Raw genomic sequence first — 144,179 nt, forward strand, 5'->3', positions numbered from 1 at the left:
TACACACAAATCACATATCATACCAATAATCTTAAGTTTTTGGTAATATCAAATTATCCTCCTGAGTAATGGCATGGACATTTTTTCTATTTTCAATACAAACAATATATCATCTGATAATAACTATTACTCAACCGAAGATTTTACTTCTAGATTTAGAGACATGGAACATAAATTCAGTTTGCTTCATATTAATGCTCGTAGTTTGAACAAAAATTTTGAGTCATTGGAATCATTACTTTTCACTTTAAACAATTTCAAATTTTCCATTATTGGTGTCACGGAAACATGGCTTCACAATACTTCACCTAACATATTCAGTTTGGAAAACTATAATCTCATTAGGCGTGACCGGGAAGATCAAAGAGGAGGAGGTGTAGCATTTTACATCAGTGAACATTTACAATTCAAAGTAAGGAAAGAAATATCATTAAAACAGAGTGAAACTTTATTCATAGAAATCACGAAGCCAAAAAGCAAAAATATAATTATTGGATTGATTTATAGACCCCCTCATGATAAAGTAAATTTATTTTGTGAAGACCTTGAAACGTGCCTTCATACTATTAGAAAAGAAGAGAAACAAATATATTTAATGGGTGATTTTAACATCAACCTGTTATCCCAAAATAATGAACATGATTTATTCCTACACACAATGCATTCATTTGGCTATTATCCCCATATAGATAAACCGACTAGAATTGATAGCCATTCATCAACACTTATCGACAACATTTTTTCAAATATATTAAACAGAGATATTACCAGCGGATTGTTGATATCTGATATATCGGATCATTTGCCGGTTTTTTCATTTTGCGATAATGATATTCCAAAAGAAAATATACTCAATTCGACAATGTATAGAAAAGAATCTCAAAATAACATTGAATCGTTTAAAAGGGATCTTGCTATTGAAGAATGGTTGGATGTATTTCATTAGTCTAATTCAAACATTGCATACACAAATTTTAACAATAAATTGCAGACATTTTACGAGAAAAATTTTCCTCTGATACCACTGGTCAAAAGAAAGAAGGCAAAAATGCCATGGATTTCTAAAGCAATTTTAAGATCCATACGTACCCGAAATAAACTTTACAAGGCATTTTTAAAGAACCCTTCTATTCAAAACAAAAATAAATACAAAACTTATAGAAATAGACTAACCAATACAATTCGAGCTTCTCGCAAATTATTTTATTCCGAGAAGCTTTACAAAGTCAAATCAAACATGAAAGCAACATGGGAGATTATAAATGATTTGATTGGCAAGAAACCCAAACTATTACCCAAAGATAATTTCACAGCTCATGATGTTGCGATAAATTCAGAAGATGTAGCTGATACCTTTAATTCCTTTTTTGTTAACTTAGGACCCTCATTGGCAAACAAACTTGACAGAACTGATGAAAATTTTGGAAAAATTTTTCCCACACCCATTAACTCTTCTTTATTCTTTAACCCAACAAATGTTCAGGAATTAATTGAAATAACAAAAAATCTCAAATCAAGCAAATCACAGGGAATTGATAGAATTAGTACTTTCCTTCTTAAGCAGATCATACACTATATTGCCTTTCCTTTGTGTCATATTTTTAATCTGTCGATTAGCACCGGAATATGTCCTGATTCCCTAAAAATTGCAAAGGTAAATCCTGTTTTAAAAAAAGACAATCCGCATGAAATAACAAATTACAGGCCTATTTCTATTCTTCCCAGCATTTCCAAAATATTAGAGAAGATTATTTACAATAGACTTTATAAGTTTCTAGATACTTTTCATTTTCTAAATTCTAACCAATATGGATTCAGGAAAGGACATTCGACTGATCAGGCGTTAATACAAATATACGATAAAATTACAAATGCAATGGCAAAAAAAGAACATATAATAGGCGTATTCATGGACTTAAGCAAATCCTTTGACACTCTTGACCACCAGATATTACTTAAAAAACTTGAAAATTTTGGAATTCGCGGAATTACACTATCTTGGTTTAAGAGTTATTTGTCCAATAGAAAACAATATGTAATTCACAATAATATTCCTTCTGATTTTCAGTTAATACAATGCGGAGTTCCACAAGGATCAATCCTAGGCCCCTTGCTTTTTTTAATATATATCAATGATTTGACTTCTGTAACACCTTTATTATCATATGTATTATTTGCAGATGACACCAACATTTTTTGTTCACATAATAGCTTAGAAACTTTAGTAGATATAATTAACCGTGAATTACCAAAACTATCTTTGTGGTTTAAGTGTAATAAGCTTTCACTCAATATAGATAAAACAAACTTTATATATTTCAAGCATACACACTTACATGATAACGAATTTCCTTACAATATAAACATAGACAATACTCCTCTCAAAAGGAAAAGAGAAACAAAGTTTTTAGGTGTCACAATAGATGAAAATTTAAATTGGAATGAACATGTACGTTGTATAACTACTAGTATTTCTAGAAACGTTGGTATACTTTACAAAATGAAAAACATAATTCCACATACAACTCTTGTCATACTCTACAATTCATTAATATTGCCTTATATATCATATTGCAACATAGTTTGGGCAACATGTGCAAAAACTAAAATTAATACAATATACTTATTACAGAAAAAAGCAATTCGAATCTGTACTGATTCCCAATATTTATCACACACAAATCCATTATTCCATAAACTAAAGACTCTAACAGTATTTGACATAAATACTCTTCAAAGTTTACTACTTATGTTTAAGGACGTTCCACAGTTAAAGTGAAATCCATGTCATTTTCACCAAACTTTGCACATAGATACTTTAGAACCTTAATATTCGAAATATGCAAAAATTAACATAGGTCCATGTGCTTGATATTTGGTTGCTTGCTTATCTGGTTGCTTATCTGGTTGCTTGCTTAGAAGCATTCACGCTTTCTTAGCAAATGAGGTAAAACAAAAATCGTCAAATCATGAACAATGATCAGTATTCAATTATAGCATTTGATGCAAGCGCGAAGCGTGAACTGAAAATGTCGAATTAAACGAAGGATTTTAAACATGCTCCCACCTTCATTCCACAATTTTTATACTCTGAATACATCTATTCATTCTTACCCTACCCGTAACTCTTCAAATTTCCATTTAATCAACCCTAAATTGCTTATTGCGCAGAGATCCATAAGACACCATGGTCCAGATTTGTGGAACTCTCTACCAGAGCCTGTAAAACAATCTACGTCTCTTCACTCATTTAAGGCAAACGTTAAATCTATGTTATTATCAGAATATTTGAAGTAAAATTTCTGTGTCGTATCCTTTTTATCGTGAATTTATTCCACCTTCGATTTAGTCATTACCAATATCTTCATCATGACCACCATCATCTCCATGGCCTTCATCATCATCATCATCATCATCATCATAAACATCATCATATCACCGTCCCCCTCAGCTTTATCATCTTCATCTTCATACTATAATATTGCATGAATTCATGTTTCGTATTTGAAAATGTATGCCCATTCTGCTTCATAAATGTATTAATTAACTCAATTAGTATAAGTTTGGGATTGTCATTTTTTTCAAGCAATCTGCTTATGATGACAATCCTTCTCCTGCAAATTGTGAATATCATATAGTTAATCATTTTTGTCTGAAATTATCTTTTTAATACTCTTTATTTATGATTCATGCCAAAATGCTAGCATATTATGTTTATTATGTTATGAAAAATGTATAATACGAATGTTATGGATGCAGAAGAAAACAATAAATCAAATCAAAATCAATTTTTTTTTATGTTATTCATGTTTAAATCATTGGTGTGTTCCACTGATGTAACGGATTGGCATGCACCCCTACAGTGGCGTAACTACGGGGGGGCATGGGGGGGGGGGGCACGTGCCCCCCAATCGGCTGACCAAAAAAAAAAAAAAACGGGGAAAAGGAGAAAAAGAGGGAGAAAAGAAGAGAAACGTAGTAGGAAAGAAGACATTATTATTCATTATAATGTTATATTATATTATAATTATGTTATATTACATTACATAACAGACATTTTCATCATAACTTTATGAAACATAATTTGCCCAGGGCCTATGTCTTCATTGTTCCTGGTGCTCGCATTGTCTGCTTAACGAGATATATAATCCCGTTGTACTAAAACCTCCCGTTTCAAGTCAATATACACCAAATATATTTCCTCGCACTTCGAGTTATTGTTTTATGTAGTGACATATGCTTCTTTTTCATGACTTCTTAAAGTGATTGCCCCATGTTAAGGTCTTAATAAAAAAACATTTCCTGTCCGTGATTACGTTCGCATTAGTGGATTGGTGAAATATGTCTGCCCTCCATGAATTCCTAAAATCAGTCCTTAAAATGTCTCTTTTTCTCATCTGAATATCAAAAATTTTCGGCTCGCGCTTCACGCTCGCATCAATTGGTTAGTGAAATACGTATGGTCTGAATTCCTACAGGCAAGCCTTAGAATGCCCCCACTTCTGGTCTGAATTATCTAAATTTTCAGCTCGCGCTTCGCGCTTGCAATATTTTATTAGTGAGATGCGTATGATAATCATGATTACAATGACTACAAAAAAGTGCTTCATGTGTTTAGATGTTATTCTAACAAACTTCAGCAAGCGCTTGGCACTCGCATTAGTATGATGAGATATATGTACTCTTAATGGATTCCTAAAATATAGTCCTTAAAATGTCCCTGTTTGGGGTCAATTATATACAAAATTTTCAGCTCGCGCTTCGCGCTCGCATTGTTTAGAGAGACAGATATACGTATTATGATTACAAAAATTTGATTGTAATGTTCCTTATTAGGTCTGAATATCAAAATTTTTCAGCTCGCGCTTCGCGCTCGCATTATTTGGCAAGTGAGATACATTTATCCGTTCAATGGCATTGTCCTTAAAATCAGTGTCTCTATTAGGTCAGTATACCTGGCAACTGAGCGCGCTCACTAAGTGACTCAAAAATTTTGCTGGTGCCCCCCAATGCCGTGACCCACGGTACGCCACTGCACCCCTAGGTTTTAGGTTAATTTGGTACTCCTATTTTTAAGAAGAATTTGGTGCCGCCTGATGTTGGGGTCGACTTGATACTCCCTTCACCCCCCCCCCCACTTTCCGAAGATCAACATCCTTCGTCGCCCCGTAAGAACTATATCAAATTTTAAGACCATTTTGGAGCCCTTCTCGAGTTAATCGAATAGCGCATCACCCCCCCCCAAGAAAAACCCTTTCAGGTCAATTTGGCGCTCCTCAAATCTAAAATCACGCTCCTAATTTTAAGACCATAAGCCTATTTTGCACCCCCCCCCTCCCCGAGTTTAAGATCGAATACTTTCGGGACAACTTGGCGCCTCTCAATCTCAAGTAATAAAGTTCATAAGATCAATATGGCGCCAGGGCCATATATCTAAAAGGGGTGTGGGGTTTTACACTCCCCATCCCCACCCACATTGTGCTGCACTCAACCCAGGTGAGCCTGGTTGGAATTTATTCTTTGAAATGAACAACTATTCTGCTAAATCCAAGATATATCCTGCATTACTTAGGAACGCTTAGAGACTTCTGATAAACTAAGTGTTAAGCGCTATTATTTTATAAGCAAGTATAAGAATTATTATCATTACTCTGGATATCGTCAGTAAATGCAATCCCGTCCGGAAAAAAATGAAGAAAAAGGGCGAGAAGGGGGGGGGGGGCGCATAGAAGGAAAGGAAAAAAGACATTACACAATATTCTTTACATGGTATGAACAGTGCTTAAAACGTTTCGTTTCGGGTCAGCTTCGCGCTTTCATTAATTGTTTATTGAGATACACAGCTTAAAATGTCAAATTTTCTGTCTGAATTTCGAAAACAAATGTTGACCAAATAAACAATTTAGACTTATAGCGAAAATCCAGGGCTATTATTGTTAGAGCATAATTTTCTCAATTTTACTTAATGATGAAGCGGCAGGAGTTAATACTCACCTACATACGATGGTTCAGCACGCAGGCGATATACTACATTATCAAGTTACAGTTTCTGTCGCATTTGAAGTGCAGATGTGGTGCAATATGCGTTATAAAACAAGGGGATACATAAGGAGGTTATATTTTTTAATATGTGAATAGTGGTGGACTGGTAGGATGAACACATTGGGGGAAAACCACTGGGGAAAACCAGTTTGATCGAGCGTTGTGTGCAGGCGCCCTTACATTACCACCTCAGATACCCTTAAAGTCAACCAGTGGCGGCACCATAGTAGGAAGGGGGCATTTGCCCACAGTTAGGATCGTTGCCCACCCTCCAAGAATTTTGAAACTGAAAAAATGTATAGTAAATGTCATAAGCATCATAGGTCCTAATCAAACTGTAAAGTGCTCCAAAGCAGCATTTTCCACTCTTCAAATTTTGAAAATTTCCCATCCAGTAACTGTTACAACAAAATTTAGCCTGAATCTTTCTGGCCGTTTTAAATTTCAAAATTTCGCTCGCGCTTCGCGAACGTAGTGACTGTTGGTTGAGATAAATAAATGATATCTTCAATAGCATACTGCAGAAGGCTTTCATTGATTTTAGCCGCGCGAGATAATGCGGCTTGTTCATAATTTCAGTTTTTTTTTTCAGTTTCAAGTTTAGTTTATTTCACTTCTATTTTCTGATAATAAACATAACAAACATAGATACATGTGTATGAATGTACACAACAGAATAAATGTCATAAGAATACTTCAATAATTAATTAACAAATTCGTAGGAAATAGTCGGAGTATATATAATTCTTTTTGTTCACATTTTGATAATTAGACAAATTATAGATTACAGTTAGCATGTGAAAATGAAAATGAGGGACGTATTAAAAAGCAAAGCTTGTAATGGTAAGTCCCTTGGGATAAAATTATAGTAATCTTAATCATATGTAATTAAAAGTAAAGTAGGACAATCTTGACCATATATGAAGAACGGCAAAATAGGTTTGAATAACAAGGGGGGGGGGGGGCAGTGACTACATAAATTAGGGGGAGAAGAGAATATTAAAAACTGGGGGGAAAAAACAAAAAACGGTTATGTGTCCAGCAGAGAAAAAGGGGAAAGGGGAGGGGAAAGAGGAATAGGGTTGAGAGTCCAGTATCGTGGAAAAGATAAAGCAGTTCATATGTGTAATACATTGTACTCATTAAGGAATGAAAGTTTTAGGTGTTTTTTGAAGGTGTTTATATTTTCCATTTTGTTTAAGGCTTTGGTGAATACCATTCCAGTATTTTGGACCTGTGTAAGTGATGGTTTTCTGTGCGAGTGTGGTTCTAGTCATAGGGGGATGATATTGATTTTGAATAGCTTGTCTTGTAGGGTATGTATGGATGTCAGTGTTTTTGGTAAAGAGTGAAGTAATTGCGGGGGGTAATTCGTTTTTTGATAGCTGGAACATAAAAGTTCCAAGGTTCAGGAGATAGGGATCGTGGATTTTTAGTATTCTATTTTTTTTTAATAATTAGACGGAAGTGCTAACTGTTTAGTGTAACTGTTTAGTTAAATACCCATCCTCTTCATGGTTACAAAAAGTACTTAGAACGTCCAGTTATCATCTCAGGATATGAAAAAAAATTAGTTCGCGCTTTGCACTCGCATTGACATCTTCACGAGTCACTGTATACCAATTCATTAACAGGTCCCTTTTCAAGTCACTGGGGTCTATATTTAAAACCTTACCTCGCGCTTCGCGCTTATGTAAAACAGACGAAAAATTTTGTGTCCGCCTTTGCACCCCCAAAATTTTCCTTTGCCCCCCCACCCAGTTTAAAAATCCGGGTGCCGCCATTGTAACTATTGTGAGGAGTTCACTGATTGCTCCACATCAGATTACCCCGGTCAGTGACGGAATTTTTTTTCAATGACACTTTCATTAATTTGCAATTGAATGGAATCGATTAAATAAAATAAAAAACAAAGCCAATGAAACTGATGATCTTCACATCGATTTATTTTCATGATAAGCCTATAAATAAATTGAAAATTAATTGATTATACATGTGTCCCATGAACTTAACAGTTTACTGGGGTATGTATGCTCGGAAAGAGATATTATTCATGGGTAATTTTCACTCCTATATACATATCTGACCCGTCCCTTTGCATGCTTTAAGCCCCCCCCCCCCATGATCATAAATATCTAATTACAGTCTGTATGGACAAAAGTAAAATTTCAGTGAATTCAAAGGAGATATAGAACCCCTTGCCAAGCATTAAAAGAAAAATGTGGGGGCGTTGTCTAGTGTCTTTCAATCAGAGAGTCGTGGGTTCGAATCCCAGCCATGGCAAGAAATTTACCCATATTGTGCTGCACTCAACCCGGGTGAAGTGAATGTGTACCCGACAGGATTAATTCGTTGAATGCACCAAACACCTTTAGCAGGTGGGGCTAAAGCAAGGGGTAGTACGTGCGCCATAATTGATAGGCAACTTTAGATAATCGGCGCCTCGATCATGCTATCATGCATTATATTATTATATAGATATCAATATTACATTGTAGTCCATGGAAGCGTTTCATAAAAGAACCAATATAATTCGACAGTTTCCACATGGAACACTCAGAAAATGTTGCTTCCGAGCCAATCGAGTTAAAATTCATGAAAGGTTCCCCTGACGTATCCGAACTTTCCCAAACTCCTGGCCTTGGATGCTGCATTTTGTTCAAGACAATATAATGAATAAATTATAAAACTGACTTTATGTTACTCTCAACACTACACTGCAAAAACTCCGATGTTGATTTAACACCAGCCCGGAATCTATTTATGTCCACACCAGAGAAGTGTTACACAACACCCGTTTCGGCATTAGCCTAACACCAGATAGGTGTTTATACAACAACAATTAGTATTAAAACAACATCGGTTTGATTCCAAACTGGTGTTGTTTCAATACTTCTCTGTAATTATATAGATTCCGGGCTGGTGTTAAATCAACACCGGATTTTTTTTCAGTGTACAGCATTCTTCTACCACACAACGGGAGCGGTGAAGGGGTAGGGGGTGACCATCATGATTTTTCAAGTAGTGAAAGAAAAATAGAAAAAGATGGAGAAATGGAAGAAATAAGTATTTAGTGTATATAAAAAAGGAGGGGCGTCAACTCCATGTCTCTACATATAATATCCCTATAAGGCTATAGACCTATATATTTCCATTTTTTTAGAAAAAAAATTACGTCACATTGGGTCGATCGTCTTGCCCCCCCCCCCAACCCCCATTAAAATACCATGGCCCCGCGCTCTGTATATACACAAAGCATTTATTCCTTGAACATTTTATGAAATCACAACATTTCCCGTAAACGTTACTATTCTCGAATATTCTATTTAAAAAGTCATGAACATAATGGAGATCACGCCAACAAGGGAAAATTTGAAGAGCGCCACCTGCCCACCTCGAACATGCATGTTGACATCAATGTCATGTTATACCTATGTTAAAAACGAGTGTAGATCAGAACGTTCAAAACAGTGATACTGACATTAAAAAAAAATGTATAAGCTAAAATCTCGTTTGACCGGATATAGATTGCGCGTCATATCCTTAATTATCATCAGTCTCTATCGAAAATCTACTTCTGGATAGGTGCAACACATTTTTCTAAAAAGAATCATGATAAATAAATTAATTAAATACAGAATAAACTGCGACTTGTCTAATGTCAAACGGTTGTGACTTCAATAAACGGTCGCCGGAGATTTTGCAGGTTAATTTGTAAGCCTTGGTCCCGATTACGTTGCGAAGATCTAACTTTAAAACCCATTCATTGCTGATTCAGAGTATGACACGTCATATCTTTACCATGTTTACGAAATTTATCATATTTTAAAGATATTTTTAAATGATCTGATTTGATGAAGGATTTGTGATATGAAAGTTTCAACCAATTGTAAAACTGATTCTTTTTCTTCCCGTGCAGTGAGTATTGAAAAAATACGTGAAAATAACTAAAAGAATCTTAATGTTCTTCTTCACTCAGAAAAAAGATTAAAGGGTGCCCAAGTAACATTTATGTAAACATGATAGCATTTCAAAGCTAGGAAGAGTGATCATGCCCCTCAGAAGTATATCAATTATGTCTGTACGATACGGGCACTGATTATAGTGGCAAACGTATAGTGAGCCAATCGTCATCGCAAACCAAAATTAGGTAATCATTTTTTTATGTTAACTAAAATACAATTAATTTTGAAAATATTTATAGGGTAGGCCATTATGACGAGGCTTGACTTTGAGTATATATCATTTCGATCATTAACATGATTTGTCCTGTTATTTTATATCAATCGTGACATCAATAAATGAATGTTCCAGATTTAAAAAATCTCAAATGATTAACCATACGATTACGACAAAATATGAAAGGAAAATGTTTGGAATGATTTTCGAATTTGGCCAATAGGCCTACACATGCATGCAGGCACGACAGGGCAAAGTTTCTATCACAAATTTCGGGAGTAAAAATTCACATGCATGATCATGAGCATTAACGCAAATATTTCTTACCCGAATCATTGCTTGCATGAGGATGTTTTGTTGCATTGTCAGTGTACTTTCCTTAAAATGAATGAAATCCAAAATTAACCCTGTGATGCAGTGGTTCCTATGTGAAATGGAAAGTGTATTCCCGAAGAATTTCGCAATATCTGATTATACTAACAAAGCGAACCCGGTTCAATGACCACGTAACGGGAATGCTATTTCGCCATTTCAAAACTTCAACTGAAACCGCCAAAATTTCCAGGAATATTTCGAAATAATAACTGTTAAAAAAATCTAGTATTTGGCATTAGATTGGAATAACTGTTTTTATACAAGAGACATGAAGATATCTGTATTTCGATCAATTTTCGATGGTACAAAACGCACCATAGAGATCTGTTATTTGACATGAAAAGGGTTAACCATGCACTATATCCACAAAAAATGCGATTGCGAAATGTTCAGCGGGGCTTCCCCCTTAGTCGTGATATAGTTGCCAATATGGAAATTCACAAATTAAGCGATCGCCGAATGGAAGTATAAAACATTTTTCTTCTCAAAGGATCATCTTTTCAAATTGTCTGGAATGTGATATATTTCCTTATCGATGAGGCTATTTTGTCAGTCTCATTAAATTGATATAAATTAAAACAATACGCATATAATGCAAGATATGTCATTTATGAATATGCATAAGGCTTATACTGCTATATTGGTATATTGTTTTTATACATTGTACTTTGGTATAAGCTATCTGATGAGATCAAACACAATTATTGGAAAATCAAATGCAGGCATGGACATCTATAGTTAGCTATATTGCATATAGTATCAGGGGCGGATCCAGCTTTTTATAAAGGGGGGGGGGTTGGGGTGGTATGCGAGGGAGCGTAGCGACCGAGTCCAAGCGAGCGGAGCGAGAGAGGGGGGAGGGTGTGGGAGGGGGGTGTCCCCCCTCCCACAGTAGGGAAAATTTTTGAAAAATAAATACATAGAAATAGAATAAAATAAAATTACAAGTTTAAAAAAAAGATAAGATTTTAAAAAATGGTCCCCGGATTTTTTTTTTTTTGGGGGGGGGGTTGCAACCCCCCCAACCCCCCCCCCTCTAGATCCGCTTCTGAGTATCTTTTATCTTTGTACTGTCCAAATGTATTTCAACCTCTGAGGGCCTCTGAGTCCCTGAGTCCCCCTTCTTTCTCCCCCTCTCCCCCTTCTCTCCCTCTCTCTCCCCCTCTCTCTCCCTCTTTCTCTCTCCCTCTCCCCCGATCCTCAATTCATCTTTCTGCCTCTCCCCCTCTTGGGGAGGCCGTTTCAAGTGTTCTAGTATATGAGGATTATGTACTGTTGTGGTAAAAATAGGAATAGTACACATTTCTAAACTTTGCTATATTCCGGCAACGTCATATGCATTGATAAGAACGGACTAAATGTTATGGAGAATAATACCGACGTCATGGGCCATGCCAATAAATAAGTATGATACAGACTTTTTACTCGAAAATTATCGTTTTGAATAATTATTGATGAATAATTTATACCGAACGCTACATGTTTTGTATCTCAGTAAGCTTCCATCACACTGTAAAACCGCCGGTTCAAATTTTAAAGACGGGTTTTTTAAGTCAATAACTCTTACTAATTTTAAAGTTTTAAACAAATTCTTTACATTTTTAAACAAGTTGTTAAAAAATTAAAACAATTTCAAAAAGTTTTGACTATTGTTTGAATTTTAAAATAACTTGTTGTTAGCGTGACGGACTTTTTGTGTCTTGTATTAATAAAAACGTAGACTTGGTCATGACAATATTTATGAAAGCATTTCACATTTTTCATGTGAACTAGAAATGTAACATCATATTTCATGGACTCTGTGATTATGATGATAACAATGATGATGATTGATGATGGTGGTCATGGTGATAATTATGATGATGTGATGATGATGATGATGATGATGATGATGATGATGATGATGATGATGATGATGATGATGATGGTAATGATGATAATGATGGTGATGATGATCTTGGTGACGATGATGATGATGATGATGATGAGGAGTAATGATGACGAAGAATGGCGAAGATGAAATTGAACAAAATTGGCAAAAATAATTATAATAGGTTAATCTTACCTTAATATTATTTTGGAATATATTGGTCTAACTTCCTTGATGATTTATATTCCACTATATGTTCCACGGTATATTCCAATATATATTTCGTGATATATTCCTCAGTATATATTCCACGGTATATATATTTCGCTATATATTCCACAGTAATATTCCACGGTATATTCCAATATATATTTCGCCATACATCCACAGTATATATTCCACGATATATTCCAAATAGTTATTTAAACAGGATACTTTTTTCTTATATCATCGCAGTTTAATAACGGTATATACAAGTCATGATTATGTAATCGTTATTTTGAGTGCTCGTATGGGCCTCTGTATAGACCTATAAATCTGTTGCCAAAATGCCTGCGATAATGCATATATGTCGTTAAATGTCATCGATAAATCTTTAATATTTCCGAGAAGGAACCAGGATACAAAACCCGAAAGGTTTACGACATGATTTTTTCCGGGAAAGTTCGGGGAAAATATATCTTTCCAATATTAAACATTCATGACCTACTCATATTCCTATCAACTGAAGATTTTGTTTAACTGCCTATTTCATGGTTGTGGTACGTGATATATGCTACTTTTAATAATAAGGAATTGTTTAGTGAAATAAGAATTCTTAAAGCAAATCAAATATGATAAAGAAATTGGCAAATAGAATTGAGCGATTCGGGTTGAAAGGTATATCTGTAGGCCTATGATGTCACCATGACGAAAGGGGGACAACGTGCAACGAAATCGAGTCAACCCGGATGCAAAAAAAGTATCGTCACTGTGGCAATGATCATCGATCATTCTTCCTTCTCGGGTGAGTTGTTCTGTCGTTGTTCCGGGATGCTGGAGGAGAATGGGGGGGGGGGGGGGCGCTGTTTAGGTGTCAGATCCCGGGGTCAGAACCAGTGATCCCCCCGGGATCCCCCCACTAATTTATTGGGGAGGTCAGTGGTCAGAACTTCCGAACAATACCTATTTATTATACGGTAACAATTAAACCATTCAAATTTTTTTTAAACCCATTTTATGTCAAATAACATGGGAAATAAGGAAGAGGGATATGAGACTGGGAGAGAGAGAGAGAGAGAGAGAGAGAGAGAGAGAGAGAGAGAGAGAGAGAGGGAGAGAGAGAGAGAGAGAGAGAAGGGGAGGGGGAGAGAGAGAGGGGGGAGAGTATTATAGTTATATAGAGAGGGAGAGAGAGTGACAGAGAGATTAAGAGAGGGGGGGGGGAAGAAAATTTTTTTAACATCAGAAGAGAGGGGGTGAAAAAAATGATAAAGATATGACTTTGAAAATGCACTGCGATCATTTATTAGTTTGAAAACCAATTATTTTTCTTACCGAAATAGGAGACCTCTTGGAAATATCATAAATACAGTTTATTAGCGGCTAGGATAGAACCTTGATGAAACAATTATGCTAATTTATGCAACCAATTCTTTTGCCACTTGAATTAGTTTGGGGGTAATGCCCATCAAATTGATAGAAAATATTTTTGTATACTGCAAGAGAAGCGCTCCCATACACTGATCCTCCATTTTTCGAAAACAAAATGTTGAAAAACAAAGATTTATATTCATTTCAATTAGGTAAGTTTATGGACCAATATAGTATCAATAGTTTACCTTTTACTTTTCATGACACGTTTCGTAAAATAGTCCGGTCTGTTAGCGTAAAAAACACCCTACTTGTGGACACAGTGGACAAAAGCATGATTTTTTCTCCAGACCTTTGTTTATGTATGAGAATTAAAAATGGGGTATGCTCCAAAAAATCTGGCTGCAGGAACAGTGAAAAATGGGTGAAAATGTCAGAATTTATGAGTTTAGATTGGTCTGATATATAGACTAGCGCTAGTGCAAAACTCAATAGCAGTGCATTATTTTGCATTGGTTTAGTTCTTGAATTCAGACCCTTTTTGAACAGATATTTTGTTTGTCCTCACATCTCAATGCACTAAATATCTGAATGCAGATGCTAAACAAGCCGAAGGGTGGCAGTGGAGGGGGTTGAATGTTGGTGTGTATGTACATATTTTGGTCTTGGTGTAAAGATGTGCAAGACACATTTTTTGCATGTGTTGCCATGGTAACAGTGTATTATGGCAAAATAAGGTTACAAATCTTGCAGTTAGAACTACTTCCTCTGTTTTCATCCGATTCTCATGAAATTTGGCACACACATTGGTCTTGAGGTGAAGATGTCTAAGACACATTTTGTGTGTCTTTCGGAAATTTTGTTGCCATGGTAACAACATAACATTTGGTGAAAATTGGGGAAAAAACCTTACAATTCAAACTGCTTCATCAGTTTTAAATCAATGCTCATGAAATTTGGCACACACGTTGGTATTAAAGTAAAGATGTACAAGGCACTTTTTGTGATTGTTTCAGAAATTGTGTTGCCATGGTAACAACATATTATATGGCAAAATTTAGGTAAAAACCTTGCAATTTGAACTACTTCATCAGTTTCAAACCAATTCTCATGCATGATATGGCTCACACATTGGCCCTGAGATAAAGATGTGCAAGAACCTTTTTTTTTCATTTGTCAGAGAGTGCATTGCCTCGATAACCACATATAGCCAGAAATGCAGGGAAAACTCATAAATTGTGGATCAATCTACTTCTCAGTTTTCAGCCTGTGCTCAGAAAAGTTTACACAAATATTCATTTTGGGTAAAGATTCACATTCAGTGTTAAAGGGGAATCCAGCCTTGGTCATAAAATGTTGTGTGGAAAAGGAGAAAAATAAGAATGGTGAAAGTTTGAAAGCAATCGGACAAGCAAAATAAAGTTATGGCTGCTTTAAAATTAAGATCCCTATTAAAGGCTACTAGTATGTAGATTTCAAATTGATAATGGGTAAGTAAATTATGACAAGGGGTGAGGCCGCAAGGACAACTTTCCCATTGGCCTTGTACTTTGATTTTTGGTTTTCTCCTAAATTTCATTGGGGCCGTAATATAAACCTGTTAGTATAATGCTTTATGTCCTCATGAAAAAAAGATACAATTTACAAAGTAAAAGTAAAACTTTTGAAAAAGACATTTTAGTCAATTAATTATTTCTGTACATGGAAGAGTGGTCCTTCCCTTACATCATTATGACATCACATGTGCAGCCAATTTGAAGTCTTCATGGGTATAATGTGATTACCAATGTTTACAACTTTTATATATTCACAACTTTCTTATGGTTTGTCCGATATTCAAACTTTGACCTATTGTCTGATTTTTTCTTTTCCTCATAAAAACAAGTGTTTATTTGGTTTGGATTCCCCTTTAACATCATAAAATAGCGCAGGGTATTCATGGTATTAATTACCTTCAATAATATTTATAGGTTCTTTTTTTTGGGGGGGGGGCGGAGGAGGTCCTTAAAAACTGACAACATAAAAATATAGAAGGTTAAAGGACATGGCCATTAGGAACTTAAACACTCTTAAAGAAAGCACCCCTTCCATTTTTTTTTTTTTTTTGGGGGGGGGGGGGGGCCTTTAGAAAATTGCCACATAAAGAGTAAAAGGAAATAATTACAACTAGGAACTGACCCCCCCCCCCCAAAAAAAAAGGGGGGGAAGAAAAATCCTTTACACTTCAGCGTATTAATTTAAAGCCTAAAACATTCTGGTTTGATAAAAGATAATTTCCGGTGCCCAATTAATCAACGTTTTATTTATCTCCTTCTACTCAGTCTTTGTTCATTTCAGTGTTTACTCTGACTTTCTTACATCACTTTTTGCACTTTTTGCACTTTTTGCACTTTTTGCACTTTTTGCACTTTTTGCACTTTAGAGCTTTACCATACCTTCTTGTTTTGTTCCCCCCCCCCTCTTTTTCTTCCTCTCTAAGTACATTTTTTTTGCTATTTTAATCCATTATTATCTAGCAACAACTATTCCATTTTGAATGCTTACACCTACACTGAAATATAATACCATGACATTTATTCTTTTCTTCATAATCTTCTTAACTCTATTTTGGCTACACTCTGTCCTAAATAATACTATTAGCTATATTTAATGTCTAGTTTAAAGAATTGAAGAAATGGCTGTCATGATATTATATTTCGGTAAAGGTGCATCAAATTCATAGTTGCAGCATTCAGAATGGAATAACTGTTGCTTGAAAAAAAATGGATTTAGTTGTTTTCCGAAAATCATCTGTGAAAATTTTAGTTATATCACTGAGTTTTCCCATTCCTGCAGTTACCACCATCTGAAAGGGATATGACTAGAATATATGTAGAGAAATAAAAGTCATCATTTGCTCAATGAACAGTGAATACGTTCGTCCTTACTCCAATGCAAAATTATTTGCATTTTTTGTGACAGTCAGATCTTGCATCCAACAATTTTGCTACTGAAACATAATATTCATTTTTTGACAATTATACTGAAAAAATTAAATGAAATAAAATTGAAGGCAAAAAATTATTGTGCACATATGCATATTTTTGATATGGTATGCTATTGAGTCATGGATTTGCAAGTGAATTTCTAAAACAAGTGCAGAGATTTTTGTATATATATATATATATTTCTATAATTAGTTGCATGATTAAATGTTCACTTTATAATATGTCAGAAAAAATATACTTGGAGAGAAGAGAGGGTAAAAAAAGGAGAGAGGAAACATAAGATGGTATGGTGAAGCTCAAAATCAAGAGTGATGTGATATAGTTAAAAAGAAAGAGTAGGAATGGAATATGAATAAAAGACTGAGTATGAGAATATAAATAAACAATGATTAATTGGCTACTGTAAACAATTTTTTACCAAAGCAGAATGCATTAAACATCAAATGAATGGTCTGAACTCTGAAGTGCAAATGAATCTTCTTACCTTTTAATGGGGGGGGGGGCATTTTTCTGCTAAAAAAATATATCAGCCCCATTTGTTTGCGGGGGGGGGGGGTTAAGTTCTTAGTCATAATCCTTTAACTTTTACTTTTATGAGGTCATTTTCTAAAGACACCCCCCCCCCCAAAAAGGGAGTAATGTCTCGCTTTAAAATACAAAGACCCCTGAGGGGCAAAGGCGTAGACTGGTTGAGCATAGGGAGATAGAAGTGGTATGGGGAGGGGTGCACATCTTGGGAAGGTGGAACTAAGGTTTGGAAAATCAGCCGTTGAAAGTAGAAGGGGTACACATTTTGTTTTGCTTGCCAGTGTTGGAACTCCTTTGCCAGAGCGGAAAGTTTCACATTCACCCAGTGTACTATGCCCTTGAGGGGATGCTTATTTCAAGAGTGTTAATGGACACCGCCTTTAACCTTTATTTTGAGGTCAGATTTTAAGGACCAATCCCGCTCCTCCCCCAAAACCTAGAAATATTACTGAAGGTGATTAATACCCCCACACTCATATATTTTAATGCAGTTTAGAATTTAATATGAATCTTTACCCAAAGATGAATATTTCTTCCAACTTTTATGAGCACTGACTAAAAAAAGGGGAAGTTGTTTGATCCACAATGAGTTTTCCTGCATTTCTGGCTATCATATGTGGTTACCATGGCAATATACTCTGACAAATGCACACATAAAATGGTTCTTGCACATCTTTACCTCAAAGTAAATGTATGAGCCAAATTTCATGAGAAATGGTTCAAAACTGATGAAGTTGTTCAAATTGCAAGGTTTTTACCTAAATTTTGCCATATAATATGTTGTTACCATGGCAACACAATTTATGAAACACATACAAAAAGTGCCTTGTACATCTTTACTCTAATACCAATGTGTGTGCCAAATTTCATGAGAAATGGTTCAAAACTGATGAAGTTGTTCAAATTGCAAGGTTTTTACCTAAATTTTGCCATATAATATGTTGTTACCATGGCAACACAATTTTTGAAAGACACACAAAATGTGTATAGACATCTTCACCTCAAGACCAATGTGTGTGCCAAATTTCATGAGAATCGGGTGACAACAGAGGAAGTAGTTCTAACTGCAAGATTTGTACCTTATTTTTGCCATAATACACTGTTACCATGGCAACACAATTTCCAACACATGCAAAAAAATGTGTCTTGCACATCTTTACCCCAAGACCAAAATATGTACATACACACCAACATTCAACCCCCTCCATCACCACCCTTCGGCTTGTTTAGCATCTGCATTCAGATATTTAGTGCATTGAGATGTGAGGACAAACAGAATATCTGTTCAAAAAGGGTCTGAATTCAAGAACTAAACCAATGCAAAATAATGCACTGCTATTGAGTTTTGCACTAGCGCTAGTCTATATATCAGACCAATCTAAACTCATAAATTCTGACATTTTCACCCATTTTTTCACTGTTCCTGCAGCCAGATTTTTTGGAGCATACCCCATTTTTAATTCTCATACATAAACAAAGGTCTGGAGAAAAAATCATGCTTTTGTCCACCGTGTCCACATAATTCCGCTAACAGACCAGACTAAAAATGAGAACATGTTGATTTACTGACCTTGGTATATTGTTTATGGCATTGACCTCTTACGATTGTATTTACTTGGTTTATTTTTTTCAACTTCAAATTTTTATTTTCATTTCCATCATTAACATTATAAACAAATACAAATCAAACATACATTATATTTTGTTGAAAATGAAATAAATGAAATGAAAATGAAATGAAAATGAAATGAAAATGGAAAAAAAGTTTTCATGTTTGTTACTGAAAATACTATTTTTATGATCTTTCTGAAACTGGATTATAGGCTTATGTGCATTTTCATTTTCAGTTAATCTTTATGCCCTATGCGATCTCACAAATATTATAATAATTTGACATCCTGCATGCATATGTGGCTTATAATCAGCAAAAATAAATAAATAAATAGATAAGTAAATAAATAAACAAATAAATGAATAAAAATGAATGAATAAATAAGTAAATAAATGAATAAATAAATAAATAGATAAATGAATGAATGAATAATTAAATAAAAATGAGGGGCAGAACATGGGTTAGGCCTATAGGGCAAGATGGCTATAAGAATCTGCGAGCGCCGAGTCATTTAACATGAAAGTAGCTATATTTTGAAAACTTTTATCATGTACTTCAATCTCTATTTTCCTTCATCTTTTTCATTTTGTCCTGGAAGGAACTATTGGGTCCAGCGTCTTACCTGAACTTAAACTTATCAGAGTCTAAGGATATTGGAAATGCATATGCTTGTACCATTCGGATTCAACGAAACAGCTAGTAAGAATGTTTTCAAGAAAAGTTTTGGGTGACTCATGTTCAACCTTGATCTTGTCATGACGTCAACAAGAGACTGTTATCGTTGTTGATTGCGTAATCTCGTCGATTTTGCCTTGCCAGGGACACACACAAATGCAGATAAAATGTCTTTTCAGCGACCTCTTTCTAAAATCGTCAGGTTCAATGCAGTTTTAGCACCTTATATCAGGTATAGTTGAAATAAGAGTCTATTCTTGCTATGTAATTCGATTTTGTAGCTACAAACAGATCACGGAATATGCCCTCCACTTCGGCTACAGTCCCATACGTTGTTGTCGGAGTTTGTGACTTTAGAATTCCCTTTCGAGCTGCGCCGGCCCTGCGTGAAAGTAACTGAAAGACAAAGCGGCCATATCGTGAATGCTGACTCCGGAGCCATAAAGTATACAGTACCTGAATTTCACTGAGCACGACTACGCCTCGTTGATTTTCAATAGATTTATTTCGTTCAATGCGAGCTCACTCAGCTAGCTCTCTCATAGACAAGACTCTCGCACGTGGGACAATTTCTCCGTTGACACGACGTTGCATGATAACTCTCGCATCATCACACCCCCAAATCATAATGGATCATCCTAGATGATATGATATCATACACAGTGACACACAATAATTTTCAGCGTACTATTACTTTATCTTCCTTTTTTACTCCAGCGCGTGTTATCGCGTTGCCAAAACCCATTGACGGAGCCAAAAAGGAGGATAAAACCCGGGCTAGAATCTTAATCTTATCGTTCTTTTTGGCTCCGTCTATGGGTTTTGGCAACGCGATAACACGCGCTGGAGTAAAAAAGGAAGATAAATAATAAGCTTGTTGAAATTGTATTGGATGGATAGCTAACTGTCTAAAAGTGGCAGAGTGGTTTTGAAGAGAAGGGAAAAGAGGGGTTGATGGAATATACAGGTTAATTACCGTGCGTATCGTTAAAAAAGTGGAGTCAAAAAGGAGGATAAAGATATAGACAGTTTGAATTGATTTATTTAGTGGATAGCCTACTGTCTAAAAGTGGCAGAGTGGTTTTGAAGAGAAGGGAAAAGAGGGGTTGATGGAATGTACAGGTTAATTACCGTGCGTATCGTTAAAAAAGTGGAGTAAAAAAGGAGGATAAAGATATAGACAGTTTGAATTGATTTATTTAGTGGATAGCCTACTGTCTAAAAGTGGCAGAGTGGTTTTGAAGAGAAGGGAAAAGAGGGGTCGATGGAATATACAGGTTAATTATCGTGCGTATATCGTTAAAAAAGTGGAGTAAAACAGGAGGATAAAGATATAGACAGTTTGAATTGATTTATTTAGTGGATAGCCTACTCTCTAAAAGTGGCAGAGTGGTTTTGAAGAGAAGGGAAAAGAGGGTTTGATGGAATATACAGGTTAATTACCGTGCGTATATCGTTAAAAAAGTGGAGTAAAAAAGGAGGATAAAGATATAGACAGTTTGAATTGATTTATTTAGTGGATAGCCTACCGTCTAAAAGTGGCAGAGTGGTTTTGAAGAGAAGGAAAAAAAAAAGGGGGTTGATGATACAGTTAATTACCGTGCGTAATTTTGTTGGAAAAGTGGAGTAAAAAAGAACGAAAAATATATAGGCAGTTGATACTGTGACTTATTTTGTGGATAGCCTACTGTCTAAAAGTGGCAGAGTGGTTTTGAAGAGAAGGGAAAAGAGGGGTTGATGGAATATACAGGTTAATTACCGTGCGTATATCGTTAAAAAAGTGGAGTAAAAAAGGATGATAAAGATATAGACAGTTTGAATTGATTTATTTAGTGGATAGCCTACCGTCTAAAAGTGGCAGAGTGGTTTTGAAGAGAAGGAAAAAAAAAAGGGGGTTGATGATACAGTTAATTACCGTGCGTAATTTTGTTGGAAAAGTGGAGCAAAAAAGAACGAAAAATATATTTATAGACAGTTGATACTGTGACTTATTTTGTGGATAGTAAAAAGTTGCAGAGTGAAGCGGAGACAAACGATGTGTTACTTAAATGACAGTGAAATTTCTTTGAAAACAGTGGAGTAAAAAATGTAAACCTGCATGGCTGAATTATCGCTGACTAAATAAAATGTAAGATTGATATATGACAGGGTTATTTTATAATTAGATTTTTTTTTCCTTTGTAACATTTAAGAGAGATTAACAAAATTTGTGACACTGACTAAATAAATTGGCCGATCATTTTATTCAGATTTCGTCAGTTAAGTCAGTCATTCATGAGAGGCCTTTATATATTCCCACTTTGCTGCGGCAAAATAAGACAGAACTTTAATTGGGAAGATCATCAATCTGATTGTCGACCACTGACTAAATAAATTTAGGACGATTTTGATTCTATCAACTTTCAGAAGACAGATGCAAATTCGGCTTTCTGTCAATCAACAGGTGTGAGAAATTAACAAGCACACGGCACACGCTGGGTACGCGTACATAATGAGCCATGAAATTTACATGTCTATTGAATTAGGCATTCCTGCACACTTGTAATATACATATAGTATCATGTAGATATCATTTTTGGGAAAGTAATTAGTTTGTGAAAGCTGCGTATCGAGCTGCAGGGATTATTGATATTCATTTAGTTTGTTGAATGTTGGAGTTCAAGAATGATTTGACAAAGTGTGAGGCATTTTCCTCATATAGGCCCTACACAAATTTTATTGTTAGTCAGTTATCCCATCAATGATAACAACGTTCTAGAAAAAGAAAGAGCAGAGTCAAACAAACCAGTTTCCAATAGTTTTTCTTTATTTAGTCCAAGCCAACACTCGAAAAGCGAAAAAGCAAATGAGAGAGATTTGAGGGAGAGAGAGGGAGATCGAGGATAATAAGAAAGTATAGCCCCATGCGCACGCGCTGGAAGATTTTGATCATGAGCCAACTCGAGCGCGTATGGAACTTCAGACCCAGTGTCGAGACTAAGCTTATGTAAGAAATTTTGTCCCCCAGATCTTTTTTGTCTCCGGAGTCAGAAAGCACGATAAAAAAGCTCTTGTTGTCTCCGGAGTGAGCTGCCTCTCATTACTGCCTTGTGGTGTATTTGTTTGTGTGGAGGTGGGGGGGGGGGGGGGTGTATGTGTATTTTTGAGTTTTGTCAGACGTGTATCAATCAGATATGATTATTTACGTCTAGGACCGACCTTTAATGTCACCATCCGAAAGACCACTCACACACTATTGCGAGGTTAGTATATTCTATACGAACCTCGCACAACCATCGTGTTTTTGTAGTGGATTTTAGAGTTGTCGTTAACATCCCTTCATAACGTGAATGATGTTAGCCGAAACCCATTCCGCTACTCACCAGGGCTTTTTATGGTATAAAGCGTTCCATTTTCAATTTTTAACATATTTTTTTAATTTAAAAGGACACAAAAAAGAGCAAAATCGCTTACCTCCGCCTGGATAGTGGCTTCGCACGTCTCTTCCACGGAAATAAAAAGGAGGTCGTTGGTGGTGCTAATACAGTTCACAACCTTAATTCAGCTGTGTGGTTTTTTAAACTAGATTCATGATTAATTGTATGCGCAATTCCAATAATTGTTTGATAAAATAGAGCCTCCAATAAATGCAATAACTTAAAAAACGTACTTTTTTATTATTTTTGCTGACGATAATACTTTTTGGAAAATATTCAAAACGATGACAAATTAAACAAAAAATATAGAAAATTCTATGTACCTTGAACAAAGCCCCGCAAGTGCTACCGATCGTTTGTCAATTAACGTTCCACCAAAGTCTTTACAGTAAAAAGATTGAAAACTATGCCGACTTCGCGTAACGCTTTGCATCAATTTACGTGTAAGATAATTTCTGTGTCTAGTCTTTCAATTGTAGTGTCTTTGATATGAAGATAAATCGCACGCCCTCTTTCGCTCATTAGACGAAAAATTTGAGAGCTAGAAAGGTAGCTTTCGTATTTTGTCAACGAGAAGAAAAATCAACGCTTAAATGACGCATTTTGAGGGATATTCATCAAATTATGAGGAATTGACTTCACATCGTTTCGTAAGTTTCGTAGGAGGACTTTATTCTGTAAGTCCTCGTATTAATTTTTCGTAAATTAACGTTATTTGTAGAATGCGCCGTGCCTTCAATTAATCTGTAGTCGGCGGCTGAGATGTAGCCGTGGGTGCCGAAAGACGTGACCAGGGCTCGAACCTCTGCGGCTGGGGTATTTATGCCAAATATTTTTGCACTTTTCTTAAATTAATAACCCCACCCCTACGGAGAGCAAATGTGTTTGTCAGTCACATTTTGAATTGCTGCTAACAAATCTCTTAAAGCAGAAAATGTAAACAAAGAAGAAAATTAATCTCCCAAGCATCCCAGCACTTTAATCAAAGATTGAACAATCTTTGGTTCTATTAAGAAAAAGGTGCATTCAATTCAATTCAATAAAAAAAAACCAATAGTACAAATCAATATAGTTCAATATTTAATACATATCAGTGGGGGGTAATAAAAAGCTCAAATTGGCTTATTGAAAATTAGAAAAAATGAACGAATAGAGAAAAAATGAAACAAGCATTATGAATTTATCCTGAAAGTTAGATGTGAAGTAAGAAAATTATGTTAAATTTCACAAGAGTTGATGGTGTACCTGTATGCACATTATCCATATGCATTTGAGGGAACCAATGGCATCTTCTATTGTCTTTCTGGTAATGTCTACAATGAAAGTTGTGATTTATATGGCATCACCCACTCACTATTTCTTTTGTATTTTATTTATTACATGAAATATGAAATATTTGATTTTCTTTTCTTCATAAAAGTGAAAGTCAAAAGTCGTAAAAGTGTGCAACTAGGTTTGCTGCCTCACTGAACATTCAAAATTAGCCTTTTTTAACTAAAGCTTTGATTGTAAATTAATGATGAGCTCCCTTATAATGAAATAAAAAACAAATAGTGAATGTGTGACATCATTAAGTTCTCATTTCCATATTACCCATGTTGCGCATTAAGGTCAGAACTGTTTAGTCAAAATAAAGTGAAAATTTAGATGTCCTAATTTACTTATTTTTAATACAATTGGTATTAAATTTCTCAGCATTATGTTTGTTATGTTTGTTTTATTTAATCAAATATAATATGAATATTATTATTTTTTGTTTGGCATCACCTATGCCTGCGACCCGCAGGTATCTCCTTCCGATACAACCGATGGAGGAGTGCAGGTGGACCACTACACAGGGGTTTCCCCTTACTCTTATACAAATAGTGCAGTGGGTTAAAACATGCAAAGATGGCGACTATCATCTACACGGGGCCTCCATTTAACATCCTATCCGAGGGACAGATGTTTTCCACTGTAACATAGCCTGCATCTATGGAACAGGGGAGAGACGCTTACATACAATGCACTGGCTTCAGTCATGCGCCTGGGATGGACTCGAACCCACTGTCTTTGGTTCGACAGTTTAGTTGAGGTTGACCCTTGCTCATTAATATCTCCCTTCACTCCTAGAAGAAATCATTCTGTCATATTTTTTCCTTAGACCCTCATCTCGAGCCCACCATGTCCTATCGACCAATCAGGTAGCTGCTTCATCAAGAACAGGGCCATGTAGAGAGCAACTTTTGAGAGATACAGCAAACAAGTATGCCATACACCCCCAGGTTCAACATGGTGAGTTTCATTTACTTTTATACACATCTCAATCTTTTTGAAAAACACCTGGACCCCAGATTAACCTTTGTCTTGTCTTTCTGTTAATTCCCACAATCATTATATTGACTATTATGACAATTGAATGTCAAGATTGACTTGACCTGAAGATTTTTGCCGGGACTGGCAGGTGCAATACACCAGTCACCAGGTGAACAGCCTACTCTTTGACAAATATTGTTTTGGTTTTAAAGTGCATGGGTTGTAACTCTCCTATACATGCGACCAACATCTGCCTTCTTTCCGATGGACGGAGTGTTTTCCAACTACATTTACACCTGCACTGAATTCAGCAGTGAGGCATGCTTACACACAACGCTATAGCATCATAGTTTTGTTAGACGTGTTTTAGCATGAGTGGGACTCAAACCCCTCACGTTGAGATCTATTATCTTTCCGAAACAGGCGCCCTAACCGACTGAGCTACGCTGCATCCCCTTTTTTGGATGAGAAAAGCACTTGATTCAGAATAGTCTATGGGAGTGTTACATCAACATTTTTCGTCTGAAAAGTTGTCAGATATGACAAAACATCTTTATTTTGATTGGCCTGAGAAGCATAATTATTATAATAACTGTCAGATTTGTTTTTCTGTTGAATGTTGAATTAGTTCATCCTTTATTGTTAATTTTGGATAAAGCAATTGATTGGAGAGATAAATTAAGACCATATAAAGGGGTTGGAGGTGGAGAATGGGGGGGGGGGAGCTGCTGAAATAATATGTGACAGTATTTTTTTTTTTATTCATTGTGATTGATAAATACTTAATTTTAAAATTAAAATGTTGATAATCAGAATTCAAACTACAATCTACTTTCAAATCGTGACTATTTCCCATCTGCATTCATCATCTACATTTTTTCTAAAACTGGATTGCATACTTCTCTGTTTGCAACGTATGCCTGCATGCATGGACCCATGGACCAACAGAATAATGTCAAAATCTTGAATAATCTTCTTCCTTGTCCCAGCCCGTACAATGTTCATACAGACCCAAGACACACCCAACCCAAACAGTCTCAAGTTCTTACCGGGCGTTGAGGTATTGGGAACGGGCACCAAGGACTTCCCCAGCGCTATGAACGCCCATGGGTCTCCGCTTGCCAGGTAAATACTTTATCATTGCACACTTCATCTGTGTCAAAACTGCAGGCCTATATGTTTTGAACTCTGGTTTAATTTCGTGGAGCGTCGTGGCCCAGTGGATTAGTCTTCTGACTTTGAAACAGAGGGTCTTGGGTTCGAATCCCAGCCATGGCGTAATTTCCTTCAGCAAGAAATTTATCTACATTATGCTGCACTCAACCCAGGTGAGCTGAATGGGTACCCGGCAGGATTAATTCCTTGAATGCATGAGCGCTGAAAGGCAGCTCGAGCTAAAGCCGAGGTAATAATAATAATAACAACGCGCCTCGGAATAGAATATTTCTAGATAGATGGCGCTATATAAATGCCTATTATTATTATTAACTGTCACAGACAGATTTTAATTCCTGAATGCCAATGTGCTGCTAAGTTTAGCATCTGTTGAACAAGAATCTCATTACATGTGTCTATCGAGATTCTAGACAAAAGCTTCAGTTATATTATTATAATAGTACATAATACAGGCTAGTGTGGTTTAGTTATTTGATTCATTTATTGATGGTAAAAGCCCTATCCAGCTACTAGGCTGGATTACAGAGGAGCAGTGCAAAAGAACAAAAACATAAAACGGCATGACAATAAAGAATACATATTATACAGAACTCAATTCAATAGAATTACCAAAAGCACAATGAAGAAAGAAAATTAAAAGTGAAATAAAATTGTGTACATGTAAAATGAAACAAACAACTGTAACATTTTTTGAAATATTGCAATGTTTAAAATAAAAATGTATATAAAAAACAAAAATTTCCTTCAATTTTTTGTTTTGTATATAACATACTTTAAACTTGCCGTTTGACTCATATTGGATTTTTTTCCCCCTCAAACTCAACTTTCATATAATACCGGTTCAATTATCTGCTATTTATTTTCATCTGCTATATTGTTGACTTATATACATCAGTGACATATGGATGGATATTTATATTTATCTTGCAGATCATTGACTATGAACTTAGAACTTGCTATTTATTTTTTTCTATTGAATTATATGTTTGTACATAATATGTTTATGTTTGTAAGAGACATCCCTCGCTGCCTTACCTGGAGTTGGAAGGAATGACTTGCGGGTTACAGGAATTTTATATTTCTTTTTTTCTTCCAGGCAACTCCAGGACTGCAGCGGGGGAGTCCTTTTTAAAATTCTGTCATACTTTGTAATGTCATCATTCTATGGTTTTTGTTTGTTGTTTGAAATGCCGAATAAATAATAATAATAATAACACCATATATCATAATATTTTTTATCTTTCCCTGAAGGCAATTATTCAGGATAGAAGGCGTACAAGGTGTCTTCTTTGGACCCGATTTCATCACGGTTACTAAAATGGATGATGATAATGTCGACTGGAGGGTATTAAAGCCAGAGATCTACGCCACCGTCATGGACTTCTTCGCCTCGGGAGTTCCTATCCTTACAGATGAAACAGCACCAGCAGACACAGGTTGGTCCTCAGATAGACCTAGCCTATAAGCTAGTTGGAGGCTGCAGGTTTTTCATTTGCCTTTGCGAGTTTGATGCTATTACGCGAAAAAGTCGGCAGTACGTCTGATGTGGAAGACTTGTCACAGTGGCAAAGCAGCCACCACCTATACACTTCAATCTCGCATTAGTTCTTGTTGTTTTTTATCGAAGACTGTCCGGTGGCAGTTTTTCGTAATGATTAACCTGCATCAAATCATAGTCGATAAAGAAACAACAAGAAGAACTGTATTTATAATCAGATGCATTGCCAACATTTCGTGTAACAGCTTCAGACTGGCAAAGGCAAAAACTGCAGCCTCCGCCTAGATTGGGGGTATTTCTTGATTTGCAATCATAACTTTGAAAGTTCATGGATACAGTTCATGAAATGTGGACATACATGTTTGGGTAATCAAGTATTACAGATCATCTTGCGCAAGTCTTGGGTCACATGATCAAGGTCAAAGGTCATTTACGGTCAGTGAACTGTATTTTATTATCATGATTAGTGTTTTTTTGTGAATAATTATTCTATTGTTTCAAAGTCAGCACTGCTGCTATATTGAATTGTTTAACTATTTGTATACAGATTCAAACAGTTACTTAATAATCTTTGGCCTATTTATTCTGTGTTTTTGTAGACAATGAAGAGTAATTTGCACATAATTCTCTGTGTCAAAGGAAGCCAGTGAAGTGAATTGAGTGGTTGGGAAGGATGATCTCAAGAAATTAATGTGTCCCGTATATTTCCTTGACTTACTTTAGAGATTCAAGAGGATGACGATGAGACGGTGATGATGATCAAAGAACTCCTTGACACGAGGATAAGACCGACTGTACAGGAAGATGGAGGGGACATAGTCTACATGGTGAGAAATTAATATTTTCTTTTTCATTAAATTTCACGGAGAAAAGAAAAAGAAAGAAGAAGCAAAGTTGAGAATAAAACAGCAAATGAAAATGGTAAAGATTGAAAAATGAACTGGAAATGGGGAAGTGCAGAAGCATCAAATAAAGGTTCCGCATAGCAGTCATAAGACAAAAATAATATGGAAGCACCACGGTATAATGGTTACAATTCTTTCTTTCAATGAAATGGTCGTGGGCCAAAATCTGGAAGGAAAGCAGATTGTGACTGCTTCTCTGAGATCTATTGAATTTTAGGGATGCATACAGCATTTTTGATACTTAAAATTTGTACTGCTAACCCATTTCATGTAACAAATAATGCACAGGTTGAAATTTGTGACTCTTTGTAGCAAGCAGGTAAAGCAATTGCATTTTGTTTACTGCACCATTGTATTTATATCCATACATTTGCTGCATAAAAAATAACAAGCTCTCATCTGTGCATTATTTGTATTATTCTGTCTTGCCTTCTCGTTTCAGGGTTTTGACGATGGTGTCGTCAAGCTGAAGCTTCAAGGAGCCTGTACTAGCTGCCCTAGCTCTATTGTAACCCTCAAACATGGCGTCCAGAACATGTTGCAGTTCTATGTACCGGAGGTCCTGTCAGTGGAAGCGGTAAGATTCATACTCTTGCTACATTCCATTTTTATTCTAATACTTAAAATGTTTTATAATTCATACTCCCCCTCAAAATTTATGGAATTGAATAAAGAAGCAATGATTATTCTCTTTCATGTATCATAAATATGAATTTTCAATTAAAAAAAAAATCAAGGAATGGTTTCAAATTACATTTTGGTTAGGTTGCCATGGCACTAATACCCTGAAGCAAGTCGTTTTATCTGGAATTATTAATTCATGTACCAGAAGATTAATAATGATATCAAGCAGAATTAGAATTTTGTGTTCAACCTGAAAATAACATTATTTCATTGCCAATTTGCAGGTCGAAGATGAACAAGACGAAGTCTCGAATGAACAACTCAAGAAGTTGGAGGAGAAGATTGGAGATGTTCCAACCTGAAACTCTGGCTGGAAGAAACAAAATCTTTCGTCACAGGCATTCTCATCCCTCAAGGATATCAGTCTGTTGTGATTAAGCTTCATCAGTACATCTATGCATGTGTGCGCTGTTGGATATATGAACTGCACAAAAATATAAATTTGTTTCAAGTATTTCACTTTTTTTAATATACATCTATTGACCCACAGGGCAGTGTTCTCATAGCCATGATTTAGTTAACCCCATGTTGACTTAGACCACACTATTATGGAGTGCCAGATGTCTTCTCAATCACCAAGTAAACATTATTCTAGTCCAGCAGCAAAAGTTGTCAAACACTTTTTAGTAGCTGTGTCATGAAATGAGAAAAATTGGAAAATGGGAAAATAAAATGAATTTTAATGAATTAATTGGTACATTATCTTTGCAATGAGTATGGAACAAGTATTATGAGACCATGCTTTCCATAGAAGTGAGGTCTAAAATTCTAATTTTGACTAGGGTTAAATCTAGGCTTGATTATCAGAAAAGAGGTAAACATCTTTTACAAAGGGGTTTTCCCTCAACTTGGCAACAGTTATTTATTTTGTAAAATCTTACAAACTTTTGAGAAAAAAAATAAACATGAATCATTACAGGAATTGAAATTATGACATTTATCTTAGAAAAATGCATATTTTTAAGTTATATGTATATTTCTATCGTATTGCCAATTTAAAGAGTATAATGATTAGCTTATTTTACACCTTCTTTTGTTCAGCATCTGAGGTGTAAATGTTTTCATGGGAGAGAAAAAGCAAAGTAATCCCTGAATCTTTAAAATGATGTAAAACTGTTAGATGTAATTTGGAATTATCTATGATTCAAAAGCAATTCTGTTAATAAGGACGAAAAATGTCATATTTGCGGCTTGTTTGTATTCTTGTCATCAGAGGCAGATGTTAGATCCTCGCTCTGGACACTTTATTGATTTCCTTATAAGAATTGAGGAAGTCCATCTCATGGCAAAATGGAGTGAAATGGGAAATTGTTACTTGTACTTGAGCCCATCTGGTGTATATTAATATCCTGCCATTTTACCTAGAAGTGCCAGAAATGAAAAACTGTCAAAAATCCTCAGTTTAGTGAAACTACTCGTTTCATTTTTTCTTGATTTACTTTAAATGAACTATATTGGGCTTGGGACATGATTATATTCAGACAGTCAATTGTATGATCATTGTTTATTTGATAATCAGATTGCAGTGTGGCGGTTTGATGCGAGCGTTATACATGTCCATCTTAAGCCTGGGTTACACCGGAACCGAATCAGCTGTGAATCCATCCAAGTACACGTATTCAGGCGGAGTCGGAAGTATTTTGTTCTCCCTCTGCGAATGCGAAAAAAATTTGGGATGGATTCAGGAACATTCGCGGAGGAATTTGGCTCATTTTAAATGTTAAAAACCAGCCGGATACCCTCCAAAATACTCCCGAATGTGGCAACAAGAAATTTCATTCGGGCCACATTCGGGATGTACTCGCATGACATTCGGTTGGATTAGGGGAGGCATTAGGAGAGTGATGGTTTGAGCTTGGCGCATACAGCCATATTCATTCTGATTGGGTCAACATTCAGGTCGTCATTCGGCTGTAATTGTCGGAGCAATCGGGCCACATTCGGGTAGATTCTGGCTACTATTCCGGTGGAGTCTGCAGAAAATAGGGAGGGACCCATTCGCCTCCCCGAATCAGAGACGAATACATTCCGAATCGGGCCATATTCGGGCAGAATCAGTCCGAAATTATTCAGAATTCGGTTTTGGTATAACCCTAGCTTTATGTAGCATCATTAAGCTGGTACAAATTTGGTAAGACAATCCCATGGTAATGACTTGTGGTATACAAGTCATTGGACCCCAAAATGAAAATTACTGCCAAGGCGTTTTTTTTTATACTAAAAAAAATTCATCTGAACAACCTTAACCTTCTCTTTCATCATGACAACTTTCACTCCTCATCTTGAAAAGCTCAAAATTCATAATGCTCACACATACTTCCACTTAACCCGTCTGAGACTGAGCTAACACATACACAGGCTGGAGTCTACATGTATGTGTTACATCAAAATCACTCAATCGCCAACAGGTTAAGATGTTGAAATAATAAAAAGGAACACATTTTCGTTTGTTTTTCCCTTCGGATAAGATATATTTGTACCTTTTGGAAGAAATATTCACAACCCTTGTTAAATACATACCACATAAAAAGAATGCATACATTTGTGTTCATAATCTTTCTGTTACGAGCAATATATTATACATGTGATGCACAAGAGAAAGGCACAGGACCGTTTTATATATGTACCGTGAATAAAGGCTTACATAAGTTTTACAAATTGAAAATCACTGTATGATGCATATATGCCAACCTCTTGTATTTAAAAAAAATACCACATTGAACAGAAATCTCGTTTCAAGTAAATTGAAGGTTAATATCTTCTTTAGAAAATGTAAGAAATGAAGTAAAAGTAACTTAAAAACATATCGTCATATCGGCAATCTTAATTCATTTTGCAGAGATAAATAATATTTTACTTCATCAAGTTGGTCGGATGAAATTAACACAGTTGACGTGTACGAGAATGACATATTTCAAGAGCTAATGCATGTATTTTAGATCTTATAATTATACAATGATTACTTTCTAGAGCACAGTATGCCAGAGTCACTTGAAAGAAATCAAATAAGTGATGTTGAATTACACTGCTTCGTTTGATATCAAGTATATATCATTGGTTCCAATTGCAACCTCAAGCTATGTACATGTATGAAGTCTGTTGCGCACCAGCTAGTACACAATGGAAGTAATGAAATTTTGTTGAGATGGATGGCCTAAAATTGCTTGTAAATAAGAGGAATATGAAATAAACTTTGCTTTTAATTGCATAACAAGTTTTCATTGGGCCTGTATTTTCTGATATTCAACAATGTAAAGAATGATGGTGATGATAGTGTTGATGATGATGATAGTATTGATGATATGATGATAGTATTGATGATGATGTTGGTGCTTGCATTTATGTTGAATAGACTGAAGATGTTACTTGATGAGGATGATGATCACAACCAGGGGCGGATCCAGGATTATTCCAAAGGGGGGGGGGGCACACTTGTGTTTTAACAACATTTTTATATTACAAATTTTGATTATAATGATGGTGGTATAAAAAATTAAAGTATACTGGGAATGGCAGTATGTTCTGCACTTTTAATTGAATACAGGTCTATTATTAATTACTTATACAAGTACTCCCATACTGAAAACGTCCAAACAAAATCAGAAGACAAAGCTTATACCTCAACGACCTCAACATCAACGACCTCCAGAAATCAACAAAACAGGTGGATAAAATTTCATACAGTACACTTAAAAAAAAAACCAACACCACCAAATAAATATGAAATTGAGTGTGTACAGAATACCTACATGATTCAAGATTTTAAGTTCATGATAGGAAGTAATGGCTTTTGCTGCTTTTCAAAGACTTACAATACTTCAAAAATAATGCAACCATTTATAGAGATTCATTCAGAAAGTGAGAAACATATATTGTAAATGTATATTGGAGCAAAATCTACTTTATTCATGAACACATTGTGCCTTACATGTACCTCTACGCAATATATCAACTGACAGCCTTGCCTTGTAATTGTAAATTTCTATTATTTTTCAAAATGATGATTTTCCAGCCAGCTGTGTCCAAATTACAAGTAGCATCGCAATACCGGAATAAAGACATCTTTATTATATAAAACAGGTCAATTCGAATATTTAGCTACCCCCCTCCCACTGGCAATCACTAAAATAAATTCAATTTTTAGCACTCTGGTAATTTATACAAATGGCAAAGTGGTACTTCCTCAAATTAAAAAAATATGTACACCAAACTTACGAAAACTGAGCACAGATATCAAATATATACGTAATACATATTACGTTTTACATGGAGCACTTTGAATGTTACACAATGTAGAAGCATGCAGTATATAATAAATAGGTAAATACATTACACCATTGGAGCACTTTATATTTTACATTGTATAAAATTACTTATAATAAATACACGTAAATGCAATTCAAGGAGCACTTTAATTGAATGATACATTGTATAAAACTGGTAATGCAATGCTGTACTTTATAGTATCCAAGAAAAACACAAAATAAATGTAAGACATTGGTAAAAAAAATTCTGAGCATATAACATGAATACATACAGCAATGCAGCAGAGCAAAGCCTCAAAGCTTTGTACTATTGAAAATGTGTTTGCCTATGGAAACGGTATTTCATGGTTCTACAAGCTCAGACTCGCAGAATCAAGGAAATAATCATGAGATTAACATAATTTCTTCAAGCACATACATGTATGTGCCAATACATAGACTTACATACATCGCTACTCGACTATTTTATCGATAATATTTACAAGAACTATCTCCAAACTGTTCATCCTCTCTTAAATATCACTTGAAAAAAATCAGGTAAAAATATCATTAAAACAATATTTTGATTATTTACATACAAGATATTCAATTTTGTCAGCCAATTATGTAAACATAACCATAAAAAATCAGTATAAAAAAGTTGTATCTACATCCACAGGGGAATTTGTATTCCTTCATTGGATTAATAATAAAAAAGGATAAATACATTTGTATCAAAAATCACATTTGTCCAAATCATTTTTACATTCTTAAATCAATCATATATTAAAGTGCAAAGATGAATAAAATAGAACATACACAAGGACACATGAAATCCTTTCAGAAGAAATGAAATCTACAATGAACTGAATAAAAAAAATCACATTAAAAATTGAGTTATTAAAATCAAATACAAATGGATCTATTTAAATTATTAAAATTATCAAAATTATTATTATTATCAAAATTATTTAAAAATTATCAAAGGTGACCAAATGCAGCACTGTAGTCAAGAAATGTTTGTAAGGTGTCTTGTGATTTGTTTACAATCCTCTGGCCCCCCTTTCACAAAGCCTGTTATCAAGTGACATGTTGATATAAGCTACTGAAATCCTGCAATTTCAATTGCCAAATTTGTCATTGATTACAAGCATTTGTTATTGGTAACAAGTTTTATAAAATTACAAATAATTAATTCTTGTAAGTAGTACTGGTGTTCATTGTTTAGCACCTAATGATTCAATAAGCACTTAAAATTATTAAAAATTCCTCTCTGAGTCTCATTATGATTTAATGTTTTTTGTGTATATTGGGTCACAACAATCTTATCCTATAAATCATTCTTCTACTTTCCCTTTTTCATCCATAAAACAAATAAACAAATCAAAATAGTCTAAAATGTAGCACAGGTCTGCTTTCTGAGAAGAATGCAGTCAAATCGTTTGAAGGACAATATTCTTAGAAGGTTCCATGACGTTTGCTCTGGCAACAATTGCTCCGATTTGAAAATCTGCATGTTAAGCCTAGCATAAAACCTAACCTCCAAAACTAAATATACCCTAATCCTGATCTTTACATTATTCTGAACCATAAACTCATTACAGTCCAAGCCTAACCCTATGCCCTTTGAGATATTGAAACCAGAGCAAATGTCGCAGGACCATTGCATTCATGGTTTATATGCACGCCTATCCCTGCAAAAAAATGTGCAATATGGCAATCAAAGACCGGTATTTTTTAAAAGCATCTTTTCATTTATGCAGAGTTGCCCACCTTTTAATACGGAATATTAATGAGATGTGTTCTAATGTAAGTTCAGTGTTTACACTCCGATTGAATGACTGAGCGAAAAACTTTTTGTTAACATGTTTCGTCTCGTAAGAAAACATTTGGTTCAGCCGTTTGGTTATTCACATTGTAATTTCTTATCTGATTAATATTCCGTTACGTTTGGCATCTCTGCTTATGGGCCACCCAGTACCAAATGAGTTCCCTAGCATAATAAATAACCCTTCATGATAACTTTCCTGTCAATTAAAAAAACATAGTTGCACATATGAAGAGAGGATCAAAAGCAATGTTGCCTTGGTAGTTACCATTGATGACAGAGTTAACAGGAACACTATCAAAGTTTTGTGCAACCAGCACCAGTTCAGAAGTTACTGAATGATTACTGTCAATGGGGTAGAACCATAATCTGAAAACAGCATTATTGTAGAGTATTTTCTGTTTAATAGAACTAGCACACTAGTCCGGGTCTCTGAAGATCAGTTACTTGAGCAGCAGTCTTAGAATCCAAACATCTGGGTTCATAATCTCAGCCACTGTGCTGGTTCCCGGAAGGTATTGATCCTCATCAGCACGTCCCGCGGATAAGGCCCAAAGCCATAAGTCCCCTTATGCTATTACTTCAAAGCATTCATTCTTTTCAGCAGCTTAATAAACTGAGTTGGATTGGACATCAACTTTGCCCTAGCTGAGATGGACTGCAGAGTCATCATTGATAATTTCCAAGATTAATCCTCATAACCAGGTCCCTTGGAGAAGACCCAAAGCCACGAGTCCTTTGTTGCTTACTAAAAATAATCTACTTTCTCTCAGCGGCTAGGTTAAATAAGCCATCTAGCCCAGAGAGAATGGGGAGATGGAGACATTCATCTGGGCACTTGACAAGCACAAACTTGGAGGATAGTATTCCAACGGCAGTCTGTACTCAACGGGAAGAAGTATAACCACTGATCATTTTACATTCCTTTGTCCAGCAAATTGCCTTACGAACGCGGCATAAGATTCATCGTTGATCATCTCCCCCTTTCTTTGTTGGTCATGTGGTCACACTTTTCAGAGCCTCTAGAGCAGCTTTGTAACAGAAGGTGTACTGGTCCTGTAAAAAACAAAGACATTGCAAAATTTTGTCAATAAAGTTTAAGTTTTGCTCTTAACGATCAAAACAGTTCCAAATATTCAGTCTTTATAACTTGAAACAGTTTTCAGCAGCTTCTTTTTGCCAACTTGAAAAATTGACAGATTTAGATTAATTCATATTCATTAATTTATTGTTCCATATTTAAGATCATAGAAATTGGCCCTCCACTGGTAGTACATACAGAAAGATGTAATAGTGATCCCTTTATGAAAGGACAGAGAAGGGAGAAACAGATTATATGAAATAAGGCTGAAAAGTAATCAACAGTAAGAAGAGAGAGGAAGAAAGAGAGCATGCAGAGAATACAGCAAAATAAATGGGGAGTGGAGAGAGACAACTAGAAATCAAAAGTGCGCAAAACTCGACTTTTTCTTTTTCAAAAGAGAAATATCTATGTAAATCAAGTTACCTTCGTTTGAATCATGCCCTGTCTCTGCTTCCGTAGACCCTTGACAATATTCAGTACCTTGAACTGTATCACAAACAAAAAAGAAAAGAAAAAAGGATTAAGTAAGTAAATAGAATGTTTCAATGGTTACCCACACCACAGGTGACAATTGCTCCTTCCTCAATTTTTGATAATAATAATATTCCGCTTTTATATAGTAATAATAATAAAGGTGTATTTACCCAGGGTAGCCACTTCAGTTCCGAAAACTGTTCTCCCAGCGGGCCCTGCTATTATTACCCGGCTAAGCTAGGCTACCTATTCGGTGCACACAGCTTTTTGAGGAATTACTTCCTGCCGGTACCCATTTACCTCACCTGGGTCGAGTGCAACACACTGTGGATAAATTCCTTGCTGAAGGAAATTACGCCATGGCTGGGATTTGAACCCATGACCCTCTGTTTCAAAGTCCGGAGACTAATCCACTGGGCCAGGACGCTCCACATAGTGCTTAATACGACGTGTCTAAGCGCTTAACGGATATATTATTACCTCGGTCATCGGATTCAATCAGTCATTCCTGCAAAAAATGTATGCACATCCTCCACTCCCTGGGGAGTATTCCAGTCAGTCACCAGCGAGGCGCAAACAGTACTGGACAAGCTACAATGAATTTCAATTCCTAACGGGTACCCATTTAGCACCTGGGTCGAGAGTGGCAAAGTGTGGATTAACGCCTTGCCAAAGGACGCCAGACAGCGGAGGGATTCAAACACACGACCCTCTGTTTACAAGGCAAATGTCTGAACCACAACACCACGGCTCCTCCACACAGAAGTAGAGTAAGGACTTTGGTTGTGATAGGCGTCTTGGTTCAGAATATTGTATTATTCATTCACTAATACTAAGTGCATAACTTTCTAATTAAAAACATGACCAAAAAGGAAAAGTAATCAAAATCCTCCTACCTCCTCATCGTGTTCTATGAGCCCCAGGATGACGTCGATGGTGATGAGGGTACCGGTCCTTCCAATGCCCGCACTGCAGTGGACGACGATGGGGAGGCGGTCGTCGTGGATACGCCTCATGTGGCAGGCATAGCGGAGGAGAGGGAGAGAGGTGGACGGCACGCTGTGGTCTGGCCAGGTCGCAAAGTTCATCTGGGTCACGTGGTGGACTTCACTCGTCTGGAAAAAAGTTGAAATAAGGTAACAGAATAATAAATCGCAAAAATATGCTTGAAAGAATTGTAGGACAACATATTTGGGGGCAGTGGAAGCGGTCTGAAGGGACTTCTCCTCAGAAGAAGGTCAAGTCCAGTCTGGACTGTGGGAACTATCCTTCCACAAAGTTATACAGGGCCCCATCTTTAATACAAAACTATGGAAAGCCAGCAACACCAACATCTATAATACCTACAACCGTTTTCTAAATATGATGTATAACTCTTACACGTATTGTCTTGACCAGGCAATGAACTCCTTAGTCTTATGGAGGGAATGTCAACATTTTGTATCCAAAGAATTATGACATTAAAGGTAAAGTCCACCCCAGGAAAATGCTGATATGAATAAATAGAGAAAAATCTTAAAGTTTTACTTATTTTTCACAAAACAGTGATATGCACAACTAGGTGAGTCAGTCGATGATGTCCATCACTCAGTATTTCTTTTGTTTTTATTGTTTGAATTATACAATATTTCATTTTTTCACAGATTTGACAATAAGGACCAACTTGACTGAACCATATAGTATTAAACAATTCTAATTCCACGTGTTCAGGGAGGAATTAATATCATTGTATCACTTGACAATTAGGAGAAAATTAGAATATTTCATATGATAAAATACAAAAGAAATAGTGAGTGGATGACATCATAGTCTCCTCATTTGCATACCAGCCAGGATGTGCATATAACTGTTTTGTGAAATTCAGCGAAACTTTAAAATGTCATAACTTTCTTATTTTACATCCGATTTTGATGAAATTTCCAGTGTTATGCTTGTTGGATTTTTCTCTTCTCATTCAAATGAACTTTTTGTTGGGGTGGACTTGTCCTTTAATGGATTTCCATAGTTGAGATTGTGTAGGGGCTTGTGTCCTGAGCATTCATACCAATGCAGTGATGCACTTTATTGATTGATTGGTTGGTTGGGATTTTTTTACCTGATTGCTAAGAAAGCATGAATGCTTGTAAGCAAGCAACCAGAGGACCGACGGCTTAAGGTCCTCTCCGAAGGACCTGGTAATGAGGATTAATACCTTACCAAAGAGCAATAGCGCACCGCTCTACCGTCTGAGCTATCGCGCCTCCTCAATACAGCCAGCAATCGAGAATTTCAGTGTGACATTTAGTCACACTGAAATCTTTGTGACACACCTCTTGGTGTTATATGCCCTTTGTCTATCCACCATCTTACCGTCATGTATTTGGGATCGGTATTATATTAGAAGGGAAGTTTAAATGAACATAAATGATGAACTCTGAAGAAAATCATTTGCAGTTCAAATCTTAAGCATTTATTCAAAGTTTGAGTATAGTTGAGTAGATATTAATGAAGAATCAAAATACAGCAGGCAATGGATTCAAATATTCAGAAGTATAATATAGTTCATGTCTAAACTTTTAAGTCTTGAAGTCAGTCGGTCTATCTGGATGAGTGTGGATCTAGTATATACAGTGCGGCTGTATCTCTGTAGTCTCTCTCTAATAATCAAGAAGTCTTTTATTTATATCATTAGTTTTGGGGGTGTAACAATTCAAGGTGGAAGTGATCTAAACTTCTTCTGATCGGTCTACAGGTAACGGTCTATCAAACTTTCTCTGGTATAAGGGGTGTGGTGATGCTCTGGGCACTGACTGGGGCTAGAAGTGTGAGTCATACTTCTTCTTAGAACTTTTGTTCCTTGAAGTTAGCCGACATCACCGAGGGTTGGACTTTTATAGTCAGGGTTTAAAAGTTAAATGGTATTGGGGTTTTTGGAATTCTAAGATGACATTGGGGGAGTTTGTTAACAAGTGAAGATGAATGACCGATAGGATTACAGGAAGTTAAACTACATACTACATAACATTACGTATGTGGAAGCTTGTGCTCTTACCTCTGTGTCGATCATGAGTATTCTCCTGATGCTGAAGTTCTCCAAGTTTTGATAATTCTCCAGCCTCACTTCAATCCGGTCGTAAACCATCAGGGGCGTGTTGGCCGACTCTGGCCAGTAGCGATGACATTTCACCTGTATTAAACACAGAGGAATGAAAATACATCATGCAGACTTTAAAATAAAAAGCAAAATCTGAATATAATAATAATAGCCAATTTTTATAAAGCAATTTTCCTAGAATGGCTCAAAGGGCGTTACAGCATATTATTACCCCGGTCATTGGATTCATTGGACTATGGACTTAAAATAAAGTAATAAATCGCCTTTACTTTGAAGTGCAATTTCATGAAGTGTGTATGTCCGACTCCTTACATGTACAGTACATGTAGATGGGAAACTCTGTCAAATGATTTGTATCTGTTTTCAAGATCATATGGTAATTTCTAATACTCACATTAGCATTGCTTTAGCAGTTTGTGGTGTGAAGTGAGAATGGAGCAAAATGGGGTTTGATGAACAAAACGGTTGATCATATTACGGAATTGCTGTTATATCACCAGCACAACAAATTCGGTAGAATCATCAACGTCACCACAATCAACATCAGCATCATCAACGTCACCACAATCAACATCAGCATCATCAACATCAGCATCATCAACGTCACCACAATCAACATCAGCATCATCAACATCAGCATCATCAACATCAGCATCATCAACGTCACCACAATCAACATCAGCATCATCAACATCAGCATCATCAACGTCACCACAATCAACATCAGCATCATCAACATCAGCATCATCAACGTCACCACAATCAACATCAGCATCATCAACATCAGCATCATCAACTTCACCACAATCAACATCAGCATCATCAACATCAGCATCATCAACGTCACCACAATCAACATCAGCATCATCAACATCAGCATCATCAACGTCACCACAATCAACATCAGCATCATCAACATCAGCATCATCAACGTCACCACAATCAACATCAGCATCATCAACATCAGCATCATCAACGTCACCACAATCAACATCAGCATCATCAACATCAGCATCATCAACGTCACCACAATCAACATCAGCATCATCAACATCAGCATCATCAACGTCACCACAATCAACATCAGCATCATCAACATCAGCATCATCAACGTCACCACAATCAACATCAGCATCATCAACATCAGCATCATCAACGTCACCACAATCAACATCAGCATCATCAACATCAGCATCATCAACGTCACCACAATCAACATCAGCATCATCAACATCAGCATCATCAACGTCACCACAATCAACATCAGCATCATCAACATCAGCATCATCAACGTCACCACAATCAACATCAGCATCATCAACATCAGCATCATCAACGTCACCACAATCAACATCAGCATCATCAACATCAGCATCATCAACGTCACCACAATCAACATCAGCATCATCAACATCAGCATCATCAACGTCACCACAATCAACGTCACCACAATCAACATCAGCATCAACATCAGCATCATCAACATCAGCATCATCAACGTCACCACAATCAACATCAGCATCATCAACATCAGCATCATCAACATCAGCATCATCAACGTCACCACAATCAACATCAGCATCATCAACATCAGCATCATCAACGTCACCACAATCAACATCAGCATCATCAACATCAGCATCATCAACATCAGCATCATCAACGTCACCACAATCAACATCAGCATCATCAACATCAGCATCATCAACATCAGCACCATCATCATAAAGCTAATTCATGTCAACTAATTCATGTCTTCAGCATGCAACTTCAGACTTAGAGTGATCAAAATAATGTTTTGAGAACAAGTTAAATACAGACACAGCTGCAATTTAATCCTGTCCCGCACTATAAAACCTCCATCATCTCACCTTCCCGCTCTCGACGTCCATCGTTACCATGGCGATGACATCTGCCCTCTGCTCCCAGACCATCAGCCAGAAATCCTGGGTGGTATTAGGGAGGGGTCCCTGGCAGGCGATGTATTCGTAGGTATCCTTGCCGACCTGTGTCTTGACGTGGCTGGCGTTGATGTAGTCCGACGGCCCGCTATCCTCCAAGATTACTCTCGTCTTGTCATCTAGAGCAAAAAGGAGGATGGATTAGTTACAAAAACACATTTATAAAGACTTGGTATACTGACTCTAAATCTTGTATTCTTACATTTAGCCACACTTTGCTGCACTCAACCCAGGTGACTTGAATGGGTAACCAGCAGGACTAATTCCTTGAATGCACCGAGCGCTGCAAACGGCTCGCTCAAGCTAGAGCCGGGGTAATAATAATAGTGTCCCTCTGGATAGATTATTGCTATATAAATGCTTGTTGTTGTTATTATCACTATTATTCAGCTTGGGTTAATTCCAACCCTGGTCTAAACTTGTGGTTTAACTATGGATAGCCAATTGTGAGACTCGTGCCATGTGTCAGTACATATGGGTGCTAAATTCATTCATAATTGTCTGAAAATAATAATGAAATAGTTTTTGCCATGATCAAAGATATGGAATGAACACAATAAACATAAGAAACATGAAATAAAACAAAACATTGACAATTTTGGCTTCCCATAAATTTTATAACAGAGTAAGACTACAGTTGAATTGAACTTCAGACTGAAAAGAGAAACTTTACAAACATAATATGAACTTACATGGTAGGACATTTCTGAAGCGATTCTTGTCTTTGTTTTGTACCTTCTTTGCTTCTTCGCAGTTGTCTATAGCCTTCACCTGACGGAGTGTCTGTAACATTAATACATGAACAAGTTGTATAGAATTTGAGTGATTTACACAAATGAACACATTAACCACAACAAATTCAAAGATCTTATAAAATATTCAGAGATCTCATATAAAATATCTCCCCTCAAATCAGTAATTTTTAGATGTAATTCAAAGATTCCAAAATCTCACCGCATACAGTGATTCTTGGGTACATTGTAATGACAAATTTCAAAACGTACTTCAAACTCATGCCTGAAACAACATGGATCTTTGAAAATACATGTATCAATCTGTGTCTGAATGGGCATAAATCCTCCCTGTGAGAACTACCCACCTTAAACTCCTCTGCCGGATCCTGCTTGTCGATCTGCTTCTGGATCTTCGCAATGCTGCTCCTCAGACTCCTACCCGAATAGCGCCCTCCCTCGATTGTTGCAACGATAGGCATGTTTTCAAGCTGGGCATCCGTGATGTCTTCTAGGATTTTCGTACTGGGCGTCCCTCGCACGGCTCCGTTGGCCCCTTCGCCAATGTTCTCGTCATCAAGCGGGAGACTGTTGTCGCTACCCCAGGAAAGCGAATCATCGTCGCTCTCCTGTTTGCTACTTCGCTTCTGAAGAGAGCAGAAATAAAACAGCAAGAACAGAAATGTAAGAAGATGCATACATGCTAAAGAAATTTATAATGTACAAAACTTGAGATCTGTCGTGTCATTTCTCAATATCCCTTCTAAAAGTAATTAAGACATAAATCTCAAATACAGATTCAATTTATCAGCTCATTTGACACTTAACTGTCTGGGAATGGTAACTACAAATAGCTTTCTTCATCATATAGAATACTAGCGCATAGTAAATCAGTAGTAAAATAGTAGAATCATAATGTATAGATCTAGATCTAAAATAATAATATAGACTAGTTAAAATCAACCTTCTACTTTAACTTATTTTAATACTTCCTAATGGAATTCTTGTTTGCCGCAACTACAATGCTTAAGCTTTAAACTTGTTACAAACCTGCAGGGCTCTGCCTAATCTCTGAGCCGCCAGAAGACTATCGGACTTCTTTCCTGCGCCTTCCGGGATCTCAAGGTCGTTGGGAAGGTCAGCCGTGGAGTCGATGTCACTATCCGTGTCTTGTTCTATAGTGGTAGTAATGTAGATATATACATGCATGCAGATATAGAAGTGATTATAATGTCATACACAGCTGTATATATATTTCTACATAGGCCTACTATATTCTATATTTGACATATGTTGAACTCTGTGCCTAATACTCTTTACTAACATTCTAATTTCATTTCTTGATTTTCTATAAGTGCATAGGGACATTCATTGCAATGTGTTATGGGCTTTAAAAGGACTGAATATTATTATGATCTCTTGAAATGTGCTATAATAGAACTAAATATCAATAATATCTCTTGAAATGAACTAAATGTAGGATCATGGTACATGTATTCCATACAGTACCAGCAAAAGATTTATATTCTTTTGCAGTGAATATTAAAGTTCCTAGAAAAACTGTGTAGGTAATTTTGCCTGAGTCAAATCCTTTAAGACCACATAAATCTGTTTGATTCAGGGAATTATGACTTAGAAGATGTGAATTAAACTTGTTTGTACATGTATATATTCTGGTCTGAACATGTGTTTCAACTTCTGGAAGATTATTCAACTTAAAGTAGTTCAACTTTAGCATAGTCTACTATGTACTGTATACAAACCAAAGTGAGATTCTTATGGATGATTTGCAAAGGTATGTTTCTTTGGCAAAAAAGTAAATGAATGTTCAAATCAGATTGTTATCACTGTTATAAGAATGCATTATAAATCAGTTTAAGGGATAGGCAACTGTTTTATCTAAACATGATTTAAAGTGACCTTGAAGTTCTGGGATGGGTGAAAGAATTTACTGTGGGGCATTTTGATGATATTAAGAGAGATGATCCTTGAAAAAAATATATTCCACTGTAAAAGATTACTCTTCAAACATTCTCAAATTCAAATAATGATGCCCCCACAAAAAAATAACAAGAAAAAAACCCCAGATGAAAACAATTTGGGTAGAGTCTCATTTAGACATGGTTTGACAAAGATCAGCAATATTTTTGTGCATATAGTTGTAAGAGGATATGGAAAACTGTGAAGAGGCAAGAGACTTTATTTATGACAAACAATTGCGGACCAATCACATTCTTTGAAATAGTACTAGGAAGTGCAAATAAAAAACAAATATGTGCAAAATGATCTGTCTATATTTGCATTAACAATGTAACTACTGACATAATTACACATGATCATGATGTTCGAATGAAATGACTATTGAGTCCAATGATCAAGCATACAGTGTAAGTACTTTGATTAAATGCAAATTAAGTCATCGTTGATATGCGTTCAATTACAACTCAACTTGTGCAAGACCTTTGCATGAATTCAATTGAATTTTTGAGTTTTTTTTGCATGCAATGCCCCATAAGACATGATATGACATTATCGCAAGAGTCAAAACAATGTTGTCATTTTTCTACGCCATTTAGGACCCTTTTTGAGCCTTTCTTCCAGATTCAGAATAAGATGTTTTGATTGTCCGTGATGCAATAATTATATATGTAAATTCAGTTGGAAATTAAGTTTGTTCACACAAAACGGTTTGCAAGTTCTTATACACATACTGCATATTCACTTCACCATATCTGAACAACATGAGTATTGCCGAACTTTGCCTCTTCTTGTCTCAATAAACCTTATCAGTACATACACTACTCAAAAAAAGTTAAGGACCACTTTTTAAAACGTACATAAAGATTTTATACAAGGTGTTTTATTTCTGGAAATACCTCAGTACAACTGTCCTAAATGTCCTTAAACACGCTGTAATCAATTTCACGCATGGGTGGTTTCAGTTGTTGCACAATGTCTCTCGCATCACTGCACATCCTGAAAAGTGGGCCCCGAGGGGTATCAGCTACCGACATGAAGTGGTAAAAACGAATGTCTGAGTGTCTTTCAGGCAGTTCAGTAACGAGTGTGACCACCTCCTGCAGCAATAACGGCTTCACAGCGCTGTCTCATGGAGCTGATGAGGCGATTGATGTCTCTGACGTCCAGTGCATCCCATGCAGCCTCCAGAGCCACACCCAGCTGCTGCAGTCTAAGTGGATGGGCTTCGAGCTGCTCGAGACTCCTCCCCATCATGTCCCAGACGTGCTCTATCGGGTTTAAGTCTGGGGACCTCGCTGGCCACTCCATACGCTCAATCCCCTGGCCCTCAAGGAACTCGGTCACCACCCTAGCTCGGTGGGCACGGGCATTGTCATCCATGAAAATGATGTTTTGTCCCACATTTTCTGCAAATGGCACCACTATAGGTTCAAGGACCTCATCCCTGTACCTCACTCCTGTCATTGCTCCCCCTGGGACCACGTAGAGACGAGTACGGTTGGCGTAGGTGATGCCTCCCCACACCATGACGCTGCCTCCCCCATAACGGTCATGTTCTGCAATACAGGGGTCTGCAAATCTCTCTCCTGGTCGCCTCCAGACTCTCGAACGTCCATCATTGTGGTCAAGGGAAAATCTGCTCTCATCTGTGAACAGAACTCTACGCCATTGCTGTCTGGTCCATCTGACATGCTCCCCGGCCCAGTTGAGACGAATTCTTCTGTGAGCAGGAGTGAGTGGGACACACTGAGCTGGCCGTCTGGCATGCATATTGGCTCTGTGAAGTCGGTTACGGATTGTTTGAGTGGAAACAATCACTCCAGTTGCTGCAGCGAAGTCATTGTTGAGGCGGCGTGCACTGTGAAAGCGGTTGCGGAGGCTGAGATTCGTCAAGTAGCGATCATCTCTAGGGGTTGTCGAAACTGGTCGGCCACTGCGGGGTCTCTCGGAGTATAGCCCTGTCTCTCGGTGTCTTTGATTTGCTCTGCTAATGACACTATGTGACACGCCCATCATTCTGGCTACTCTTCGCTGACTGAGGCCAGCTTCCAGCATCCCTAGGGCTCTGGCTACATCTGTTTCACTTAGGTGGTGTCTTGGCATTGCTGTTGTAGGCAAGTTGTTGATTGTACAGACTAAAGACGGAAAATGCTTTGGAAGACACTTGTCTTATGGCCCACTGCAATGATGCCAGAGACATCATGAAAGAACTGCATGTGTGAAATTGATGTCATTGTGTTTGATGGCATTCTGGACAGCTGTATCTTGGCATTGCTATTGTCAGCAAGTTGTTGATTGTAGAGACTAAAGACAGAAAATGCTTTGGAAGCCACTTTTGTACGGGCACATTGCAATGATGCAAGAGACATGAAAGAACTGCATGTATGAAATTGATTTCATTGTGTTTGATGGCATCCTGGACAGCTGTATCTTGGCATTGCTGTTGTCAGCAATTTGTTGATTGTAGAGACTAAAGACAGAAAATGCATTTGAATCCACATTTGTACCACTTCACAATGGGCCCACTTTTCAGGATATGCAATAATGCGAGAGACATCATGCAACAACTGAAACCACCCATGTGTGAAATTGTTACAGGGTGTTTGAGGAGATTCAAGACAGCCATATTCGGGTATTTCTAGAAATACAACACCCGGTTTGAAAATTGTATACACACATTAAAAAGTGGTCCTTAACTTTTTTTGAGTAGTGTATATACATGTAAGTTTGTGAAATACATGTATTCCCTAGAACAAACACAACAGACGACAGTGCAAATTACCTGGGTAGCCCACCCTGAACTCTGGTGGGGGCGGGGTGATAGCAACGTCACCAAACGTGCGGGTACTGTGCAACCCTGCCACACTGAAGGGGAGGGTGAATGACAGGGAGGAGTCAAAGGTCACACTGTCAATGATGTCGTCATGGTCCGAGAGGTAGTCTGTGAGGTCACAGGGGTCGTTGGATAAGAGGTCGATGGGGAAGGGGAAATGATTAAGGGGAGGGGTGAGGGTTTGATTTTGGTTGCGTAGATCAAATGACAAGATCCATTACCGTAGCAACAGAGGAGATTAACAGTCAAGGTCGGGTAAGGTCAGGTCAGGAAAGGTCAAAGGTGAATGTGGGTGATTAATGATTGCAAAAAGGAGGGGTAGAACTTAAGTTTGGGTGTTTAGATAAAATATCAAGAATAATATCCATCATCATGATGGTGAAAGATAAGGGGAAAAGGTTTGTTTTATGAGGTCAGGACATGTCATCAGGTCAAAGGTCAAAGGAAAACATGCAAACACAACACAGGTGAAGGGTGCAAGGTGTAGGGTGTAAGGTTAGGACAAGGATAGCACAAGTGACAACATGTGAACAGGTTTAGTGATGAAAAAGGAAAGAAATAAAAAGGTAAAGTTTTAACATCATATCAGAGACACAAATGCACAAAGATCAGACTGAAAATAAATCACAAATATTAAAATATCAAGAGATTACATTATACCAACACAAACAAAAACAATTCTGAAGAAGAAAATGAGAAAAGTTCTGTGCAAGAAAGATCAAACAGAAATATAAAGAGCCATCTTTGAAAAAAAAAATTGACTTATTTCTTATGCTTTACACTAATTTTGTATGCTTTATAATCAATCTAATTGTATAGGGATGTTGAAGTAGGCTAATAAGTTTAGGGCTGAAAAGGTTGTAGTTCCTCATTGACTGATCAGCCTCATCCGTTCTACCAAAGCTTGGAAAAATAGGAATATGTATCTCTTATCTTCCAAGTTAATTTACTCAGTCATGCATGGGGTGAGTAAGATATCATTAAAAAGATGAGACATTGCTCTTTCACATTATGGTAAATTTGAATTGTAATATTCAATGATTACTTCATATTAGCCATCTAAATTTGGATTATCTATATTTTGATCCCCATCGTAGTTAAGTATTTCATCAGCAGGAAATCAAAGAGAAACAGGCTAGTTTACACATGCAAAAATAACAATACAACAAAGATTGACAAAAGTGCATGCAATACTAAGGGCAGAGAAAACTACCCACAGGTAAACATGAAGACACAAGAAAAACCAGTAGAAAATGATAATCAGTAAGTCTTCATCATGCATTACTACATAACATATCAAAACGAAACACAGACCCAGGCCCTGCCTTACAAAGAGTTGTGATTGATCCAATTGATCTCAACTATGGAAAGCCACAGACGACATCATGCATAAAAAATCATGTCCATTCAAGATATTTTGTAAATTTGAAAAAAAAAATGAACGTCTTCAAATCCAAATTAAAAACATATCAGTTTACATGTAGTTGGAAAATTCATTTGCTTTGCAGAAGTCAGTAACAAAGGGCTTCTGAACATGTACAACCGGGGGGGGGGGGGTGGGTGTTTCATAAAGCTGTTCGTAAGTTAAGAGCAACTTTAAGAATGACTGGTGAACCTTTCTTACGCGCTAAGCCATTGCCAGTGAACATTTTAATGTATACAATTTACCACAGGAAAGGATCACCAGTCGTTCTTAAAGTCCCTCTTAACTTACGAACAGCTTTATGAAACGCCCACCTGGAAATATTTTGTATAAAATGTTGCACCTTTTAAGTATAGGCCTATTTTTATCACAAAGGCAAGCACACATGCCACCTAGAGGGAGAATCTATGACACTGATGTCATTCCATAATTGCGATTGATTACTTCAATCGCAACTTGTTGTGAGACAGGGCCCTAACATAGAAAGAGAAACATCAATTGTGTGCAAATAAAGGAAAGGGGTTGAAAGAAATCTGGGGCCCGTTGCAGAAAGAGTTACGATCAAACGCAACTAAAAAAATCTTGTCGCAACTTGATTTTCAGCCAATGAAGCACCCGTATTCGGGACTTGCGCTTGATATTTTGACTTGCATTTAAACGCAACTCTTTCTGCAACAGGCCCCTGGTCATCTTTCATTTCACATATGAAATAGCTAGGACCTGTAGTTGTGCATACAACAAAGGGGACTAACTTTAATCTCTGTAACCACCCAGCTTAAATTTTTAGTGTGAACTACTACCCACCAAGTGGCTTCCTGAATCCAGCATCCCGGGCCGATTCCGTGTACGATTCAGCAGGCGACAGTTCGGCATCGCTGTTCTCGTCCTCCTCTATGGCACGGGAGAGACGATCTTGAACCACAGAGGGCGTCTGTCGTTCGGTATCCGTTCCGATCAGACTTGCTGGTCGAGAAAGCTGGCTACTCGATTGAAAATACATGGGTGAAAGCAAAATGATGAAATACAGTCACTTGTGGTTTTATCCAATAGTGATATGCATGGCATGGAACATAAGAATAACCGGTGTGTTGGCTCAGTTGGTAGAGCGTACGTCTCACAACCGGGAGGTCGGGGATTCAAACCCCGGCCGCGTCAGACCAAAAGACGTTATAAATGGGAGTTGCTGCTACCCTGTTTGGCGTTTAACGATTAAAGGGATAGAGCCTCGTCGATCTGGCGCTGCACAGCGGCTGCCCGGCCCATGATCAATTGGGGAAGCAAATTTCGGAGTATTTCATTTCATGTCTATTTCGAACAATAAAATATGGATTTTCATTTTTTTTTTTCATTTCAAGAATCTTCGCTAGTAGTCAGATCAGTGACTCTCCTACATGCATATGCATACTCAGAACATGATTGAAGTTAATCTATCACATGGTTGAAGTTGATCCATCAATTGGTTTTAATTATTGCGAGAATGAAAATGGGAAAGAAAAATGGACGGACAACCGGAAAACGTGCCTCCGGCAACCACCAACAGTGGGGAGAGGAATACATATACATCACTACTAATACTTCTTTACTAAGTTGGCAACACTTTTCATTACTTACCCTGTTACAGCGAGCCTAACGACACCTTTACTTTTCCTCAGAATTGTAATGACCTTGTTTTGTGTCATTCCAACTAGACTCTGTCCATTGACCTGTTAAAAAATAAAGATTGTTTGTTACTCAACATTATAACCATTTCATCATAATATTCATGACATATATCGTTTATCATCACCACATCACAACCATAATCACTGTCAACATCATCATTGCCATCACCACCACTACCACCACCACCAACACCACCATCATCATCATCATCATCATCATCATCATCGCCACCACCACCACCACCATTAATATCATCATCATCATCACCCACCATTACCATCATCATCATCATCATCATTGTCAGAAGCTTATTCAAACTCCCCTTTACTAGCCAGTGGAAGAGCCTACTTGGTTGAGTAACTCCTTAATTTGTTTATGAATAGACCAAACCTGACTGCTAGAGTAGGCAACCCCTCACTGTGTTTGATAGCTATTGTGTGTGTGCACTGCATAGGGCAATGCAAGCAAATGCTCAGCAGACTGCAGATAAGCAAGCATAGGGTGCAGCAGCACCTTTCAGCAGCTCCTTGGCTGGGAAAGCCAGCACTTTGGTGCCACGCCTTTGATATTTGGAGTGGCATGTAAGCCAGCAGTGGTTGGTTCACTGGTTGGAATTCAAGGTCCAGACTGTAAGTTGATGTTTTATTTTACCATATAATTATGGAAGGCTTTGATAACATTTAGAAACTGTTATGTTAATTTGTATTACAATTGAACATGACGAAGGATAATTATGCTATCTAAAGACTAAGATATAAGACATACATGTAAAGATATCGAATATTATATTTATGTCATACACTTTATGATACATTTTATGCCTTACACACGTCATGAAATGATTGTTTTAGGAAGTGACTTAACTGTCCAATAATTTTAACTTGAAAGCTATTTTGTCCTTTATCAAGACAATTAGTCTATTTACTACAAATGTTAAACACTTGTCAACTAAGGAGAGTGGAGATTTTTATATGACGCTTTGTTAGGATTAATGTTTCACTTGTTCAGAGTTAGGACACTGCTATTAGGTACTCGAAAGCAAGTATAGAAAGTTCAGTGACCTGCTTGAATGTACTCTGCATTTACTTTATTATAAGCCATTTGAATAACAGAAATGATATGGACTGTAGACTGTTAATCCTTGCGTATTCTCTTCCAGACGGCCGTTTTTCTCCATGGTTTATCCACGTCTTTTGACGTTCCGTGTCTCCATGTATCGCCAAAGTTCTCCTCGTTTAGCTACGTCCTACGTCTTGTGACGTTCACGGCCTCTTCGACGTCTTACGACGTTCTACGATTGCTACGTTATCCACGGGAAAGTCCCGAGATCTAGGTTATCCGGTTTCTTCTAGTTTGGCAAGTTCATCGCATTCGCGAGTTCATCCTCATATCGTCTTCCGTTCGGCACTGCTCATCCATTTGCGTCTGACACCGGGTGATGAGTGAAGACTTGAGAAACTGAACTTTCCCCATAATATAAAGTCGGTATATGTATAGTATATACATTGTTTTCATAAACACACACAGAGATTATGCTCTTTCCTTTGAATAGGAATAGCAGGTCACAATACTTAGTTTATTTACATTATACTAATTTGAATTGAGACAGATTGTTCCAAAACTTATTGATACTGGTTTATTGAACTTTATGTTTTGACAGCTTGTGAGCCTCGATAATGGCAATATTGATATATATAATAAATTCATTTTGATTGAAAGGTACAATTTTATCTTATAGTTTAATTCTTGGGTGGTCAAACAACCTGTTTAGACTAATAAGTCAAGTTCACATCAAACACAATGTGACAATCATCATCATCATCATCATCATCATCGCCACCACCAGCACCACCATTACCGTCATCATCATCATCATCACCATTACCGTCATCATCATCATCATCATCACCATCACCTCATCATCATCATCACCACCACCACCACCACAACCGTCATCACCACCACCACCACCATTACCAACACCATTGCAATAATCATCATCGTCATCTTCATCCTTACAATCATGAACATGAATGATCAACACCACCAATATTGCCAACACGACCACCTTCATTATTACCACCACTATCACTAACTGTTATCAACATCAACACTACCATCAGCAACACATAGTCCTAATGTCATCCACAAAAACAATTTCAATCAATTATGATGAATTATAGATGAATCGTTTTACTGTCTTTTTGTATATTTATTATATCTATATTTTGTCAATTCATATTTGTAAAACACATAGAGAACTACAATAATCATTATGCACTTAATGAATACCCTTTATTATCATTATTATTCTCATTGATTATGAGAAATAAAAGAAAACATTAAAAAATACCTGTAGAAGCCTGTCTCCAACTTTGAGCCGTCCATCCCTGCAGGCTACACCGTCAGGGGTGACGGTCTTGATGAAGATACTGGTCTTGCCCCCCTTCTCAGCTCCCACCACGCTGAAACCTAGCCCCCCTCCTTCTGGCTTCTCCAACTCTATCCATACGACACCACCCTGCAGGAGAGTAGGGAAGAGAACCGGAAAGAAGAGGAGAGAAGGGGGGGGGGGGAGAGAGAGAGAGTAAAGGGAGGGGGTGGATTTTGTAAGTTGATATCTACAAGAATATTTTTTGTCTTTCTTATGTATCGACACGTTTTATTCTCATATGCCTGTTTTCTAACAGAGCTATTGAGTCTTCTGACCGACGTTCTTACATTCCTCACTCCTTCTTTTCAATCCATTGCAGTTCCCCTCACATCATCCCGTTCCTCCATTTTTACTTACTTGTTGATTTACTGTGAACTAATGAACTGCCATTGTTATTTCATTATCTGATATGATATATTATTGAAGGTCATCAAATCATATTTCTTAACAATGATATTTGTAGTTATTAATCTCCAATAAATTATATTTCTATAAGCTTGTGGCTTCCATTTTGAATATTGGCTTAATTCTCTCAATAAACTGAATGAAATCAAGTAATATCAAATCAAGGTATGGTGACACGAACTTACTTCTCCTATACTGAGGTTTCCTCCTTCACTTCCTTGAGCTGACGGAGGCCTGCCTGTCGGAGTCCCGATCCTAGCCGATGTTGAAAACTCACTACCAGTGGGCGATCCCCTCGCATCGTTCAATGACATCTGCCTCCGAAAGTTACTCAGTGGAGACTTGATACCCCTCGGCGAGCCCGAGGATGGGTCATAGGCCGGTGACTTGCCCAACGGGAGCGGAGGAAGCTGGGCGAGTTCCGGCTCCAGCTCTGGTTCGGTGGAGTCGTGGCGGAGCCTCTGCGGGGAACCACTGAATTGCTCAGGTGTTGATAGAGTCTGTGGGGTGGTGGACGGCGAGAAGGCCTCGTCGGAGCCAAAGCTGTTCAGGTCGTCATCAGGCTGGTCGCTAGCACCATTGGGTATAGAGGGAGACGGGCCATCGGTCACAGATGATAAAGCCTTGACCGTGGATGGAATGGTGCTCAGAGAAATAGGGCTTAGCGGAGGAGAGGTGATGGAGGTAGGAGATGTACATGTAGGTACATCATGGAGACTGGTAACGGATCGCTGGAAAACAAAAGAAAGAAGCGATTGAATATTCCACACCTGTACAGGGTAAATCACATAATCAAACATCTCTATGCAGACTTTAGATATTAATTTCTAACCTTTCATTTTTTAAATTTTGTAACCAGCTTGATGGAACTTTCTGAGAACTGTTTTTCTCTATCTACTTTTATCAATAAACTTTTCTTTTCAAGGTTTTAGTTTCCTATAATATTCTAAGAACAAGTAGAAATTGAGAACTTACAGTGGAGCTCTTTCTTTCTTTATCGCTTGACGGCCGAGGTGTATATCCTCCGTGACTCTGTTCTAGATCCTTCATGATGTCACCGACCTCGTCGAGTCGGCTAACCTCCTCTCGATCGCTCACAGACAAATCCTATGCGAGAAAAAATGCGGGTTTGTTATGGTGTGATCCCTTGTAAAAAGGCAGCCAATGAAGATCATATTTATACGTGCACATTGGTGGAGACTTGATATCGATGGTAACCACCATGGTAACAATGCTCAATAGCTGATCACTACCAAAAAAGCGTCCATAAAACAAAAGTATCAATTGGAAAGTAATCATTAGATCGACAACAACTGTTCATGACACAGAGCTCTGGGGTTATTGCATAAAAGTGACTACAGTCGAACCTGACTTGGTGACCACCTGTCTATAATTGAAACATGTATTTGATGGCCATCAAATTTCTCTCATTTAAAAGGAATATGTGTTATAGGAACCTGTCTGTAAAGGCCACCTGTCTCCAGTGACCACTTTTCTATTTGGCTTGGTAGATCTGGGCTCCCTCTTACAAAGAGTTGCGATGGATCCCATCAATCGCAACTATGGACGGCCAGCAACATCAACATGTATTATGCATGTTTGTTCAAAATATTTTCTAGCTGTGATGTATATTCATGCATTAATTGTTTTCTTAAAAATTCACTGTGCTTCTCTTTGTTTACAAAGGACATTGTACAAATTTCCTGTAGAAAAATTTATGACACTGATGGATTTCCATAGAAATACGAACTTACGATTGATTGGATCAATCGTAACTCTTTGTAAGAAGGGCCCCTGAATCGATTTGAATGTATTATGGAAGATCACTAATCAATTGTAGCTTCCAAGGAAACGTTCAACAACAGCAAATCAAAAGCAAAGAACTCACCTCCCAGTCAGATTCTTCTTCCGACACGTCACCAAGATCGAGGTCGAAACCTGCGGGAGAGACCTTCTTCCCTCCCACCTCTGGTTCCTCGCCCTTGGGTGTGGCAGGGAGGGTTAAGGGCACACCCTTCTCCTTAACAGGCTCACTGGAGTCTGTCATCCATTCATCATCATTATCCCCATCGGCCGATCGGGTGATTCTATCATCATCATCTCCTGTCTCGGATGGCTCCAGGGTGGATGTCGTGGAGATTGGCCGCTGTCCTCTTGGTTGTACTGGGGTCTTATTTCTGAAGTGGTGGCAGTAGTGTGGGTTAGAAAATGAAAGAGGATACGCATGCATGTAGTATAGTGTGATATAACTTCAGCATTTATAAACTACGGTGACCTAGTATTTGCTCAGACTGGAAGAATCACCATCTCTCGAAATAAAATGGGTTAGGGTATTTGTTGTGATATGTTTTTCAATTCCGATTGCTGTAAAATTTTATATTAGCGTTCCATGGTCATACTTTACTTTTATTTATAACCATACTACTCTAATAGGTCCTTGGTCACATTTTATTTATGCTTTGTATTGTATCTTGGGATCAATGCTTGGAAGTCGCTAGTGTACGGTACTTGAAATGAATGCAATATCTAATTATCTCAATGCAGTGTGCAATATAGGTCGTGCTATGTCTTGCCCCCCCTCCCGCTGCCTCCCTTTCTCTCCGGGAGTAATCTCCCCTCTCCATTCTCTCTCCTCTCCCTGCTCTTCTTGCCTTTCTCTCTCTTCACACTGACACATTCTTTCACCTTCTTGTTGGGTACGCGCAGGGGAGGAGATGGTGCCTTGTAGGAGTTTTCTTTGTTAATATCATGTTGTATATATTTTTTTGTAATGGTGCACAATTTCTTTATAATTGCCGTTGATACTTGTATGTCTTTCACTCATGTATTTTTTAGATGTTGTCATGACATGTATGTATGTAAATCCTGAAACAAATTTCCTTTATGGACTTGAACAAATTGAATTAAATTGAAAAGTTTGAGGTTGGGGCCTATGTTTTGGTTTTCGATGGGAGCACTTGTTAGTAGAGCAAATGACACGTGGATTCTTCCTACCATAAATTGTGAAAATCAAAGAGCAGAGTTTCTTACCGAGTTGCCTTAAGTTCAACAAGAGAGGGCACCCTTGCAAGAAGGCTCTTGGCCTTCTCCATGCTAATTCCACTAACAGATTGATCATTGATGAAATGAATCTGATCGCCGACTTGAACGCTTCCGTCTTGGGCCATTGGAAGGCCGCTCACGACATCTTTGACAAACAGCCCCGACCCCTGGTCCGTAACCTCCAACCCCAGCAGCAACCCCAGTTGACCTTTGTCATTCTTCTTGATGCGTACCGTAGGTAGGTCCTCGAGCCGCGGCGCATCAGGTAGTGCGGACCCTTCCCCATCTCCGTCATCCACGCTGGTTTGCCGAGCCTTCTCATGCGTTGACCTCGCTTGGAATGCCTCTCTCAGGTTCATATTAGCCGCTGGCGTCATGGACTCTACAGACGCTACATCCGACCAATCATCATCGTTCTCACTAGCAGATGGCAACGTTGTACCATCCTCGTCACTGCCATCATTCTTCGCTTTTGCAAGTGCTGGACTAGCTTCAACATCTACCGCCGCTTCAGGAACAATGGCATCTTCTTTCAGCACAGGAGAGGCAGTGAAGTCAGCCTTGACTGGTTTTGTCGGGGACGGAGTGGCCTTGGCGGACTTGGGCGATGGGTGGACGATCTTCAGAGTGACCTCTCTAGAGGTCATACGGAGGAAGGAAACTGCATCAAAGTGGCTCATTCCTTTCATACTCCGACCATTAACCTGGAAACACAAGGAAAATATATCAAATATACAATTACAACCCGTTTGCCCTTTGTTGGACTGTATATTCTACATGACAAAAATGTTCTATTGAGGAATGTGATATTTTTTCTCTGCAACATAGATAATCATTCCTCGCAAAATTACTTTTTGGTAACCTCTCTTTATAAAACTCTTATCCGCTCATGAATAAAGTATGCAACATATAAGTGACAAAAAATGAAAGAAGACCTTTTCTCACTGAAAATATCCATTGCATTGGTGTGATGACATATGAAAACATTATTTTTTTGCAATCACACAATTTCACCTGTTTTAGCAAGCTCTTACTAGCTAGTTTACAAGCTTTGTCAGACCTTTGTTATCTACATGTATGACAAAGTTTTGATGGAACTTGCAGCCTCACAAGCGAAAGCTTCCCATACACGTAAATATCAAAGCATATTTTCTCATGAAGAACCAACGTTAACAAATATGTATCAATTGTTCATTAAAATTGTTTTTAAGTTTTGACAATTTTAATAATCATTCATTTTGTATTTGCTGTGAATAAATGTCTTATGGATTCTGATAAAAATGGAAGCAAAAAAAATAAACATCTTTCTTTGTCTCCACCATACCTCCAAGATCTTGTCGCCTCTCCTGAGTCTTGTATCTGAAATGGCAGGTTCTTGGAGAATATCTTTGATATAACATCCTCCGGTATTGGCTCCCCCTGCCACAGTGAAGCCAAGGCCTCCGCGCTGAGGTTTAACCAAGTGAACCTCAAAGACATCGGACTGGAAAAAAAAGAAAGCGAAAAATTTGGACTATTGGTATGTTCCCAGCGACAAGGATGACAGCTTGTAAGAAGCAACCAGAGGAGGAATGGCTTTGATGCTATGTCAGGAAAACATTTGGTTATTGGTATGTCTGTTAAAAAAGAATGAAAGCTTGTTAGAGGCAACTAAACCAAAATACTTATTGCTATGGCAGGACTGGTATAAGATTATTGGTTTATTTGCTCTCTAAAAGCATGAATGTTTGTAAGAAGCAGCCAGAGAACCAAAACTTAGTTGCTATGTCGTGATGGTCATTAAATTATTGGTGTGTTTTCGTCCAAAAGCATGCATGTTTATAAGAAGCATTCAGACAACCAATAACTTTGTTGCTATATTGCGACAGACATTGGGCTATTGGAATGCTCATTAATGAAAGCATGAATATTTGTACAAAGAAACAAGAGAATGTTTCTACATGTATGTCAGGACAGCCATTATAGGTAACTTATAAAAGCAACATATTTTTTCATTGGAGATGAATTCCAATATTTTTCAAAATTATCAAGACTAACAAATATTTGTTTTCTTGCACGTGATACGGTGTAAAATTTTCCCCTTCAAAATAGAGTTAACTTCAACAATTTTTACCTCATCGAAATCGATTGACGGCTCCGACATGATTTGCTGCATCTTTCGGGGAGAACTCTCCGTACTGGACGACGGAGAGAGGAGGGGTTTCCCCTTCACCCCCAAATCCTGAGACTTCCTCTTGGTAGTGACCGGGATCTTTGACTTGATGTCCACCGCTCCCAGCTTGGGAAGGGCAGGTGACACCTCCGAAAAGGCACTTTTGTCCACAGCTGCCAGTTTGGACACTGGAGATGGCCTGGACACGGGAGACAGTCCCTCCGAAGGTGGACCTTGATCGGTGACATCCTCTCCGTCGTCTTCGCCCTCCGAGCGAGGAGGGGAGGTAGGTGGTGGTGGGGGCGGGGGTTCAGTGGCGGTAGGGGTGACCTTGGGGTCCGGTGAGAGGGGCGGGGAGCTGAAAGGGCTAGAGAGTAGCGTTGAACTGTTGCCAGCAGGGGGCGTGTCCAAGGGAGCGGGAGGGGATGCTCTTTGCTTAGATGGTGATTCTTCAAGCCTCTGCAGAAAACAGACATGGTGAGAATGAATAACAAGCAATTCCCTATTACATTCTAATTACTCTTAAATAATATTATATAGCACTTTATGAGGTGCAGATAGTACATTTAGTTGCCTATTTCATGGCACACTATATAATAACCCAGCTTTAGCTCCAGCTGCTTAAGGTGCTTGGTGCATTACAGGAATTGATCCTGCCGGGTATCCGTTTACCTCACATGAGCTGAATGCAGCTAGCACAATGTAGAACAATTTCTCGCTGAAGGAAATTACACCATGGCTGGGATTCGAACCCAAGACCCTATGTTTTAAAGTCTGGACACTAAACCACTGGGCCACAATGCTCCAAACACATAAGTTTATATATAATGCATGCCTGTGACTAATTTCACCATCCAGCAAAACCATGTCTTTCTTTCAAATATCATTGCCGAAAAAAATGGCTTTTAAAAGTAACTTTAAAAGGAGGGTGATTTTCCCTCGATATTTTACTGGTATGAATCTTTCTACATTTTCAATCATAAATCTATGATATAATAACAAAGGATACAAAGACTAATTACACAATTCTTGCGTACTGTACAATAAGTTCACCCCATCTGTTTTTTTTTAAACACATTCATGTATTATGTAAACAATGCAGTATTGTTCCTTTGACGACTGTATTGTATTTGTTTTTCTATTAAGGCGGTGCTGCACCATCCCGAGTTTGCTCAATCTTGAGATTTTAGCCCGATTGGCCCTCTTCGCGATTAATCTCGAGATTCAAGAAACCCCGTCTCCATCATCGCAAGAAGAGCGATTCCTGCTCGAGCGAGGCAACAGGCCGGATATTCCGAGCATGCGCACTTTCGGATCTTGGAGTTTCAACGGCGCGCGCTTTTGAATAACTTCCCGCGATATGCAATCGATTCGACCGGTGTTATGCAACAATCCTCTCAGCTCAGCCGCGCTCAGCGAGTGAAGAAGTGATGTATTCTTCGTTCAATGTACAGAGTTTTATCCCCTGGTGTCTGTACAACCTTAAATAACAAGAATATAGTCTCTAGCGCATTAGACAATGAGTTTGTTTATTACCCATAAATTGAAAGGATCGAGCAGTCTCTTGATGTTATACATACATTTTTATATTTAAATGTTACGTATTCCCAGATTTGCTATCATGTTAAGTCTGTATACTTGAAAGTGATACAATGTGTAATATCTTCCAGGTTCATTCTTTATGCTCCCTTCCCCTTTTCCTCCTCTTCTCTCTCTCTCTCTCTCTCCTTCTTTTCTTTCTTTCCTCCTTCCTTCTCCTTTTTGACCCCTTACCCTTTTTCATACTCCCCCTCCTCTTTCTACTTCCTTTTTTTCAACTTAATTTTTTCTCTTCTTATTTTTCTTCTTCTGCTTCTCCTTCATATTCATCTTCTTTTTCTTCTTTTTATTCTTCTCCTTTCTTTTTTCTTTCTCATATTCCTTATTACTTTCTCCCCATCTCTTCCTCCTTCCCATCCGAATTACCTATTAACTATCCTAATTTATTCTGAATAATCTGGTTTGATCATTTATAAAGAAATGCGGTTCAGGTTTTTTGCCCCCCCCCCCCTGTTTCATGTGAGTATTTTTTCAACTTTGAATAGATATTCTTGTTTTCATTCCCTGCTTATTCTTCATATTCAGTTTTTTCATTTTTATGCTGGTTATTTTCCTATTTGTTTTGGTATTAATGTACTATACAGCACTATATTGTTACATAATTCTAACCAGTTTTTAAATATTTTTTTCATATGTAACTGTGTATTCAATTGTACTACTTTGCATTGTCAATAATCCAACTGTCATGGTTGCAATGAATAAATAAATAAATAAATAAGACGACACTGCTGTCAGTGTTGTTATTGACTACGACCATCGTCGATAATGAGCGCCTCCCCCTATCGGTCTGGTCTCTCCCAAAATCCATTCACTGGTGGGACACCATAGTTGCTGATTGGGGAAACGATGAACGCTATTTGCGATAAGATCTATTCGAGTGTATAAAGTGCATGAGTTCGGTACGATCGCGATGTGTTTATGTTTTGACCAAGGCGGAAGTGGACCGCGAATTGCATTATGGACTGACGTCATGAATAAATTACCCCGAGTCCAATCTCGAGTGCGTCTGCACCTGCGAATTAGCGGGATAATTTGTAAAATAGCGCGCTATTTTGCAAATAAACCTGAGTTGACTTGGGATTGCAATCTCGAGATTAATCCTGCGAACTAGCGCGATAATTGCGTCTCCATTGCAAACAATCTCGAGATTTTTCAGATCGGGATAATTTGCCGGATCAAAAATAGCGCGCTAATTTGAAAACTTGGGATGGTGCAGACGGCCCTTTAATAAACCTCAATTAATTTTTAAAAACTTTAAGCAATGATGATCGTAGACATTAAATCAGAAGTGAAACCTATTTTTACATTATTGGAGGACAAAATTTAAATAAATACAATTCTTTATTTCATTATTTTTGTTTAAATTAGGGAGAGGACATCATCAGATATTCATGTAGAAATGCATAGTTCACCGTTTCACCAAAACTATGCAAAATTTAAAAAATGTCATAACTTTGTTATTCCTTGTTCAATTTTGATGAAATGTTCAGTGTTTTGTTTATCATAATTTTACTCCATACATATATGTTCACATATTATTTTGAGCATGGAGTACCCTTCCCATTCAGCATCTTATATTCACCCTTTGTAGAAGTCTGAGAAGCTCCTCATCGCTGGGTCGGCAAAGAAGAAGTTTCACATTCTGCTGGGCACCTCTCAGCTTCGCAACAGTCTCCTGCATTTTACAAAAATAAATTAAAATATCAAAATACAAAAAATAAGGAATAAAACATATCTTCTTTAATGATTTGCCTCTATCAAAATACTCTCATTCCTTTCTTTATCCTCTTAATATTACAACGACCATTCTATCATAATACTCATTCCTTTCTTTATCCTCATAATACTACAACGGCCATTCCTACAATGTTTCTTAACAAACTCTTATTATTAGAACAGGGTGGTTTAAAGTACATGTACACTATAAGTGGGGCTATGGGTGGTAGCCCCCAAAAGTGGCCAGGATAACTGAAAAAGAGCCACCATTCTATATTTCTGCCTATGGTTCACCGTGCATTAAAGGACAAGTCCACCCCAACAAAAAGTTTATTTGAATAAAAAGAGAAAATTCCAACAAGCATAACACTGAAAATTTCATCAAAATCGGATGTAAAATATGAAAGTTTAATATGACATTTTAAAGTTTCGCTTATATGTATATGCACATCCTGGTTGGTATACACATGAGGAAACTGATGACATCATCCACTCACTATTTCTTTTGTATTTCATTATTTGAAATATTCTTATTTTCTCCTCATTGTCAAGTGAAACAATGATTAATTCCTTCCTGAACATGTGGAGCTAGCATTGTCTAATACTATATGGTTCAGTCAAGTTGGTCCTTATTTTCAAATCTATAAAAAATGAAATATTGTATAATTCAAACAATAAAAAACGAAAGAAGTGGTGAGTGATGGACATCATCCACTGACTCACCTAGTCGTGCATATCACTGTTTTGTGAAAAATAAGCGAAAGATTGAAATGTCATAACTTTCTTTTATTTTACATCCGATTTTGATGAAATTTTCAGCACTATGCTAGTTTGATTTTTCTCTATTCATTCAAGTCAGCGTTTTCCTGGGGTGGACTTGACATTTAACAAACTCTTTTATTATCAGAACAGGGTGGTTTAAAGTACATGTACACTATAAGTGGGGGCTATGGGTGGTAGCCCCCAAAAGTAGCCATGATAAATGAAAAAGAGCCACCATTATATTTTCCTGCATATGGTTTACCGTGCATTAAAATCCCGGTAAATATTACATGTAGGTAGGAGTAACAGGGTGAAAATACAAAAAGGGCTATTATGGGTTATACTTGCCCCAAGAAAAGTAAGTAACAGTCCTTTCAAATTAGAACAAGTGGAATGCCTCTGGCCATCTCACCTGCATCACGCGATTCAATATAGCAGCAGTGCTGATTTTGAAAACTACTATAACTCGCACAAGATGTTCAGTGATACTTGGTTACTCTTATTTCCACGTTTTATGAACTAGACCAATACACTTATAGAGATATGATGGCAATTCAACAAATACCCCCAACGTGGCCAAAGTTCTTTGACCTTACATGACCTTTGACCTTGATCATGTGACCTGAAACTCGCACAGGATGTTCAGTGATACTTGATTACTATTATGTCCAAGTTTTATGAACTAGACCAACACACTTTCAAATTTATGGCTGTAATTCAACAAATACCCCAATTTGGCCAAAGTTCATTGACCCTAAATGACCTTTGACCTTGATCATGTGACCTGAAACTTGCACAGGATGTTCATTAATACTTGATTACTATTATGTCCAAGTTTCATGAATCAGATCCATAAACTTTCAAAGTTATGATGGTAATTCAACAGATACCCCCGATTCGGCCAAAGTTCATTGACCCTAAATGACCTTTGACCTTGGTCATGTGACGTGAAACTCATGCAGGATGTTCAGTGATACTTGATTAACCTTATGTATAAGTTTCATGAACTAGGTCCATATATTTTCTAAGTTATGATGACATTTCAAAAACTTAACCTTAGGTTAAGATTTTGATGTTGATTCCCCCAACATGGTCTAAGTTCATTGACCCTAAATGACCTTTGACCTTGGTCATGTGACATGAAACTCAGGCAGGATGTTCAGTAATACTTGATTAACCTTATGGCCAAGTTTCATGAACTAGGTCCATATACTTTCTAAGTTATGCTGTCATTTCAAAAACTTAACCTCAGGTTAAGATTTGGTGTTGACGCCGCCGCCGTCGCCGCCGCCGTCGGAAAAGCGGCGCCTATAGTCTCACTCTGCTATGCAGGTGAGACAAAAAGGGGCATTACAAATTGCAAATACATGTATCAAATATAGAATTTGGAATAAGAAGGCCAAATAGGTTAAAGAAAATAAAGAAAATATTAATTTCCCTGTGAATCGATCCGATTCAGTACAATGATAAATTTAGAATATCCTCATCAAAATAAGGCTTTAAATGAAAAATAGAAATGCCATTTGAGAATATTCATACCTTTTGTTTCCAAAAGCGAACTAATAAATCAACAGACTTCATTTAGATGTTTATTCCAATTCTACTTGTCTGTAAAAAGGCACAAGTGCAAAAAAATTCCAATTGTCCATAATTAAACATCCAGCACTCATTGGTCATATTTATTCAATTGGACAGTTAGATCACAAATATTAATTCAACTCAAATATCTGCATATTGAAAGTGAAGGTGCATTAATCCAAATTATTCCAGAACCATAGAAGAAAGCAGTCTGTTCGAAAAATAATTTTTTTTCAACCGATAGGGTTGACTTTTCCAAAGCATTATTCCACAAGCACAAACGAAGCAGAATTTTCCAAAGAAATATTGATGTCAAATTTCAATGCAAAACATTATTCAGGAATTCACATGTAGATTGTTAAAGAAAATCTTTATTCAATCATACAAAAATAGATCCGGTCCAAACAAGAGAAGAAACTTGTTACAGGAAAAGAAAATTTGCTTGGAAACATGTACACCCTGAAGCATGTCACATGGGGGAATGTGTGATTCTTGGATTTTTTTTTTTGGTGGTTGTTGAATCGTTGGCACATGAGAGGTTAAATATGGGATGTCCCAAACATGATAGCTCTATCAACACAGTATGTGTCAGTCGGGAGAGATAAATGAATTTAACAACATTTCCCCCTAAAGCAATAGGGTATGAACTCGAAGATAGGGTGCATTCACACTAGCCTTTAAAAGCAACAAATGCAGTCTGCAGAGATAAAAGGAATTTTACAACATTTCCCCTTAAGAGAACTCAAAAAAGGCCATTCACACTAGTCTGTAAAACCAACAAACGCAGTCTGCAGCTACTTATGAGAATTAAAAATAGACCTTTTCACATTAGCCTGTAAAACCAACAAACTCGGTCTGCAGAGATAAAGGAATTTTCACAGCATTTCCCTTTTTATAGAGAACTCATAAGGCCATTTATAGCCTGTAAAACCCCAAATCTAAAAATTCCCCCCTACAACACGAGGTTATGAACTCCATAAGATAGGTCCATTCACATCTGGAAAAATCAGCAAACTAAAGGAGTGTTCAGACACAGTGAAAAAGCTAAGCAACATTATGGTGTAGGCTGAAAAGTGAATGAGATACAGGTATGAAGCAAAAATAATGCTCTGCCGTGATGGGCAACATTCGTTTCTGACCAACAAATCCTGACACAAGACAATAAAAGACTGTGGGCCAATCAAAGTCTCAAGATAGAAAGCACAAATGAAAAAAAATGTGTAAAACAATCTGTGATTTCTTGGGAAGTGGAACATGAAGATGGACAGATTTAAATAAAAAATTGTGATGTCACTCCTTTTGTGCAAAAAAATGGACTTATTTGGATGTTTTGGACTTGTATTTCTTGTTCAGGGAAGAGTAGTATAATGGTGTTTTAAAAAATGATTGATTAGATTTCAGAAGTTGTTTACTTTTAAAAAGTTTTTCTTTAAAGTGTGAATAGGCCTACTGTCACATGAGACAATGCACATTTCCTTGTTAGGATTACTAGTAGCGGGACACGAGCACTCACAATTTGATTCGGAATATCCTAAAATAGGTATCAAGCCCCCCTGCATACTATAGAACCTGACTTTAATTTAATTTTGAAAGTAACTTCCAGGGATTGATTTTGATATGTTCCATGCACTATGGCCCTAGGGTAACATTGTGAGCACATATTCATTTGAAGAAAAAAAAAATCCTTAAAGATGAAATATGCAAATGCAAAAAGCACTATCAGACCAACAAACAATTTGAAAGAAATTATATTATACTTGTAGGCATTAATTAATCAAATTCTATTCATGAATTGGAAATAAATCCTGAATTGACTTTACAGCGATTTTGCATATTTCCAAACTTTTTGTCATTTTCCTCCATTTTAAAATCATAGGGCAAAAAGGAAAGCAAATTTCAAAGAAAATATATAAAAAAGAAAACAATACCCGGTAATCAATATTCCTTCATAATCAATTCAGTGTGCAAACATTTTTGAAAAATAAAAATAGATAAATTCAGTGTAAATAAAGGTAAGATCAGGTGTGGATCGGGGGGACGGGGGGGGGGGGGGGGGGCTTGAAATTATAATGGTGCACCTTGTAAATGCCTTTAAATGTCGCGCACCATGTGAAATGAGGGATTAACTTTTTCGGGAGACAAAATGTCCTTCATTTTGTACTGAAGATCTTTTTTTTTTATTGGTCAAATTTTGGGACAAAATTTGCACCCCATAGAATTCTGACTCTGGATCCGTGCCTGCAGTAGAAATACTGAACACGAATTGACTAGAGCACCACATCTGTAATAAATTTACCTCACATTGATATATAATGAAAGGCCCAAAATATCCACTTTATCTTAATCCCTTCTTAATTCCTCTTTAATGATCCCTCACATCCAAGCTTGCATGTTTTCTCTCAAACTGATCCCTCTCAAAATCATCAACATTTACTCCCAAGATGGCGATATCTATCCTAATCCGTTCATGACTATCTTCGAACCAGACGTAGATTAAAACCATGTTAAGGCAGTCCCACTCAAGGCTAAGCTCCCACTAATTATAGACAGTATGTTGGGAAGATTGCTCATTTTGCAATTGAAAGGAATTCTAACATGAATGTTGGCTTTTGATTTCTTGCAATATTACTTTTCTGGAATTTGAATGAAGTCATTATGTTTCATCAATTTGCATTTTTGGAGAAATTATGATTTCTGGTCAATATCATGCAAAGATTCATAGTCTTACATTGTATTTAAAGGAGAATGAAACCCTTGAAACCAGCTGAATCCATATCAAAGAGAAAAATCAAAGAAACATATTGTTGAAAGTTTGAGGAAGATTGAATGAATAATAAGAAAGTTATGAGCATTTGAATATTGAGATCACTAATGCCATGTAGATCCTCCCATTGGCAATGCGACCAAGATCTGTGATGTCACACACGTACAACTCCCTCATTGCTTTAGTACTTATTTCACTTATATTCTCACTTTTATAGAATCTATCACAAGGTGAGGTGTTCTCTTTATGAGAGGACAAGTACAGAGGTTTCACAACATTATATCATTGATGAATCGTTTGTCATATGATTAGAATGAGCAAAAAGAGATGTTTTGGGGTATATTTTCAGTGTCCAAAAGGGGAGAGTTGTTCATCTGTGATATCATAGATCTTGGTTGCGTTGCCAATAGGAGGATCTCCATAGCATTAGTGATCTCGACATTCAAATGCTCATAACTCTTCTATTGCTAGTCCTATTTTACTCAAACTTTTGTTGATCTTATTCTTTGATTTTTCTGCTTTCACAAAAGCTAAGTTGCTCCAAGAGTTTCATTCTCCTTTAACTAAAGAACTGGATGAGCCTGCACCTCGGAAAGTTTTTAACAGAAATATGGTGCAATATAAATGCTGGGGATTATCATCATCATCATGCTTTTCTGGAAATTGTTATTTTTACAAAACATTCATGTTTTGCAATAACCCCAAATTTAAGTCCCAACAAAATAATGATTATAAAATCATGAAATTTACTGATCTTTTTTTCTCCACTACTTTAATAAAAAAAAAACATAGGGAAGAGGTGATCCACTTCTCTCCCCCTCCCCCGTGTTGCAACCCCTTTCTACATGTTTCCATCATATGTCCAAAGCATAAGAATTTAACAAAATTGTTCATTCAAGGTTTCATGTACATGTACTTCCTTGCATTTTTTCAAGGGAAGACTTGCTAAACATGGTCTCAATTTATAAGCAGACATGTTGGGATTACAATAATTGTAATGTAATTGATATCGGATGACTGAGGTCCCAATTAAGTACATGATTACTTTATATAGCAGAAAACAATAGAAATACCCGAAACCATATCAGCAATTTCAAACCACAATACAATCTCTTGATTACTGAAAACGTGTTATCATTTAAAACAAGAATTCTATTCTTTTTACAATATCTAACCTAAACTAATACCTTAATGATTGTCACGTTCTCACAAAGCATGTAAAGAAGCTAAAATAAAGTAATTGAATATGTGTGTACAAGGGCATTATTCGGGGGGGGGGGGGGGTGGGGGTATGGGACACTAACCTCTCTGTGATTTTTTTGAAGTGACATAAATTGAATAAAGATCTTGTTTTAATTTTTTTTTGTAAATACAAGAGACCATAACTTACAATGCTATTCATTCTTATCTTATTTTATCTGTAGTTTTTCAATAAATAATGATGGCTAATTACTACATGTCTCTTTCAAGAACACGAAAAAAATTGAAAAAAACAAATTTATGTTACGACATGCCAACGTACGGCATGTAAACACTTTTCTATACGAAACTGTTGCCCGATTTTCATGCAACACTACATTTGGATGAATAACATTTCATATTTTATCAAAAAATGAATAAAAAATTAAAAAAAATCATTAATATACATGTATTTCAAAATTCAGCCTGTGTCACTGAATATTAATCATTCACATCCTTTAGTAATTATCAATGACTAAAAACGTAAAGTATACACTGTATGTACATGTACTGCACATATCAATAATTGGAAATTCTATTAAAAACTGAATAGCATTCGGAAAGTGCGATCAATCAATCTATTTACGTAAACAATAAGCAGGGACAAACGCATGATCTCTTTCCGCCTACAAAAATAGCTTGTGGTTTCATTTTTTTCTATGGATGAATCGGACAAGTAATTAGAATGACAAAAAGGGGTGGAAAAATAGGATCCCATCAATTATTCACTCAATAATAACAAGCTCGTAAAGAGCTGATAATCATGAGCATGTTCACATTACTCAATTTCCTGTTCCATAAAAAAAAGAAGAAGAAACGTGTGCACAGCCCCATGCATTCACACATAATGTATCCTCTCCAAGAACTTTATTATATTTTTATTAATGAAAGATACAGGTTTTGAACTGGATAAAACTGTGCAACTATATTTTCTTTCAATTTGCCTTTAAAATTCTAAAAAAATAATGTCATCATCCCAATGGTCCCTAAGTTTGGATATTTTTTTAGATTAAATCTTAAAATATAAAGCTTGCGCCACATTGTTACAAGAATTTTTCTTTCAAGTCCCATTCCACTTCTGAGATCAACTTTGCGACCCCAGCATACACGGTTCCGAAACTACATTTTGTAAGTTCATGTCAAACCTAAAATTGCTCAAAAATAAATTTCATGTACAAATCTAATGCAAATTGTGTTTTTAGCAAATTTTAATTGTACTAACTAAAGTTGAACTAAATGCCCATAATCTGAAGCCTTGATTATTTCCTGACAATTATATTTTGTGTCACATGAGCAGATAAAATGAAATTGTCCTGTTACCAGAATTTTTTTCACAGTTGGCCATCCATAGTTAAACAGGAACTTTAGACCACAATTTTTAAATCAAACCCAAGTTACGCATACGAGATCCAAATAGTGTCCCTGATGATTTCCATATATATAACAATTTCAAAAAATATGAAAAAAAAGAAATACATAATTATTAAAAAAAAATAGATTGCACCTTAAATGGGGAAAAAATAAATTCCTTTTATCAGCTAAAAGTGCTTTGTAGGCAAGGATGTACATGTATAAGGCAATGTGAAAGGGGTAACAACATGAAATCAATACCTTGTTTTGAGGGGGATCACAGAGGAAATCTCTTATCATTGAGGGCTTTTCTTCTAATGAGCATTCAAACCTATATTCAGCACTTCAATATGATGTACATGGAAGAAGGGAGTAAGGGACAACGTTTGAGTAGAACTTTGGCAAACTTGTTTTTTCAAATGTTTTCTTCTTCAATATTTTCACACTTTTAATTTCATTTATCTATAAAATTCAATCTTTTTTTTTCTTTTTAAAACATTTTATTGATAAAAAGATGTAAACAATATCATACAAAGATTGAGATATTTTCTTAACAACACTGTTTTTAAAAATATATAGATTTTTCCTTTTACAACTCTTTTTTGTAATTTCTAAACGATATATAAAATATTATAGTCAAAAGATTGAATAAAATTTAATCTTGCTTAATACCCTTTCCATCTCTCAGTATTTCTTTCGCTCTGTTTTTCCCCCTCTCTCATTTTCCCTCTATTTGTTTGCTAAATTCTTTCTTTCTTTCTTCCTTCCTTCCTTCCTTCCTACTGTTTTCCTTTCTTCCTTCCCTTCATTCTTTCATATTCTATCCTTTCATTTCTATCCAGTCCATTCCCTTTTCTTTTTCCTTTATTCCTGTCGTCATCCACTCATCTCTTTACATGTATCAATTACATGTATTCTTAAAATCTACCAAAGCAATAGGCCCAGCAATGTAGAGGTACACTCTCAGAGCAATCAAATTCCATACTCTTTACGAGATGTACAAAAATGAATCTTTGTAACTTACAACCTTTTGCAATCAATACAAATACAGAGGTAGTGTATGTAAATGATACTACACGATGGATTGGGAGGGGGTACAGTAGAAAACTAGGTCAATCGACAGTTGATTTGGCATGTTGATCTGACGTTTAGAAGGGCAACATTTTAAACAGACTCGATAAAAGCATCGCTCAGAAGCTGGAACGAACAACGGACCACTTGAAGCATCATGCTTTCAAAATTACACACTGAACATGCACCAGTCAATCACACCTACATGCAATAACTTTATGTCACCGAACTGGAAACTTTAATTTACACTACTTAACACGCCCAGGGAATTTTCACTGGCAGAATGAGTGAGGAATATCATATGTTACATGTATCTAGAGGTTAACGGCCTTATGTCGAGTATGAACCCATTGCATGCCTAAAATCTTGCATTACAAAAGTGTAGGGGTGTTCTTATACAAGGGAAATGGGTTCTTAAACGTTCGCACAAACCAAAGAATTGTTATTCAAGTAGTTTTTTTTTTTATTCAAGGAGGGTTTCTTATATGTAGTTAATGATTACATAATAGAAAATTCTTGGTATTGACTTACCGGATGCGTGGCATCGTGAATCAACTCGCCGTCGACAGCGAGGATGACGTCGCCTTCTTCGATGAGGCCACTCTGAGCCGCGGCCTGACCGGCGAAGAGCTTCTTGATGCGGATGAGGCACTTTCTGGGGTCGGTATTGGTCCCCTTGCCCCCCATCACGCTGAAGCCAAGTCCCTGAGAGCCCTTGCTGAGTTGCACTTCAAAGGTGTTATCTGGATACAGGAAATATCATAGGTTAATAGCTGTCTGTAACAATAGGGATCAAAATATACTAAGTTTTAAGCAGAAATATAAAACAAATAATGTACTTGCCAAACCACTCTGCAGAGTGTTCAAGGTGCACAGAAGATTAATAACTACAAATAATAAAGCTTTTGAGCAGATTTATTTACATTCAACAGAGATACTGTACAAGTTTTGATGTGTTCAGGAAGGCTACTCAGGCATGGGTGACCTTTTCTTCAATGATATCGCGATCAAAATCATTTACAAAATTAAACTATTAATAACCAATTGAGGAAAGATCAATTGACAAATTTATTTTATTAAATTTCTTAAATCATTAGTTGATGCTTCATACTGTATTTATTAGTACCAGGGGTGTGAGTGGTCACAAATAAAAAGATCTGAAAAAAGCTGAAGAGTGTTGAAAAAGTCTGAAATAGAAAGAGCTCCCATACTTTTTGTACAGAGGAAGGTAAAAAATAAGCTGAAATTGAGCTGAAAAAAAAAAAATCTGAAATCAGAAAAAAATCTGAACTCTCACACCCCTGCCTTTTCTTCAATGATATGGCTATCAAAATCATTTACAAAATTAAACCATTAATAACCAATTGAGGAAAGATCAATTGACAAATTTATTTTATTAAATTTCTTAAATCATTAATTGATGCTTCATACTGTACTTATTAGTACTTTCATGGTAACAGGAACAAAGTGAAAACCAGCAACATTGGGTAATCACAAGCCACCCTGTAAAAATATGAGAAATTGATAAATAATGCAATAGATCAATACTGACAAAATAATTAAACCAATCAATTTTGACAAAATAATTCATCATCATTACTGAGAAAAATTTGTCATTTGAAAGAGCTCTTTTCTCCCTAGTGTCAAAATATGGAGTCATCAAATCCAACCAAGCAAGGGATACAAGAATTCTATCAAAATAATTTCTTTTGGGCTGGTTTGCAAATCTCATGCTTGAGTAGACTGCAAACTTCAAACACCATTTTCTCCTTGTTCGAGAATCTTAAATTTATCTACATCATATCATGTTGCTTTATGGTTTTGAGTTCATATTTTTACAATAAATCAATTTGCAGCATACAGTACAATAAGGATCTTCTTTTTGCAATCTATTGAAATTGAAAGTGCATTTTGGCTGATTTGTTGTAGGTTTTGAGCTTGGCAGTCACATATTCCCTTTTTGTCTCACCTGCAGTAACATAAGGCAGATTTGGCATGTCAATCTCGGTCATGTATCCAGTGGACATCATAGTCTGTGATAGCATCGTCTGTGTCAGGGTCAGGGCACCCACACTGCTCAAGGTGGAGTTAGGTGACATCACCTCTTCCTCCTCCTGGGCAGTGGGGCTGGTGACCGATATCTGGCTGGCTTGGGATGCCGTCGGGGATGACGAACGGGAAGAGTGTGGCGGGGACATGGTCGGTAATGATGGAGCGGCGTCGCTGATGTTCTCCGAAATGGGTTCCGGGCTTGTCGGCAACTTCATGGCTAGTCGCGAGACAAAGTTCGGATCTTTCGGGGTGCTCTCTGCGGGCAATTTGGGCTTGACCAGCCTGTGGTCCTCCTCATCTGACCAATGTCCGGCAATGTCATTATCGCTGAATGCCATGGACTCGGACTCTTCGCTTTCAGATTCTGCCGACTCGGAGAGAGGCGATGTCTGTGACCTTCGGCTTGATCGGGGAGAGGATTCCGTTCGTCCAAACTGTGTGCTTTCTGTCGGAGCAGGAGAGTGACTGCTTGCGATGCTTATCCAGGACTTCCGCTTCTCAGCCTTCCTCATCCCCGTCAAGTGTGCTGTCGGAGTCAGCGTATCTGCCTCGCGAGTACTCAATGTAGGTGAGGCAATCTCTGCCAGGTAGTCGTCCACCTCATCCGAATAGCCATCAGATTGGTACGGGGATTCTGTGACAGAGCCACGAGATGGGGGATCAGCAGTCTCGTTGTCCGGTACATCTGGCATTTCATTCTCGCTTCCGAAGTCGTCATCCGTCAGAGGCGGGGTGCGGAAGTCATCATCGTGCAATGCCTCGATGGTCGGTGTGGTTGCGTGCGACGCGAAGGACGGCATCATGAGGCTATTGGCATCGTCCGACTCTGTATGCTCAGAGTGTATTCCTAGCGACGCTGCCGATGATGTCCTCCGGATAGAGTACATGGTGTCTTCCAGGTCGTGGTGGAATATGACGCCGAGACTGTTCTTGCGCTGCGTCCCGAATCGAGGTGATCCTATTCTGTGTATGTCGGTAGGGGACAGGGCCACGTCGTCTGAGGAGGGACTAACCGGTGGCTCTGTGTCATCTATGTCTGGATCAACTACACAACCAGGGAAGGATAAACAGAAAATGTAATTAATAATAGGCGACCATTATCAGTCAAAAACATGCAACTATTCTCTATACTTAATCAAATCACTTCAGACAACAGATATTTCCTTGACTTTGAAATTTGACTTCAGGGCTTTGTACGAAACTTGCAATTTAGTCCCTAAAATCAGTCATGGCCTTGCAATCACATGTAAATTTACCAGTAATTGCTGGACCCAATCTAACAAAGAGTTGCGATTGACTCAAATAACACTTAAAATTGCAACTGATTTAAATTTTCCCTAAGTACACAATTTAAATCTATCGCAACCCTTTGTAAGATGGGGCCCCAAGTCTGCTTCTTGCCACAGAAAGTGCAGATTGTTTTGCTGTGGTAAAATTGATCTACAATATCCATTCACAACTGATATTTTCAACCAATGTCCTTTTTTATAGAGGATAAAATAACACAATTTTGCATAATCTAGGACTGTAACATAATGGTTATGCCAAACAAATGATAAACAAGAGGTAAATAATTTCATAAAATTATTATTATAATGGTACATGTATGACTCAGAACAAGTAATAATATAATGTACAAATTGGGTAACTTTGGTTAGACTTGCAATGTCAGAATTATTTCTCTAATATCTAATCTAGTCAATGTGATCTATCACCTACTACATCAATATTACATAAATTGTAACTTAAAAAAAAAAAAAAAAAACTGTAAAAACCTACTACTAACGACATCAAGGAAAATAACTCAAAATCCACAATGACAGTAAGGAAGCACAATAATCAAAATCTAAGTTACTTTACAGAAATACACTAGAAAAAAGACTAACTCATTGAAAAAATAAAAGTGAAGAAAGAAGTTATTCTGACGAATTGTAAAGAAATCAATTTTACAGTACAACATTGCCCTACGCCATCTGACTTCATACAACAACAAATAACTGATATTCTACATATAACAAGATTTAAACAAGAAAAGAAAAATATGTCTGTGAATGGTACAAATAATCAGGAGAAAATACATGTACACTGTAAAGATATAAAGATTTAGCCAAGAAAGAAAGAAGCAATACACCTTAGTTGTACTCAAATTCTTGAAAAGTATCAATTATGAGCCAACAAAATGTGCCAAAATGCAAATACACCTTGTCCAGCTTTTGTGAAGTTGGTACTAGAAGATGAGCAAGATTTGCCCTGAATAAATCATACACATTTAACAGTGAATTGCAACAGTTTAAAGTAATTTGTTTTACATATAGGACAACTGGAAGTTCCATGCACAGATCAAAGGAATACGAAAAAGAAAGAGGAAGAAAGAGATTAGAATGAATACTCATGAAAACCTTCTTAGGACAGATAAGAAAAAGAATATGTTACAAACTAATCAATTTCTGTATTCTATTACTATTGCTAAATTCCAAATTAAGTTTCTACGTTACCACTCCATCTTCAGACAAAAATAGGAAAGCCATGCGAGGAGAGTCCAGAAGGATCTACAAGGTTACACCTTCACGGCAGTCACGACACCAAAATTAAAAAAAGAATCTTGGAATTTACTTTTCTCGTTTTCTGAAGGATCACCTTTAATCTCTGGAAGCAAAGTGCCCCCTCCAGGGGGCGCCATTGCTTGTTGGACTGTGCTCTGTGTACGCACGAAAGGCTCCTCGATGGTCAATGGGTCACTTTTACTGACCGCTGCATCACCGTCGTCGTCATCCTCCCATCCCGTCTCGTATTCCTCGTCAGCGGTTCCGAGATCAAGGTCTTCATTTTCGGTGGCAAAGTCGGTTTCGTGATGTTCATCAGCCGAGGTGAGATTGGGGTCTGCATTGGGAATGATTGTGAGAAATGAATTGAATTAATGATAATAGCAGTTTTCATGAAAACAATACATGTACTTGGTATTTCCACTTCACATACATGTAATGAGACAGTGCGTCCCCACATGCATAAATAATCTAGAAAATTAAAGTTGGAATCAAGCAAAAATTCATGTGCAAAAAAAACTTTTTATATAATGCAGGAATGGTCAGAAAGAAATGTCGATTTTGAAATTATCACGATATTAAAAATTGATAAGCAGAATATAATCATCATTTCATGGTGAATTATACACTGATGCTATGTGTGATCTTACAAGGTTGATTCCTGGCTAAGCAACATATATATAAAGCTACATGGAGGCGTCATGGCCTAGTGGTTATGATTCTTGTCTTTCAATCTGAAGGATGTGGGTTTGATTTGACACAAAAAAATGTTGATTACTTCATGGAATTGCTTAGAATTGAACATACACTCACTTTCTTTCTCTGGCAAGATATTCGGGCTAGGACTGGTATCCAGCTGCCCCCCTCCACCACTACCACCACCAGTTTCCTTACCCCCTTCGGGTGCAGCATCCTCCCCCTGCTGTTTCAGGGGCTGTTGGAAGTGGACCGGTGTTGGGGGGAGAGCGCTGGTCGCCGCTGGAGGGATGCCGCGTTCGATGACGAGGGTGCTGACGTCCTTGGCCCGGCGGAGGATCTCCACGGCCTGCCGGTGAGTGACCTGGGTCAGCGATGCCCCGTTGACCTGCAGCAATCGATCACCTGATCGGAGTTCAAGAAAAGAAAACGGTAAGTCTTTGAATTTCAATGTAACAGGGTCCCGTAACACAAAGGTTAGTGAGTGATCATACACTTCTTGATTTTTACGATTAACATCGAGGTCAATGCAATCAATCCTAAAATATTTTTCTATGATTGCTAAGCTTTGTGTTACGGGCCAAGGGAAGCATTTCATCAACATTTGTCATCCAAAAAGTTGTCAGAACTCACATCTTTCCTTGGTTATGATTGACTAAGAGGCCCAAGCATCTGACTTTTACTATGGTAAATATTGGATAAAACATCTGACAAGTCCTTTCATGAAATGATCCAATGTACTAAAGGCATGTGAAATTCACATACAATATGAAAAATTTTGTTATTTGGGTTTCACACATTTCTTTTCTCTTTAGTTTGTAGCAAATATCATGACATCGCTTTAATACATGAACTACATGTATGTCCATCACACATCAATGTAATGTAGAATAGACTGGCACTTTGATTTATGGTTGAAAATAAAGTATATTAATAAAATCAGAAATGTCAAATCAAATGAAGAAAATAGAGGCCGTATCATTTACCAAAATTTGATATTAAAAATAATCAAAGTTTTCCAACATCCAAGGATCTTCACTAGGTTTTCAAAACATAAGCAAGGTAAAGTAGGAAGCAACATTAAGATAAAGTAATCAAATGTTTTTGAACTCACCAGACTTGATACGGCCATCTTGATCAGCAGCCCCTCTTGGAACCATAGTCTTGATGTAAATACCTCCATGCTTTACACTCGTGTTTACTCCACCCTGAAATGACAGAATAAAGGTCAAAGGTCACAGAGCAGATTAGTACAATTGATCTACTTCCTTTTTTATATACTTTTTATCATTCATTCATAACCAAATTAGACAAGATACATGTACCTCGAATCCGAGATGGTAAAGAAGTAATTTAATCTGTATCCAATTTTATCAGCATACTATGAAAATGAAAGATTTCACATCAAATCCAGATCATACTTGGAGGGCGCACGCTAGGGCAATCATAATTACGGCTACGCTCTAAAAACAATGTGCATATTAAAATCTAAGAATGCCATTAAAAATACGAACATAAGCTTTTGTGTGAAACAATTCCAGGGGCTTGTTTCACAAAGATTTAAGTGTGACTGAATAAAAATGGCACTTATAATCCCCATTGTGTGGTTCATAATGCCTCACATCATTGGTCATATCATGCTCCGAGGACACACTACTATTCACCAATGTTTTGCGATAGATACCATGTGCGCATTGGCATTTAAGCATGACTTTAAGTCACACTTAACTCTTATTGACACACTCCCCCCCAAGCCGGGATAATAATAATACTAAACAATGCGCCTCGGAATAGATTATTTCTAGATAAATGGCGCTACATTGTATATAAATGCCTATTATTAGATTTCTTCCTTACTGTTACACTGATGCCCAAAGACCCATTCACTTTCTTCAGCTGAACGGTATACTTGTCCCCAGGAAGTAGATCCAGTCCTTCGCTGGCCTCCTGAACCTCTTCATCCAAGGTCTCCTGCTCCGCCTTCTTGTTCTTGACCTCCGTTTCCTGCGATGCCGCGGCCACCTTCGTGGTCGGCTTATCGCGAGATGGCGGCATTGCGGCGGTCACGGTCGATGGGGTCGCCGTCACGGAAGATTCCAACCCAGCGCTGATCTTGCTGAAGTTTAGATTTGGTTTGTTCTTTTTCTCGTCCATATCTCCGAAGAGGTCCTCCATATCCGAGCTCTCAGGGGTCGTGACCTTTGAGTCATCGTCGCCGTCATTGTCCAGGTCCTCCCATTCGTCCGCTGAATGGTTGTCAAGAATGTCTGCGCTTATCGGATCATCCTTTTCGGATTGCTTGGAATGGATGTTCTAATGTAATGAAAGATAATTTACACAAATTAAAGTAATTATGTTATATCATGTCATGACTTCTTATTTTTTCTGAGAAATGCAATGATGAGATGCTTTCATTTGATATAAAACTATGATACACAGTTTGTTGTTTTTATTCAAGTTTATAAATATGAAACTAATTGCAACCTCTGCACAAAAGTCAATGAGGCAACAGTAATCAGATATTCATCATCTAAAATTGTTTGCGACTGAAATACTAAGACTTGTGGGGCATTGCAAGAAACTTGCGATCAATCGCAAGTCTATTTTCGTTCCCGAAATCAAGCATATGCCGTGCAATTAGTTGCAAATTTGCGATTGATTGCTAATCTGCTCCATGAAACAAGGAGTGTAATCTGATTTTCTACAGTTAAAAGTTATCATTCAATTGTAGAATTGCAGCAGAATATTTGCCATTGATTGCAAATATTTTCTTGCAACACCCCCTAAGAGTATATCAGATGACAGCATATCATCTTCAATGATCGCGTAATGGTAAGGAAATATACGTTAGCGCACTTAATGGTTCATAAATATTCATGCATGACAAATCACAATTTACAACTACCTGTAGGTGGAAAAAAGGCTATATTTTCTCTTTCATATGATATTTAATTCATTAAATCTTATAATGGCCAGGTTAGGAATTTTTTATTTCCAGCATAGTAATTATCTCCTTTTAGTGTGTTCTGGTATAGTGTACAAATAATTCAGATAGACACTGTATATAGTACATGTAGTTTCCTCAAAAGCTTTGAACACCGTGGATACATGCTACAATACAAATACCATATATTATTTTGATTATTATCATATTACCTCTGGTGTCTTCCTTGAAGCATCCTCCTCTTTCTCTGTTATCCTCCCACCATCGTCGTCCCTCGCGCCATCCTCATAATCCACGACTCCCCTTCTCCTTGCAATCTTCGGCTTCTCAACCGACAGATACCTCCCATGTTTCCCCTCTCCCGTCCCGTTCCTCTCCTGGTCCGAATTCAGGCTGTAGTTGGACCCGAAGCTCTCGGGGCGGCGTCGCGGCTTCGTCGGCGGGAACTGCTTGGGGTTGCGAAGCTTGGGAGAGTTGTTCTCGCTTGCGGAGGATTCATGGGGGAGATCTTCAATGTTTTCAAGGGATCCTTGGCTGGGGGCAAGGGTTGCTGTCTGGGTGTTGGCAGGCTGGTGGACGTTGGCATACACGACCTCGGAGCTTGGGGCGGACGAGAGTTTGGAGTTCAATCCTGCAAGAAAGGACGAGAAAAATTCATGAACTTTGCATATCCAATTTCTATACCAGGGTCTGGTTGCAAAGACTTGCTTACATGATATGATAGCCTTGCCATCCATTGTAATTACCATGGTAACAATGCTGAACAGCCAATATATATATAAGTTTCAATTGGATGGCAAACTTACCATAAAAATAATTTCTAAGCAATGGTTCAAACCCTATCAATTATGTCATTCTAGACAGAAAGTTTGATTTGAATTGGAATAAGCAAAATGATTTTTGTCAAGACACCTTGGAAATCATAGAGTAGCATACCATATATATTAAAGGAGAATGAAACCCTTGAAACCAGCTGAATCCATATCAAAGAGAAAAATCAAAGAAACATATTGTTGACAGTTTGAGGAAGATTGATTGAATAATAAGAAAGTTATGAGCATTCGAATATTGAGATCACTAGTGCCATGTAGATCCTCCCAACGGCAATGCGACCAAGATCTGTGATATCACACACGTACAACTCCCTCATTACTTTAGTACTTATTTCACTTATATTCTCACTTTTATAGAGTCTATCACAAGGTGAGGTGTTCTCTTTATGAGATGACAAGTACAGAGGTTCGTACAACATTATATAATTGATGAATCGTTTGTCATATGATTAGAATGAGCAAAAAGAGATGTTTTGGGGTATATTTTCAGTGTCCAAATGGGAGAGTTGTACGTGTGTGACATCACAGATCTTGGTCGCATTGCCAATGGGAGGATCTCCATAGCATTAGTGATCTCGACATTCAAATGCTCATAACTCTTTTATTGCTAGTCCTATTTTACTCAAAGTTTTGTTGATCTTATTCTTTGATTTTTCTGCTTTCACAAAAGCTAACTTGCTCCAAGAGTTTCATTCTCCTTTAATAACAATAATAATAATAATAACAACAACAACAACAACAACAACAACAGCAATATTCTGTTCATATATATCATCACCGGAATCAACGGATTTTGACTAGCTGCATACAGTGTATGTATGATCTTCACACGCTGGGGAGTATTCTTGTAATGTAATGTAATGATGCTCCAATCGCTAATCCAACAGCACTGACGATACCATCCTACTCGGTACCCATTTAACACCTGGGTTCAGGGTGACCAAGTCTGAATTGACGCCTTGCAAAAGGGCGCTAATGCCTTGGTGGGATTCAAACAATGTATAAATTGTATTTACCTGTTTTCGGCTGCGACACAATCAGCTGTACGACCTCTGGCGAATTCTTGATGATATCCACGGCAACCCGATGCCCCACCCCCTCCAGACTCTGGCCGTTGATTGAGATGATCCGATCCCCGACGTGAAGCCTGCCATCTCTGTGGGCGGGGCCATGAGGCTCTATGGAACGGACGAAGATCCCAAGGTCTAGACTTCGGGAGTTTTCTCCTCCGACGATGGTAAGGCCTGAGAAGAAAAATATGAACAACATGGGTCAAATCGAAACATATACCGTAACAGACTACAAAGTACACTTTTTCCTCTGAGGGAAAGAAGCACGAATCAGGAGCGAGGTTAATCCATGGGTGCAGTTTATAGTCAGTTACTTAGGGTAATAACCTTTGCATTCAGATTCTTGTGAAAAGCAAGAATTCTAATCCACCATGATCAAATTCAACTTTGATTCATAGGATTCAATATTATTGAGAATCTCATTCAAGAAAGAAGAACATGTTTTGTTTTTGTCATGTAAATCATGTAAAACCTAAAGGCATCCTTATGAAACACTATTTTCTAGTGCCATACCTAAAATAACTAGAAATTCTAGGGCATCACCAAAGTATTTGATAGGAGGGGGAGGGGTGAGACAATCTATATTTCTCTCAATAGAATAAAAGGAGTATTATAGTATTACACAGCAAAGACCTTTCAATTTATTATCTCCTTTCTTCTTTATTCTTCCTCTTTTCCTTGTCTGTAGTTGTGGAGGGAAAAAGTGCAGTGAATTCAGCCCTCCCTCTTTACGGGGACAAAAACGGATTTGCTACTACTACTCACCAAGTCCTTTCTGAGGGCTCTTCTTTAGGGTGACGATGATGATATCCCTCTCAGGGCGCTCGGAAGGTGGAAGATCTTCTAGACGCTCCCTCAGGGAATCGCTGATAGACTCGTCCTGGTCTAAGGACTTGCGGGACTGTGCATGTGTGTTGTTATGTATGCTCGTGCCTGAAAATATGAAAATAAACACTTGATCATCATCATCATCGTTTATTTCAGACAGCATTTTCCCTCTTACAGAAGGTTGCTGACTCTCACGCCATTATGTCAACAATGCACGCTTTAAAAAAAAGTGTGATAGGTTAAAAACGGAATCACACGTGACTGCGAGCATGCAATCATTTGATTAGATCTTGCAGTCAGTTGTTTTTATATCTATCATACCCCAAATAAGGCATTTGGCAGACAAGATATACGTGTAGATGCATATATTTTCTTTTTAATCACTTACTCTAGACAAAATATGTCATAATGGCTCAGCGAAATTCGACAAAATTTTTAATTTTGCCATTGCGCGTCTGTACTAATCTATCGATCCACAATATCCATATTTCCAGCTGATCAAACCTAAGCACAATAATGTGTATGCGGAAGTGTGGGTCTATGTGCGCAGTACAGTGACATAATTGTTTAGACAGAATTACAATGCTACTTGAATAATATCAAAACAGATGTTCGACAGGAACACAGACAAATAAATTGCTACAAATGATAGCTAGAATTACACATTATGATAATAAGACTGACTGGCAATAATTTTCAGGGATACCACAAATATTTCCCTCATTAGACCAATACTGCCCTCATCTTGACTCAAGGAAACATGAGACTAATTTGGGAAATATATCAGCCGTCTCTCTCAAGGCCAGTCCATATTGCATAAATATAATTAAGTAGCCCAATTTGTGAATAATCAGGTAAAGGAGAGAGATATTTACCCAGGACGTAAGGCTTCTCGCTGTCTGTAGGCCCGATCTCTGCATACCCATTCTCTTCACCTTTTATCTTTGGTGTTCTGGAAAAAAAATTCAACCAATAACTAATAGTCAGATAAGAAGCACAAAATCTCATGAGAGATTCTATGGATGCTGAAAGTTGAAGAGTCTGATGAAATTTTGTAAAATGACCCAACAATATAAGATTATTGATAACTGGTGAATACCTTGGTAAATTCAATAAGGTGCATACTTGAAACTCACATCAGTATAGAACATTTTTAAAAGTTTAATTCACAATTGGCTTGAGCTAAAACCGGGGTATATAAATCCAGCTATTATTAATATTTATCAAAACTCAAAACCAGGAACCCGTAACACAAAGCTTAGCAATCGTCGGAGAACATTTTATTTTTATGATTGTTTACATTGGCTACAATATACAATTAATCGTGAAAATCAAGCGTACCATTAATTGCTAACCTTTGTGTTACGCGACCAAAAACATCACTTTTATCTTTAACGAAAGTTTAAATATTACCTCCTATTTTGCTTGTTCTTCTTTCTGTTTTCTTTTATGCTTTCGATCGTGGCATACGGAGGGTCATCCAGAACCTCTTGCGACTCCTGCTGTGACCTTCTCTTTGACCTTGGCTGCACCCTGCCGACTTCCTCGTATCCGTTCTCAACATGATCGTTGCCATCGAATTCATCTCGAGGTTGTGGCCGTTCTCGGAGCACACGTTGTTGATTGACATTTGACCTAGACCCCGTCGTCTGGTTCCTGTATGGCTGATTTGTTTGATGTGACCTTTGATGTCTGCTGTCCTCTGTTGTTGTGGAATGAGGTTGTCTCTCAAGGCTCTGTTTGTATATGACAAATTGAGACAAGATGAGAAATTAATTGAATAAGGACATACATATTATATCCCTTGAGGCGACTGTATGGTTTGATAAATTCAATAACGAAGTCACTCATTATTAAGCTATTGCAATCATATACATGTTTCATATTGCAAGAACATAATTGCAATCATAATTCTGACTGACAACATAAACTTTACAAAATAAACCTTGCAACCTTTTTATGCAGATTACAAAGTCATTTACCTTATTCCGAGGGGGTGGTCTCCCGATCCTGACTTCCTCGTAGCCCGTGTTTGACCTCTTGGCCTCCGATATCCCATGATGCCTCATGCTATCAATGGTGTATGAGGAAGCGCCAAGATCGCTGGGTACAGATCCCATCATGCTTTGCTCGCCATCGCTGTAATCATACTCGTCCTTTGGCTCATAGTGGTTGGCGTAGCGCAATGACCCGCTTGCTAAGCTGTAACTATCCCCTTCCAAGCCATAGTCTAAAAATCAGAAAATTAAAACTTCATTTATATTTCCATGTAATTAAAAAAAAGAGCAACATATCCATCAGGCTTGTTGCAGGTTATACGGGTCGACCATACTCACAGACAGATTTGGGAAAATCTTAGATTAATGAAGATTTGCTAACTTCAACAAAACAAGCATATGGGATCCCGCACATCTCACATGGATATTTCAGTCTGATTTTTTTTTGGTATTTCTTAAAAAATACAAAATTTGGTAGTTGGTCTTTTTACTAGATATTATTCCAAATTTGATTTACTGGGAACTACTATTCACAAGTTTTTTTTATAACTTTTTTGTATTTTCCATTTTTCTCTACTATTATTTGTCATTCCTGTACATATTGTATATACATCATTTATTATGCTGAGAAAATGAATAAAATGAACTGAATTAAGCTAATATGAACTACATGACACAATCTTTAAACTGCCAACGAACATGCAGTATTGCAATATAACTTTAGAAATTTAACAGAATTTTCCTATGAAATGCTTGTTCCAAATTTGCAAATGGTGCCGTGGCCGAGTGGTCTAAGGCGCCTGGCTATACATGGAAGCCCGGGGTTCAATCCCGGCCGCGCCACCTATGCCGTGAGCAAGGCATTTAATCTGCAATGCGCTTTTATCCTGCTTTCAAATAAATGGAAATGCTATATGCATTATTTAAAAAAAATAATAATAAAAAATGGTCATCAAATGATAATGAACAATGTCAGGACTACTTACCATTCTGGAACTGATGCGCAATATTGGTCTTCGTCCTCACAGCCATATGGAATCTATGCTGAGATTTGCAGAGCTGTACTAAATAGCGACCCCTGTAGCAAAGAATACGAAAACAGTAACTGACATAGGATTACAACTTCCAAGCCCTTATGATTAATAACTAATCATTAGGCAAGGGCCTTATTACTATGACTACTTTACAAAGTAATACATTAATGAATTCAGCAGGTGCTTTAATGTCATAATACCAGGGGTCCATAAAACAAAGCAATACAATAAATAAAAAAACTGCAAAGACCAATCAAGATCATTGTTTCATGCATATTCTGTTCAAAGGTAGACCAGCAACCAATCAAAATTGTTGTTTCACATTTTGTGAATTGATCAAAAACCTATGTGTTAAGTGTTGCATCATCATTTAGATTGATAATTTTTATATTTATTTTTACTTACTTCTTGTAGCTCTCTGTGAAGTGAACAAACTTCATACCAGTTGCGTCAAAGGGCTCCACTACAAACTTTCTCCTCTGTGAAAATAGCAAAAACACATCCCAACAATTACATAAAATTGAATTTCAATATGAACAGTATACACCGTAAGTAGGAAAAAAAATAGAATAAAAGTGAATATGGACGTAGTACTTAATCTGGTAACTGAAGAGGCATAATCATTCTCTGACACAATGTAGGTGCTTGCAATTGCAACAAAAGTTCATTTCCATTTCCTGAGAGCAACTACCTCAATTATTAAAATTTTCATAAAATTTCTTGGACAAATTTTGAAATTGATTTGTCAATCAGTTCTTTTAGTTAGCGTGAGAACAAAAATGGGACTGATGGATGGGCAGACTGGTGGAAAACTTCAAAACTTAATGGGTGAGCCTGGTTTAGTTAACCCTGGATTAACTTAGACCACACTTTTATGGAGTGCCAGTTGTCAACTCAGTCACCAATCAAAATTATTCTTACTCTGCTGCAAAAAGTTGTCAAACAAAAATTGATGCGTGAAATGGGAAGAAAATGAAAATACAAAAATATGAATTTTTATACATAATCATTTCCACGAATGTGGAAGGAATATGATAGAACCATAAAACATAAACCACTGCATAGAAGTGTGATTTAAAATTCTAGTTTAGAATAGGGTTAAACCTAGGTTTAACTATCAGAATACTGCCCAATGTCTCCAACAACCACCTGGAGTAGGCTTAGCTATAATAGCTGACGACAATGATTATGATACTGTATACTCACATCAAACGCAATCTTCTTAGTCTTGTTCCAGGGATGGGCATGGACCTGTTTGCGAACTTTGCCGCTCTTCTCGTAGACGATGATCCCACGGGTACAGACACCGAGCCACACCGCTCTCGAGCTCTCCTTCTTGTTGTGAGTGACTCGATGGAAGTGGATTCCATACTCGGGCAATTTTCTGGCTTCCTATGATATTCAAAGAAAACGAAAATAACTTGCATCGGTCAACTGCAGACCTGCCAACCTCTGGAAATGAAAAATTGTATCTGTGATAAAAAAAGTGTATTTTCCCCAAAAAAGTGTATTTCATAATAAAATGCGTGGCGCACTCGCTCATCGCGGTGCTCAAGCTGCATGCAAGCTAAAATGCGCACTGCTCTTGCAGATGAAAAAAAAAACATTTAAACATGTGTATATCTCACCCTGGTTTTAACAAAATGATTGAAGAAAAAACAAGTTACCTGAAATTACATTGATCTAATAACCATATTTGTGTAAGTTTTATGAAATAGAGACATAAAGAGATGATTTTTTTCAAAAAATTACGATTTTGTAAAAAAAAAAAAAAAAAAAAAAAAAAACATACTGCCGTATTTTGGTTGCAAAAACGTACTGGTTGACAGGTCTGCAACTAACTGAAATAATTCTCATAATTCTTTTCTTATTTTGTGGCTTGGATGAGATTAAATCAAATCTCCTATTGTGTCTAGAATGAACCTACAGTAGGATCGTTAAACGCGAGCTTTAAAGATCTCTTTAATAAACACAAAATATTTTTGATTTCACACTTTTTTAACAGGAAAACATGCTTTAAACCTCAAATTGGCAAAACAATATAAAATCATAATTATAGCTTCTAAATCAAATCTGGCATATACCTCTTTAAGCTACTATTAATCTACGTTCTCACAGAAAAAAATATTGAAAGATGAATTTTCTGCTGTGTGAATTTACACCCACTGAAATCTATCACAGACAACATTGAATGGATGGAGGTACATGCATATAGATCGAAAAGATGCCCGTTGTGTCACATTACAATATACATACCATCAAAAAGTCAAATTCTGCTTCCACGTCAGACATCCCTTTTTGAGCTTCGTGCATAGAGGGCAGTCTATCCCTGATATTCGCCACACCGATCGATTCTATCATGCTTGAAGCGACGTAGTGCTCGGGCAGAAAGTAGTTCCGGGAGGTGCCGTCGTCGTGATCTCCCATTTCTGCTTGGAGTGCTAGGGCGGCGAGCTGCAATGAGGACCTCTCGTCACATTTGGTTCTCTCTTCGAGAATATCCCTACGCAACTGCAAGTAGTACTGGTGTCTGGTGAGTTGATCTCTGTAAATGGTAAAATGGTGGTGATTTTTTACCTGATTGCTAAGAAAGCATGAATGCTTGTAAATAAGCAACCAGAGGACTGATGGCTTAAGGTCCTCTCCGAGAGACCTAGTAATGAGGATAAATGCCTTACAAAAGGGCACTAGCGCACCAAGTGGGAATTGAACCCGGGTCACTGGAATCCGAAACCCCCGCTATACCGACTGAGCTATCCCGCCTCCATGAATAAAAGTACAATGTACAAAGGATTAAACAGAAAAGTAGTTGTTTGGGCAGCGTTGAGCCATCAGTAACGGTGTTGATATCATTTTCAGAAATCTTGATTTTGTCAGTCTCAGGTAAAAGGTCGTGCACCAAGCACACTGTTAGAAAAGTTGAATTCACGATAAATACACCAAGACCAACCCTGGACTCTTGGCACTCAATATAACCTTTCCATCCATGTAAGGTGTATACAAGCAGCTGATGTGGTTTTGTGGTTGTACCACAATAGTGGCTTCCCCCTTACTCTTGTAAAAGAAGTGCATGGTTTTAGAATGTTTGAATCTCCTCTACAAAGGACTTTGATCAAACACCCTATCCAAAGGACACAATGACCTCCCAGGCAACATTCAGAATACAATACTAATTCTCTTCAGCTTGTTTTTTTTAGTTACAGTGCTTATAATTGCATGCTGCAGTTTTAACAATTACACAACAAAATGCATAAAACTATTTTACCATATACATGTATATGACATGATATTATATCCATAGGCGATTCCAAGCAAAATCTGACATTTTCCAAAATCTTACACTGGCTCTATTTTAAATCTGGATAAATTTTTTTTAATCAAATCTCATCTAGAAGTTCATAAGTACAAAGCAGTATACCTCATGTTTGATAAAACTATACTTTCCATAAAGACGACAAGTTTCTACTTACTACATGTATTGACCACAAACACAAATATGTGCTCTTCACTAGTAAACAAGCTCAGGCCATTTTGTTGATTTTACATAGTACTGTGTACATGTGATAGAGACCTACATGTATTTCCTCATTCCACCCTTGAACAATAGCCCTTCCAAAGGATTAGACTGGGGGATTCACAAAGACTAAAGATGAATGAATAACAATTGATATACACACTGTATGCCATCCTGGCTGGCAAGTATTGTGAAAGATCCTTTGCTTGATAATTTTTACTGATTTAGTTATGCTTTCTTCATCCATGAATGGTGAATGGTGATGAAACATCATGATAATGTCAATTTCTGCATGTCCATTTGTGTACCAAACCTCATAAGTTAGGATTTTGTGATGTAACAATGCACTTCACTTAAGTGTCTGTGATGGATATTCTAATGCTAATAAGCTCATAGATCTGCTGACACCCCCCTCCCCGATGTCTTCAGGTCTGAAAATAGCCAAGCCTTTATAAGGTAATAGATAAATGAAGTTGTGGTTACAACTACCGGTATTTTAAAACGAGTTCTTACAGAATCCGATAAAATGATGGCCCAAGTGTCTGCTATGTATAATGTATGGCACAAATATGTACCAACGGATTCTGTTAGAAATTGTGTAATTGCTGAGAAAGTAGCAAAATAAACATGATAAACCAGCCAGTAATTGGGTCTTTTTCCAAGCAATAGTAACATCACTGTCCCACATGTGCTTATCTGTGTTGGCCATCTTCAGTGTCATGGTTTTTTTTAGCTTAGAATTCATGATTTCACAAAGTTCAGTTTAACTGTACTCAAACTAGATCTTGGATGATATGGTAACAGAGTCTATTGGTTTCATGGTACACCAAGCGTACTTTTGTAGCCATGTGTTGGTCCTTAACAGGACCCAAACTCGATGTTTCGACAAATTTGCTCTTAACGTGGAGAAGGTTTACGGTTCACCATATGTAATATCAAGAAGGGAAGGAAATACAGGCAGAAAGATTGAAATGGAAAATCGAGAAAAGATGAAATTAGAAGTATTCTAAAAGATGAAAAGATGAAATTAGAAGTATTCTTTTCTTGAAAGTGAGTGAAGTCTTAAAAAGGACTGTAAATCAGTTGAGATGAGCTGAATATGGCTTGAGTAGCGATGGTTTATGAATAGTAGCAGGATGAAGTGAAGAGAGGTGAACCGTAAACCTTCTCCCCGTTATAAACTCCACCATGCAAACCTACAAAGATCATCTGAAATGTGATCTTGTTGTCTTCAAGAGAATGAATATGGTGACAATTCGATCTTTTTGTTTCACAGACTTTCTCATCAAATTTGTGTTTACTGCAACCACTTTCATTAATCTTTTGGGCTCTTACCTCAGTAAGCTGATATTCTCTACATAATATTTAACCCGGAAGAATACGGTGAACTTCTCTTTCGACCCAACCTTCTTGGACCTCTTCTTGGCCTCTTCACGCCATGACTCTGGTCCCACCTTATAGAGTTTCGTGTCGGGGTCTATGAAGAGATACTCCCCATCTAAGCAAAGAAATAAGAAATTAAATTGTTATTTTATCTTCTCATATCTGAATATTTGATTTCCAGTGGTTAAAAAGTATGTTATTAAACTGGCCCCAGGTCTCTGGTCCCACCTAATAGAGTTTTATGTCTGGGTTCATGAAAGATACTCCCCATTTAAAGAAAAAATAAACACATTGTTCTTTCTTCTCATATCTTAATATTGAGAGATGTTTTTTGTATAAACATCCGTTGCCTCTTTTATTAATATATATAATTATGGTAAAATTTTCCATTATTAAAATTAAAATTAAAACCTTGATGTTGATTGGCTAATGTCTGTCACCATGGTAACTATACTACTACACCATAATGGCAAAGTCACCATAATCAGAAGTCCTTTTAAAATTCCAGATTCACAGGGATTTTCACATGCTTAAAACAATTTTCAATGAAACTATAATCCAATAATAAACTGTGAATAATAATCAAATAATCAACAATAATAAAATATCTTCAATAAATAATAATCAATTTCTAACTATTCTAATAATTTGATTTAAATCATGTTCATCGGTAATCCTAGGCAGACACTCATCAATAAAAATGTTCATGCCCAAGGTCTTCATCAAAGAAATACTATACCTCTGATGTAGGCAAGCCCAAAGTAGGATCTTTCGTTGAGACCAAGGTGCGATGCGATCAGGTCAAATAGCTCCTGACCTGAGGTCCCTAGGTCACATAAAAGGTCAAGTCTGCGGCCATTTAGCATGACGGCTGTGACCCTCTTCTTCTCTGGCGGAATCTTGCCAGCTTTGCTCTTCAGTGGAAGGAAAAATGAAAGTTGAAATTGGTTAATAACTGATCAAGTATTTATAGTAGGTAGATGTCACAAAGAAATTTCATAATCAATGTGCAATACTCGGACATACATGTAAAGATGTCTCTTTTAGCTTGCAAAGAAATTGCAGATTAAAAGACGGTAACAAAATAATGCCATCAGCAAAAAAAAATGCCATCAGCAAGTTTTTTAAGGAATTCAGGAAATCTGTATCCACTTGTAATCTTGTTTTCTGAAAAAAGAATATGTTTCTCAATTGTAATGAAATTCTCAAATTTCTGAGGTGTTGTGTAACACCTCGGAATATTCTCATTAGCGCAGCGCTACAAAACTTATGGAATAAATCAATCACCAATGAACCCCATGCACAATTTTGTACCATCACATACAAATTGTGTATTAAAAGTATTTAAAAAAATTGAATTGGTGATTAAATCCCCGTCTCCTTTGACCTACAATAAATCTTTTGAAAATTAAAACATACTTACTAAGAACGATATAGGCATTGTAATGGACTCGTTCGGCTCACCGCTCATAACAACAAATTCTGGTCCAAAGAATTTCTGTAAGATAGAAGTCAGAAGCAAAATGATGTTACTGATGTTAATGAAGCCATGGTGTAATTTCCTTCAGCAAGAAATTTATCTACATTGTGCTGCACTCAACCCAGGTGAGCTGAATGGGTACCCAGCAGGATTAATTCCTTGAATGCACTGAGCGCTGAAAGGCAGCTCGAGCTAAAGCCGATGTAATAATAATAATAAACAATGCGCCTCGGAATAGAATATTTCTAGATAGATGGCGCTATATAAATGCCTATTATTATTAATGACAAAAATGGTGTCACTCATCACCTGCACAAGTGCAGACAGATACTCATGGGGGTGGGTATGATTGCCCCATATGCATTCATACGTACATACATGCATACATTTCACCATTTATAAAGAGGTTTTTCCATTTGAACATGCTCGAAGCACTCCACAATATAAAGTAAGAATCAATAATTAGCTACTCTCCAAGTGCTTACCATATATATAAAGTGGATGTTGTATAGAAAATAAATAGGTTTTTGGCTTGTTTTTTAATAATTGTACTGAAGGACATGAAAAGTTGTTGTTGGGGAAACTATTCAAAATACTAGGACCAGTGAAACTGATGCATTGTTGACATTTCTTGGGAGTTCATTTTGTGAATTTGTAAACGAAAAGGCAAAGAGCAAACTGTTCCACTTCATACCTGTGACCTATGCTCTTGTATTTAACCAAAGAAGTTGGCATCTCAGATAATATACATGTATGAGATGCCAACTTTTTATATTACAGACTTTGAAAAAAAAAAAAAATCACTCACTTTTAATTTCTTCCTGGAAGGCAAGGTGTTTCGCTTGTGTTCGTTACTAGAGGGCGCCGTCTGCAGCCGTCTTTCTGCGGGATCTCTACTGGGCACGCCATCGTACTGATCTGCCGCCCTCTGTTGGTGGACGTTGGGTACACTCCGACTCTGGTGCTGAGGCGTGGAGCCCTGTAGACCTTGGCCGAAGGGAAACGACGCGACAGAGGAGTACTGGGAATACTGGTCCGGGTGATAGCTCCCTAGGAAAACAATAAATGTCAGCATTAGTAAAGGAGATGTGACCAAGGCCATGTTTCATACAGAGTTGCAGCGATTGTAACTTTGATATTATGGCAACATGCTATGCTTGTTTTATCAATTTCTCAGCATTCACATATTTTGTGCCAAAATCATTTGGCATATATTTTTTACTTCTACATACAAACACTTCGGTTATCAATTAAATGGATTCTGTTAAAACTCATGCTTAGTTTGTTACCAATATTAGGCACAACTTCTTCTGTACCTTGTCTTGCCGACTCCACCGAGTTGAGAGATTTGTATGACCTAGCCTCGGACCTTCCATCTCCATACTGACTCTCATCCTCCGTCATTGTGTCCGTTTCGCTCTCATAATCCGACACAGACCTTGTCAGTTCTCTACCATATCGTGGTCGAAGCCCTAGTTGATCTCGGAGACGACCTAACCTGTCCCTCCTCTCTCTTAACCGTTCATAAACCAGATTAGTCCTGCTGGATTTGCCACGCGGCGGTGGCGAACGCTGCTTCGAGCGACTCGGCGGCCTGTCTGGCATGGATTCGTAGCCCCGTGACGACGCAGAATGCGATTTGGAATGTTTAGACGTGGCGCGGCGAGAATGGCCGCTCCTTTCGCTCAATGCCTGATAACCGTTTGATTTCTCTGTTCTGTTCGCCGGGGAGAAAATATCCGACATGTGATAGGAGCGTCCTTCGGGAAAGTTAGATTTATGTGAGGTATCCCTGCGACTTGATCTTTCATCCGGTATTTCTCGTGAGCTCCTTGTAGAGCGGCTACGTGGTAACGAGTCCTTGTATGAGCGCATGTCGCTGTAACTGTCCTGAGAGTCTATGGTACTGCTGCTTATGTTGGAATATCCAGCGCGTCTGTGTTTCGATTTTGACCCTCTCCCGGCGTCCGGTTCATCATGGTCTTGCATGGTCCGCTTTGGCTTGTGGTCAGTGGAGTCACTGGAGTTAAGGTGCTGGTGATTCCGTTTGCCAGGACTCACTCGACCTGTTATCAGCACAGAGAAAAAGAAATGATAAAAATTACATTGATTTTCATTTTTTATAATACCAAGAATTTTTCGCTTCATAAGCACTTTTTTCATCAGAACAACATCTATAAGTGCTTTCATGTAATATTTGGTTATCAGATCTTAGCAGGCCTGCAAACAATGTATTATCTTCTCCCACTCCCTGGGGAGCACTCCAACATGAATACAGATACATGCAGACTCTTAACACTCCAGTCAAAAGAAGAAGGCCCCATGGGAGTTCCAGAGAAAGGGAAACCGTTGAAGAAGATGGTAAAACATTATGGCCCTCTTACTATTATTCCAACTCTGACATTCAATGGCTACTACCACGGCAACAATGTCCAACATCCAATCATAATCAAGGATTCCATTCGATGACAAAAAAATATGCTGTTTTCCATTTGAAAAATAAAAATAACAAAAATGTGTAAAATTTTTAGCTACAAATTTGAAAGACACTAACATTTACATACAAAGTGGGTCTGTAGATTTCTACTGTAAACTGAAGTAAATATCTATGAATTCATTCACATACTACCAAAATGTGTCATTAAAGAATGTACCTGATCGCCTGTGTTCTGGTGATCCGCTCCGAGACATGGGTGACCCTGTTACCGTGGAAACACTGTTGTTTGTATTACTATTGAAGCTGTCTCCCATTTGGTCCAGCTGTTACCAAGATAAACACACAGTATCCATACATCAATATTCAACAGATGACAAAGGTAAATAGGGTGTATAATAAGAGTATAAAGACATACATGTATTACTAATTAATATCAAAGGAAAATGGTGGTTATACATTTACTGTATGTGTGCATGCATGTAATGCACTGATATGCAATATTTTGGTTAGGGGGTCTCAAGTTCTTATGATAAAGGAGGAGAAGGAGAAAAGGAAATGAGAAAGAGAGAGGAGAAAACTGAGGGAGAGCAGGTAAGGAGAGAGGATAATGTTTGAAAATGAAGGAAGGAAAGGAAGGAAGGAAGGAAGAAAGAGGGAGAAGAAGAATGAATAGGAAGAGGAAGAAAAAGAGGAAAAGGAGAAAGAGGAAAAAGGGAGACAAAGACGAAGAGAAAGAAGAGGAAAGGGAGAAAGGAGATGTGGAGGAAAATAAAGATAAAGAGAAAGTATAGTAAAAGGGAGAGGAAGACAAAGCAGAGGAAAAGGAAAAATATAAAGAGGATTATGGCAAGGAAGAGGTAAATAAAGATAAAAAAGAATAAGAAATGAAGGAAGATGTAGAGGTAAAAGAAGATGAAAATAATATAAATAAGAAAAAGGAAAAAGAAAGACGAAAGAAGGATAATCACGAAATGGCAGTATGATTCACTGATATAGATTCCAGTCAATATCACACGAGTTCTCCAAGATCTTCAGAACTTACCGCAAATATGCTACCAAGTACAATTTTACTAAGCTGGATGATGTGACGAGCGTAAGGCATGCCGTAGCCAAGACTCTGAGCGTGTATGGTACATGCCTGAAATAAAAGAGAAGTAACCAAGTTTTATATACATTTAGTTTGGTTTGTGAATAATTGATACTTTTCAACATTACATTTGCATATTGAAACAGAAAAAAGTACTTAGGTTAAGTAACATTTAAAATTACAAAGTTTATAATGAAACCATGACTATGAGAACTAATTTGACAACTTACTAATTACTATTGTTATTTCTGCGATTCCCGATCTTAGAGGGGGACCTAGAAGGCCCCTCCCAAGACTTTAACCTTGCAAAATAGCCCTGGTAAGTTATATCAAGGTTGAGACAGTCTCTCCTGCGACTCAATTTCACATTAGGAACTTGTCCTAACCTCTCACCATTGTATTCTGTTAACTGAAAACACCCAAACTCAACCTACCTCTAATATCTGCACCAGTGCCAGGCGGGTGACTGGGTTGTTGTCCGACATACCCATCAACAGCGACTGTAGGCTGGTACTGAGGACCGCACTGCTGTATGGAACACGCATGTAATCGGAAGCCCACAAAAGAGACTTGCCAAGTGCGTAGACATACATCTGTATGCAGAGGAGGGGGGGGGGGGTGGTTAAACAAAGATGCATCACACATCATAGTATAATAATAAGCATACAATGTATGAAGAAATAAATATGATATTTGTATGGAAGGACGTGGGGAACTGTTTTCCTTGTACTTGTATTTTTCTCTTTTTTTCTGTTTATTCAAAATTACAATTTGCAAAGCACCAAACATTTTATGTTTTGTCCAATGCCCCAAAGTACATGAATTTCTACTTAAATGTTCAATAGTAAAAATGTGGTTATATATCTTTATATGGAAGGAGGAAGGAAGGTTGTACGCCTATTTTTCTTGCATTTATTCAAAATTACAATCTGCATTGCACCAAACGGCATTTTATCCATTGAACCTTTAGCCAGAGTGTATTTCGCAGATAGAATTATATTTGAATGTTACAGTATTGTGATTCCTTGGATGAGTAGCATTTTTAATCAGCATCACCATACCTTAACTTCAGCTAATGCAGTTAAAAAAAATAATGAGGCAGTATTTGGCTTGCTATACCTTAGCTCCTTACACAACAGCAGTGTGAAACAACCCCTGGAAGTGTCTATGGGAGCATTCAGACAAAAAATAATTAAACAAAACTAAACAAATAACTACAAAACACATGTTGGATAAACGCTTACCTTTTCAACAGTAGCATTAGAGAATGACCTCTGACCTCCGATACCCTCTGGAGGGAGATAGTTGGCGATGTTCGGGAGCGTGACATCGATGCTTTCAGCAAACTGAACCGTGCCGCTGGGACTGAAGAGAACTGTATACGGGCTGACAACAAAGCTGGGACCATCAGATTCTATGGCACGACCTTCAGGTTGATTTGGATGTAAAAGAATTTACCAAAAATAAATCAGAAATTAAAAGGCTGCTGATTTGATGAAATGAAGCATTAATATGAGGAACAGATTTTCCAGTTGCCAATTCAATGGTGCACTACATATTACCAGGGCTTTAGATAAAGCTGGGGGCATTCAAGGTATGAATCCTGCTGGGTTTCTATTCACCAAACCTGGGTCGAGTGCAGCATAAGAATCTTGTTTTATTTCCTATCTGACAATGAATATAATTCAATGTACACATTGCCGATGTAAACATTTTTTAAAGGTCCTATGACACAAAAACCATCTTATTTTGGATATATATTTATTCTTGGGTAGTTTTACTTGAAAAATACGAATTTGCCATTGGTTTCTGTGTATGACGAACTGGTGTTGAGTTATTCCATGGAAATGAACTTCAACGGGAACGCCCACTAAAATTTTCGAAAAAGTCGATCGACCTGTCAATCATCGTGACGTCATCGAAAGAAAGAGTTTCTCAGCTGTGCAGCCGGACCCCTAGTCATTGCACATGTTTCTCGTGTAGTTGCTGTTTCGACCAAGCTCATCCTTAATGGATTTTAAAGATTTTTATGAGGTTTTGATCATGGCTGCAGCATCGTCATCAGCTGCGTCTGATATTCTTCAGACTTTGAAGATCTATTCAGGTTCTGAATATTATTCCAGCAATTCAATCCATTTACTTTGAATCCACACGTGCAACCACAATAGGCACTTCACGCTCCAAACGTCAGCAACACTCAGCAGATTCTTCCCCTGACGTCATAATTGTCACGTGATATACAAAACCAAATCGGTCTGAATTTTTTGTGGGCGTGGCGAATTTGGCTCAATTTTCAATGTAAAACTGCCTTTGAACCTGATGTGGGATGTTTTTCGGGTAAAATTTGGATGGAATCGTTATTAGTAACCACTAAGCTAACGAATAAACCAGCATCTTTGCTGTATTTCATAGGACCTTTAAGCTCAATAAATAATTGATCTGCAAATAATTAGTTAACAATGTATACCAGGCTATTTTCATAGATCACCTTGGGTACTGAGATGACTGCTGAAAAAATGGGCACTTACAGATTGTAGCCCCCTACAATAATACTGCTGAATAGGGAGGGACCGAGTTGTTTTTTATCACGATTATTTTGTATTTCCAGGCTGGTTTACCTAACTTGTAATTTGTAATATGGTAATACTTTACACATTACATTTCCTTTTTTGTTTGTTAAATGTTCAATTATATTGATGTACATGTATGTTATTTAATCGTTTTGTAAAGTGCTTGGAAACACTATGAAGTAAGTGCTACATATATTATTATTATTATTAAAGTGTGTAGAATCAGATGCATGTATACAAATAACAACAATAACAACAACAACAACAACAACAACAACAATAATATTAATAAAAATAATAATAATATAGGATTTGTATAGCGCATGTATCCACCTTGCTAGGTGCTCAAGGCACTCCTATATTACCCCGGCTAAGCTACTCTACTGATTCCGGTGTGCACAGCTTTTTGAGGAATTACTTCCTGACGGTACCCTTTTACCTCACCTGGGTTGAGTGCAGCACAATGTGGGTAAATTTCTTGCTGAAGAAAAACATGCCATGGCTTGGAATCGAACCCACATCCTTCAGATTGAACGACAAGAATCTTAACCACTAGACCACGATGCCCCCACTTGTATATGGGAATACTTTCCAAACAAGCTGGTCAATAAAATGGGACCAATGATTCAAGAAATGGAAAATATCGGAGCTGCCAACCTCTGTTGACCAAAAAACATACTGATCCATAATATAAATCATATTTTGAATGAAAAAATCATATTTTGGTACAAAAATTGATAAATTACACATATGAAGCATGCCAATCAAATTTAACAACAAACATACATGTTGCAATAAAAAAAAATCACATTTTGTCACTTTTGATTATGAAAAAACATACTACATATCGTTAAAACATATTAGTTGGCAGCTTTGAAATATTGATACATGTATGTATATGGAAATACAATAAAATTTGAATATCATAAGTTTGTATGAATTTTCAAAATTATCTTTGAACAGGAATACATAATTTTTCTTTTTTCTGTTCTTGCCAAATGAAACTCTGTAATGAACCCAATAGCAATTTAAACAGGCTCTTTTGAATTTTGATAGGGCGTTTGTAAATGGAAATTTCATGGGCATATCGCTCATTGCCCCAAAGTTTTTTTTGTTTGGCTTGCTATATACAGGTATTGCTGTATAAAAAAAAAATTACATAACATTTGCATAAACTGAAATTACAATGTACCTTGAATGAATATGTCCTGTATGGCCTTGCAGCTCTGACAGAGTATGCTCCAGAGCTCCTCCTCTTCCAGGGGACCTCCTCTTACCTGGAGCACCTCACTCAAGGAGACCTGGATACTACTGACAGGCATAATGGTGGATTGCTAGGTCTGGGTAACAGAAGAGGGAAAAAAAATATTTTCCAATACATGTATGAGAAAGAACGGGCTCAAAACTCTGAGGATGCTCCACCTCCTCTCACCTGGAGCACCTCACTCAGGGAGACCTGGATACTACTGACAGGCATGATGCATGTATCACTGGATCTGAGTGACAGAAGGAAACATAAACCAATTAGTTTCTATAATGTATGGGGAAAGTATGGCTTTCTAGATCTGACTGGACAAACTAAAGATTCTCCACCTCAAGGGGACCTCCTCTTGGAGACCTGGATAATACTACCAACAGGTCTCTTTATGGTGAAAGTATGGCTTTATAGATCTTACCGATGATCCTCCACCTCTACTCTCTTATTTTCAGTGTATAAGAGCTTTATTTGCACAGAACCTCAAAAAATAATTGCAAATCAAACACAGATGAAATTACAATAAACAATTAACAGTGATATCCAAATACGCTGTACAAGAGGTAACACTCATTTGCTTTTCTCACATGTTCTTCGCCCCTCCCCCCCTTACAACCACAAACCCTTTCATCTGCAAGAAACTTCAGGAGTGGAGGAGGCAGGTTTAAAAAGAAGAAAAATGGATGAGAATCAACATGTAAATACGTACATGTCTGTACAACATATAAGTCCCGTTGTTCGAAACCTGATCATTGCCAGTTATGATTGGCAAGCCCTAGCCGACCAGATGCCGTGCAGAGCACGTCAAATGACAAACAAAGACAGAACTGCATGCCTGTAAAAACGAGGAAGAAATTGTCATCTTTCTGTTGATGCCGACAATCGAAGTGTTGAGTATTATGGCAAAGTAATAGATCTAACTTATCCTATCAAAAAATTTTCCCTCTCACAGCAATTATGCTTGAAGATCACTTCAAACGTGATTATAGTCTTAGGTCTATCAACAACCAACAAAGAGATTCGTAATAGTATATTTTCAGTATTTATAAATATTTAAAACATCTGAAAATAAAATGTAATTATTAATTAATAGAGTACTGAAATTACACATTCTTCTTCATAGAATCAGTGACAGCACCATGCCAACCCCTGTTGCCCCATAATTTTTTAAACTGACCCCCCCCCCCTATTTTAAAAATCATGGAACCACCTCTGGATTCAATCACTAAAAGGAAAAAAAACACTAAAAAGATTTACAAATGAGAGCTAAAAGCCATTTGGCGACTCGACATCCACCTCAAAGTAAAAAAAAAATGATTGAAAAGAACAAAGAAACGAACAATAAGTTAGTAACAGATGCAAATCTAATATTCTCATTAATTTTTTTAAACATTAATTGAATACTCGAAAGACGATATATGAGGGTAAATAGATAGTCAAAAGTACATGTATTTCAGTCATGGAGCCACCTCTGGATTCAATCACTAAAAGAAAAAAAATGATAAAAACCTAAATAAATTTACAAACGAGAGCTGAAAGCCATTTGGCTAATGAAGCCCTCGACATCCAACTCAAAGTAAAAAAAAAATGATTGAAAAGGACAAAGAAACGAACAATATTAATAACAGAAGCAAGTAAACAATGCAAGCTAGCTTTGTGTCAAGCGCAATTAATATTTATCCCAGTGCCATACACATTCGATGCACGCAGTATCAAGTTCAACTTTTCTCGCAGCGCGTAAGAGTTAGGAATAAAAAAAGGCTAAACCTAAGGTGGAGTGTGCAAAATTGCACACGCGCTGAAACAGTCATCCGGCTGGCTGGCTGGCTAACTCGATCGACGACGCAATGAGCTAAACTGAGATGTGATGAATAGAGAGGCTCAGAGCTCTCCCGCTTAGCTCCGGGGACCGTCCCCTGCGCATGCCGTATACATGTATATGCGATCGTAAGTAAGTGGGCGAAATTGTCGTAATTTGTGTTCGTTGAAGAAAACTAGCTTTGGTTGCCCGATCGGGCCACCAAATGTCATCATTTTGAAGAAATTGGTGGCCCGCTGTATAGTTTTGGTGGCCCTGGGCCACCGCTAATGTCGAGCCTTGTGGCTTGTTATAGACTATTCTTGATTCAGATTTTTAAAGATAAAAAATTTGAAAATTATTACAATTCAGTGTTTATTTGTCTAATTTCCTTTCCCCCCGAAAATAAAACGAGCATGATCGGCACAACCATGACCACCTATACACCTCAGCTGAGCGGTGATCATGATCCATTGTCCATTACTAGTATTGCAGAGCTTGAATGCCGAAGGATTAGTGATGCGACTCCTTTTCCAGGTCAGCTTTTGCAATTTATGATCAAGAGATCGGGAGACGAAGTCTGTTACTTCGATTCGAAGAGTTGTAGATCTAGATCTATTGTGTGTAGCTCCTGCATGAGCTTCATGTCAAACATTCTCTGTAGTGTTGGTGAACAACAAGAACAACTACTAGACTACAGTCTTGTGTTACACTTTATTCCACCCTCCTCCTGAGCCTTGCTCTTTTGTCTCTATACACATTTATCAAACCACTTTTTCTACGACTACGTATCCACTGGCCACTGGATCTCGCAGTTCTCCAGGACTGGAGGAAAACAGAAGAAGAAGTTAAGAATAAGCTAGATGATGATTCCTATCTAGCGGAGACACAATTTAGTAGAGGGGTCTACACATAATCTCAGATCGGTCTCAATTCTCAGTTCAAATTTCAATTCGATAATGCATGCAGCGAGTGCAATGCAAAATTGCAACTTTGTTCAACTTCAAAGTTGTAAAGAAAAATGCTCTTTTGAATCGGCACAGCCAACAACTTACCGGCCACCAATTTCTATATCCTATTGTTGATGGTATTGCTCATGGGTGTAACATTCAAAGTCTTCCATTGGCTTAATACGGGTCTTCATTTTTGCTATTTAAGCGAAGAATCCGTCCCATTTCGATTGTAAACAACGATCTCTGCAGCTTTTATGGCTTCGCTTCATATATACGGTACGTCCGAATTCATCGTCCCCGTCAAATCGGCCGATCCGGTACCCCGGTAAACGGTATGGTAGCAAGCAGATGCATCGTTCATGCATGTAACGCATACCATTTCAAAGACTCATAGCGTTATTGACAACGGTAGACGCGTCGACTTTTGCATAGGGGTGTATGAACGTCAAATCTGAGAACCTATTTGAATTCCTTCATTTACATGTATCATAAAATTCTCTAAAGTTTTTTAAAGCAAATACTTGTGTTTAAATTTTGCAAAATTTACACAAAAAATTGATTCTATGTAATATTAAACCAATCGAAATTTTGTAGACCCCCATAATTATAATGGACTCATAAAAAATCCTCCGTTCAAAGCTCATTAGAGCACCATAATAAAGCACCTTGAATTCTGACTGTTTAGAGCCGCGCCCACGAAAAGAAATATTGCTCATATAATTAGGAAAATAATTAAGATTAAAAAAGGGCCATATGCATTTACTTCATCTTAATATATGTACCGTAACTCTATTAAAATTGTTTTATCATTAAAGGGAAATGAAACATTTGGAAAAAGTTGGCTTGTGTTGAAACAGAAAAATCAAAGAATAAGAACAGAGAAAGTTTGAGAAAAATCGGACGAATAATGAGAAAGTTATGAGCATTTGAATATTGCAATCACGAATGCTATGGAGATCCTGCTATGGAGATCCTCCTATTGGCAACGTGACAAGGATGTGTGATGTCACATGTGAACAACTTTCCCTTTGATCAACTATAAAATTCCAAAAAAATGTCTCTTTTTGCTTTTTCTTATGGTGATACAAACTCTTCATCCATGATGTTTTCTTTTAAAATCTGTATTACATGCTCTCCTATAGAAAGAACACATGATCTACTGATAGATGTGATAAAAGAGGCAGTTTTTAATAAGTGAAGTATATACTAAAGTAATGGGGAGAGTTGTTCACAAGTGACATCACACATCTTTCTCGCATTGCCAATTCGAGGTTCTCCATAACATTAGTGATCACAATATTCAAATGCTCATAACTTTCACATTATCTGTCTGATTTTTCTCAAACTTTCATTGATCTCTTTCTTTGATTTTTCTGTTTTTACACAAGCTATCTTGTTCTAAAGGTTTCATTCTCCTTTAACATAAAAAAATTAAATGCAACATACAGTGAAACAGGGGAATAATATACCCCATTCCAATTCATTACTAGATTATCATGCCCTATAACAGTTACAATGTAGAGCATATTAAATAAATATCAGTTTAATTGGACAAATTTATCGAATCTACATGACAATCTATTTTGAGTGGGTGCCCGATTTAAATCTAGTTCACGGGTGTTTTTTTTTTTCATTTTGATAACAGTGACCAATTCTCAAACATGGAATGTTCTTGAAAAAATCAAAATAATGTATATCTAGCATTGTTACTTTCTGATATTTATTCATTAAATTTAACTAAGTCGTAATAAATCGAAGTAAGAATTTTCACAAAGAATAACAGTTCCAAAAAAAATCTCTGTAACACAAATAAAAGTGAGTATTTAAAAAAAGAAGATATATGACATACAACATGATATCACAAAACAAAGAGAATTAATTTAATGCACTGAAAGTTTTTTTTTATTTCCTTTATTGAAATATTATTTCACACATTCAATGACATTTGATCAAATATGATAAAATCTAGGCACAAATCATAACAGAAATAAAACATCAAAACATTTTCCAGTGAATAAAGACGGATTTCCATTAACGCTTTCATCTCAGTGTCTCAAAATTCATAATTCGGTCTGGTAATCATAAACATGCAACAAGGATAAATCAAAATGTATAATAAAGTAAGAGAGAGAAGGGGGAGGGGGGGAGAAAATGAGCGAAATAGAACATAGAGTTCTGATAAAGATAGCTATAAATAATCACTGTGAGCTAAACAATTGTATTTTGCAAAGGCTGGACTAGTCTTCAAATGGACCTGAGTATCGTATTCATCACACAGATGGACCGGTCGGGGTGGCCATTAGCGCTTAGTCCAATACATGCCTTTCTGTGTAGAGAGCATGAACATGGATGTAAGCAGAAATAGTGAAATTACTCTTTATCATCATCGTTTTGGTGATTCTAATGCTTTCCTATTTGCAACAAACCACAATTCTTAGGTGCATAATAAACACCCATTTGCAATCATCCTGAGATAATTTTGAATACTATCAGGAACAAAGTTAATCTTTCAATGGAAAAGTATAATTGAAGCCTTTAAAGGTCAAGTCCACCCAGAAAAATGTTGATTTTAATAAATAGAGAAAAATCAGACAAGCACAATGCTGAAAATTTCATCAAAATTGGATGTAAAATGAGAAAGTTATGAAATTTCAAAGTTTCGCTTAATTTCACAAAACAGTTATATGCACATACCGGTTGGTATGCAAATGAGAGAACTGATGACATCACTCACTCACTATTTCTTTTGTATTTCATTATATGATATACAAAATATTCCAATTTTCTCTGCATTGTCCTGTGGAACAAAGTTTTATTTCTCCCTGGACATGTGGAATGACCATTGTTTAACATTTTATGGTTCAGTCAAGTTGGTCCTTATTGTCAAATCTGTAAAAATTGAAATATTGTATAATTCAAACAATAAAAAACAAAAGAAATAGTGAGTGACATCATTGATTCTCTCATTTGCATGTGACTAAATTGTGCATGTATATTTTGTGAAAAATAAGCGAAACTTTAAAATGTCATAACTTTCTTATTTTACATCCGATTTTGATGAAATTTCCAGCATTATGCTTGTCTGATTTTTCTCTATCAATTCAAATCAACCTTTTTCTGAGTTGGACTTGACCTTTAATAATCATACCCTGCATACTTCCAGTATAAAAAAAAGTGAATACATGAGCTTCATTAAAGATGCATCTAATCGAATCCAGTAACATCCAAATCATGCATTTATACTGGTAACAATAAAAGCGTTAAATCAAACTCAATTTCATTTCATATTCTGTCAGCAATAGTAACACCACGTTAAGCAAGTATGTTGTTCTAGTAATCTCATTTAACTTGTAATTACAAGTTAATAGCAGGAATTTATTCCTTGAAATACTTGTGCAGTGTAAAAGGCCTGCCGGGGCTAAAGTCAGGTTGATAATATCAAAGGCCCCTTTGGAAGCCCATAGAGAAGTTAAGTGGTGATATACAAGACATGAATACTTCTTTTATCACTGTTATTACAATGATTATAATAAATATCATAATTTCATGTTACAAGACATTGAGATTACCCGTTTGCCAGATGACTTGATGCCTTTCTCATTTCAAGAATCTGAATCGCATTCAAAGAAATATATCAGAAGAAACCTTAAGCGCTCAGATAACTAATACTGTATGAAAATTGAACCAAAAAAATGACTAAAAACAGAGATTGTATTTTCTTAGCATAAATACACATATCTAAGATATGTGAAATAAATTTGATCATAAAACATTAACCCTCATGCAACTTTAAAAGAAAGACAAATATAAGGAATACGTGAATTGAGGTTTCAAAACCACATCAGATCAATTTTAAAAAATATCTTCTACAAGATATAACTGTGATTGTATTGCTTTTATTTAGTTTTTCCTTTCTATTTGTGTTTTTTTTTTGGTATAAATATCAAAAGGTAAAATTATGCAAATTGAATGAGAACCTTTTGCACCATAAACACTACCAGGGGGGTGTTTCACAAAGATTTAAGTATGACTTAAATCGCACTTAAATCCCTACGCGTACATGATATGCAACGCGCAATCTTATTGATCAATACGCAGTAGTGCGCATCCTCTTGGCATGATCTGACCAATGCGGTCAAGCCTTTTATACCCAGCGCAACTATGCATTTAAGTGCGGCTCTAAGTCATACTTAAATCTTTGTGAAACACCCCCAGCACTATTTATCTGATGGAGGTGGTTTTGAAGATGGCATGTAGACAGATTTGAGACACTGGGTTGCATACTCTACATACTTCAACTGTCTACTTTCAACTTTCAACATGTATAGTTTAATTTTAGCTGAAATTTCTTGTCTTCCTATTTATTTTCCTTAAGCGCTTAGAGACATTCTTTGTGATAAGCGCTATATAAATGATGTTAATTATTATACATAATTAGCATTAGTTCTCATAAAATTACAAAGATTTCAGGCTCAAAATAATTCAGTGTTTACAAAAATATGTTATCATTTACTGTAAGTGTTACATGTAGGCACAATGTAAGCAATAGTAATTAATGGGCAATTCTAAAAAGCATGTATGCCCTACCCCCATGTGTTGAACCTTTCTGATGTGGTCTGTCACTACTTTTTAGTTCATATAAGAGATTGAAATGTTTTCACAATATCATGCTTTCAGCAGTCCAAGATGTGAAGAATGGAAAAAAATGTGGGTCAGACGAAAACAAAGGCTGATATTTAATATGGAATTGTCCTAATATAATTATCATCATTGCAACTTATATTCATGAAATCATGAAAACAAAAATTACAAACACAAACAAAAGTGCAAACATATACTCTTTGAGTTATTGCTTGTTGCATTCTAAAATCACACAATAATGTATTTCTTGGATTAAAGGGAGCAAAACTCAATGTGAGTTTATTTTATAATTTTTATAATTGATTGAAAAAGGTGAAAGATGAAACACTGTGGCACTTCAAATAAGACTAGATTGCAAGGTCTGATGCCATATTCACACGTATAAAACAGAGTCCAAACCAACCAAAGGTCCCACATACAGTGGGTCGGACATCCATATTTTATGAAGTTACCCATACGTTGTGGCAGGGCTGATAAAACCTCGTATTTAAAAAAAAAAAAAAATTAGAGCAGCTTAAAAAAGGCTGCATTTTAAAAATATAGCAATGGTGGCAGTCTCATATTGTCTGAAAACAGTCTCCTGATACCTGTGAAGAACTCTTTTGAGGCAAAAGAAGGTTGCTACCCATGTTATTACTCTATAAAGATCTATCTTATTCTGAGCTGTCATCAAAATATTTAAATTTTGAGATACAAGGGTTTATCGACCCAGCCACAACCTGTCATCTTCTAACCAGCATGTACCAAGGTCCTGTAGGGCGTTTAAAGGAACTTGTCAGCTCTGACAATGTCATTGATATCCTTGGTTTTGATTGGCTGAGAAGCTTTGGTCTCTAACTGTGACTATGGTAACAGTCAGTGCTGACAACTTTCTATAAACACCCCAAGTCTTCCAGACATGGACTGTTTTTAGAGTGCAATATAAGGGGCGCATTCCATGAAACAAAAATCAGTGACTTTCACTAGCTAATTCACTCTCATCAAATCAGATGAAGTCGTTTATAGTAGCTTATAACAAGAGTCTGTGAAAATCACTGACATTTTGTTTCGTGAAATGCTCCCAAGGAATGTATAATGAATAGATCTCTTTATTTGTTGTATTTGTAGAAACCCTCGCCCGTTTTCACACCGAGCTTGCCTTCTGCTACCAGCTCATTGATCATCTTGCTCGGTTTGAAGAGAGGCTCATCGGGGAAAGATTCGCTCCATCCTGCATTGGAAAAAATAGAAATAAAGAATTAAAAAAAAAAATTATGATCACTATGATACAATATTTTGATACTTACTGGTATTCTTATAATATATGCAAACTAGAATGAACTAAACGGATTCTCGACCTCACAGTCAAAATTTATGCATCTGCAACTGCCAGATGAAGAAATCATTGTACCTATCTTCTAAATTTTCAAATAATGACCTCTGTGATCTTTGACTTTGACCCCTAAATCAAACAGGGCCCCGTCTTACAAAGAGTTGCGATTGATCCGATTAACCACAACTATGGAATGCCAGCAACGTCAATATCTAATTGCACGTTTGTTCAAAATATTTTCTACATATGCTGTTTATTCATAGATTTTTTCATTGCTTTCTTGAAAAGGGTGCTTCTTTTTGCTTACAAAGGACATTGCACAAATTTCCTGTAGAAAAAAATATGACACTGATGAATTTCCGATAATTTGAGATTGATTGGATCAATCATTACTCTTTGTAAGATGGGGCTCAGATCATAATGCCTCTCACATAATGTACATATATGAGCTAAGTTTAAAGTTGAACCCTCGAACAACTCTTCAGTTATGAACAAGGTATTTTCAGTTTATACACTTATATAATGACCTATGTGACCTTGACCTTCGACATCATTTTTACTCGAATCCACTGTATATATTTCTAATTTTGTTATAAAAGGGGACATATATTCAACACTTATCTAATGCATAACGGTCTACAGGGGCGATTCAATGTGTGTTATAGCTCTTTGGGGATCAGTTCCCCTCTAATGGAAGTCTGACAATTACATTTTTAAACCATTTAGAGAGCAAAGATGGCTCAGTCGGTAAAGCGTCTGCCTGTCGAACCAAAGGTCGTGGGGTCGAGTCCTAACGGGCGGATGACTGAAGCCTGCATCGTGTGTTTAACTTTTCTCCCCTGTTCCATAGATGCAGGCTATGTTACAGTGGAAAACACTGACCCTCGTATAGGACGTTAAATGAAAGCCCCTTGTAGAGGAGAGTCATCACCTTTGCACGTTAAGAACCCGCTGCACTATTCGTATAAGAGCAGGGGGAAACCCCGGTGTAGTGGTCCACCTGCACTCCCCCAATCAGTTATATCGGGAGGAGAGACCTGCGGGCCATAGTAATTCAGTTCGCTTTTCGCCTCCCAGGCACAGGTAACACCAAACAAATAATAATAATTTCAATCAGTTTCATGTCAAATTTTCTTTTCCATCACAAATGAACATCCTCTTGAATATGTCTTTGATTCATTTGTTTCTCACCATCCAGAATAAACTTGATAACATCTACACCAACGTAGTCCACCAGCTCAAATGGTCCCATGGGATAACCTGCTCCAAGCTTCATACCAATGTCCACATCCCTCATGGTAGCATCACCTAGAAAAAAAAAAGAAAAAAAAATCCAATTAATGGAAAAATCTATGGGCTGGTTGACTTCCAAACTCCATTTTACATGGAGTGTTCCAGCCAGGTGGATTAGTCTTTGGACTTTGAAACAGAGGGTTGCAGCAGGTTCAAATCCCAGCCATGGCATGTTTTCTTTCAGCAAAATAAATTTACTCACAAAAGGCTTGCTGGGCTAAACCCAGAGTATTAATAATGCAAGGTCCATTTGGCAGCACATAGAGACGTTAGACAACATGATATGCACTTTACAAGAACTGATTATTATTATTATCAGATTTTTCATATCTTCTGTAAAAATATTGATGGACCTGTCATTATAAGGAGGCATTTTTGCATTTTTACTTTAATGTAAATGCAAGCGATCATACATGGAATATGATTAAAATGAGAAAAATGTACTAAAAAAGGACTTGTGTATTGTCTCTTTTTGCTAAGTGAAATGTGCAAATTCAGGTATAAAGATATGACAAGATACCCAGTAAGTGCAAAATCGTTACCCAAATTGGGCTACTAGACATTACTACATGCATGTTTTACTACCCACTCTACATCAACCATGGTTTGCATTAGCGCTTAGAGAAATCCTTTACTCACAATTTCTTCTCAAACTCCTAACCAGTTCTTATTAGTAGGGGATTAACCTTTGGACAGTAAATAAAATTCTTCCTTATCTACCACTTTTTGGATTGTATTGCTGCTTTTCATCAATTTTCTAGTTTGTCATGTAATACAAGTGCATGTTCTTCTATAAAATGGTACCCACTCCTCTTGACTCTGAATGTACCTGAATCACAGAAAATGAACTGAAAGGAAAGTAGGAGACTTCTTCATAATCATTTTCCTAATCAAACACAGGTTTGTTAACTTTGCAAAACTGCCTGGCACAGATTCAAAAGCTTTTTTGAAAAGAGCATTGTTGAACTGAAATTGAAATTAAAATTCAAACTTTATTTACCACTACTTTCATAAAAACATACAAGTCAAGAAATATGGAATATTTCAAATAAATTACATACATAAGTGAAAATATTTACCTGGTACAAGAAAAGTGGAAGGATCAAAGAAAAATTACAAAGAACTTATAAATTAATGATCCTGAAATTACACACTGATTTAACACATCACGCAGCAATTTTAGTCATCCTTTGACTTTTAAAGACTTTACACATTTCTGGAAGTTTGGTTAACTTGGGACTGGGAGAAATGGTATGCAGAGAGTCTCATTATAATCAGCATAGGAAATCCATGAGGGCAATGGGTGATTTTGCCCTCATGACAGCCCAAATAGCCTCTAAATTTCCCCAAAAATGCATGCTTTGGAGTGACCATTCTTTTTAGAGTCACCCCAAGATTATTATCACAAAAAATATTCAAGATTATTTAGAAAATCAGTATTCGAACTGTGGCAGAATAATATTTGCTTTTATTGCATAACTGCTAGTGCTTGTTTCCCCCTGAAAAGTAGCCCTTAAAATGAAAGAAATAGCCCCCAAAATTTCTGCAATCCCTCCATGTGGAAATAGAAGATAGCCCCTAAAAAATACAAATTATTTCCTTCCCTGACTACAATGCAGAGTTATATTAATTTGGTCTCTAAGCAGTTCATCCACATCTTAGGCCTGAATTCACAAAGGTTTTTTTTTAAACCATCATTTGAACCCATGGTTTATGTAGATTTCCTGTATAAATTACTAGTATGCTTATTTACCGCAAATATTAAAAAATGTCCAATGCGGATGTGCTTTTGTCAGTGCGCCAAATTGACGCCTGTTGCCATGGATAAGTACGCTATTTTATTCACGAGTCCACTGTTTTGAATTAATGAGCCCACTGTTAATACAGTGGACTCTTTACTAAAATAGCGTACTTAACTATGGCAAGAGGCATCAATTTGGTGTGCATCAGCATTGGACACTTTCAGTATACGCGGCATATTAAGCGTAATTTATACAGGAAATCTGCATAAACTATGGGTTCAACCGAAACCACCTTTGTGAATTCGGGCCATGGATATTAAAATACCACATGGGCTTAACCCATTTGGTCTAGTATCAATTTGTTATAATTATTGCTTGGTCAACACTACACTTGATCTAATACCAGCTAGTCTAATTCTCAATAAGCCTAATGTCCAGATGGTCTAATAACCACTTCGAAAACTATTAATCAATTTGCACTTTGCCAAATGAACATTTTATCATTTACATAGACAGATTTTAGACCAAGTAGATCATCAGACAAACTGGGAATGCCTAGCTGGAAATTAGACAAAACTGTAATAAAATAGCGTTTAGACCAAATAGTAGTCAAACTTATTGTAGATGAACAAGGATTAGACTATGTGGGATGGGCGACACGACATTCGCTTCTGCGACAATTGCTCCAGGCTTAATTTCGTCTAAGATGTACATGTAGGGTTAGGGTTGCAATAGGGTTTTATGTTAGGTTTAGGGTAGGGTATAGTGTTAAACCCAGGGTTGACGTTGGTCGTTTGATTAGTGTGTGGAATTTAGAGCGGAGAAATTGTCGCCATCTGGAGCAAAGGTCACGGAACCGTGGGATGAGACCAAGTGAGTCTTAGACCAAATGGCAATTTCCCTGACACAGCTGGGTTGGCCGATGATGAGGGTGGTGGTGTGAGGTCTTCTATCCTTAACAGTAAAAAATAAAAATATGACAGAGGATGGTTCAGAGTGCCACACCAACCCCTCCACAAGAATGTATACGTTGCTGCCTCAGGATTTCCTGACATAGCACCGTTAGATTCTACTCACCTCTTTCTACCATCCTTATTGCTTCACCCATGTATGGTACGAGCAACCTGTTCACAACAAAGCCTGGGGTATCCTAAATGGGGAAATATGAAAAGGGCATATTTTTCAATTCAATCCATTTATTTTCCACTTTCAAAATTATTTAAACACAAGTTATTCATACATACATGTACATTAATTACAAGTCATGTTCACATTACGTGTAAATTTAATTTCCGCAAAATCAAGTGGATTTTAAATAAACTGAAATGAAAAAGTAACTGAAGTACTAGTAGAATCTGCATAAAATTCCATTATTCAAACCAGGGGTATGTTTCACTAAGAATTATGTGACTTACAAATAAATTCCAAGTTGTGTGCCAAATGTAGTGTATCACTGCATTAGTCAAATCGTGCTCTATAGGGAACACCCACTATGGCATCTTCGTCAGATTATGCACTGAATACGGCGTGGATGTTGGTGGTTATTTAAGCATGAATTTTTGTGAAACTGAACCCATGATATCTTTAAAAACATAATGTTATTTACTTCCTCTCAGAATAATTTATCAAAAGCCAAACAGCTTTCTGTGGTCCCCCGAGATTCAACATAATGATGATGATAATAACAACAGCAACAACAACAATGATAATAATACTACCAATAATAATAATAATAAAATTAATAATGATAATAATGATAATAATAATAATAACAATAATAATCTGTTTTTGTATAGCGCTTAATACATCGGAATGACGTCGCTAAGCGCTTTAATACAGTTATATCATTACCCCAGACATCGGAAGCTGGCATGCATGCATACAACTTGTGCATTTAGACAGTAATTATCTGTAGTTCTCTCGTACTCTTCACGCTCCATGACCAAAATGATTTCCATTTTACAGTTAAATCAGTTTTGTAACACACATTAAGCAATCTAAGAACATTTCCCCACCTTATCATACATGATGATCGCATACTGGACCATGCTACTCAAAATGCCTTATTCCTGTAAACCAGAGGACTGATGGGTATGACTTATTATTGTTTCTCGAATCGTTATGCTTTTATTAAATCAACCTGTTAGGGTGAATTTCCTTCGGCAAGAAACTGATCCACAATGTGCTGCACTCAACCCAGGTGAGGTAAATGGGTACCGGTAGGAAGTAATTCCTTAAAAAGCTGTGTGCACTATGAACGCCTAGCTTAGCCGGGTAATATAGGAGCGCCTTGAGCACCTAACAAGGTGGATATGTGCGCAATATAAATACCCTATATTATTTCCCCTTTAAGGTGATTAGGTGAATAACATATGGTAGTTTTATAACGACTTCAGCAACCAGCAATTTTTTCAAAATCCCCACATACATATATATAGGGTGAATAAAAAAGCAATAAAAATATTTTTGTGACTTGAACAACCAGTACAATTTTCAATTCCTTGCATAAATGCATACAGTAAACGAATAAGCAATAAAATCATGGAAATACACTCTCCCTACTGTCCCCTCTCCAATCATAAGAGATATATAATATCATTTAGGAGGCAGTTTTGCAGGTTTTCTTTATCCTAGCAATGATCACATATGGAATATGATTAGATAGTGAAAAAAAGGAATGAAAATAATGATACCATTTCCATTAACTGTGTGATGTTCTTCCATATTAGCTGTTTAACTTAATGTAATCATTAAGCACTCTAATAATGTAATAAAAAGAACAAAATTGCAGCTTAAATAATATATGCAAATTGGTAACATTTGTTTCCACCTTGCTATCATCTCTCATTTAGACTGTTACATCTATATTTAATTTATTAGAATAAGAAAATCAATATAAAATTGATGATCATTGCCAATTTGAGGAGAAAAAGCAGATTAAGTTGATTTTATGTGGCATATAAAGTAAGGAAAAGAACTCACTCTGCATGTGATTGGTGTCTTGCCAACAGCTTTTGAGAAATCCATAAGGCTGTTATACGTCTCATCACTTGTATCGTTTATTCTCACCACCTACAGAAGAGAGAAAATAAGAAATGAAATTAGAAAAAGTTTTGAATGCTAAATGGTTTAAAGATCTTCTTCTGATCCTTCTCCTCCTCCTTCTTCTTCTTCAGCTTCTTCTTCTTCTTCTTCAGCTTCTTCTTCTTCTTCTTCTTCTTCTTCTGCTTCTTGTTCGTCTTTGTCTCCTTCCCCTTCCTCTTCTTCTTCTTCTCCTCCTGGATGTTTGCATTTAGAGCAAGTCAGCACTTAGTTGTTTGTTTTACATGGCTGCAAAAAAAAATTTCAGGTAAAATGGCCTGAAAATACCCCCTCCACTTGTCTGATGGGGGGGGGGGGCAAAACCAACAGGACTAAACAATTAGAATATACAAAGATAAATTACCTCAACTAGTTTCATCATGGATACTGGATTGAAGAAATGAAGTCCACCAAATCTGTCTTTTCTTGACGTTACACTGGCGATGTCTGAGATTTGTAATGATGATGTGTTGCTTGCAAAGATTGTGTTTCTGTACAGAATAAAGGCGAGATGAAAAGGATATTTTCATGCTATGGTAAAAACAACAATTGGAGTGAGACCGCCATGACAATATGATAATTTACTCATGTTACCAAATATGATGCTGATAATAAAGTAAGTTATAAAACGCCAAATTCACTCTGCACAGTGCTCAAGGCACATAAATATTGAAGGGATAAAATACATAGCCGTAGGTTCCAGATTTTGCAATATTCAACTGATATACAACATTGCACACCATCTTTTAATTCTAAAAGATACATTTCTATCACATTCTCTATTGATTTCTTATTCACTCCTACAGCATGAACATACTACATGTATTTTGTCAATATGCCCTCCTAATCCTTTTGAATGTCTTTAAAGAATACATAATATTTATATCAAGGGTTGGACCTAGTTACGATGGAAATGTGATTTTTTTATTTCATGAAACAGAGATTTCACTGGCTATTTGTTATAAGCTACTGATATCCTTGCATGTGATTGGCTCAGAACAAATTAGTCAGTAGAAATCATTGACAAGACGCTTCAGTGAAACACTCCCCTGGAGAAATTAATAACTACTTACGCTGGTGCTATTTTGTCTAACTTGCTGAAGAGGTCTTGTTTGATCTTGATGTTTTCAATGATGGCTTCTATCACAAGGTCTGCTGTGCCCACCGGGCCCTCCACATCGGTAACCATACTGATATTTCCCAAGATGGAGTTCACAAACTCTTTGCCGCCCTAGACAGAAGAGCAGGGAATTGTTAAAAAGGAATAAAATGGTACAATGCTGATAGATCTACAGCTGCTTTATATGTTTTCTGTTCCATCTAACCCTACATGGTCTAATGATAGTTTGTCTTCAACTAGTTTGTCTAATAAATATTTAGTCTGAACTGCTATTAGGCTAATTGCGACTAAGCCCATTTACCATTTTATCTATTTTCAAGTTAGGTTATGTCCATGGATCTCGTCTCATATCGACTTGATCTACCACCAATTAGTCTATGGCTAGCCGAACTGTTTATCAACCAACATTTCATTGACAAATTTAGCTTGAAACTTACGAGAATTCAAACACAAAGCCTATTTATTATTTTTGTAGAACAAACTGATTGATCCAATCATTTTTATAATGACATGCTGCAATTAATCCCTGAGCTTTATATTACAGGACAAAAAACACTTAAAAATGATACAGATAATGGTACTTCCTATATATAGAGAGAGAGAGAGAGAGAGAGAGAGAGCACAGAAAATGTCTTTTACCTGCAGCTGGAGTATGGTGCCTTTCAATTTAATAGAATTCTAATTTGTTTTAATTAAATTATGTATGTATGTTCCTAAATTGCAAAATGGCTCAACAGGAAAATATCTATTTGTGGTTGAGCTGGTGAATTAAGAAATAAAATCTTACATCTGGGTCTTCAGCGTATTTCTTTTTAGCGACACGGGCCAAGCTCTTCTGGATGTAGGCCTTGGAGTTGTCCAAGACATCTTGACTCAGATCCACAACAGTGACTGCATGTCCACTCTGTGCTGCTACCTGTTGAATGATAAGTTAACAATAAAGAAGAGTTTGAGAAAAGCAATGATAGTGATGACATTGCAAAAAGTGAAAAAAAAATTGTTCCACATGAGTGAAGAGCAATAAAAATCATATATTTTTCACAACACCACATCAACCAGTGCGCACGCGTTCCTTCAGCTCATCAGGCATCCAGAATCTCGCTTGAGATTGAATAAATGAAAATAAGGACCTGGTAGAGCCAGAAGAATAAAAAGGACAAGATTCAAGAACTTGACTCTTGAGGAGGAAGAAGGAAAAAATGTAAGAATTTAACGTTGAACTTTGTCTTTGAAAGACAAAATGAGGACTCAACTTCTCAAGAGCAAGACAAGTCAAGTCTGAGGAGGCATGCTAGGCAGAATGTAGACCAAAAGCTTCGGTCTCTGTTATGTTGTTGTTCCGCTGAACTCCGTTGGCTCCACTAACCAAATACAGAGACCGAAGTTCTAGCTCGATCTGTACAGGGACTCAATGGCCATATGTTTATGTATTAAGTTCGGATAAAACAGGGCAATGAAGTTGCGCGACAGCCGAAGTAAGTCACTGTTTTTTCCCCTTTTATTTTTAAGTTTATTTTTCCCCGTTTTGGTGCATTTCAGGCCAAAACGGAATAATAATCTTTATTTATTTTTGGTACAGTTCTTTTTATATATTTTTATGAAATAGAGACAAAAATCGATAAGCCCCGTCGGGGGATTTTGCATTGTTAACCCCCTAAAGGTGACTGCACGATAGCGAGCCGTCTGTGTACGAAGAAAAGAAAAAAAAAAAATGTAAAAAAAACTCCTCGAAACAGACGGCTGCCAGCTGTCTAGGCAGAATGCAGAAAAAACAGAAATAAGTAAAAAACTAAAACCATACCGAGAATTGAAGAGGGGAAGAAGGATGAAGAGGAGGAGGTGAAGAAAAAAGAAAATGAGAAGAAGTGAGAGAAGAAGTATAAAATGTTGATTTATTTTTTAAATGGGATTTACACACAAATTCCACACACAAAAGTGGTCATGTGGGACTACATAATCCGTTTTACCTGAGCAATACCGGCACCCATTTGACCTCCACCTATGATTGTGACATTCTTAATAGCTGCCATTCTTGCTGCAGATGTTACCATACTACGGGAGATTACTTTCGTTGCAAATGCCATCTTGAAGATGATGTTAAAAGAGTCGAAAATAGATGATTTCTGCTGTACTCAAGTCTCAAGTCGGTTATGCTACCACACGCTCGACGGTGTACGATGACTTGCATGCAGCAAATCAAGAAAGAAAATACAAAAACAAACAAACAGAGTGGGCGTGTCGGCCGCTCTCAAACTAAACAATTATTTTTGGGTTTGAATTGATTTGAATTTAACTAGTCTACTACAGCTTTACTGTATTGCTAACAGATCTATGTGTTTAAAGAGTAATGTACATTCGATTGCTTCTCCATTTAGTTTTTTTTTATTAACAAGATAGTGCCCCCTTCTTTTTGTTCACTTTACTTGTGTTCAGTTACCCCTTCTCTTTTACGTAGTGATTTGTTGCTTTGAAAGGGATTGGTATATTTTGCCTATCCAATTTGTTAAATTATTATTCTTTTCCCTTTATTGTTTGTTATTCATTTGGTGTGTAGTCCATCTCTCTCTCAAAAAGAACAAAAATCGACCATAATTATTTTCTCTATGCATCATCCAATAAGCAGACAAGCGATTAATTGCAAATTTATTTGTTAGACCTTTCTTTAATATATATGACTTCAAATTGAGAAGTATGCCTATAAAGGTTTCTATCAGGAAGCAGAAAATTACAACATTAGGGACATTTTATAAATTATAAAAGTGAAAATGTAGGATTCAAAATGCACAATAAGTTTGTGGATTCTTTTCAGGGACGGCGATCCGTGGGGGGGGGGGGGGGGGCTGGGGGCATTAAGTGCCCCTTGCCCCTTTCACCTGAGAAGAACCCGTTTTATGTGTGTGCAAGTGCCCCTTGCCTTCTTGTAAATGCCCTTTCTGGAATCAGTGCCCTTATTTACCCAAGAAAGGTGCCCCCACGAACGTCTTCTGTGCCCCTTGAGAAGGACCCGTTTTATATGTGAGCAAGTGCACCCTTGCCTTCTTGTAAGTGCCCTATCTGGAGTCAGTCCCAAGGACCTGGGAAGCGGGGGTGCTGCGTGTATTATTTTCCATAGGCAGCACCACTACGAAATCAGGTTCCCCCCTGTATTTTTTTAATATGTTATAATGTACATGATAATCACATCCGACAATCGCAAATCATTTACATAATCTTTCACATATTCCAATAACATCCCTCCTAAAACGCGACTCAATCAAGCTCCGGCACTCCGATACAGAAGTGGTCGCGCGCGATACGTGATAACCATAGTTTACACACTAATTGATAGCGGGGAGGGACATATGGGATATGGGCATATGTGGTTGGACTTGAAACTTCCAGGTTTTATGTCGAATCAGGTGTACGCGCGCCCGACCGCCCGTGTTTTGTACAAACAATTACAAGTCAGACAATAGAAATCAAATTTCACAGCATTTTTCGCCCTGCCCCATGGCCATAGGAAGCAGGGATGCTGGGGGTGAAGCACCCCCAAAATTTGGGGGTCCTGCATGTGTTATTTTCCATAGGCAGCACCTCCTGAAAAGCTAGTGGTAGGTATGATAAATGACAGAAATGTAATGAAAATAGAACCCCCCCCCCTTCAGAATTTTCCGACACAGTACTTGAAATATTGTTTAAATTCACCCTTTTTCACATCGAAATATCAATTATTTTCTGCTCGCGCTTCGCGCTCGCATTATTGATTTTATTTAAAAAAATGCATTAAAAATGCCCAGATACTAGGTCTTACTCTAAACACACGCACGCATGTTTATTCAGATACGCAGCTTGTTTTGGGGGTAGTCCGGGCTGAAAATATTTTTATCAAATACATTTTATCTAAATAAATAAATTTTATGAAAATCTGATAACAAATAGTTAAGAACTTTATTTAATTCTAAAGGTTAGCAATATTTTATGAAAATGGTGGTATGCATGTCGTCATAAATATTTGATAGGTGGGTTGGCATGGGCGAAAATCTGTCCCCAAAGGTAAGGGAATCAGGGTCTGGAAAATTGACAAGCCCAGAAAAAAAAAGGTTTTCACCCAAAATGTAAGGTCATTTAGTCCAAAATACTTGTATTATTTCGATTGTGAAGTGATGCATTTTTCTCCTTCATGAAAGACCAAAAATAGTAGGGGGACATTTGATATTGTGTCCCCAGTGGCGTAACTACGGGGGGGGGGGCATGGGGGGGCACGTGCCCCCCAATCGGCTGGCAAAAAAAAAAAAAAAAAAAAAAAAAACGGGAGAAAAGGGAGAAGAAAGAAACGTAGTGGGAAAGAAGAATTTATTGTACATTATAATGTTATATTATATTATATGTTGTGTTATATTACATAAGAATTATTTTTTTTCTTCATAACTTTATGAAACATTATGTGCTCAGGGCCTATTTGTTCATTATTCCTGGTACTAGCATTGTCTGTTTAACGAGATATACATGTACAATCATGTTGTACCAAAACGTCCTGTTTTCAAGTCAATATGCACCAAATATATATCATCGCACTTCGAGTTATTATTGTTTTATGTAGTGACATATGCTTCTTTTCATGACTACTTAAAGTGATAGCCCCATTTTAAGGTATGTATATAAAAAAAAATCCTTGTTCGTGTTCGTGCTTACGTTCGAATTAGTGGATTGATGAGATTTGTCTGCTCTTCATGTGTTTGAATGTGATTCTAACAAAATCAGCAATCGCTTGGCACTCGCATTGGATGACTATGGTGAGATATGCATACTCTTAATGGATTCAAAAAAAGAAATAGTCCTTAAAATGTCCCTGTTTGGGGTCAATATATACAAAATTTTCAGCTCGCGCTTCGCGCTCGCATCATTTTGTACGTGAAGTACGTATGGTCTTCGTAAATTCCTACAAACAAGCCTTAGAATGCTTCTCTTCAGGTCTGAATTTCCTAAATTTTTAGCTCGCACTTCGCGCTCACAATATTTGATTAGTGAGATGCGTATTTTAATCATGATTACAATGACTACAAAAGGTTTTCATGTTTTCTAACAAAATCAGCAAGCGCTTGGCACTCAAATTAGATGAGTATGGTGAGATATGTATTCTCTTATTTGATTTCTAAAAAATAGTCCTTAAACTGTCTCTGTTTGGGGTCAATAAATACAAAAATTTCAGCTCGCGCTTCGCGCTCGCATTGTTTGTTTAGCGAGACAGATACGTATTTTTTATTTTTTATTTAATAGCTTATTTTGACCCTCTTTAGGTATGAATTTCAAAAATTTTCAGCTCGCGCTTCGCGCTCGCATCATTTGATCAGTGAGATACATTACATATCCGTTCAATGGCACAGTCCTTAAAATGTCTCTATATAAGGTCAATAGGCCTATACCTGGTAATTGAGCGCGCTCACTGAGCGACTCAAAATTTTTGCTGGTGCCCCCCCAATGCCGTGACCCACGGTACGCCACTGTGTGTCCCCCTACTATTTTTGGTAAGGGGGACACGTCCCCCTGTCCCCTCTGGGATTTCCGCCCATGTGGGTTGAAGATGACACAATCCCACTATTCTGTTTCCTGTTTTATTACATGGAATCAAAATTGTTTCATTTTTTTCATACCAGTGTGAATGATATGTCTCCCTTATAATGAAATAATTTGCAGCAAAGAATATCTAATGGACTAAGTCAGTTGTCAATTCAACTGTTCTTTATTCTTGAAGGGAAAATATTGAATAAACCTAATTCTATATAATTAAATACAAAAGAACAAGTGGGGATATGACATAAGTTTGCTCATTGAATATTAATGAAGACATGCTTAAAACTGTTTCATCGGAATAATGCTAATCTTTAAAATGCAATAACTTCGATTTCCTTGTCGGATTTTGATCAAATCTTTATTCTTATGTTCGTCTGATTTTTCCTGTTCTGTTCAAACCATTTAACATTCAGTGCGGAGTTTCAGATCAGAATATAAAAAAATGTCTGCTCGCGCTTCGCGCTCACGTTATTAATGTAAGAATATATCCAATTACCCATCATTTTCTTGACTTACAAAACATGAATAGAATTTTCCGTTTATAGGTCTGAAATCTCGCATCAATTGTATGGTTATATACATATCCTGTTCATGATTAGAAAAGCGCTTAAGATGTCCCGCTTTTAGGTCTCAAATCTCATTTTTATTTCCGCTCGCGCTTCGCGCTCGCATCAATTGTATAATTATATACCTATCCTCTTCATAATTAGAAAAGTGCTTAGAATGTCTTGTTTTTTGGTCTAAAATCTCAATTTTGTTTCCGCTCGCGCATTGTATAATTATATACCTATCCTCGTCATGATTAGAAAGGTGCTTAGAATGTCTCGTTTTTTGGTCTTAAATATCAATTTTGTTTCCGCACGCGCTTCGCGCTCGCATCAATTGTATAGTTATATAATATCCTGTTCATGATTAGAAAAGTGCTTAAGATGTCCCGCTTTTAGGTCTGAAATCTCATTTTTATTTCCGCTCGCGCTTCGCGCTTGCATCAATTGTATAGTTAAATACCTATCCTCTTCATAATTAGAAAAGTGCTTAGAATGTCTCGTTTTTTGGTCTGAAATCTCAATTTTGTTTCCGCTCGCGCTCGCATCAATTGTATAGTTATATACCTATCCTCTTCATAATTAGAAAAGTGCTTAAAATGTCTCGTTTTTTGGTCTGAAATCTCAATTTTGTTTCCGCTCGCGCTTCGCGCTCGCATCAATTGTATAATTATATACCTATCCTGTTCATGATTACAAAAAGTGCTTAGGATATCCAGTATTTAGGTCGGAATGTCAAATTTTTCAGCTCGCGCTTCGCGCTCTCATTTTTTGATTGTTGATATATGTATCGTCTTAATGGGTAACAAAGCGCGAGCAGAAAAAATTTTGATATTGTGATCTGAAACTGGATAATGATTTAAATAGAGAACAAGTTGAGTATTTGAATAAACTGCGCGCGCGTGTTTCATATTTAGACCTAAAATCTAGGCATTCTAAATACATCTTTAATCACGAAAATCATGAAACTTTGATATTCCGATCTGAAAAAAGAGTCAATTACAGCTTTATATTTCAAGCACTTTGTAGGAAAATTGTCTGGTGGATATGGATCGCACTTAAAAAAAAGAGCTAAAATTTTCATTATTATTACTTTGAGTTTTGACATAGGACCGCGGGACATCCTTACAACATATCATGAAAATGATGACTATCTTCCTATTCCTCTAGCTAAGCGCGAGATGAAACAAAAGGGACAATTTAATTATTAAATTAATATCATATTTATGTATTTATTAATGCCTAATTAGGGCGCGAAATCTGATGATATTATGGCATAAAAACTGGACATTTTACTTTTGTAATTATGAATAGGATGCATCAGTTGATATATTTTTAACCATTAATGCGAGCGCAAATCGCGAGCTAACATTTTTGATAAACTGTCATGAAAAGGGGATTTTAAGTAGTTTGTTGTATAATCAATATTGAAACATACATAACTCGCCAATCAAAATGCCAGCGTGCAGCGCTAGCTGATACGTCTTGACAATCAGACCTGAAAGAGGGATATTTTGAAAACTTTATGGAATACACGAAAATAACAGATACCTGATAAATCAAAATTTGCGAGCACGCAGCGCAAGCAGCAAATGTTGATAAAATTATTCAGACCATAAAACTGACATTTTTACAGAGCACTTTTAAAAAATCAATTTGTAAATCACACAAAATAATGATCGATTTCCGAGTTGAAATATGTTTTGTATATTGACTTCCAAACTTGATATTTGAGCTCCATATTGAACAAGATATGTAAATCACCTAACAGGTAATGCGAGCGCGAAGAGGGAGCGAAAATGTTATATAGAGGCACGAAAGATTCTTTTAAAACAGCCTGTGTTTTGCCACTTTTGAAAAAACCAAGCCTGGAAACTAATGATTTCAAGAACTACAGACCTATTGCTAATTTGCCATTTCTTAGTAAAGTTCTTGAAAGAATTGTTGCTGCTCAGCTCCGAACTCACCTTGATGAAAAAGGGCTGTTTCCACCAAATCAGTCAGCTTATCGCCACTTTCATTCTACTGAAACGGCCCTGTTAAAGGTTCAGAATGATCTTCTGCTTGCTGTGGATAAAGGACAAGAGGCTGTTCTTATCCTTTTGGATTACTCAGCTGCGTTTGACACGCTGGACCATGGTGTTCTTCTTCAACGTTTGGAACATGATTACGGCTTCAGTGGAACTGTTCTTCTTTGGTTGGAATCCTACCTTGCCGGACGAAGCCATAAGGTTGTCGTGAATGGTTCATTTTCTAAACCCTTTTCTCTGCCCTATGGTGTCCCGCAAGCAGCGGCGTAACAGGGGTCGGTGGCCAGGGGGGGGGGGGGGGGCAAGACCCAAAAATTTCCCGGTCATATCATGGAACTGGCAATGGCGTCATAAGGCAAAAATTTTGAGGGGGCGATATGGCGTATCGGGCAAATATATATATATATAAAAGCGAGCGAGCAAAATTTCTTGACATTTTTATTGCAAAAATCAAATTTTGTGATAGATTTTGACATAATGTTAAAAAGATGATATCATATTCACCCTCCTCTCTTTCCTTTTTTCTCTCTTTTTTGTACGCCACGGTGAACAGGATTTTTGCTATGATTGTGAGCATCAGGGCGAAGCTCTATATGCTCGAGGGGGCCGAGTATGGCGCTTCTGGCAAGAAGTAGCTTAATATAGGTCCCGAGCGAGCGAAGCGAGCGAGATAAAAAAAAATCACCTTTTCATGAAAATCTAACATGAAGATAGATTTTAACGTGATATTCAGAAAAATATGATACACTTTCCTTTCTTTCCTCATTTTTTTTGTTTGGTTGTAGAACTTTTGTGGGACATGGTTTAAACTCATCCATATAACAGTGCTTTATGGGTGGGGTCCAGGGCAGAGCCCCGGAACCTCTTGATATCAAAGCCATTTTAAACCTTACAGATGGCCACTTATTTTAATCAAATTGCGTATATTTATATAGCTAAAACACAACGCATAAATTCAATGCAGTTGTGTCTCGTATTCATCCAAATATTGTGAGGGGCACACCATAGCAAATATGGGAAAATTTGTAAAAAGTCGCCAGCGAGCGAAGCGAGCCAGAAATAAAATGGCCTGTTAAAATCAAATTCTAATTATGTGATAGATTTTTACATTATTATAGCAAATATCATGTCATATATTTTTTTCATTCATCTCATTTCGCTGCCTCCTTTATTTTCTTTTATTTCCCCTTGGCTGTGGAACCACCCCCCGGTACGCCAGTGCTTCAACGTACAGCTTAATGCAGGAAGGGTCCATATAGGGGCCCGTTATAGAACCCATTAAAGGTTGCAGATGAAGAGCCCCCACTGCACGGGGTCTTGACTCTTGGACAGAGCCTTTGGTGATTTAGCAAGTTTATGATAGACTTTCATACGACATTATGCTATATACCATCCATTTTTCTTCCCGCTCGTTATCTCAATCCTCAGCAGCCCGGTATAGTGTACGTTATCTTGTCCCTCTTCTTTATTTTCCAATTTAGATTTTGGCTAATTCCATTCTGCCTTTATTTCCCGCTTTTGTTTGCCTTTTTGTCATCTTTAATTTATTTCCCTGTCTTACTAATCATGATAATGTATTTGTATATCGGGGCGAATTGTTCTTTCTCACTTGTTCTTTTTTCCTTCCTTTTCCCGTTATCTTTCCGTTTTCCCTTTTTTATGTTTTTTCTTAGTTTTCTTTTCCCTTTTCCTTTCCCTTTCCCTTTCCCCTTTTTTCTTTCCTTTCCCTTTCCCTTTCTTCCCCTTATTTTTTCTTTTTCCCGTTTTTTTTTATTTTCCCGGTGAGCTCTGCCAGGGGGGGGGGGGGGCAAACTGCCCCCCCCTGCCCCCGCCTGTTACGCCACTGCCCGCAAGGCTCCGTTATCGGACCCCTCTTGTATATCCTATATACTGGTCCTTTAGGAAGGATTATCAACTCTCATACAGGTATCCAGTATACTACCTATGCTGATGATACTCAGATATATCTCACCATGAAGCCAGCAGATCGAGGAGTTGCTGTTCAAAGACTGTCTGCCTGTATTGCTGATATCGAGCGTTGGTCATTCGACAACAAGGTTCAGCTCAATGAACTAAAAACTGAGATGCTGCATGTTTTCTCTAGGTTTAGGAGTTCAGGTCATTTACCTTGTTTAGATTTTCTCGCTGGAAATATCAGTGGTTCAGATACTGTAAGGGATCTTGGAGTTATTATTGATAACAACTTGACCCTTAACCAGCATATCAGAAATGTTTGTCGTTGTGCATCATGGGGTATTTGTAAGATAGGGAAGTTAAGAAAGTATCTTGATAAATCATCTACTGAACGTATAGTACATGCCTTTGTATCATCCCATTTAGATTATTGTAATGCTTTACTTGCTGGTTTACCTCAATCTAGTATAGCCCCCCTTCAAAGAATTCAAAATACTGCAGCTAGATTGGTAACCCTCACTAAGAAATTTGAACATATCACCCCTATTCTCTACTCCCTCCATTGGCTTCAGGTTCATAATAGAATTATTTTCAAGCTCCTTCTCCTTGTCTATAAAATCATCCATGGTCTCGCCCCATCCTACCTTCAAAATCTTATCTCTCTCTGTCACTCATCCTCTGCAACTCAACGTCTCCGATCTTCTTCTACTGCTCACCTTCGACTATCTCTAGGACCCCGCACTTTTACCCGTTATGGCGATCGTGCTTTTTCTGCTCTTGCCCCTAAACTCTGGAACAATCTCCCCATCTCCATCCGTAATGCATCCACTGTCGAATCTTTCAAAACACTCCTCAAATCTTACCTCATTAAGCAGTCCTCTCAATTCCATATCCTGTTCTCTTTCACTGTATTTTGCTACCTCTTTTTTCTCTTTCCAATGCGCTTAGAAACGGTTGTATTAAGCGCTATATAAATGTTAATTATTATTATTATTATTATTATTTTCCAAGTCTTCCCCTCAACTTATTTTATGCACTCGTCGTCCTTCTCTTCTTTTCTCCTCTCTTTTCCTTTTTCCTTCTTTCTTTCCCTTTTTTTTCTTTTTTTGCTCTGCCAATAGGGGGGGGGGGGGCTCGGCCCCGCTGGATCCGCCTATGGGGACAAGGGGCGGGAAAATTTGACAAGCAAAAAAAGGTTATCATCCCAAAAGTACGGTCATCTCGTCCCAAAATACATGTTATATTTCGATTTAGAATGATGTATTTCTTACCATCATAAAATACAAAAAATAGTAGGGGGGACATTTGATATTGTGTCCCCCCTACTATTTTGAGTAGGGGGGACATGTCCCCCCTGTCCCCCTTGGGATTTCCGCCCATGGGGGGGGGGGGGGGCTCTTGACCCTCCCAAAAATTTTCACGATCAAGAAAATAAGAAAGAAGGGTTACATATGATATTATTATTTTTTTATTAGTTGTCAAAATCTATCACAAAATTGGATTTTCGTTATAAAAATGTTTTGCTCGTTCGGTTTGCACAGCTTCTTATAAATTTATAATATACGAAATATCTAGCTCCCTCAATATTTCTGCCCCATAACGCCACTGTGGTTAAGTCATTTTTTCTTTTCAAATGAAAAGGTACCCTTTGTCCCTGTGCCCCCACTTTCAACTTCGCTCCGCCGCCCCTGGTTCTTTTAATTAAAAAAAAGTAAAAATCACTGGCGTAAATCCTCGCGTCACCCCCCCCCCCTGAACAATAGGTGTGACGCAAGGATTTTCGCCAGTGGTTAAAATGCGTAAGGTTTCAGTATCTGTCCCTTTTTGAAAGACTGAATAGGGAAATAATAGAAAACGAAAGAGAGAGAGAAGAAGATGGTTAAGGAGAAAATAATAGAAGAAGAAGGAAAAAAAAGAGCGAGCGAAGCGAACGAGCAATTTTGTGTCGTTTTACCCTTTGCAAAAATCTTTTTTTCCTGATTGAATTCGACATAATAGTCAAAGAGTAATATATATCACATGTCACTCATTTCCTTTGTTTGTTTTTTTTAACCCTTTTTCCTTTTATTTATTGGTCGTGAAGAGTTTGGGGTCCATGTTCCCAAGCCCCCCTCCTTATCTGTACGCCAGTGCTTGAAAACTCGAGCGAGTGAAACGAAAAAAACAACATCAACATCATTGCAAAGTCCAGAGGATACGGAAATGCATTGGCGAATTAGATATAGAGATAGTGATTATAAGTTACACTGTTGGAAATCACTGCCCGGAATCACCGATATCGAATTCGGAAATAAATATGGGTCTGAGGCCCAAATGGGTTACAAAAACATATTTTGTGAGGCATAACCACCCTGACGCTGCCCATACACCCTTAAACTTTAAAATAAAATTTTTTGATTTCTACAAGAAATCTTATAATTTCACATGTTCTGTGATGAACAATAATTAATATCAGCTGTATCGACAGCTGCTGAACTATATCGTGCAAGAAAAATTAATAAAAATCTTATTACCGCTATATCTTACAAAAACATGGATGTGAAAGGTAGGAAGCCATATACTACAGAGTATCCCCACGGGGGAACAGCAAAAGTCTTCAACTACACTAAATGTTGCAATAATCACTGTATATATAACAGGCAGACGAGAAATAGTTCCTCCCGGGGAAACAAATCCATGAAAGAGGATTTTCATCCATAAAACTCCCGCCATCGTAAAAAAAAAAATCGTTAGAATGCAAGGTGACTCAGGTAATATAAATGGACCACTATTTTTTCATTTGCACGCAGCAAAAGAACTCGGGACAATGATGAATGTTTAAACTCGCTTCAGATGCAACAGTCGTGACTGCAAAAGAGTTTGATTTCTATTCCACGTTTTTACTTCGAAATGATTTTTTTCAAAGATGTATAGCTGTTGACTGCATTTGGGAAATGTGATCAGGCCGAGAGTCAATAATACGCCATATTCTTTTCTTCTCGCCGGAGAGAGATCGTTTTGACGTGGAATATTGATAAACCAAGTGAAGGTAAATCCTTTATATTCATGCCAATATTTTCTATATACTTGGAAACCTTTCAATCACGGTCCGTATCATACTACTGATTAAAAGTATGGTGCCATTCATGATTCATTTTTCTTTTTTGTTGAAAACTTATTTATATTCATGAAAGGCCTTGGCTGGTAGAGTGGAAATGTGCATAGCGACGAGTGAATGCATATTGTTAAAATGAATTTTTTAAAGATCGATGGTGGCGATTCTATCGCGTTTTAAAAGAATTTGGTTGACTATAGCTTCATAAACAGTGGCGTAAGTACGGGTGGGGGGTGATTAGTGGGGCACTGCCCCAAAGTTCTACGTACGACACTGAAGAAAAAAAAAGAAGAAGCAATAAGAAACATAAAGTAAGGAAAATACAAGAGTGAAATAGTATAGTTTAGTTGTAATATTATGCCAAAATTACAAATTTAAATTTAGACAATAAAATTTTAATTTTGAAGAGAACAAGATTTTCGCTCTCTCGTATCTTCTTGAAATATAAATTTTGTCACGTATACGCCTTATTGTAGCCCTAATTTTTTTGATTGGCACATTACGCCTCCGTTCACAACGACATCGCAAATTTAGTGTGTGTCTTTCGTTTATCTGTCTGTCAGGCTCCATCTGCGTAACAGATTGTGTCATGGAGAGAGAGAGAGAGAGGGGGGGGGGGGAGCCATCTCCTATGACCAGGTTAACATACGAATATGACAAGACCATTTTTTTACAGTCATCGTGGTCATGACAGTATCTAAATCGTTCTCAAAATATCGAGTTAACTTGAAGTCGTTGTATGGAAACCCATCCGCCATTCGAGCGTAAAGGAAGAAACATTCGCGAATGCTCCTCTCCACCAGAGTAAAAATACGACGGGTTGATATCTGTTTTTGCTACTATCAAAGCTACTGTTACGAAAACAGAAACATATTTATGATTTGCGATGCCAGGAGACGATGCGAGATACTTGTGTTTGCTGTACCATCAATGATTTCGAAGAACTAGCCATCACGAAGTTTTCCAGCTCCATTTTTCTTTCTAACCAATATTTGATCCCCTAATATTTCCTTACTTTTTTCTCTTTCCTTTAGTTTATTTCTAGTTATACACTATATCTATCCTTCCCCTTCCTCTTTCCACTCTCTTCAGTCACTTGAAATTCTTCTTTTATTCTTTCTTTCTTTCATTCTTTCTTTCTCTATCTCTCTGTCGCACCCTCTCCATGCAATCATCCGAATTTCGTTTTCTATTTCTACATTAATCAATTTGATACTATTTTCACATTCCAATAAAAAAGTATATGTATAGGCATATTTAATCGTATTTCCACATAACATGTCATAAGCAAACAGCATAATGATTAACATACATTCCATCATTCTAATTAAAATATAATTATACTCTCTTTTTAAATTATTGAAACATGTATACGTCTTGAATAGAAATATATATATACCGTATATCAACCTAAAACACTTAAATTTCCACTTCCTGCAACATAGTCTCGAGAACACCTGTAATCTCACTGCATTGTGTAAACTTACATGCATTTGTTTAAAATTACACACAAAAAATGTATTTAATGTATGCAACCTTACAAATTTATTGTAATAAAACTGTTTCCCCCTTTTTAAAACAGTCCTGTTCTGTAAAATTGTAAAAAAAAATATTTCCTCTTATAACAATTTACGGAATGATTTGGTTATTTCTTTTTGTAAAATCGGGGGGGGGGGGTGTTTTTTGTTTTCTTCTGTAAAACCTTCTGTTTTTTCTAACAGTGTACATATCAAATGTGGAAGACCGTCATCTTAAGCCATGGAGCTTGAAATTGATGGAGGTTGAGCCCCGCTTGAAATAGAATAGAACGATACATCATATTATCGAGCTTTATTGATTTCTATGTTGACAAAAGCGGAGATATATTGCTTTCGAGTCAACGTGACAAATTAAACATATGCATTTTGATCACCTTGGCATCGGGCGGCACACGATGTATCAATCATCTGAAGACATAATACTACGAGTTTTTCTCTTGACAATGCATCGCTAATAACCATTGCTCTTTAAGCCTCCATGCAACAAATGACACATTTTTAAGTCTGAAATATAGAATATAAAATCAGTGCAATTCAGGGGTGGTTGCCTAAACGATTCTTATCAAGTAGGCCTAGTAAAAAAAGAGGAGATGGTAAAAAAGAAAAAGATGAGGAGGAAAGAAGTAAAGTATATAATAATATCAATGCATGCATGCTGCCTCTGAATGTATGATCAAATCAATATATAATGTTGTTATCAATGTCGTCTGATTCTTGCATGAATCGACGCTCGTCACACACACCCACCCCCACACACAAACACACTCTAAAAATGAAATGTTAAATCGACATTTGAAACGTTGCACTGCAAAAACTCCGGTGTTTATTTAACACCAGCCCGGAATCTATTATGTCCACACCAGAGAAGTATTGAAACAACACCAGTTTGGAATCAAACCGATGCTGTTTTAACATGTTTAATACTAATTGGTGTTGTATAAACACCTTTCTGATGTTAGACCAAAACGAAACTGGAGTTGTTTAACACCTCTCTGGTGTGGACATATCTAGATTCCGGGCTGGTGTTAAATCAACACCAGAGATTTTGCAGTGTGGAGAAGTGACAACCTTTTCCAAATGTTATACATGCAACCTTCCATACAGCTGAATCCAACATTTAAAGTGCTGGGTCGAACCATTTCAGTGGTTAATGCAACATTTAGAAAAGGCTATCACTCCTCCAACTTTTTAAATGTTGATTTAACATTTCACTGTTCTAGAGTGCAAGGGAAGTACATTTTCCACTCCCGGCAATAGCGTCAAACTTCTTGTGGGGACCTGGGGCCCGTAACACAAAGGTTAGCAATTAATTGTACACTAAATTTTCACGATTGATTGTACATTGTAGTCAATGGAATCAATCGTAGAAAAATGTTCTCTGATCATTGCTAAGCTTTGTGTTACGGGCCTCAGACATGCCGTATGCTGCGCTGGGGTAACATTTCTAAAAAGCTGCAAGAGAGCGAGGAAAATTATCTTTTCAAAACGAGAATCTAAATTTGTGATAGATTTTTACACAATATTCATAAAATAATCTCCTATTTCACCATCTTCGCTTTTCCTTTCTTTCCGTTTTGCCCTTTTCCCCACTTGGTCCTGAAACGTTTGGGGAGGGTGGGGGGGGGGGGGGGCTCTTCCAAGCCCCTATTATGTACGCCAGTAAGTCCCAGCGAGTGTATGTGTGTGTATTTGAGTTTTGTCAGACGTGTATCAATCAGATATGATTATTTACGTCTGGGACCGACCTTTAACGTCACCATCCGAAAGACGTGACCAGGGCTCGAACCTCGAACCTCTGCATCAATTTGTAACTTCCCCACAGCTTGGATTACAGGCGCACGCCACAACACCCAGCGATTATTCCTACCTACAGAGTAGACTGGGGGCGCTCTTTTTTTGCAACGATCGCATCTTGGCTTCGCTTATGGTGACCCACGAAAGGGGCATTCGCGCTGGTGACAGCTTGTGATTCCGAAGGTTCGAATAATCCAAATCGTTATTCCAAAGGTTTATTAGTACGAATACGAAAAGGTTCGCTATCGCGAATGTTCGATATTCCGAAAATGAAGCAAGTTTTGTCAAATTCATTACTTATTTTCACACCAACCAGAAAAACAAACCCCTAATTCCTTTTCGTATTCAAGGAACATCTCGAACATTTCAGACTATGTGAGTGAAAGTTTTAATGGAATACAATTTTTAACGTCGTGCATTGCAGCTAAATTCACTGGTTTATTTTTTAAATAAAGAATGATATAAATTTCTTATCAATACTCACGATCACCTACCAGTGGCGTACCTAGGATTTTCCACAGGGGGGGCAAAATCGGCCGCCAAAAAAATTGACAAGCAAAAAAAAAAAAAAAAAAAGGTCTTCAATCAAAAATAAAGGTTATTGTTCCAGAAAAAAGAGTGCCCCCCCTGCCCCCCCCCCGTAGGTACGCTAGTGTCACCTACTGTATACGCTATATAGAGGAAGATTAAATGATGAATTGATATTTCTTATCTAGGAAGTAAGATTAATGAACATGCAGAAATTTCAACCAACATCGTGTTAAACTTTACACAGCACTTAGTTTTCTTTTTAAACCAACAATCATGCGTCAAATAGGTCCATTATTATGACTCAAATGTGATTAATCTGGTGCTTTATGCTTTCAAACCGTATGTGCGTGTGAATCTCTTCCAGATCATAGGCAAATGGAAACCCTATTTCGTCGAAATAGTAGACTTGTTAACTGCAAAAAAAGGGGTGAACGCTGCATTTTTTAGTACAAATGTCCCACTTGGCACAAATGTTCCTTGACTCAAAAGAAATAGATTCATCCAAAGAGACACGCTGTATCTATGCAAATAAGCAAGTAATTTGCATACATTTGCATATTATGTCGATATAGCGAAAACAAGTATTTAAGAATATATATTTAACCAGAACTGCCCTAAAATTGGAAATAAAGGCTTAGGGTAAGAAAGGGAAGAAAATTGTCATAAAAGGATTGGGATATCCTTGTTTATTATTATCTAATTTACATATATTATGCAAATTATTTTTTCATGAATCCTGAACTGTTTTATAGATAACAGCAATTAATACACAATGTCAACATTCTACATTAAAGAGAATATATTAGCGAAAACATCGATATGCTTCATGACAGTATTAGTGTCTTAATTTGCTGAGAAAGAGGGCAAATATATCAAAATGTAAGACGTGATATTGCGCTAAAACGAGACCAAAACAACCTCTATGTCACAGTCACACTCACGAATCGGACAATAAAGCGATCAATGGTATGTCATTCGAGATAACACAATCCCAACATAATAGCTTCCATCGGCTTCTCGTATCGCTTTTGTTGGTGTGTCTGCCACACCGTAATCTATGGTATATACGGGCAAAATGCATTTCGGTATCGGTAAAACACCATTTGTTTTGTTTCTAATTTGTTTCTCTTGGAAAATTTACAGGAGACATTGCTTTGCAGGTTACTGCTTTAATGAAGCTCTGGCACATGAATCATGACGAATATACCCTATACCTCAATCCATATTTTAACTTTATTAAAATATATATCTTTTGGAGACCCCGAAGTGGCAAAACTGCATCCTCCCGGCATTCCCGCTACTTTACAAAACCAGTTTGACTTGTATAATCGACTTGGAAAAGAAAGATGTATGAGACATCAGTTAACATGATTCCTGAAGATTTTTTTTTTATTTAAGCCCACGGGAGCCCTCCGAATTTACCCCATCCCCTTTCCGTATTTCGGCACTAAATAAAAAAAAATATCGTGTTTTAACGCCACCGGCAAGGCAAATTGCGTGTTTTTTTTTTATAATAAAGCAACTTTTATATCTATAATTCAAATTTATTAATATTATTATTAGTAGTAGTAGTAGTATTATTATTGTTCAGCAGTTTGTAATAATGCTCTATAGCACAGTAAAGGCTATAACCCAACGGGAGTTTGCCTAGGATACCCTTTCCCCTTTTGGTTTTATGTATTCAAAAATAGTTTATTGTCTTTAGAACTCTTAAAAGATTACTTTTGTTTGTATTGATATCTTGGAATAGATTGAGAAGAAAATACTCTACAATTGACATGTAGAAGAGCTGTTGTACATTGAAGAACAGCCACACGTAAGCTCTGAAATACTCAAACCCCTTTATTGATTTCACTCTATGTTAATTTTAAATATTTTTAGAGCTCAATCGGAAGAAAGATACATTTCTACTACACACAGTAAAGCCTCTTTACGTTCTCCTCTTGAAAAAAAAAGACATAGAAGGCATTGTTTTATATCGCATAAAATAATTTGTGTACATGACGATGGCCTGTCGAAGTTGCCCAACCCTTTATTTTGTTTTGACAATATACATGTACATTTTAAATATCGTCTCAATGAAGCTAAAGAGGCTTTACTGTGTGTAATAGAAATGCATCTTTCTTCCGATTGGGCTCTAAAAATATATAAATTTAACATAGAGTGGAATCAATAAAGGGGGTTGAGTATTTTAGAGCTTATGTGTGGCTGTTCTTCAATGTACCACAGCTCATCTACACGTCAATTGAAGAGTATTTTCTTCTCAATCTATTCCAAGATATCAATACAAACAAAAGTAATCTTTTAAGAGTTCTAAAGACAATAAACTATTTTTGAATACATAAAACCAAAAGGGGAAAGGGTATCCTAGGCATGCTCCTGTTGGGTTATAGCATTTACTGTGCTAGAGCATTATTACAAACGGCAGAGCAATAATAATAATAATAATAATACTAATATTAATAATGATAATGATAATAGTAATAATAATAATTATAATCACATTAATAATAATTATAATAATATCAATAGTGATAAATGTAAATATAAGAATATAGATATAAAAGTTGCTTTATTATACCAAAAAATGCAATTTGCCTTTAATACCGATGGCTTTAAAACACGATATTTTTGTATTTAGTGTCGAAATACGGAGAGGGGATGGGGTAAATTCGGAGGGCTCCCGTGGGCTTAAATAAACAAAAATATATTTTTTTTTCAGGAATCATGTTAACTGATGTCTCATACATCTGTCTTTTCCAAGTCGATTATACAAGTCAAACTGGTTTTGTAAAGTAGCGGGAATGCCGGGAGGATGCAGTTTTGCCACTTCGGGGTCTCCAAAAGATATATATTTTAATAAAGTTAAAATATGGATTGAGGTATAGGATATATTCGTCATGATTCATGTGCCAGAGCTTCATTAAAGCAGTAACCTGCAAAGCAATGTCTCCTGTAAATTTTCCAAGAGAAACAAATTAGAAACAAATAAAACAAATAGTGTTTTACCGATACCGAAATGCATTTTGCCGTATATATCATACATTACGGTGTGGCAGACACACCAACAAAAGCGATACGAGAAGCCGATGGAAGCTATTGTGTTGGGATTGTGTTATCTCGAATGACATACCATTGGTCGCTTTATTGTCCGATTCGTGAGTGTGACTGTGACATAGAGGTTGTTTTGGTCTCGTTTTAGCGCAATATCACGTCTTACATTTTGATATATTTGCCCTCTTTCTAAGCAAATTAAGACACTAATACTGTCATGAAGCATATCGATGTTTTCGCTAATATATTCTCTTTAATGTAGAATGTTGACATTGTGTATTAATTGCTGTTATTTATGAAACAGTTTAGGATTCATGAAAAAACACTCTGTTTTAAATTATAATTTGCATAATATATGTAAATTAGGTAATAAAAAACAAGGATATCCCAATCACTTTATGACAATTTTCTTCCCTTTCTTACCCTAAGTCTTTATTTCCAATTTTAGGGCAGTTCTGGTTAAAAATTTATTCTTAAATACTTGTTTTCACTATATCGACATAAATGATGCAAATTTATGCAAATTACTTGCTTATTTGCATAGATACAGCGTGTCTCTTTGGATGAATCTATTTCTTTTGAGTCAAAGAACATTTATGCCAAGTGGGACATTTGTACTCAAAAATGCAGTGTTCAACCTCTTAACAAGTCTACTAAAATGGGATGACGTAAGGGGAAAGGCCCTTCTTTGGTTTCACAACATTGATAGATTTATCAGAAGATTAAAGTTCAGTAAAGTAGAAATCAAGTAATGTTGACCTAAGCGTTACAGAATGTCAGATATTGGATAATTCACTGAATTAAAATTAATCAATTAATTCATCGGTGTAAAAATGGCAGAGGTAATAATGGCAGAGGTAAAAATGGCAGAGGTAATAATGGCAGAGGTAAAAATGGCAGAGGTAAAAATGGCAGAGGTAAAAATGGCAGAGGTAATAATGGCAGAGGTAAAAATGGCAGAGGTAAAAATGGCAGAGGTAAAAATGGCAGAGGTAAAAATGGCAGAGGTAAAAATGGCAGAGGTAAAAATGGCAGAGGTAAAAATGGCAGAGGTAATAATGGCAGAGTAATTACAGTAAATAAATTTGAAATAAAATCCTTGATTCGCTACACATTTCAACATTCATGCGGTAACCGTAACCATAGAAACTAGTTTAGGAACCTGACATCCACTTGGACTAGCTGCAATGAGGTAATGCTCTGAATAACTGAACGCTGATTGCTATTATTATATAATTTACATTGAACTGTATACGTATCATATCAATGTCTATTCGGATCCATTATGATGTTGAAATATGAAAAATTACTTTTATTACAGAACGTTTTGTTATTTTTCAAAGTAATCAAAGTAATGCAAGTGGTTCGAAGAAATCCCGAACTTGTCTATTTCAGTGTGTTAATGGTAGCGCACATTTGGTGTTTACATTAAAATTCGTTTGGTATGTATGTGATTAACTGCTGTTCTACTCTACAAAATGGCCAAGATAAATCATTTCATCACTCACTAATTGAAATCATTATGGCATGAAAACGTTTGAGTTTAATCATATCAACGATAAAGTATAGAGCTGACCTAAAATGAATAAAAACTCTAAATAATATCTTTTCAGTTCATAAAGCTCATTCCATCGATAGGAGTCCCTTCAAGGCCAATAATTATACCGATATTAACTGAAAAGGCTCTGTCTTTTCCTTGTTGATGTAGCATCCCATGATCTACACCTCTGTCATTTTAGCCTCTGCCATTTTACCTCTGCCATTTTTACCTCTGCCATTTTTACCTCTGCCATTTTTACCTCTGTCATTATTACCTCTGCCATTTTTACCTCTGCCATTTTTACACCGAGCCAAATGATAGTAGACGAGTTGGTAATTGGACAAATTGGCATTAGACCAATTGAAAATAAACTCTTTATACAGCTATTACTATACGGCGACAGGTCATCTGATTATACAATAATACGAAATCTGGGCACTTTTCTATGAATTATGTCATAACAGTGATCGAAGGAACCATCACGTGCAGTTTTGAGGTAAATTAAGCTATAACTTATGGACGATATTCTTTATGTCAAAGTATAGTCAAAGCTTCGAATATACCGAAGTTTGTGATCCCCAAAAAAAACGCAAATTGTACATCGCCGAAGGTGTTGGAAAATGAAAAGGGTTCGTTAATCCAAACATTTTTTAATATTATTCCGGAGGTTTGGGTTTTTTTAGAAAGGAAAATAAAATAATCATTATTCCAAAGGTTTTAAATAAGATTTGTCATTCTGTCATTACGAAAATAATTAATGTTAATTATTTTCGTAGGTGTATAACGTTTATGCTATCATCGCTATTAATATCTGTATCTATATACTAATTCTGTTCTTTATATTTATCATTTTCATCTGATTACTAATTTTGTAATATTTTCTTTTTTATAAAGCAAGAATTAACAAGTGCATGCAACTATCCTTTATTGAACACAATAAATAATGAATTGAAATATACAGCGTCTTGAATGAATACAAAGAAAATCAATCAATAGATAAATCATCAAACAAAGAAATAAATGACTTGAATAAACAAATGAAGAATTAGATAAATAAATGAATCAATAGGCGATTGAATAAATGATAAAACAAAAACATACGTGATGATTGGGACTTCCCCCTTTCGCCTTTGCTGTTAATAACAATTAACATTTTTTTTTTGTCTGAACGAATTGCACTTTTTATCCTAGTCGGTAAAACGTTGCCGTTGGTGATTAATTCAATTTGATAAGGATCTGATTGTCGGCATTTATGTATATGTACGCGTTAATTTGATCATGTATGCGTAATATATAAAACCGAGCAGTTTATCGTGTCTAAAGTCGGGAATGAAATATCATAAAGTGTTTGTCGCGAGCGACGCAAAACAAGCAAGGCAGACCGTTTTTCAAAAACAATTAATTCGTCTGTCAAAAGGGCCCCCGGGGCGGCCATCTATATAATGACAATGTGTTTCATTACAACGGGTAAATTTACAAGAGAGATAATATAAATTTAGAGATATTCAATATAGTTTTTGATAATGAAAATATATTTGTGTCTTCAGCTCAGCTTTCGACTTTCTACAGGTTGTTGTTTTTGCCTTAAAAAGTGATCGTTACCGTGGCCGAGTGGTCTAAGGCGCCTGACTATACATGGAAAGTCCGGGGTTCGATCCCGGCCGCGGCACCTATAATGCCCGTGACCAAGGCATTTAATTGGCAATGCTTTTTTAATCTGTATTCAAATAAGTGTAAAGCTCAACGGATTCTTGGTAACTAGGTGTGCACTTGTCAAAAAAAATGTACTTACCGAGCACATTTTACGATGTTTCTATTTTAGTCTAAATGCTTATTTAGAATGCACCCTAATTGTTATGAACATGATGTCATTTATGAATTATATGCTATTGATAGAGTTAGATCATTTCTAAAGTGAATCGTAAATGCCCCCAGTTTTTACGCATTTCATATTGCCGTTTAATATTGATCTATATGTGCCACTTTCTATATACAAACTTTTTGTACCCTCGAAATCATCGATTGAGCGCATGCGAATAATACCATCAGAAATTAGGATTCTTTGCTCCAACAAACTTTTTGTCAAGCTTTTTGTCACTTGTGTACACATACAGGGACACATGAAGGCGTTATGTAATGACTTCCATCCGCCACAAAGGCGATTGACTGCTCTTTATGTATGGTGGTATTATATACACACTGCGCTCGTCCGCTCTCAAAGCTCGGCTTTCGTGCATGTATACCACCATTCGCGGGCGCCGCCCAGCTGTACATTGCTATTACACGATTTAACCATTTCCATGATTTAACTCTGCACTGCTCCGTCGACGACACTTTGTGAGCGGACGTCTACTCACACGCACCACTTTTCAAAGTGGGCTCTCCATGTAACTAGTATAGGTCTCTCGTGTCTGTTTTCTCCTCCAAAACAATTTGCACGTTGGTTCTGGGACGGCTATTTATCTTTCGCATTAACTCCACAATCGATTAATTTAAGAATAGGATTAAACCCGTTGTCTTGTGTCGGAGAGGGAACAATAATTGCAGGAGAAGTGAAAAAGCGAAGGCTGCTTTTCTTTTAATACCGTGAGAAGACTTTATAGGATAGGAGTGGGAGAGTGTTGATGTGCGCTGCTTGCGCCTGGAAGTTCTGAGAATTCTTTAGTCGGGCTTTGGACCATTGATACCATTTGGGGCCAAACTAGTCTTAATAACTTTTGGTTCGGATTCTTGGATATTGCGGAGGAGCAATTTTGGACACACTTTCATCTCGTCCAGGTGAGTGTTTACAAATAACCAGCTAGACTCGAGGAGGTACATAAACATGTATCATCAAACGTGTCACCAAATATTTCACAAAGTTCAGCTCGAACTTACATGTACGTAAAATCAGTTTCATCCAGTTCTCGTAGGTTTAACCAACATTTATACCTTGTGTGGCATCGAGGGTATGGTATCTTTCAAGACATGTTAAGAGTTGTTTACCAACTTTTATTATTGTATGCATACATTCAAAAATGTGTTTTTGACAGCTTAAAACCTTGCCCGATGTTGTCTGACATAGCATAACGTAATACATTCAACATGGATTCTAAATATTGGTTCTCCATCGTTTCTCAATTATAAGGAGAGGAGTATCCTTGGCTTAATGAATCACTCAGCAGACCAATTGTTACATTCTATTAATTACATTCTGTTTGACATGTTTGGCTTGTAAATATAGGGTTCTTCTTCTGTTGTTCATCTGGAACACCTCTGTTTGCGCACTCACCCATTTTAGTAATAGAAAGAAAGATCCGGGAGAAAGATGTAGAAGTATATGCATAGCACTCATTTAATGAACAAGGTTATATGTATATGTTAAGTTTTATTTTTATGCAAAACACGATTTGAACACTAGAGGGGTGACTGCCCCCCCCCCTCGCTGCTCGCTAATTAAGGTCATGATAATTTGATAGGTTCAAGAGCGGCCCAATGTATTTTGATAGGGGCAAACCGACAAAAATGTGACGTCATTTACTAATTTTCATCAATTGAATAATCATGACAATATAGGGTTATTAGAGTTACATGTAAATGTATACGTCAAATACGTCTCTTTTTGACTATCAACTTGCTTTCATTTTCAGCCCCCCTCCCCATTTTCACTGCTTCAAACAACATAGGGGTGAGTGATTGGCCCCCTTTCCCTGAAAGTTCCGTAGACCCTGGTCGGTTCATTTACTACAAAGTGAGAGTTGAAAGATACTGTTTCTTTTGCAATGGGTACCCTGGCGGGTGACACGACATTTGCTCCGGGCTTTATTTCGTCTAAGATAAAGGGTTAGGGTAAGGGTTGCAATGGGTTTTTTGTTAGGATTAGGATTATTTAGGATAGGGTATGTTAAATCCTGGATTGAAGTTGGTCAGTCCATTAATGTGTGGAATTGGCAGCGGAGCAATATTGTCGCCGGAGCAAATGTCACGGGTATTGTGGCATGCGCCTGTAATCTATAAGGAAGATGGAAAATAGTTGCAACTTGATTCATAGGTTCGAAGGTTCAAGCTTCGGTTGGATAGTGACGATAGAGGTTGGTCCCACATGTAAATAATTATCTGATTGATGCACGTCTATAATAAACGCATTTATATACACACATCTGTTAACTGATGGTTAAGATTGGTGTTGTTGTTGTTGTTCGTTTTGGGCCTGTTTCACGCCCTAGTAGTCTCCTCGGTCATGTCGGTAGACACTTAGTGTTGAGAACTCAAAGGTAGAAAAAGATTGGTGATGACGATATCAGCGGTCATGGTGGTGGAATACGATGTTAGTTCACCTGAATCATTAGATTGCTGGCTAGATAAGGAAGATTATCTGTCTAGAGATTTTTAAGGCTATTAATCACTTACCAAATAGTATATTTTGTAGCGTCAATAGTGCCAATCTTTGCGTGCACAAGACCAACATCACGGCGTTAGTGTTCTGACTCACTCCTGTTGATCAGAGAAGGTCATGGGTTCGAGTCACTCTGCGCGACGCGACGGTAATCGCCTTTGCAAGAAATCCATCTGGAGTGTGCTGCACTCGACCCAGGCATAGTTCATGGGGATCCGACAGGAATTTCGTCCTGAAACACCAATTGCCATGGTTGCAATTGCCTTGTAAATCAACATTAGGCCCCTAATGTAAAATTTCCTATTTGATATAAAAATACTGGGGGTGAGGCTGTGTGCGTATGTAAGGGTGTGTGTGTGTGTGTGTGTGTGTGTTATTGAGTTTTTACAGACAAGTAATAAGCAAACATGACTATTTACGTTTGGAAAGGACGTTCAACATCAGCAATCGAACTTCTTCATCGATACATTCTCCCAAAAGCCTCGACTACAGACGCACGTCACAGTGCGATCGATGGCCATATTGAGTAATAACTTTATTTATACAAGAAGTTATAGCAGTAATAGTGATGAAAGATTGAAATGTTTACCTATATAAAAATCAAACTGATACAACGTAAAAAAAGACGTAAAAAAGGAACACTGTAAAGGTCATGACAATGATGAAAAGAACATCTGTCATATTAATGATTTTACAATACAAAGCTACAATGTACTTTTAATCTGTGGGAGAAGCAAACCTTTGTACACGATATTGACAATATTAGTCATTTTCCTTCTTGTAATTGAAATGTGCTGGATATACTGGGCATAGTGGCTCAGTGGAAGAGCACTAGCCTCATGATAGGGAGATCGGGGGTTCGATCCCTGGCCGATTCATGGCAAAGAGCTCCAATGACGAGAAGTGGGGCTCGATGTATATAGATAGGAGAATGGTAATAACGACCGGCTGGTAGATCAGTTAACTGCATCGGTCACCTTGGGTAAATAAAAGCTATTAATTATTATTTATTATACCTGCATATTAATGTAGAACTGGACATAATCAGAATAGCTATAAATCTTTCTACTAAAATTTGATATATTTCTCCTTCATAAGAAACTGGTACTCTTTTTACATTTCTGTCGTATGGTCCGGCGAACTCCCTCAATTATATTCATTTTATGGATTCTCGGGAAGCATAAAAATGTCAGTATTTGCAATATGTGCGGTCAGGCATTGTCATGTTTGTCTTTTTGCCAATTCTTTGATTTATTGACATGAATTTTCATCCATTTATTCTTCTTTGATTTTGGTTTGTAATGCATTTTGCCAATTTTTTTATTATTCATTTTTTCAGCTTATAATTATTATTCCACCATACAAAAATTGTCATGTATAAATAATAAAGTACTACACCAGTAATTTTACTATGGTGTACAATTTGTGGTGTTATTACAACACTTTCATATAATATGGTTGTTAGCTTACATCCTTTGGTGTTTATTTTAACACCTTGGGTTGTGGTTCTCTACGGATGCGGAACGGTTTTGGAAGTGGGAGCTGACCATGCAAAAAAAAAAACACAACCACATGGCTATTTTTACGTTTTTGTACAAGTTTATCGAAAAAAGGGGGAAGGGGGCTGGAGGCCATTCTCCCCAGTCCCCGGTTCCGCGGCCCCTGATCAACAAGCTTTTTTTTCCAGTGCACACTTGCTTTTTTTTTATTTTACACTTATCATCTTACAACATCTTAATATTAAAAATCTTTATTATATGTAACAAACTTAATTGATGTACTTGCAACTTTGCTTTTCTGCTAGTACACGCAAGTAAAAGTTCATATCTTGGTCAACCTATTTATTTTTTAAAGAGTGTAATGCTTCAAAAGCACATTGCATAATACTACCTAGAATTGCAATAATGGTTATGTCATGCAAGAGTGATGGTAAACTGGAAGCTGAATACAATATGTATGTAAATAGCAAGTCTCTCTTTTGTTACATTAGTAACAAACATTTCTCAAAAGGCATCAATGAATAGGTGGACTATTCCATGAGCGGATATAGGGAGAAGGAGCATTGGATGTCACTCTTCGCACATTGCAGTGAGACGTCTCTATTGCAATGGATTATCCTTTAAGGTGATGTTCTCCAAAAGTAGATGACATTAAAAGAAAAAAAAAAGAAAGAAAAAACTTCCATTTTGAAGATGTGTTACATGTAATTGTGAATGCCTATCATTTTATAATGCTGCCTTTGGTAATGTTCGTGAGATCAGAATGTATTTCCACTCAGTTTAATTTCTAGAAGTATTGAAGGTGACTCCATTGTGGCAGGGGTGTGATATGGCACAAGGGGCAGGCGACATCATTCTGCCGCTCAAGTGATACGGTAAGAACAAGGCTGTCCGAAATGGCAGGATCGGTTGTTTGTAAAGTTATCTTCATCAGATGACTCTTCCACCTATTTCCTGGCACCGTCTTAACATTTGATGGAGGGGAGGGGGGGGGGGGCATCGCCCCTGAATTCAAGAGCCAATTGACCCATGGTCCTGCATGGTTAAACAAATTAATTAGATCGTCATTCATATATGAAACAAATTTATTACTGAATTCTTCGCGGGTAAGTGATATGAAGACGTAGTTTATCAAGAGGTTGATGACCCAAATACCAAATATGGATGGATTGTGGAATCAGATCATCGAACTTAAGTAAGCAAAGTCAATTTAAACCTTGAAAGTATAAAACAAATAATGCAGAATTTATTATAATCATCATGATGATGATGATGATGATGATGATGATGATGATGATCATCATCATCATCATCATCATCATCAACAACAACAACAACAGAAACAGCAGCAGAAGCACGAAATAACAGTCTTTGGACCAGTCATATTGGTTAGAGAAGGATTTCTTCTGGAATGTATTGCTTAGTGGGTAGCTCATTCATTTCATGTCATGATACAATGTATAATATGTAATCCAAATGTAATGCATAATGTATAATATATCAATTAAGTGTATCCAGTACTTATAATAAAGGCCCAGTCTAATATGACTATTTCATTACTTAACTGTATCCAATTTAATATGAATATTATATTGGATACACTTGAGTAATGAAATAAATGAGTTTGTCACTGAACAACGCGGTTGGATAGCTCAGTATGGAGCACCGGAAGTATTCCCCGAGTAGTGCAAATATTGCACGAATTGAGGATTAGTGCAATATTTGCCCCAACATTATGAATATTTCTGGTATCCTGTTAAGAAAAGCCACCCAATGTAATTTTTATTACTTTTAATTTTCATTATTAGTTAG

General features: G+C 37.1%; 3 protein-coding genes across 7 annotated transcripts; 1 reads left to right on the forward strand and 2 right to left on the reverse strand.

Moving 5' to 3' along the window:
- Window positions 1-19,613: 19,613 nt before the first annotated feature.
- LOC129281997 (NFU1 iron-sulfur cluster scaffold homolog, mitochondrial-like) lies at window positions 19,614-33,095 on the forward strand. The gene is made up of 7 exons (XM_054917930.2): window positions 19,614-20,072; window positions 25,400-25,530; window positions 26,541-26,676; window positions 27,979-28,163; window positions 28,949-29,052; window positions 29,573-29,707; window positions 30,039-33,095. The coding sequence occupies exons 1-7, from the start codon at window positions 20,008-20,010 to the stop codon at window positions 30,114-30,116; spliced, it is 834 nt and encodes a 277-aa protein (XP_054773905.2). The 5' UTR covers window positions 19,614-20,007; the 3' UTR covers window positions 30,117-33,095.
- Window positions 33,096-33,697: 602 nt separating this feature from the next.
- Window positions 33,698-102,389, reverse strand: LOC129281542 (tyrosine-protein phosphatase non-receptor type 13-like). Of its 4 annotated transcripts, none has more exons than XM_064112936.1 (46): window positions 101,817-102,389; window positions 98,901-99,048; window positions 96,383-96,564; window positions 95,573-95,731; window positions 95,094-95,189; window positions 94,269-94,374; window positions 92,931-93,680; window positions 92,423-92,664; window positions 91,558-91,632; window positions 90,874-91,048; window positions 90,087-90,249; window positions 87,494-87,782; window positions 86,444-86,629; window positions 85,643-85,716; window positions 85,190-85,281; window positions 84,189-84,436; window positions 83,620-83,942; window positions 83,082-83,158; window positions 82,144-82,311; window positions 81,325-81,552; window positions 79,688-80,106; window positions 78,389-78,844; window positions 77,646-77,739; window positions 76,730-76,936; window positions 75,906-76,172; window positions 73,210-74,337; window positions 71,772-71,983; window positions 62,343-62,435; window positions 59,123-59,620; window positions 58,334-58,492; window positions 56,998-57,713; window positions 55,856-56,144; window positions 54,943-55,074; window positions 54,153-54,698; window positions 53,482-53,649; window positions 51,078-51,169; window positions 50,271-50,446; window positions 47,993-48,151; window positions 44,281-44,405; window positions 43,599-43,877; window positions 43,192-43,282; window positions 42,410-42,618; window positions 40,476-40,610; window positions 38,341-38,559; window positions 37,394-37,456; window positions 33,698-36,942 (listed from the first exon to the last, which is right to left on the reverse strand). In XM_064112936.1, the coding sequence occupies exons 2-46, from the start codon at window positions 99,028-99,030 to the stop codon at window positions 36,883-36,885; spliced, it is 10,755 nt and encodes a 3,584-aa protein (XP_063969006.1). In that variant the 5' UTR covers window positions 99,031-99,048; window positions 101,817-102,389; the 3' UTR covers window positions 33,698-36,882. The 4 variants fall into 4 exon arrangements, with proteins under 4 accessions (XP_063969006.1, XP_063969005.1, XP_063969004.1 ...); XM_064112935.1 differs by having other exon boundaries at window positions 75,930-76,172; window positions 76,649-76,936; XM_064112934.1 differs by having other exon boundaries at window positions 76,649-76,936.
- Window positions 102,390-103,593: 1,204 nt separating this feature from the next.
- Window positions 103,594-117,093, reverse strand: LOC129281541 (hydroxyacyl-coenzyme A dehydrogenase, mitochondrial-like). 2 transcript variants are annotated; one of them, XR_010296450.1, is made up of 9 exons: window positions 116,871-117,079; window positions 115,691-115,819; window positions 114,857-115,014; window positions 114,148-114,274; window positions 113,685-113,774; window positions 111,780-111,852; window positions 108,859-108,975; window positions 107,072-107,565; window positions 106,228-106,825 (listed from the first exon to the last, which is right to left on the reverse strand). XR_010296450.1 is itself a non-coding variant. In XM_064113020.1 (8 exons), exons 1-8 carry the CDS (start codon window positions 116,985-116,987, stop codon window positions 107,444-107,446), a joined length of 933 nt encoding a protein of 310 aa, XP_063969090.1. In that variant the 5' UTR covers window positions 116,988-117,093; the 3' UTR covers window positions 103,594-107,443. The 2 variants fall into 2 exon arrangements, 1 of the variants encoding a protein (XP_063969090.1); XM_064113020.1 differs by having other exon boundaries at window positions 103,594-107,565; window positions 116,871-117,093.
- Window positions 117,094-144,179: the final 27,086 nt, after the last annotated feature.

Source organism: Lytechinus pictus, chromosome 18 (genome assembly GCF_037042905.1).
Source record: "Lytechinus pictus isolate F3 Inbred chromosome 18, Lp3.0, whole genome shotgun sequence".
Classification (NCBI taxonomy): Eukaryota; Metazoa; Echinodermata; class Echinoidea; order Temnopleuroida; family Toxopneustidae; genus Lytechinus; species Lytechinus pictus.

Excerpts from the sequence above, each read along its gene's own strand:
- LOC129281997 (XM_054917930.2), top strand. The coding sequence starts at position 20,008 with ATGTCTTTTCAGCGACCTCTTTCTAAAATCGTCAGGTTCAATGCAGTT. Across the intron at positions 20,073-25,399 it reads GTTTTAGCACCTTATATCAG|ACCCTCATCTCGAGCCCACC; the intron begins GTATAGTTGAAA and ends TTTTTTCCTTAG. Across the intron at positions 28,164-28,948 it reads AACAGCACCAGCAGACACAG|AGATTCAAGAGGATGACGAT; the intron begins GTTGGTCCTCAG and ends GACTTACTTTAG.
- LOC129281542 (XM_064112934.1), bottom strand. The coding sequence starts at position 99,030 with ATGCCTGTCAGTAGTATCCAGGTCTCCTTGAGTGAGGTGCTCCAGGTA. Across the intron at positions 83,943-84,188 it reads GACCACCCCCTCGGAATAAG|AGCCTTGAGAGACAACCTCA; the intron begins GTAAATGACTTT and ends ATATACAAACAG. Across the intron at positions 53,650-54,152 it reads GAAACCTCAGTATAGGAGAA|GGTGGTGTCGTATGGATAGA; the intron begins GTAAGTTCGTGT and ends ACTCTCCTGCAG.
- LOC129281541 (XM_064113020.1), bottom strand. The coding sequence starts at position 116,987 with ATGGCATTTGCAACGAAAGTAATCTCCCGTAGTATGGTAACATCTGCA. Across the intron at positions 115,015-115,690 it reads AATACGCTGAAGACCCAGAT|GGCGGCAAAGAGTTTGTGAA; the intron begins GTAAGATTTTAT and ends TCTTCTGTCTAG. Across the intron at positions 108,976-111,779 it reads AATAAGGATGGTAGAAAGAG|GTGATGCTACCATGAGGGAT; the intron begins GTGAGTAGAATC and ends TTTTTTTTCTAG.